Raw genomic sequence first — 142,718 nt, 5'->3', positions numbered from 1 at the left:
CACGTGGGACCTCTCATGAGCCCTCTGGAGGAGACCTCTCATGTTGGCGATGTCCCTCTGAAACCTGCTCCTAGGCTGCTTGGCCCCCATTTGCCCAAGAGATCCCCTCCTCCAGGCGCCATCTCCTCTCCCTTCTGCCCTTCCTGGCCCTCAGGGCTTGATCCTGACCATTTTCCAAGCAATCTCTGCTTTATGGCCCATCCATCCCCAGAGGCATTTGCCTGCTGAGGCCTCACGATAATCAGGGGATATTTGGGGCATCCTGGCTGCCAGATCCCCATCGCCTTTGGGTCCCGGGGCAGTTCTCCTCCTGGCCTCCATGCACCTTCCGAACTCCTGCAAGCAAAGGGGCAATCTTGATTTGGAAAATCTACCTTCCAAACCCTCAATTTCCTGCTGGGGACCTAACAAATAGAGGCTACAGATAAGGGTGTTTGATGTGCGGCAGCGCGCGAGGCCGGGGGGGCGGCGCGAGGCCGTGTACAGCCTGTACTAGACGGCGGCAGGTAATAAAATCTAGGCTCCCCGTAAACAAACGTCTTGCCTGGGACTAAAGGGATTTAGCGCAGCTGTTCGGAGCCTCAGAGGAGTTTCTATAGCATCCCTGGTCGTGCCCTGGCTGGGATTACTAGTGAGAGTCGAGCGCTCGCCTACCCCTGGGCACCGGCGAGATGCTCTGGGATGCGGCGCTCATTTCAGGAGTGGGTGACATGGGGAATCTGTCCCATCTGTGTGTCCCAGAGGCCCCTACCCATAAATTCAACACCCACCATGTGACAGCACAAGCCCCCATGGGTCTCCTGCACCGTGTTGCTCCTCGCTCCGGGATCCCAAGCTTCTCTCTTGACCCTGCTGTGGTGGCACAAGTCAAGGAGAACCTCTGCAGGCCGAAGCAGCTGGCTTCAAATCAGAGCTGATCAGCATTAAGGGACAATAAATCTGGTACCAGGTCAGCTGGTGAGGCACTGCAAGGTACACTGAGCCATTCCTGGCCACGTGCAGGCGCCCCTGGCTCCAGCAGCAGAAGAGGTTTCCCGTCTTTCCCATCTTTCGAGGGAAGCAGAAAGGGCCTTGGGGAGCTTAGCCTGGCAGAGTGCAAGTGGGGAGCACATTTACTGCTGTTAGAAGGGCAGGCAGAAGGGAGAAAGATCGTCAGTAACGAGGATGATGTTAGCACAGGGTCAGTGTGGCTGTGCCTCCCCTGGCAGCGCAGGCCCCACGCAGTCATAAGCCAGGGCCTGACACGGGCCATGCCCAGAGAGTGACTGAGACCCCCTAGATCAGAAGGCCACAGCCCTGAGGAGGGACCGTGGGGAACCAGACAACTCGTCACGGGCCTGGACCAGCCCAGCCTGTCTGTGTGCACGAGCCCAGGCTGATCTTGCAGCTCAGGTCTGGGTTATGGCCCTTTGCTCTGGACTAGAGTTTTCCACCAGGCTGTCATTGAAGCTGCCTGGGAGGCTGCCATGAGTTTTGTGTCTCGCCTCCATTCCCAAGCAGTCAGGCTGTAGCACAGCGCCTGTCCCCGGGCGGCATTTGCAGCAGTATCTTCCCTGACCCGTGTCTTAATGAAAACAGAGCTCTGCATCATGCCCCGTCTCAAAGGCAGAGAGACGTGACAGCCTCTCCCTGAAAAAAACAACTATTTTTTTCTTAGCGCATGAAAATGTCATGTTGTAAACATCCTTCTCGGGTGATGCTGCCCGCCTGGAGGAGACTGGCTGTCATTTGCAATGAAGGCTAGTTCCTCTCTGATTAGATGGCTTTGATTCCCAGGGCTGCGTGGTGCCATCTTCTGCCCTCCCAGCCCAATGTCCTCTTTCCCTCTCTCCTTAACTAGCTGAACAGATCTTTACATCATGGAGAAACAACTTTAGTGTTGTTCCAAACCTGCTGTATGCTGTTGCAGGGTGAACCAATAATTCAGTATTGCCTCTTCAGCTCTATTTGTGGTAAATTTTCTCCTTCTTGTTCGGGGCAGGAGCAAAACAAGGATTTGTTAGAAAGCAAATCTGAGAAAAGTGAGGTTTTCATTTATTTCACAAGTGAACTTGACATTGTTCCTGACTCTGTCAAGCCGCACAGAACCCTGTGAGGCTTCTTGTCCCCTGGTGTGACATCGTTGGGGTTTGGGGACCAAGCAAGGACAGTAGCGTCTTGCCTGGGCACTGCATCTGTTGCTCTTTGAAAGCAGCAGCAGATTCTCAATATTTTGGTACAGCTTTCCAAAAACATCCTGTCTTGTTGCCAGCCCATCACACCGATACCTGGACCCCATCCAAGGAGAGGTTCCTCCTTGCTGCTGCCACCAGACATGACGGTGCATGGAACTTGCCTTGCAGCTCAATGAGGAGGAACATCCTCCTCATCCAACATCCTCCCCAGCCCCAGATGCTCGAGTTCACAGCAGCAACCCTTGTCCTTGGCCATCCCGCTCATTCAATCCTGATCCTTTGAGTCAAAAGCAGCTAGGCCCTGGTATATCACCTTAAGTGCTCCTGACAGCCCTGGTTGAGCAACTGCCGTCTCTGCTTTGCAGACAGTGCCAGGGGCTATGGAGCAACCACAGGGCACTCACAGGCCTGTCAGGTCACCTCATTTTTAAAACATATTATAAATTGGCGAGTCTCAGCATGAGCCATCCTACTGTGCTGCTCTCTATCTCTGGGTCACTATCCTGCCTAAGCACTTATGTCTCCAGATCAGTTAATCTTCGCACTTCTGGCTTCCATCCAACCCTTCATCATTCTTGGGTTCACCAAGTTGTGCTTGTTCTGAAGGAAGCAAAACGGTGTCCGGTCAGCTGTAAAATGGCACCTTCCCCTTGCTGCCATCCTTGGAAGGGCTGCGGGCTCGGGCCTGTGACAGGTCTGTGCTTGGAGTGTGTCTTCATGGGACTTTGTCATGTCTCAGAGCATGAGATCTTGCTTTTAGCTGTTTTTTTATTTTCCAGAGCACCTTGGAGGTCCATAAAGCAGCAGGAAATAAGAAAAGGACCATCTCATGGTTGTTAACAGGGGCTGCTGGATGCTCAGGTGAGCAGGGGGGTGGGAAGTCTCAGCAGGACCAGAGTCCTCAGGGGGACATGGGCTGAAACAAGTAATAAAGGACAAAACCCCCCCAAAATGCCTGTGCAATGGAGAGGAGCCCAGGAACAAGCAGAGGAGTGGAGATGGAGGCAGAAGCAGCAGGACATGAAGAAGAACTAATGCAATTCTCCCTCGCCTCCCGGAGCGGCTGCAGCAGTGGGTGCTCACAGCACATCGGAGAGGACATGGTGACCAGGCAGCCACGTCTGTCCAGGCCCCGGGACACACTGACCGCCCGGCTCCCCTCCCTTGGCTGCAGGAGGAGATGGACATCAAGTCATAGAGAGAAACCTGGGGATGTCTGAGCGAGCACCAGGTGAATCCGAGGAGGCTGCTGGAGCCGTCGGGGCTGTCCCTTCCGCTTGCCCTCCCCACAGAGCCTGGTGTCTCCCAGCATCAGTCGTGCGGGTGCGTGAGCAGAGCTCTGCGGCCTCCTCGGCGGCTGCAGAGATGCGGGGCGACGTTCACGTTGCTTCCTTCAGCTTCCTTCAGTGTCGGCCTGGGTGGGACCGAGCCGGCAGCGCTAACATCCCCCGTGCAGCGTCTCCGTGCTCAGAAGCAGCTCTCATTTTTGTCACGGCACAGGGAGGGGATGAAGATGCAGCACGGGATGTTGGAGACGCCTTTGCAAACCCCAGCCCCAGCTCAGCCATGGGACCACACTCACCACATGGGCCAGACTGGAGCTTCTCCAGCACCATCTTGACTCTCTCTTCTTTCTGTGACGGTTCCATCTAATGCTAATGTGCCTCTCCCAGCTCCCTCCCAAGAACTTTGAAACTTTTGTCTGTTTTTAACCAAAGCTGATGGATGTCACATTGTTTTGATGCTGATCAAGTTCCTTCCCACTGATAGCAGAGACATGGCAGGGAGGAAAGCTGCAGACTCCAGCCCACGGCACGAGCTCCTTGGCTCTCGCTGTCCGTCGCCACGGCCACCCGCTGCCAGCCACAGCCACGAACGTCTCCAGGCTCAGACGTCCCTTCATCACCCCCAAAAAGCCAAGAACAGAGCTGACATGTGACAAACGGACAAGTGAACCCAGGCAATTAGCGAATCCCTCACATTTGCCTCCATCTCACCCTCTTCCACCAGTGTGTGACTGCCTGCCACAAAAGAGCCAACAAACTAACTTAATTTCATGGCAGTTTTTTAATTTCTTCTTCGTGCACTGAGCGATCACAGAGAAAACACGATGCTACACCCTGAGCCGGGGCAGAAAAACAAAGTTCCAGCCAGACAGACCTCCAGACAACCACACAGCAAATGTCTTCCAGGAGTGCAGAGGGGTGGAGAAGGCCACAGAGCGTTCTGCATTCGGGGAGGAACATGTAATATATTTTTATGTATTTAAAAAAATGCAGTTCAAGTTGTTCCTGACTCCTCTGGCTTAAGAAAATCTCTGTGCTGGAAGCTGAGGCATGAAAACCGTGTGTCGGAGACCTCCACATAAGAGGGACACTAACAGGAGCTGCTGGTGCTGCAGCGGGAGGCAGCTCCGCGGAGGCTGCGGCTGCTTGAGGCCGGCTCACGGCAGGTCCTCCAGGCCACGGCCACCTCCGCAGGCCGCTCTGGCCCATGTGAGTCACCTGGAGGAGGGGGCAGCTCTGCACGGCCAGGCTCGTCCTCGTGAGCGAGGGGCCGTGGGGCCGGAGCCTCCCGTGGAGGCCGCGCGGCCTCATCCCTCTGTCACGTCCGCCGTGCGCCTGGCTGCTCCATGGAGCATGAAGGACGCGTTCTGGCAGCTGACATCTCCGCGGGGAAGCCAGCATGAAGACAAACCCGCCCCACGGAGCCTCGTGGCCCCGCGCGGAGCTGGGGACGCCCCAGCAGGCAGCAACAAAGGAGCCGTGTGCGGCCGCGCGCGGCGGCGCGGGGCGACCTCGACGGCAGCGGTGCCGGCGCCGCTCCAGCCCTGCCGTGGGCGGCCCGGGGCGCTGGGTGCTGCCGCGGGCGCTTCTCAGGAAGCTGCAGGTGGCAGGAAGGCCCGAGCTGCCCTCCCGCCAGCGCCCGGCTGCTGCCCATCGCCCTGCGGTTCCGGCACCAGGACCCTGCGCCCTCCCGCGATGCTCCCCACGGCCTCACAGGGCCCAGCTGAGAGCCCAAGTGCTGCAGCTTGAGCCGCCGACCCGTTTCTCAAGCCCTCTTCCAGCCCCAGTTTTGTCAGGTCCCTCGTCCCCAAGACGCCACTTGCTGCTGCTTTGGGGTCTGGCTCAGCTGGTGCCAGGCCCTTGCACAGAGCAATGTGCAGTGCTCCTTGCACGGAGCAATGTGCCCAGCCCCGCCGCTCAGGAGGGGACACAGGGACATGCTGGCCCGGCCCTGCCACCCAGGAGGGGACACAGGGACGTGCTGGCCCGGCCGGCACCAACGCAGGAGCCCTGCGGGCCGAGCGCTCTGAAGAGGCCACGAGCCGGAGTCTCGCGGGAGCAGCCGGGCACTGGCTTGCACAAGAGGGAAGAGCTCCCGGAGCCCCAAACCCTGTCAGTGCTCACACACGTGCACACACATGAACATGCTCCTCCTCTCCTCTCCTCTCCTCTCCTCTCCTCTCCTCTCCTCTCCTCTCCTCTCCTCTCCTCTCCTCTCCTCTCCTCTCCTCTCCTCTCCTCTCCTCTCCTCTCCTCTCCTCTCCTCTCCTCTCCTCTCCTCTCCTCTCCTCTCCTCCTTCTTTCTCTCTTGCTCTTTCTTCCAACATTCTTTCTTTTTTATATTTTTCCTTCTTTTATTTTTCTCCTCTCTTCTTTTCTCCCTTCTTTCCATTTTTTTATCTCTTCTCTTTTTCCTTATTTTTTTTTCTCTGCTCTCTCTCTCTCTCCATCCCTCCAAGGAAAACTGTGGGCAGCACTGAGAACATTTCCACTGAGAAGGCAGAAATTTCTCCCAGTAACTTTCCAGCTAAAGGACTCGGAAATGTGAAATGGCAGGATGTTGTGCTGGGCTTTTTCTTTCTAAAGAAAACTGCCCTCAAACCGCAGCTTCTGCACACACCAAGGAGCTCCCAGCAGCTCCAAATTGGAGCCATCCCCCTGTGCCCAGGGGCCGTTCCCTGCAGTGCGACCCTGGCCAGCCGAGCTCCAATGGGATGAGCCGAGGGACCCGGTGGCTTTGTCCTGGCCCCCGGCCACACAGATGCAGAGAGCAGCCGCTCGCCCGGCCCCGAAGGCCATAGTTTAACACCGAGTGCTATGGGTTAACAGCAAATGCTGTAGGTTAAGACCGAACGCTATAGGTCGACATGAAGCCAGGGCCGGGCTGCGACTGCGGGTGCTGTCCCCGGTGCCGGTAGCAGGGACCGTCCTCGCTGGGTACCTGGGACGCTCTGCACGGGGCAGCCTCTTGTCCCCCAGAGCCCCACGGTCTTGGTGACGCTGCGGACGCCCTGAGGGCCAGCGCGGGCTGCTGGCACCATCTAGTGGGATCTGCCACCCGCTCGGCACCACCTCCGTCACCGCGCGGCACCTCCGCCCTGCTGCGCCCCGAGCCGCAGTGGGGGCCAGCGTCGGCATAACCCCCTGTCCCGACCACCGGGACACAGGGAAGGGCTCTGTCAGCAACGAGAAAAAGAAGGAGCAGTTCATTTATTGGCTGATTTATTAGTTACTTTTGTTCTTAGCCCGGGGGCAGGAAGGCTCCGTGCTGCCCCTGGGCAGTGGCACCAGGACAGGGTGGGAGTTCCCAGCAGAGGGGACTTTTTTGCAAGAAAGGGTCATCAATCGCCTGCATTTTGGGATGCGGCTGCACACGTGGAGCAAAGGGACCAACCTCAACCTAGCACGACTGCAGCTGCAGCACCGGGAAGGAGCCCTGAGCTTTCGGGGCTGCGGGTGCCACTCGCCACGCGAGCGACCAGGGCACCGTGGGGGTTTATTCCCTTCCCAAACAGAGCCCGTATTTAGCGACTGCTCAGCAGCAGAGCCTGGACTGCTCTAGGCACAAGAAAATGTCCCCAACCCTTTACCCCAGGCAAAGTTTCTCAGCTCATGGGCAAGCACTGTCCAAGCCACCTCGCACACGATCTTCCCAAGGGCTGTTGTGTTCTGCAGTGTCCAGAGCAATCTGGGCCCGTATAGTTACACACTGGCATAAAAACCTTGGCCACGTTAAAAGTTTAAGTAGGTCAAGCAGCTACCTGGGCCCGCCGAGAGCCTGCAGTGGCTGCAGCTAAAGGTTCCTGATTTTAGAAACTTCGCAACTAGCTCGGACAAAAGCAGAGCCTGACTGTAAATGGCTCCAGCCCCTGCTCCAGCTGCCGTGCTTATAAAATCCACAGGCTGATGGTTATTGCCTCCCGCTTAAAAATAGCTAAAGCTCCATGGGCCAAAAATAACCAAAAATCTCAATCCTGCAAATGCGCCTGGCTCAGCCCTGCGCGCAGGGCAGCGTCGGGAGCAGGGAGCTGCCAGGCTGTTTCACTGCTCTGGAAGCCGAACGAGCGCCAGGACGGGGCACGTCCTGCACAGGGACAGGGCTCGTCTGCCCCTCTCCGTGGCAGGAGCACTGGGGGAAAAGAAATAAGCAGGTGGAAGCAAGGAAACAGCTCTGAGGATGTCCGTGCCAAAACCAGAACCGCTTTCTTTTTAGGGCCACCACTGTATTTTTCAGCACAACCTTTAGCTGTGTATACCCCAGAGGAACAAAAACCAACACCTGTGTGTGGAGGCAGCGTGAGGAAGATGGGATTTTGTTACCCACTCCCAGGGGAAGTTGTTCCTGTTGAAAGCTGCCTTTCCTCACCCCTCCTACACGCTCCTGTTCCCCAAAACGACGGCCGTTTTGCCCAAACGGCTGTGCCAAACAGCCTCCCATTTGTGCAGCTCCCGCAGCTCCGCTTTCCCCACGGCCACGGACCTGGAAGCTCCCAGCTTTGCATCCCCGTGAATGAAATAAACGAGTTCAACCCTTTTCCTTTTTTTCGAAACAGTTCACATTTATTATTGATAACAATAAAAAAAATCTTTTAAAGACTATTTGTATTTTATTACCAAGAATGAGGTATTATGTATACAAAACATTTACAGAATTTGATATGCAATTCATGAATACAGACGGGGAAGGACACTGATAACGGGGGGAAAGAGCCAACAGAATGGTCATCAGCAGAGAGAATTAAGGATAGCAATAATATCATACAGGAAAAAAAATAGGCTATGGGAAATTAGTCAGACTGCAATGACGAAGTCATATTGCACAGCACTTAGAGGAGAATTAACTCTTGTTTTTCAGGAATTTTATCTCCTCAGCTGTTTGTGCTGTCATGTGCTTTGAGCTCTGAGAGATGTGTTGGCTTTGCAGGAGGAAAAACCCAAAGTGCCACTTTTGAGCCAGCTCAAGTGAGCAACAAAACTGATCTGCAGACTTGGAAAAGTGGCTGCAACTCAAAAGGGCTACAAAGGCAGACACCTCTGGACAGATGTGTGGCGCCAAATGAAGCAGCTTCCTTAGAGTTGTCGGCAAAATTGCCATTCGAGAGGGAGAAAGGGACGAGCAAACGAACGAAAGGGGGGAGCGTCCTCAAGGCAGACCCCGGAGGGAATGGACGTGGTGTCTGGAGGCGACGCTAGGGTCAATCCCGCCGTCTCTCCAGCCCTCCCGCGCCAGGAGCCTCCTCTCCCGCACGCTGCTGCCCGGCGGGACCCGCGGCAGAGCCTGGGGGAGCTGCCTGGCACCCGAGCCCTGGTCTGGCTCCCCCCAGAGCGGGTTTGCGCAGGCAAGACACCAGTGCAACCTCCATCTCCACGTTTTCAAGGCTAAGAGAGAGACAAGTGACCAGCCTGGGAAGTTGGAGGAGTCTTGCTTCTCACGCTGTTACTAAATCTGGTGCTAAAATGAAGCTTTCTCAGCTTTATCTGCCCTGTTTCACAGCCAGATCTGGTCTACAGGAGAGGTGGTTTCAGTTAAGAGGTCAGTAACCTGCCTCTCAGAAGCTTTGCAGTTCATCTTTACGCTGCGTTCAGAACCAGCTTTCCTCAGGCAGAGCTCCCAGTGCCTTGAGCTCTGCTCTGAAAGCACAAGACCTCAGCAAGCTCCACTGCAAGACTACTGCAAGGCTCCAAAGACCAGACCCAGCCTTGCAGTAAGGTCTGCAGCAGCAACAGCAGCTCCTTTTGCCTAGAGGAAGAGTTTTCCTCTTCAGAGGGGTAAGGACAGACCAGTGGGATCTAACTTAGGCAACTCCTGCTGTGCTCGGCCCAGGAATCTTCACAGCTCCACTGCAAGACGACTATCCGTGGTTGCATGCTGCTCAACACCTTTGCTCAACACTTAGGTCTTTCACGCCTTGGAGATTTAGGAACTCGTTGCTGCGCCTGGGAGAGGCGGCCCAGAGTGGAAGATACCTGAACTAGCTTTACAAAAAGAGTTCAAGTAGGAGTGCTCGGGCCTGGGTAGGGTAGGGACAGAAATCCACAATGGCAATTCACTACTGGCAGTAGCAACAGTGAAAATGGTAGAGTAGGCACTGCTGAGATTTCTTTTACTGTATCACTTGTGAAGATCCCCATGCTCCCTGTCCACGTAAAGCTCTGCTTTTTTTCTGGATAGGAGAGGAGGTGACAGGGACCGAGAAGTGCGCAGGAAGGATTTAAGCCACACCACTTCCTTCGGGCTGATCTAAACAGCATGTTCAGACTCTGCTGATATTCCTGCTACGAGCAGAGCCTCGCTAAAATGAATCCACATGGAGTGTGCTAGGAAAGTGGAGTGAAGCTCCAGCACAAAACAGGGAACAAATGCCCAGACCAAGTCTGGACCAGTCCACTGTGACACAGCGAGGGAGAGCCTGCTCTCTGCCTCTCTCTCCACAGTTTTTCAAGTGCAAATCCAAGGAAAGAATGTGAATTGCTTTAACCCATCAATACCCAGAGCTGAAATTCCCCAGCAATGTGCATACAAAAGGTATTAGTGTTAACAGCCTGTCCACAGCTTGGTGGGGAGGCCTTGAAAAAAATGGACTCAAAAATCAAGTATCCAGCAACTGCTTTTCTTTGTCTCGGACATCACTTAGTGGCAATGAGGAGAGGACAGTTTGCAGCACTGGAAGATCACGGGGGATTTCATAAGGTGGCAAGGAATGTCCTGACAGGAGACTTGCAGTTGATTTCTAATGCACTACGGAACATTTTTGGTAGGGTTTCTCTTTTTTGCTTTTTAACATTTACACAATTTAAAAAATTATTCTTAACTGATGCACTGATCATTTTTCCTTCCACGAGAGCCCTTGTGTTCAAAGTTAGGATTTGTGCAAGCACACTTGCAAAAATATCTATGGCTACGTTAGGATAAAGGGTTAAAGTTAGGAGACAAGCTGTTGGATCTAACAAGGACCAAAACCACTAAATTTAAAATTCAAACAGCTACGTTTACTAACTATAAAAAGCTTTTGTTTTTATGTGTTTGTGGGTTTTTTCCTTTTTCCATTTTTTTTTTCTTTTTCCCTTTTTTTTTTTTTTTTTTTTTTTTTCAATTGCCACTGGAATATGCTGTATTGCAGTCAGCTGCCAGAGGTGAGGGTCCAGCCATCTCATCCATTTGCTTTTCAACTGTTGTGGCACTACCTGGAAATCATGGAGCTGGAATGGGACTGGCTGGAAGAGGTTGTGGCAGCACTGAGCTGGGAGAATCCACTGTGGCTCGATTCAAGGCTGGTCATAGATCCTCTGCAATAAAAGCAAAAATTTTAAGCGTCAGAACACACAAAGATTTGGATTTCTGCTACATATCTATAACCTGTTTGCACATAGAATAAAGCAGGTAATGATGGCTTTGGGGCAGATGCTCAAAAGCTTTCTTGTGTCATCACGTAAGATAACGTGGACACCAGAATGCCTCCTTACAAAAACCAGATGCTTTCTGAGAGCCTGGGATGTAGCTTCAGCCAAGTTTAGCACTGGCAGGCAACTCTACTGACTCAATTCTTTATTTCGTGTTGCATCAGTATCTGCATGACAGCCTGCCAAACCCAACGACTTGCACAAAGTATTCAGTAACGATTAGAATGAAACAATCCATTTTTGACACTAATCGTCTTCAATGCTAATACCAGTTGTATTTTTTTGAGGTTATCCAGCTTGCGTTTATAAATCTAGCAATACTCCATCAGAAAATGAGACCTCACGAATTATGTGTAGTTCTTTTAAGTGGCTTTGGCACTGATTTGCTTCTATAAGGACAGCAAGAATCGCATCAGAAGGGTTTGACACTGGCTGACCTCCATCGACCTTGGCCAGACGTACCTGAAATCTTCTGATCCTATCACTTCTGTGTAGTACATCACTTTGCATTTATGAGAGGAGACCTGTAGAGATGCTAGTACATCATCCACACGAGGCAGGTTGGTTGTAGCACAGGCAGGCATGTTGTGAAACTTCCACTGGAGGATATAGAAGCCAGGCCATCTGGTCACATGTGATCCCTGGAAACAGCCACAGCAAAAACTGAAAATTAGCTTACCACAGCCAAAGTTTGTCAGCTTTGTAATACTTTTTGCAAGTGCAGGAAATAAACTGCCTGTATGTCTTTTTTTTTTTTTTTTTTTTTTTTTGCCAATGTCAATATTCCAGCTCTTCAGCCAACTGGCTGGTCACCTGGACTCTCCTCAGGCAACATCCTTATAAAAATTATGCCAGAAAACCAGAGCTTCCTTCTGCTTTACATATTGTCAAGAGGTGAGAATTTAAGTACACTAAAACAACAAAGCCAGTGCTTAAAACAATATCCACTTTTTCCCTTTATTTTCATTAACAGGAACATGAATAAAGCAGTGAAGGTTCCCACCTCACAGACAGAGAAGGCAGAGTTCAACAGGTCACTGCCCATGTTTCCAAAGTTTCATATCTCCAGTTAAGTAACTCAAGGAGCCCTTTCTCAAAGGTTTTCAGGTGAAAAGGAACAGCAGCTGCAATGTGTGATAACAAATGTGCTGCACATAAATGTCAAATTCGCTCAGTAATGGAGAGGTTGCAACCGCCATAAAAACTTTAGGGACTCTGGTCATAGGACCTGCCTAGTTTGCTCAGTAGGGAGATAAACACACGGAAGTTAATCTTAATTCCCACACTTCTCATTACTCATGTAAGGCATTATGGTGTTCTTTAAACACAGCCTGGTTTCTTAAGAAAGTACAGTCAGAATTGCAGCATGAAGCATGTGTCTTCCTACTTTCTGGATGTGCACTCCATTCTAGGGGGCTTCTACATTCTTGTTGATCAGTCTCAGTCACTCTTGGACTAAAACACTCTTCCCTTCACAGCAGATCCCATGCAATATTACCCCCCCTTCTTTGCAGCCTTCTGCCTGCAACAGAAGCTGGAATGTCGGCCGAAGGGAAGCAGAGCGCCCAGAGCTGAATCATCATCACAAGTCATCAATAACATTGATGAATTAGAACATCTAGTTTTGAAACAAACCTCCATCTGCTCCTGCACAGGGATTAAGTGATCTCACCTGCACACTCTCCCCTTCTTTGCAGATAAGGGCAGATTCCACCATACTGTAGTCACGTCCCAGCTGCCAGAGTTTGTCTATTAGCTGGACGTTGTTCCCACCGGGAGACGTGATACTGTGAGCTCCCAGAGAGTCCTTTTTAGGAGGCTGTGGGGCTCTCTCGGAATGGAAGATGTTAAAAACGATGTCACCTTTACACACATCAAAATCCCATGTGATCACGGACGAGGCATCCACAATCTGAATGAGAACCTGGGACGAGGGAAAAGTCAGATCAGAAAACAGCAATTTGCTTAGTAAAGGCAGAAGCTCTGAGGAGAAAAAGAGAACAGAAGAAAAGAGCTTTGTGGCTGAACTTAGACTAATAAAAGGCATCCTAGATGCAGCTTCTCTATGGAGTGTCCTTATTTAACACATGACCTTCCAAAGCTCCCAGCTAATTTCTCAGAATATCATTTGTCTCTGTCAGCCATTCTATTCAAAGCAGTGTCATTCTAAACACTGACATTCTCTAAATGGCAACAAGATGATACCAGAAATGGTCACAACTTCAGCTGCTAAACCATTATTATGTACCAGTAACTCTCTTAAGGGAGAACTCTTAAGAAAACCTCTTAAGAAACTTTAAGATTAAGATGAGATTACAAAAATGAGGCAGTAAGTATTATTCAGACAACTAGCCCTCTGTTCAGGTTTTGTGTTAACAGCTGAACAAATTCCCCATCATCCCCACACACATTTACCTAACAGGCCCTGATCCAAGACCTATGGAGCTTAGCTTCTGCTGCAGCACAGGGAGACCCCGGTTTGTCAGACCAGCATCTACCAAGTGGTGCACGGCCCTGAACTTGCATTCGGATTATGAATGTCTCATTTTGGACCACAGAGTTCCAAAACTGTGATCGTGATTTAACGTACCTACCAATACATGCTTAAAAACACCTCTGCAGGAGCAGCTCCAGCTAATTCTTAAGCTAGACGAGGCCTGAGGAAGCATTTTGAGTCACACCATGAGAAAGAGCAGCCCTGTCTACCCCTGAAGTTAGACCAAACATTCACAGGGAAAGAGACAGATCTTAATTTAAATAAAATATCTGTTTAGGAAGCCTTGAATCCCTGCTTCCTTATTACATGGACTTAACTACCAGGCTCTGGCAAAAGCCAGACTCCAGGGCACTGAATTCAGATGAAAGAAAAGAAGGGCTGATTGCAACCATACCTCATGTGGAGCTCCTTTGAAGACGCTTGCAGACTGGTATATCGTTTCAGTCCAGAGCTTTATGTCTTCATTTTCCAACTCCTCTGCTGTCCGGTAGAGGGATTTGGGAACCAGCCCACCCTCTGGAACTTCACACTAGAATCATAAGCAGAGCCATTAGTTAAGTATTACTCCTTCCATAGATTCTCACACTATTATAATCTCTGCCTACTAGTCTCAGAAATGTAAACTCACATGCAGCCAGTGTTCTGAAAAATGAGCTGCGGACAACTCGAAAATAATTTTATGGCTTGTATATCATATGAAGAGGTGTATTTGTTTTACATATTCCAATAAAACAGCTGCTATGATCTGTTTTGGGGAGTCTGCAGAACCAGGCGCCAAGATTAATAAATTTAATACACACACAACAACAGCAAATGCTACAGTCATGCTGCCCTGTACTGAGGAAAGATATTACACTTAAGAATGTTGAAGAGAACAGCATTTATTTAAAAAATAAAGCCTACAAAGAAATTATAGGATTGGGGCTGCTAATGCAAGGAGTAAAGATGCAGGGAAGAGGTCCAGCAACAGCTGCCAAGTAGACAAAAGGATTCTGCAGTGAGGAAGGCAGCAGTTGTTCAAGCTAAAGCACTCATGGTAGCCACGTGCCGGAACTGATGACACAAATTCTCTAAGTTATTTTCTTTTTAAAAAGAAGCTACTCAGAAACAGTCTACCCAGAATTGTTTGGGGCAGCAGAAACATTAGATAACCGAATTACAAGAGAAGGTTGAAAGGGCATCTGAGAAGTCATTTTTGGTCAAATATCCAGAAGCAAAGAATTAAAAAAAGAAAAAGAAAAGACTCTGTTACTGCCTGTGACTGGCAGGAAGCATTGCAGCAATTTGCTTGCTGGTAACATTCACTTTTGCTTACTTAAGCAGTGGATTTTGCCAGTTTCTCAAGTTTCAAATTAGATAGTACAGACTCTCTCCACTGAAAGCTACTGCTGCTGTAAAAAGCAGCCCACAGAATATAAACACATGCTTTGCTCCAAAATGCTAACACAGAAGCACTACATTATAATTTGAGACTGCATTTTGATGAAACAGAACTGGATGAATTTTCATGAAAGACACAGAAATTAATCTACAAAATGTAACAGGGACTTAAAAAGCAAGCAAGCCTGAAATTACCATGTTTTAACACAGCTGAGTTTTAAAAAAGGAATGAGGGAAATGAGTGTTTTTGTGATGGAGGCAAGAGCAACTGCTCAAGTCTTGAGACAAAGGACTGATACCCTGCAGTAAAACAAACTTTCAGCACGTTGTGGTCGACAGGGATCCTAGGACACCTGCACAGCAGACACAGGACACCTGTGCTGCCCTGCCGGCAGATGTGCCATGTACTTCCTTGAGCTCCTTATGGCACCAGTGAGTTCTCTTGGGTTACACAGGCTCTTCTAATCAGGTGCCAGTGAAACTGGTCACTGAAGCGTGGTAGTCAGCATGACTTACCCGCAAACGGGCCCAAGCATATGGAAACCACATGCCTCAATATAATCTTGTTTTCTTGACAATTAAGACTACTACACATATGTAAACCAGCTGAAACACAAGCAATACCCTCTGAACATAAGGATTTTTTTGTATTTTTTTACTGTGGTAGTGACTGATGACTGAAACAGGTCACCAAGAGAAGTTGTGGAGTCTCCATCATTGGAGATGCTCAAAATCTGCTTAAACAGGGCCCTTGAAATATTGTTGTAGGTGACCCCACCTGAGCAGTCTAGTTGGACTAGATGATCTTTAATGGTCCTTTCCAGCCTCAACCCTTCTGTGACACTGTGAAAACACACTAATATATTTCAAAAGCTGCTGCTCATAGCCTCTTAATTAAGCAATTGATTCGCAATATTTGGTGCCTAGAATATTTCAAAAATTTAACAGCAGTTAACTGCTCAAAAGTCCTCAGGAGAAGAGCATTTCATAGTGGTGCTACTTGCCTATATTGAAAGGACTTTGACATTTCCAGCAATGACAAAGTAGAGGCAGGACTGACAAAGATGATGGACCTGAACTTCTCTTTCATATAGCAAATGCCAAGCTAGGAAACTGTGATAATGCACTGGTTTACAATAATCCTTTGTGGTTCTGAAGCTCCTTTTCAGCAACTTCCCTCTGAAATTCTGACCAGCAATGACAAAAACCAAGCATTAACGGACAAAGACCTTACAAGTCACAAGATTTTATAGAGTACTCAAGATTCTTTAAGAAAAAAATTAAAACATAACTCATACCATATCTGTATTTAGTATTTCCGGTTCCAGCAAGCAGTTTACATTCTCCAGTGTGTCCCTCTAAACCCTCCCTGCGCCTCAAGACTGTCAGAAACAAGCAAACACTGCATGCAAAGCTTGACAGGGATCTTGCAGCTGTATGATCATCGTGACGCATCCAGGGGTGCCATCCTCTCCTTGCACAGTGTTGTCCCAGCACGTCTGCCTGAACTTGCATGGACAGTTCTATCAGTTCACTGAGAGAACAGTGAAGACTCTGTATTTTAACTACTCCCAGGTATTTTGTCAGTTATTTGAGACTTGTGAAGAAATATTGTATTTCTCTCTTTGTGGATCCAGGATAAGACTTAAGAGCACTACATCTTAGTCCCCCCAAATTGCTTATAGCAGACTGAAAACTATCCTCCAAATTATACTGGCAATTATTCTGTGCTTATTGAAAGGTGTGAGGAGAAAAAAACGAAAGAACACACACATACCATGCACTCTCCACCAAGGAAATCAGGAATAATTTCTTTATCAATGTAATCCAGCAGACCCCCAGGGCCCTGGTAGTCATTTCCAGCATAAATAAGAAATTTCTTTCTGGTATTGTCATCAATGAAAGGACTAACCTATAAACAATGGAAGAGAGAATAGGTCAGGTCACCAGATTTTTCTTGGGTAAATTCAGATGGAATCAGTTTAATCACACTAAGCGTTACCACCACTGCTGTGCAAAGTCCACATTACAGAGAAGATATATATGACTATATGAGTTAAGTTCTCTGGTGGCACTTCCACAACCACTCCAGGAATCAGGAATCAAGTGACAAGCTCAAGTGCTAACATGTCCTGCTTGTATCTGTTTCTAAAGCCTGACTTTCAAAGTGCTTATACAAACTGCAAGTGTGTAGCATTGTATTGAGGGCACTGTGGAAAATCTGGAATTGCAGACGTACCAGCGTCCAAAGAACTGGGAATACTCGGGGTGCTCTCAGGATAAGAAGACGGCCCAGAGTCTCAGGGTAATTAGCTTCAACCACCTCAATGATTCTTAGCAAAGCTTTGACACCAGGTCTCCATAAATGCCTCATGTTCAAACCTTCTAGATCTACTAGACAGGTCCAAGAACTGAATGAGAGAGAGACAGTAAAACAAAATGACAACATTAAAAAAAACAGAAAAGTAGAAAGACAAATCAGCAGCATCGTAACTCTTCTTTTTACTCAAATGCCCAGTGTCCTGAAATCCGTGGACTCCACTGCTGTGTGTGTGGTGCTTCCTTCCATCACATCTCCTGGTTTTGCGACAGCTCTGCACACTGGAATTCAAGCTCCTTGGAGCAGGAATGCCTAGCAGCGTGCCAGGCAGGCTTGCAGAGCACAGACACGGAGCGCTCTGCACATCATTCCCATCTCCCCACGGACATTTCAGACTCAGGACTCCAGCCAACACCAGCTGTCATCATCACCCTGCCCAAACACTAAATCATTACTTTTCCTGAGAAATCAATCAAGTGGCCACACCGCTAAGAAACAATTTAACATTCAAGGTGCAGATTTCCTGTACCAAGCGTGTGCCTTTTTAAAGTGCCACTGCACTTCAGAGCTAATGCTGTTGTCAGATCTCCCTGAAAGATGCTTTTTATATAAGAGATGGACTCTTAATACTAAATACTGAGCTCCAGCATCTGCTTTAGCTACTTTCTAAGCTCAGGTCTTGCTCCAGGCATGGATTCAATATTTACAGCTGTGCTGTATATCTACCAACATGAAATGACATCCTAGGATTCTACAAAGCAGCAAACATTTCTTTGTTTAAACATTTAAAATGTAGGTATTTTAAAGCTCAGAGCACCACTTCTGCAAGCCAAAGTCCAGTAGGCAGCTTTAGTTCTGACACACACACCCCCATCTTTTGGGTTTGGTTTACCACTGAGTACTGACACACATGCATCCCTTTACAGATCAAGGGAAGGAGTCAGTAACTGAATAGAGCCCAAGAAATGTAGTTTCACAACAGGGCCAAGCCTTCCATTCATTCCACTTCCTTTCACTCCTGGCTATAAAACCCCCTAGAAACAGGGAAAGGAAAGAGGGGTGCATTGGTTTGCAGACATCCGACACTGCACAGAAGCAGAGTACCCCAGGTGGAATCACTGTGAGCATAAAACACACGTGCATTTCCCCCAGGACTCAGCTGCACTGACTCACTGAAGTGGGAACTGAGGTGGCTCTCAGTTAAGTACAACTGTATAAATGTCTGCATGCAAGAGACACAGCCCCTCTGCTCGAGTCACTTAATAAATTGAGCTCAGCAATGTCACACTGCCTGATATTTCCTTCTCCTTCCTCTTCTGCCCATTATTTTATTTTACCTTATTGGCCTGCCAAATACTTTCGTGTTCTCCTCACATCGCCTTAGTCCTTCTTCATTTATAGAAAGAACCTGTACAAGAAAACACACTTTTAGAGAAGGCCAAAACTGAGCAGGTGAGATAAAGAAAAGCATGTTGGTAACTGAAGCTTAGTAAAAACTACAAGTTCTGGCCACCATACACTAACTTGAGTGGAAAAAATACATAAGGGATTTAGGATTCATGATTTCTAGAAGCATTACAAAGATCAAAAAATACTAAGGTCCTGCGCATTACTGGAATAATGCAGCAGGGAGTTCTATCTAGTGCATTCACACCAACCTCTTCCAAAAGATAACCTAGAAATTACTATATTTATCCCATTGGTTCAGCTTGTTGTAAAATAAGCATGCCTTTCTATAAAAAAAGCATATAAATAATATCCTCTAAAAAGCTGAGACCCCAGAGTGCTACAAGCAAGTCTGCCTCTCTGAACTTCTACATCACTACTCTCTACACCTGCCTCTCTTTAAGCTTTGATTTTCAACTTACTCAGAAACTAAAGTTATTTTTCAAGTCCGAGCAAGCAACCTTGAAACACAACTAGTGCAAGCGAGTCAAATTTAGTATGTGCCTGGAACATGCCACTGGTGAAAGTGTACAATTCAGCCTCTGCTTCTAATGGCTACTTTGGCCACATCAGTACTTAAGAGTCAAAAAATTCTTCAGAACTTGGGCTTCTGCCAGCTTTCTGCTTGGAAAAGGAGCAGATCCACATCACAGTCTGTCTGGGCGATGCCTTTAAAGCAGCTAACATTAGAGGCAAGTACTTTTCCTTAAAAATAAACTATTCTCCTTGAAATACGGACTTGAGAAACAACTTAGCATGGCGTTTTCTCTCCTGCACAAAAGCAGAGACTTAACTTTGAAGTACTGCACAACTGCAGAAGAATGTGTGAAAATGCTAAGCAATAACTACAGGAGCTGCCAAGAACGACGCCTTTCCGCCGTCGCCTGCAGTTGGAAGGAATGCAGAAGACCAGGAGCTCTGAGAACTGCTCAAACCAAAAACAGACGGGCCGAGAGTACATCAAAATACCCAGTGTGATGAACGTTCTGGCAGAGTAGGGGATTTCTAAATGAAAATATCACATTGTTAGGAACTCGCTGGCTCCAAAAATACTTACGTATCGAAGCAAGGCCTCTTCCCCAAGAGCTCGCACTAAACCTTTGGTATCCATCTGTCCCAGTCTCAGCACATACAGTGGGCGACCATCTGAGTAACAAGAACAAATATAACAGCACAAGCCTTAGTGCAAATTACTTATTTTTGCAATATCAGATAAACTGAGTGAACTAGTTTTATGTAAAAATCCAAATGGAAACAAGTCACAGCTCATTCAAATCTTGAGGTATGGCTTGGAGCTCCTGGAGCAGATGGTGAAGTAAAATTCACCCTGTCTGGCTACATCAAAAAGTCACCTATAGCTAAAGTGCAAAGCTTAATGGAGACAACTTGATGCAAAAAAACACTTCCCCTACCTAAAAGGGCAGCCCAAAGGACTTCAGCAAGAACTTTTTATAGATCTTGGCACACACAATCAAAGACACAAGACTACAATTAGTTTTCAGCATTGCTAAGATGCAGGAAACCTTGTCCATTAGTCGAACTAGTGACTTGCACCGAAGGAGGCAACCCTTGTGTGGTCCATGCCATGACATTGCTCCAGACAGCCTACAACCTCTTTGGAAATCTGCATTTGAGTTCTGAGAGTTGATGGCAAAAAAAAGTGTTAATCCAGAGACCTGCTTTCTTCAGTATTTGCTGAAATCACACCTTTTAGCTATGCTATTAAATATAATGCTGGCAAACAGCCCCGCTAATCCAGGTTAAGCCTGGTGAGGACAGATCTGTTGCAGAGATCAGCTTCGGAGAGGCCCTCTGCATTCAGAGACTTGTCTTTCCACAGTCATCTTGCTGCACACCAGGGCATCCCGATACTGCCAAGGATAAAGGCCCTAAGAAACAACAGCTGCGTTGGCTGAATTTGAGAACCAAAATTGTGCATTTTTGCCTCTTCGTAATATTCAAGGAACTGGTTCTGTGAAACATCTTCTATCCTCAAGCTATCCTTCTATCCTCTAGCCATGATACATTTTAGAGCTTTGTTCCATCTACTCTAGTACACAAGCTTAATCATCATCAACTTATAAAACTAAATGGGCTAAGGCAAGAATAGAAAGGTTTGCTACAAAAAACAATCTGACCAAAGTTCTGTTGTCTGCGTTTAACTTCATTTCCTTTCAACAACTGCAAAAAGAAAAGTTCCAAATTATCAGTAAGTCCTTTCGGACATGGGGAAATGAGCTGTCAAGATTAACTCTGCAAGTATTTTTTTATAGAGTGTAACTGAGTTACTTATTCAGCTGCAACACTACCACCGTTCAAGTTCACTGAATCTCTTCTATTTTACTAGGTGGTCTAACAGAAAACGTTATCTTAACATTAAAACACAGGTTTATCTTGGAAGATCCTGTTTAGCTTTTGAAAGGGAAAGTGCTGTTTCATGGCAGGTCTCCCTCCCTCCCTGATGCACACAGATGCAGAAACAAACTAATAGTTTATTAACCTGCTCCACCAAATGATGCATGAAGGAAAAACTGGCAGTGCTGCATTACCTCTGTATATTTTATAATTCATTAGAGCTTTCTGGGTTAAAAAGTTTGACTAAAGCACTCTTACCAAAATAAAAGCCACTTAGACACGCAGAAAACTGTACTAATTACAAGAAAAAAGAATTCCTTAGCACTAATAGCTCATTCAAGACAATACACTTTATAACTGTTGTCTTCTTTGCTTAGTAGCTAAAAGCTACTAAGAATTCAGCTTTGGCACATTTTGCATATGTGGGAGAAAAGGAGGAAGAAAAGAAAAGAGGGCTTTGTAAAAGAACCTACCCACTGTACAATTTTTTAATTACAGAAAATTCCTCAGCTTCAAGTTCTCCACTGTTTCTGCTATTGACAAACCTGGCTTTCATTATGGGTGTGCTACAAGAGACAGAAAGAACGAAGGGCAGAATGAAGAGTTTGCAGGGAGACCGGAGAACTCCTGAGAAAACACTGAGCATCCTTCTGAAACATTCTCTACCCCTTTACCCCTTGCTGGTTGGACCAGTTGCATGCTACTGATGGAGGAAGATTTTGGGAAGCCAGGACAAGGAAAGGACAGAAAGGAAGGGCACATGCAGCTCTTTCCTAGCATCTACAAGCGTATTCTCATTTTCCCTCTTCTTAGTTTGAGGTTTGTCAATCCCAAAGCAGCAAGGCAGGTCCATTGAGGCCCTCTCAGCCTCGCAGTGATTGAACTTCTCCTTGGCCCTGCCTGGCTCTTGGCCACTATTGCTGACAGCTTCCTGTGCTGTTTCATAACGCTTCTTGTGACAGGAAGAGCTAGCAGGAACAATGGTGCCTAGTGGGGAAAAGACTAAATGAGAACACAGATAACTCACAGTAAGAGATCATTTCCTTTCCCAGAGAGTCCACCCTGCCTCAAGCAACAAATTCCAAACATGTGCACGTGGCAGCAAGAAGCTGAGTGCCCCATGAAGCAGGCTGAGGAATCTGTGGGGGTTGGGAGCAGGGGTGGCCGCAGCTCACCCTGCAGAGTGAAACCAGCCAAAGCCTTTTACCTTCTTAAATAAACCTGCTCTACTTGATGTTTTGTAACACTACACTTACCATTAATTGATTTTGAAGCCAAGTAAGCATTCATTTATGCCATCAAGCAGATATACCCAACATCAGGAGTAAGCTGATTAGAAAGACAGACTTATTTACAAACATCTTTTAATCACTAAAAGAGAATACTCATCATAACCTTCTGCATATCTGCATAACCTTCTTCTAAGCATCTTAGAGCACCGAGGAAATGCAATTAATAGCCTTTTCATGCTACTGGCAAAACACTGCTCTTCAGAGATCAGTATCATGCCTGGTATTAGGCAGATAAAGATTAGGAAATGGGAGTCTGGTTCAGCCAACTAGGGAGCTGGAAATACCAACTTAAAAGCATTTAATACACAATAACTGAGAAATTCCACCAATCTTTCTGGCCTTCTCTAGTGAGCAGAAGGACAACAACTATCACCTCTAACTCAGAGCATAAATATGTTTTTCCTATCCTCAGTATAGAGCATACCTTTGTCATGGTGATGCCAGCCTCCTGCGTAGTAATCCAGGAGTACTTGAGGAGGGTTCCAGGTGTCCAGAATATAGTCCACCTGATGCTGTTTACGCCACGTTAGTGACTGGCAAAGAATCTCTCTGGCTTTATCAATGTTGAAGTCCCGGGCACGCAAAAATCGTAAAATGTGCTCATCTTTTGGAATCTATTAAAAAAAAAAAATCATATTCAATGCTCGTAATGAAGACAAATGAGAAAACAACAGAAGCTAAAGAAGGTATAGTCCTGAGCCAGTGCAAGGGGACAGCATAAAACACTGCAAGTTACTCAAGCAAATCATTCTTTGCTTGCAATAAAATCACAAGTGCCACCAGGTATCACGGCTACCTTGATTTGAGGGATGCAATTTAAGAAACAACTTTAACCTAATTATTTACAGCTGTATGATCCGTATGTATTGTATGCAGAGTAGTCCAATTTATATGAATCTGGGGGCAAAGCACAAATTGCATTTCATTGCTGAGTAAAAGAAAGCCCGGAAGCCATGATATATCATGTGAAGTGCAAGCTATGGAAAAATCTAAGACTATACCAGCTTTCAGTGCTCTGATGGGTCATATTATCTTCCTTTCAATTCTACACTTAGGGACATAAATTTAAGAATGCTTGGCCAAAAATGTAAAAAGGAGGTTATCCTAGAATCAGGCAGACTTGTAAAACTGACATCATTTCCCTGTGCTGGACCAGAGACATTCTGGGAGGCTAATCATTTAAGCACCTCAGTCAGCCGAGCCAGCTGGACAGTTGCAACAAACTCTTTTTACTGCCAGTGTGGAGGTTTAATTTAGCTGTTCCACTTCTGCAGGAGCCCCTCTCTCTTTTGACCAGAGGCACTTAACCAGGACCCGATGAAGTGTGGCATGATGTTTCAGCCACCTTGCCTTGCATCTCACACACTCTGCAGTGAAGAGCCACATGAGACTAGCAAGAACTTACTTTGCCCTTGTGCGTCTCCTGCAGCCACTTTCTAAGCCGAATGAGGCAGCTTTCTTGCATCGGTGTCAGGTCACCCAGATACCGCTTGATGTAGTCTGCATCTAGCTTGTCTAAAAGAAGATAAACGTAAGATTAGCGTGGTCACAACTGGCCCATCTGCACATCAGAAGCACAACACCAAGAGTCCCTGCAGCCCAAACAACCCCGTCCGACAGACAGCACGCAGACAGCGGTACCATCAGGCGTTCCAGCTGTAGGCTCTGCAGGGCTGCTCGAGGTGTTGAGGATCTCCTTGCTGTTCAAGGCCTCCTTTGTGGCAGATTCCGGTATATTAATGGCAGGGGAAACGGGTCTTCTTGTGTGGGATGTGCTGCTCTCCAAACTGCATGCAACAGGAGGAGTCCAGCGAGGAACAAAGGTTATTCCTTCTTCCTCCAGCTGCTTCAGGTAGTATTCTATTATTTCTTTTCCCTTCAAAAAACAAAATTTTACTTTAGCTAATAAAAAACCCCATTTAGACACAAAGAGAACTGGGTTGGAAATCCATTAAATGTTCAAATCTTTCTAAAGATTCCACTTCCAAATACAGACACACACTTTGCCCTAGGCTAAAGGGCAGGCAGCCCAGTTTTTTCAGGGCAGCAACCTGTTACTTCACTCTAGCTACTCTATCTTTTTATAAGTTAGAGCCAGACACCTCCTTCATGACTTTCAGCTCACCTTTTTAATATTGCTGGTGTACTGCTTCATGGCAATCTTTTCCACTGTGCTTTCAAAACCAAAGAAAGATTTTATGTCCAGACTTGCTGACTGTTCAAAACAGGTCCAGTCTTCATTGTCAGGATGAACCTGTTAGTTAACAGGAGGCCGTACAGTTTAGTTACCCCTTTGGTATTTATTTTCTCACAGTATTTTAAACAGTTACCTCATGTTTTTCAGATTCACAAAATCAAAAGTGTCTAAATGGAATTTTCAATCTTTTGCTTCCTTTACAAAACACGGACAGTAAAAAGGGAACACCGTGATGGCTTCTCAGATTTTTGTTCCTCCTTTTGTTCCTTTTGCTACCTTTTTCTGTTTGCACCAGGCAAGAGCTAACAGACTCTTTGACAATTTGTACAATTTACAGCACATTCTTGAGAGGTCTCAGGACAGGTCTCAGCCCATCCATGAAGTAGGTAGCATAGCTCCCAGTGAACTCTGGGCTCCTGCAGCCTGGGCTGATAAGACAGCAGCAAATACAGTGCAAGATTTCCAAGCCCTGCAGTCTAGACATGTTTGCAAAGGCAGACTGCAACAGACCATTCCCTCGTTGACCTACAAAGTACCTTAATATTTTGCAGACAGAGAAGTATTTTACTTCATTCTCTTATAATACTACAGAAAGAAACAAAACCATTTCATTTGATTTGCAGCTGAACAAGCTGAATTTTGCAGCTATTCAAGAAGCCTTTTCTACTTTCTCACCTTTTCATGCTTAGAGCATCCCAGCTAGTTCTTATATTTTATCATAATTAGCTGACAGATGATGACCAGTTTCAGTCTCTACTACTACTCTGAAGAAAAGAAGTTTTTCTAAACTCTCTTCAGCTAAAAGAATTGTCCAAGGATGTTCTGATCTGGCTCTCAAATCCTGGTTATATAAAAACCTCTTGGCAGGCTGAATATCTGAGTGTGCAATTGCATGGGGGCATACAAGAGCCTGTACCACCTAAGCAAGTACAAGCCATGAAAACAGTCTGTAAGAATGCTTCCCTTCAACCATAAATTCAACTATACAGTAACCCATTTAACTAAAAAGGAATTTTAAAAAACAATTTCTTCTTGAACCATGTTACCAGTCATTGATCATTACTTAACTGAATCCAGTACGGGCATTACGTTTTGAATGCATTTAACACATGTACTGTTTTTTGTATAACATTTTCCCTGTTTAAAGGGATCTTTCACAGAAAAAAAAAAACACGCAGGTAGAAAGACATTTTTAATCGAGGATTGGGCCTTGGAAATAAGTGTAGTAATTTTTTTTTAAAAAAAATCACTTAGTGTCAAGCAGGTTTCCACTGATGTTTAAAGCATAATTTTGCACACAACAAAATAATTATTACCTGGACTTAAAAAGATTGCTACAATGCAAATAATCGGCTTCCAACTGCCAGCTAAGATTTGACCTGCAACATCCACTCCAAATATTACTTCCATAAATGTCTATTGTACCAGCCTATGGCTGTTTGATAAGCCATAAAGCAAAAGCATGCCCACAGCACGAAGTACCCTGCCACACTCCACTCCACCAGAAAATGAAGTCTGAGGAAAACCACGATGGCAAGAACTAGGTTAAAACATAGCTGACTTACTGTATATTTGTCTGGAATTGCACAGAAGGCAAATAAGCCATGTTCAGCTTCCCTTTAACAGCTCTGTCAAGGTATCATCAGCTTCAAGGCCTGCCCTGCTACTACAGACCACAGAGCTGCCTAAACAGAGCTGTCAAACGCAGCAAGTTATTTCACCATCTTCGGCGATATAAGGTGCTCAACAACAAGGGTGTCAAACTGGCTTCCTTTCTTCAACCCAGTGTGTTAGATTTAGCACTAACAACAGTTATCACTCACGCTGTTGTGTTGGGTATTTTTTCTCATAAAGCAAAAGCCAAGAACAATCCAACTTCTGTTTGAGGAGATCTAAACACGGACTTAATTCCATCTGCAGCACCACCAAGAGCCTCTTACTCACTGTGTAGCAGCAGTGTTCATTAATAATGACTCTGTTGGAGAAGGTTTCGTTGTAGGCCTCAATATGCAAAGTCCGCTCCCGTCTGTTCAGGGAATTCTTCTGGACAAAGTAGACGTAATCCACTCCTGCAATCTGAGGAAGATGTCACAGGCTCTGTTAAGGTCTAACATTCATGTGAAATGATTTCAAAAAGTAAAAGACATCTCCTTTAAACCTACTTACCTTTTTCAATAGCCGGGGTGCATCTATATCCAGCTTGCAGCGTCTTTCAATCACATGGATAGCTTCATCCTCGCTCTTGTATTCATTTACAGTGTCACTAGCTACAAACATAGGGATTAGCGGACACGTAGGAAATCTTCTTTCATATGCCTGGAAAGACAGAAAGAGAAGAAAACAAGAACAGTTAATTCTTCTGTGTGTGTGGGGGGGGTGTTTCATTGACACAACAAAATTTTAAATTATGACACTCCTCGTCCTTTTCATAGAAACAGCTGAGCCTTCCATCTCTTCTCCGGAAAGCCCTGGCCATGGCTGAAAATCACAGTATGTTCCAGACAAACCATTTATTAAGGTGCCCCTCACACAGCCCTCATTGTTCCTACAGCAAAGCAGTTTTTAAAACTATACAGGAAAACATCCCGTTTCTCCTCTTCTCTCCCACCCTGCAAAGGAATTTACATACAGCAACCATCCTCTTTTCAGTATTAACAGTAAACCAAAATCTTAAGACCCTCTATTTCTAGAATGCTACAAGAGAAAACAATGTCTTTGGTTAGGAAAAACCCACACGCTAATTATTTGTGCTCCATCAAGATGGCTAGAGGGTTTCCCATACAGCTCCCAAAGGGCCAATAAAACCATTTCAAAGCTTGTTTCTTAAGTTAATCAAGCTCTCAAGCCACCAGTGCACAGGGTATCCCTAATGATTTCACTGCACCTTTTATCAGTTTACAATTTTGACAACAGACTGCAAAGCTTTCCAATAAAATGAGTCAATTTAAATGTTTTGCAATAAGCCAAAGAAACTTGTAGCCCTGAATCTAGGTAAAGAAGATGGTCATATTAACGAGTGGATCTGCTAAGTGACACACACAGAGACATTGGTACGAATCAGACACCCTCATCAGAAGCCTGGGATCAGGAAAACGGGAGTTATTCCTGCTGGCAAAGCTCCACCTCCTCACTCAATTTGGCTTCCCCCCAAATATTCTGTTCCTCCTCAGGAGAAGGGTAATAAAATAATTTTCTCGCCTGCTTTTCAAACCCTGCACTCTCTCCTTTTTGCTGTATGTACCAAAACCTTATTAGCTTTGGGGAAGAGGATTTGCAAGGCATTTGGACATATAGAAGAAAAAAAACTCCAGTAAAATAAAGTAAATCTGAGAGCACAACATGCAACTTGAAATTATTTAAAGCACTAAAACACACATTAGCCCTTTTAAATAATAATAGCTCTTTATTTAGCTCAGTCATGGCAACAATATCTGAAGAGGGAGGACGGTGTGGAAGAAAAGAAGCAGCAGCTGCAGAGAATATGCAGCAATGGCAGAGGAAAGACAAGGTCTCTTAATTTTCCCTCTGTAAGATGACAAATACATAATTTGCTGAAAGTGTTCAAAAGTGGCAGTGTTACTATGGCAATGGTGGTGCAATGCACTAAAACACTGCCAGCTTCCCCCCGCCCCGTGCATCTTTCTAACACATTTTTTCACAGCACGATTATCCCCAGCACAAAAAGCTCTTCTGTAACACGTTGTAACTGCAACCAGTGACTACAGACTCCATTTTTCAAAATGTGGCTCTGCACACGACTGGTTTTGTTTAAATTAATTTCTGGGTTCAGAGATGCACACACACCAGAGTGACAAAGCAGAAGTGCTGTAACACTGGAAGAAAGTTTCACAGCTCCAAGAGAAAGGGAGGATGGGTCCTATTAATACTATGGTGTAAGAAGCTGTGTTTCTCATTTATTTCTTTGACGAGGCCCTTGTTTCTCTGGACAGAAGGCGATACCTTTGTCAGGCACTCATGAATTTCTCAGCTCTTTCCCCCAGTGAGTGAGAATGTTCTTTCTAAATTAATCATTATTGCAACTATATTAAGACAGAGGTTAAATGCTGCCCTAAGCTAGGAAAGGAGCGGATGCAGGAGGGGGCAGGGGGGAAGACTGCCAGAAAAAGCAGGATAAGTATTCCTGTTTTTCAGGCTGCTCCATTTAAGAGCACTTTGAGAACCTTATACTAATTATCTACTCTTCCTTCCCTTCAATGTTATAAAACACATATAACTTTTCACAAAGTATTTTTACACTTGGATGACAGAACTTTCCTCATTTGAGTAACGCTCTTTATAAGCCCTTTCAAGCCTCCTTCCTTGCACATACTGATGAGTTCCTCATTCCTTAAAATGCTTCCCATTTAACCTGGGAACACCAGAAAATTACAGTTGTACCTGTTCAAAACTGTTTAACCGAACTGTAAAGCAAGAAAATCCCACCTAAAAAAGCATCTGTTCTACTGAATGGGAAAACCCAGCTGAATGTGTTCAGGTTGGAAAAGAACAAAATAATTACGTGCCAAAAACTGGCAAGGTTAATGCTTAGATCAACAGAATACTTGAAAGTTTCAGACAGATTAACAGCAACAAAGGATTCTTTCTTTCCTAAGGACATGCACACACAAACACTATTGAAAATTGTACGTAGACAATTTTATTTAGTTCTTTAAGTGGGCTGTTTTTATTTAAGTCACATACAATCGCCAAAGTGTTTCTGCAAAGCATCACTTCTCAGCACAGCCTTGTCAGAAAAGGTGATTAGAGCAAACTTTAGCTGCACTGAAAATATTGCATCCAATTTAAACCTGTGCCCTGTAACTTTCCATAAAGCAGTAAATGGAGCTGCCACTTTCACATGCAGTAAACACAGGTCTCCTTCACCCTGCAGAGCAGGCAGGAAAAAGCTGCTGGAGACCATTGGATCCTGGCAGATCTTGCTTCACCATGGATAAAAATGGCACAGGAAAAAAGTTTAACAGCACAGAAACACCAACTCATTGAGGGGTTGGAAGGACCCTCCAGAGACCATCTGGTGGCCCAGGACAGGGTCCAGCAGGATTTTGAGCATTCCCACAGTGGAGCCTCCACTGCCTCTCCAGGCAACCTGTTCCAATGATCTATCACCCTCACTGTGAGGATATTTTGGGGTTCGAATGAATTTCCTGGGTATCAGTTTCTCTGCCACAGAGAAGAGTTTGATCTCATCCTTTTGACACCCTATAAGATATATACATATTTTTAAACCACATTCCAACCGGTCTCTTTCTCCACACCGAGGAGCCCCAGCTCTCTTGGCCTCTCCACAGGCAGGAGAGGCTGCTCCAGGTGCTTAGTCATCTTTGTGGTCCCTCGCTGGGCTCGTTTCAGGAGGTCCCCGTCTGCCTTGCACTGGAGAGGCCAGATGGGACACGCTGCAACCCTACCTGATCAGTACCAGATCCTGGGTCAGAGCAACATGGGTCACCAAGACCACATTTATTAAAGGAGAGCAGAAGATTAAGAACAGTCAGGTGCTTTTTGTTTCCTAATAATAAAACCAAAGGATTTTGTGGTTCAAACCAGAAATTGTCTCAAGTCCAGTTTGGCATACAGAAAACATCTGCATTATCCAGTATGTTCTCAAGAGTCTGATACAACAGTATAATGTAAATGCTACATATACTTTTTCCTCTGTGAGACCACTGCTCAAGGATTAACTTTTATATCCGGGAAGGATGTTGTGAAGACACTTCTTAATTTTACACCAATTACTCAGGTGCATTTAAAAATCTGTAGAGAAGCCAATTTCACAACACTAAAAGAAAGAGGTGTGCACGTCCTCAAAACTCTAACCAGTCCTGGGCTGGTTAGCCCGGGAGGACATCACATTTTCAGCCAAGAGAAGCACGTGCACAGACCTACCAAAAAGGATTCATGCCTGCAATTCTGTTCCTAAAGAATGTACTTGAGCTTTCCCACTAGCCCCTGGAACATTTATGTACTCATATATACCAAGAGCTTGTACTTCAAGGAAAACACAGTATGGTGAAGCAACTTCAAATTAACAGGTTCATTATATAAACCTGTAACTTTCCTAATGCACATTAGCAGTAAACTTGATTTCAGCCTGTATCAGAGCATCGCTTCCAGGCGCTTCACCTTGCAACTCACATTCCGAGAAGAGCCAAAAGAGTAGGAATTTTATTTTTTTACTATTTTTTGAATTATAATATAAGCAATAATGGGACCCTTTCAAAATAAAACATTTAGAGCACCATTTAGGTTTACTCTTCCAACCTTGCCACGGTTAATAAAATGTTGGCAATTGAAGATCAGGCATTTATTCAGTCCTAGGTGGAAAATGCAAGTCATACTAATCTGTTCAGAGAAGCTGAATAATTTATTTGCATAAATGATACCCAGCTTCTCTGATCACATTAGTGTGTTCACTAGGTAACATACTCTTCCTATCCCGAAGGCCCAGGTTCCTGTTTTAAAGGATAAGGATTGTATTTCCATTAGATGACTCAAATCAATTTGTACAGTAAAAAGAAAAAAATCAAGACAAAACTTGTAAGAGATCTTACACAGTGCCATTATTTCCACAGTAGCTGAATGCTTTGAATAACACTTTCAGTCTGGTGAAGTGTACATAAGGGCTCTAGTTACCATTCAGAAAATTTAAGTATGTCAAGTGTTTTCTTAATAGCTTAATTGCATGGAACAGGCTGCTGGGAGGTTGTATTTCTTTCTAACGTTTTCTGATTGAAACTGCATGAACAGCAACCTTGTAAAAAGTAGCTCCACATCCTTCCAGTGCACCCTGAGGGAACATAAGAGACATTTTGTCAATCAAATCAGTCCTCCTCTCGTTTTGTATGCCACATGTGAACTTTTCATTTATGCTTGCAACACCTGCCCCTGTGTGGTTGCTGATCTCCCAGTGCAGACCAATGCTCATCGTGCTTTCCTAGCCATTGCAAATATGTGCAATTTCTGAATTATTCATAAGCCTAGAGAAACAGGAATGGTCACACGAGCCAAGACCACATTACACCAGCTTGATCATTTTGGCATAACATTCTTCATACCCACCTTATCCCCCATCAGATCAGTTAAAAAAAATGCTGATTTGTGGGAGAACGAGAGGGTTCAGAACAGCAGCTGTATTTAAAAAACACAATTTTGAACTCATAAATCAGCAAGTATCTTCCCATCCCTCATATACCCCTGTTCACTCCTGTTGGTTAGTCTCTTTACAATGAATTAAGAGCATTATACTTTTACAAAGAACACGTATATACCTCAGAGCAAAACCTTACTAGCTCACAGGTTAATAACCAATCTGGGGCAGAGGGGGAGCAGGAAAGGAGGGAGAATTTCTTTCAGCAACTGCCTGTTTGAGCAGGCTTAAATGCAACTCTCCACTGCTGCACTTCAGGTGCTCTCCTTGACAGCAAGATGTTCTCATCGATGTGAGCCAAAGGCGTTCGGCAGTCTACAAAGAGCTGCCTTTGGAGAGGACCAGGAAGGCTTTGGTCACACAACAGTGAGTGTAATTTGGGACTACCCATCAAGTATGGAAGAAGAATCAAAACACGAATTACTGTGCATCATCTGAAACAAACAAAAAAAAATCATGCACACATCCTTATTCCATGACAATATGTAGCTCTAATTAAGCTTGCCCCTATACCCTCTTTTTTTGGTAAATTTTGGCCCAATGCCTCTGCTGTGAATACAAAACTACTCGGACTTTCCAAGTATTGAGATGATACTGCACAATTGCTATTTGTATAGAAAATGCATGTTAGATGCTAGAGACCTTCCCTATTCCTTTTCAAGGGTACAGGGAAGAAAGATTACGGCTGCTTTACAAGGGAAAAAAGAATGTGAATTTAAGACTTCTACAGCAATTTCTGAAGTAAGTTTTCAACTAAAAAAAGGTTAAAATTAGGACTAAACATGCTATTCTTGCTCCAGAGCTTAACCATCAGGGACTCTTTCTGGCAAAGCTGCCGGCTATCGCAGCAAGATCAGCAAACAAGATGGTTGCATAACAAATTATCAGTGAACTACATTTAAGCAATAAGAAACTACATCAGAAAATAGCTGGTGTAGAGGCCCTTTGTCTAAACTAAGGGTGATAATCTTTTACCTGAAAAACTTACTTGAAATATTTCAGGAATGAAGAATAAGCAGAGAGGAAGTGTTCATTAAAGAGGAAGTTCCTGTGTTATATTTTTGTTTAAAAAAATACACCAAATCTTAATACTCCTTTATTTTACCTTCATTTTGGTGAGGGGAAAAAAAAATTCTTCCCCTCCAAAAATTTCAGTGAAAGGAAAATCCAGCCTCTGCAAACGAGGCTCTGCAGGCGAAGGGTACAAATAGCTGAAAACTGGCAGAACATTCACTTTGACAGGTGGGCAGATGGCTCCGTGGGGACAGCTCTGGCTCATGGTGGGATTTATTCTGGTGGTTTTCTTGGAGAACTGACTGACATTCACCTGTATCCGAGTAACCTCCTATCCTAAACTGCAGGAACTTCCACACTCTGCTACATGAGCAACTACATCCCGGTCTTACTTCACCTCTGTCCTCTTCCAGTGCTCCCTCTATTACAATCCAAAAGCAATTTCACCCCACTGCTGCTTAAGTAGTTCACAAATGGGAACGTTCTGATCCCTCACCATTCCTAGATAAAAAAAAAAAAAAAATAGGTCTTTAAGTATTGGCAACAAAAGCATACCCAAGCGAAAATGACCTACTTTTCCATAAGGTAAAAGTACTAACAATAGGATTAGATAAGAAAGAAGATAAGCTTCTTTTTAGGCCTTCAAGATTTCTTCTTGTTTACTCCATAAGTCAACAAAGTATTATTGATTTGGACTCATTAGTATATTTAGAGCATAAACTCACAGGTCAGGGAACAAGTAGTGCCTGCGCTTTCCATGTGCCTTGCAAAGCAAACCCCCCAGATAAGTTAAATCTGCCCAACACATGCTAAATACATGCTAAATAATAACCCCCAGCTTTAGGCTTTCAAAAAAACATGAACTGTCTTTAACTTTCATAAAGTGGGCTACAAAAGGTTTATACAACTAAGCAGAATGAGCTGCAACCAGTTTTCATTCTTCAAGTCTTAATGGGCTGGGGGGAGGTAAGTAGTTAAATACAGACTACACAAATGTACAACCCTAATTATGGGACAAGTACTAACAAGAGCCTCCTATGCTGAGATTATGTTCAGCAATTCTAATTAAAGGTTGATTCACTTCTCAGTGACAGTAGCTTCAAAAATAATCTCAGATGCTCTCTAATCTAGTGAGTAGAATTTTCAGGTGAAGAGTACCTGAGAAGCAAGATTGGTAATAAATAGCTTAAGAAATAATTACTGTATGATACTCAGATTCTTTTAAGATGAAATGCACACTCATTTTACTATGCTGTTTAAGAGATGCCCCTAAAACCTTCAGAACATTCCTGCTTTATTTAAAATGTTCTACTGAAGCAGTGCTCAGATTTCTAACCGAGGTCTCTCTTATCTTTGAAATTTCAAGGGCCCAGCTGATTCAAAAGGGAATAAAATACCGAGGCAGACATGAGCATCCCAGACTATTTAGCTCTGCACAGTTCTCTAGATATTCAGCGTACTCACAGAATGGGTTTACTTTTTATTTCTCCCAGGTTGGTTAGCAGGCTTTGCCACAGGCAAAGTAGACAGATGTGCTGCTTGAGCCCTAGGAATACAGCAAGGAAGGACTCTACTCCTCACACCCATTCTGCACAGTCTCAAAGCTAAAAACGCAGCCAAGTTTGTCTGAAAGCAAAGACCTCAGCTGCTTTACTTCAAACTTTCTTTATTTGAGGCTGTGAAACTTCAGAAAATTTCATGTTTGCTTTCGGATCACCATTTCAAACAACACATGTTTGTATATCCTAAGCATAGCTTGTATCCGTGGTACACAGGGCAAATCAAAACCACCTTTCAGAATAGAGGCTCTGAACAACTCTACAAGGAACAAAAGCAGACAAGATTACCACTAATAGCGAGTATCAGCACTTATCTCAACACAGCTAAGTGGACATAGTCCAGATCCTTTCACACCACTGAAGACTTGGAAGAGACTGAATATGTGTGAAGAGCTTTATGTTAAATTTCAGACAGTAACAGTTCACACATGCAGCCAGCCATGAAAAAGAAAAAAAGAAACACCACTGAAATGGGATTGCAAGTGGAGCTGTATTCCAAGCAGCTAGAGGCAGGCTTGCACGAGCACATCACACCACTGCCCTCAATATCTGACAACAGGACCTTTCATGTGTTAACGTGGCTACAAAGCACTTCGGAGTGAACATAATAGGCTCCCTAATGCACAAATACTGCCTTTCTGTTCATCTCCTTAGTTCAAGCAGCATTTCCATGGTTACAGTGTTGATCGTTATTGGCTTTAAATACATTCCAAATATAGATCATGTGCACAGCCTGGAGTTTTAAACAGCCCTAATAACTACCGTGCAGGCTAGTTCTTGTAAGTTAGTTCAAATCCCTCAAAGGTGTGTAATGCACTCAAACGCCGTGCCACAGTGTCACCTGAAAATTTAATAAGCAAACTGTCTATTAGAGCATCCAGGCCATTCGTAGAAGTAATCAGACCTTTATGAAACCTCGTGCACAGTATTCCAAAATTTTTGCACCTGCCTTAAATAGGTTCTTTTAGCTTGTGTTTGAGATTGCTTGCAGGATGCCGTGCTGGGATAGCATTAAGAGTCTTACTTAAATTAAAATATAATATTTACTGCAAAACCACATACTCTTGACCCATATGCACAGTAGAGGACTTCGGGATGGTGTCCCAGCTGCCAGTCACAATGACAGCATTCTTGCAATGAAGAACTGCTCTAGGTGCTTACTGAACTCTGAGCATATCAAAATAAATGCTTGATACTACATATTCACAAAGCGTAGACAGATTTGAGTTTAACTTAAAGAGACGTTAGTCTGTTTACTTACAACTGCCCCAAACCAAAAGGCAGAAGAGAGGAGAAAAGCAGAAGCAAGGAGTTGGAGGGGAGCAGGAAGCTCTGGGGTAACCTTGGATTAGCACATAAAGGCTACAGGGGAAGTGAATCACAGCTTCAGAGTTAAGAGTCCAGCATTTTCTAGCCTGAGTATAAAGCTATTTTAATATTTCATTAAAATAATTTAGGATGTAGCATAAAAACAGGAGATTCAAAGCAAGTCTACAAAGTAATCACCCATCTAAGTGCCATTAATTCACAGAATGTTACTGTTAATTTGCTGTTGAGTCATGCAACTGTGGTAACCAACTTGCAGGACTTCTGCTTTCCTGCACCAGAAGTGCAGACACAGAAACCTCTATTCTGCAGAGCTGTGTGCACAGTCAAGTCACACATAGGTTCTTTCTGTGTCAATTAGTCTTTTACCCCCTTAGCATACCCTTCTTGCATGGATACTATTCCTTAGTAAACATTTTCATTTCAGGAAAGCAAACACATTGGAAAAATTCTACTAGCAAATTATAGCAGAACAGTTGTTCCATACAGCTGCATATAATGCAACTGAAATGGGAGCAGCTCTAAATACCTAGGAATCACTGCCTACAGGCAAAGACAATCACCTCCCAAATAAACAAGCTCTCCAGAGATTTAATGCAGCTGTCTTGGTGCACCTAGAAAGGATGCACCAAGTCAGCAGGCAGGACACAGTTTGGGGATACAGAACCTGACATGAAGACACACGCTCACATTCCATTTTACATCTCCAAAAGTGGATCTCTCATAACCACAGGCATGGCTCGACAGCACTTCAACTGCAGAGTGGTTTCTTTATAACAGATGGGAGTCATTTGTGGTTTGCTGAAATAAATCTGCACAGCTGCACCCATGTAATACTTGCTTCTCTGTACAGGAGGCTGAATGTCCAGCTTCAGAGAGCAGATGAATGAGCAGGGTGTGAGTTGGGGGAATGGGCTTAGAGACACTATAGAATTTAAGAGCTACATTCTCTCACTTCACATACTCACAAGAGGATCATTCATTCTTCTCCTCACGTCAAGAAGTGTAGAAAGCCTGGAAGGGCCAGGGCATAGTGCCACTCCACTTAACAAAGCAAGTCTAACATCTATAACCTCAGCTACAACCTGTACACAAGCTTGAGATGGGGATCTCTAAAACAAGAAGCTGAACAAAGAAGTTGGACAAGTAATCCCTCCTTTTCCTCCTGGGGGAAAAAAAGGGGAGAAGGATGGAAAAACACAACCTGCTGGACATAAATGAAGTAATTCCTTTGCATTGGAATGAGCTGGGAAAGTCTAATCCTTCAGACCAGTCTAGGTTGTGACAGGCAGATCAGCATCAAATTGCTGGATGGAAAAAAAAAAAATGACATTACTCTGGTCTAGGTTGCAAGTGAAGCATCAAAACAGACTTTAATAGTTGTGGATATTTTAATATGCACAGACCTTGGCTGACTTAGCATTGGTTATAGCAATATCAGATTGACTTGCAATTTTACTTTGCATATATTAAATGTATGTGCATATCTAAAAGTGAGCATTTGCTCTCCCCATGTTGCAAGCAAGTCAGACAGAAATTAGTTCTGGCCCAGAAGCCATGTAGCTGTGTGAGCACAACACTTCATTTGACAGAATGTGCCGTGCAATTGGAATCAGCTCCAGTAGCTTCTAGGATAGGAAGCCTGGATTCCGGCCCTAATTGCACAGGACAACTGCTCTGGATCAAGGTTAAAGGACTATGGAGAAGAGTCTGACCTCTAAAAGAGCATCCCAGAAAAGCTGGCAACAGGCCAATGTAAAGCTTAAATGCTTGGAGACTATCATGGGATTACTGGGGAATGTTAGCTATTTTGGAGCACTTCCTATTTCCCTGGAACAACTGTAATAGAGAAACCTTTACACCACATAGAAACTATCTTTCTTTGGAATTTTAAGATACACATAGTGCATTAAAGGACTGTAAACTATTACACTTGTCATACTCAGAGCTGTTAGGAACCAGAGCTGTCCTGCAGCAGCTGAAAAATGACAGAAATGCTCAACGTGGCTAACATGTCTTGCAAATACAGAGTATGCTGTCAAACTGAAGGCAAATCATGGCATTTAGTTTCCCCAATCCTCTTCAGTCAACAGAAATCCACATCTGGATTCTCTGAGTCACCAAGTATTACTTTAAAATTCAGCTGCAATTCTACTATGTCCATGGAGGATCTGTTGGTAAAGTGAAATATTCCTTATCGATCTATTGTTCCAGGCTTAAGACACATTTTTGAAAGTTGGATATCTTAGTCACAGATACTTTCCAAAAGCAAGATGTTTAAGCATGTTTTAGTACAACATTAAACAACCTCCAACCACCTTCTGAAAGGCTACAAAACTTGCACTACCCAATGAACAGTCTCCTGATCTTTATTCAGATCATCCCTTCTTCCCCCAAAGCACCATGTGAGAGTTCAGTGGAACAGGTTTGACTTCATTGCCTCCTGCTGCACCCACCATATCTTATTAGGCCCAGAGGCAACGAGCCTCTAAGTACTGCAACAGTGACATTGCTCTACCAGGAATATAATCAGTTCAGAAATCTCCCTTAGAGGGCAAGTTCAACACAAACAGCGTGGCTTAACTGTGAAGAGGGACGATTTCAGCTTTTGGAACCAGCAAAATATCAACTTCCAGGCTGAAACCAATAGTGTTCTATTAAATGAACCAACTAAAAATCTATTAGGTGCATCAAAATTTGACCATTTGTTGATATCAAGACAATGTTATCAAAATGCTGCATGCTGAGTCTGTGTCCTGCAGACAATTACCACTTAAATTCTTAAGTTAATAAAAACATTTTTAAAGTATCTTAGCTAAAAAAACAAAAGTCCCACCAGCTCTGTCATATCAGGAGATAGCTCTAAAGGGTTGGGGTGAGAGGGAGGGGAGGTCAGCAACACGGACGGAAAGTTGGTCCTCATACAGAACCTTGAGCTAGGAGCCTTCAGCATGAAAAAAGAACTTAAAGCCTGAGGGAGATATGACAGATCCACAAAACAGCAAGCAGCATGAAGCCTGAATGGCATTTTACTCCTTATTCCAACATTAGGAGCAGGTGGTGTGAATTTGAACCAGGAAAAGCCAGGCTACAGATAAAGAAGTGTTGGACAGTGTGTCCCAAATGTCCCAAAGCACAGACATGAAGCAACAGGGCAGCACGATAGAGTTCGCTTAGCTCCAGAAAGTAACCGGGCAAATGTGAGAAATGCACAGTGTTATTATACACACCAGGCACTTCTCGTTACGTAGGTGCTGTCAGGACACACCGCCGTGGTTGAAAGCATATTCCGAGGCAGCATTTCCTTCTGCTTGTCTCATTCCTGCTCTCTTCCCTCAAGTCAGGTACTGCCACTGGCTACTGCCAGATACAGAGCACACAAGAAACGTCATCCCTTGATGAGAACAGCAACACTGAGTAGCACCTGAAGGTCTAAAGTCCCCGTGTCCAAACGCATCTCTAGGATATCAATAACTGTATGACTGACGTATTAACGTGATGCCCCTGAATTGACTTTGCCATGAAATACAGACAAAAAGATACCACCCAGCTTCAAATGATGAGCTAGTTGAAAAAAGAACAGCCAACATCCCTTTGATTCTTTTCAAAAAAAGCAATTAAACCAACATTTACATAAACATCAGTTCTCTCTTCTTTCCCCTCTGCTAAAATAAGGAAGTGCAAACAAAAGCAAGAATCGACTTAGTACAGAACAAACAAGTTCAAATGAAATTGCATTAAATTCTGCTCATTACAGCATCAATGCCTGCAACATGCAGACCATGAAACACTTCAAAAGAAATAGGTAATTTCATAGAGCCATGAATTCAGTAATGAAGGCCTTATCCACAGCCCAATGAATTGTGCAGCAGAAGAGATAGTTTTGCAAATTAAGAAGCACAACTTAGACACTGGCTGGAATAGCCAACCGAATGTCCTCTAAAAGGGATGCTAGTGACTGATGTTCCTGAACTGGCCTTAGTGTTTGTGGCATCTACGTTTTGCACTAAGTGAAGAAGCACAACACACTGGAAAGAGGAAGCATATTCATCAGGAAACTACTTGTTCCCCTTCTGTTGTGGCATAAGCAAATGGCAGAGGACACACTAACATTCAGTGAATCCACTCACAGAAATGCTCCTTCTCAAAAATGAGATCTACGATTACCAGAGCAATAGGATCCAATTATTACAGCAGCAGAAGGAGAAGGAGCAAGTCACCTAGGCCAAGATACTCGCATAATTCCGCAATATGCAGTCTTCAAACTGTTACACAGACCAGAGTGCATATATTAAAAACACATTACACTCAAACCTTAAGAACAGAAATCAATGGTGCCAGAATGAAAATAGTGCTGTAATTATCCAGAAGAAATAAGCAAAACCTACATAACCCTACAGAGGTAAGTTTTTAACTAAATAAATCCAACTACAGTAAGGCCCTGAAATGCCAATTTTAGAGAACCCAAACATATCTAATTTAGTTTGGGAATTAAAACATTTTAAATCAAAACTTCATTTTTAATATAAAAGGGTAGATTCTCTTTATTCCCTCCCACGATCCCTCTGTTAACACCAAAGGGAGTTAAAGCTGTTAAGTGTCAACAGCCCTGTGATTCTTATTTTTAAATTTACTGATGTATATTCTCTAAACCTAATTATCATAAAAGAAAATCCAAGAGGAAGGCAAAACAGAAATGTTCAGAATTCTGAAGTTTCATAAATGAATACAAAACAAGAAACCCAAACGGTCTGCTCCCAAGCTACCCCAAATTTATCATACTTTATCTTTTATTTCTGATAAATACGGACAAACTCTCCTCTACAGCAAGTCAGCTCAGAGTCCACACCACTAAGCTATTACGTTCAATTTGCAAACACCGCAGTGCTGATTAATACCAGGGCAAATGAAGCAAATTTCTCATGGGCCTTCGACTGACCATTACAGCAACGGTGGTCAACATTTGTCAGCTGCAGGTCTCCAGTTACCTCCGTGTGGAAGCAAAGGTTCCTGCAGTGCAACACACACTAAGGCCTTGCTGACCTGCCTTCCTGGGGCCAGGTGCCACCACCTCACTAACGCTGGAGGGAAGGGGCTAAGGACCTGCTCCCACAGGAGCACTCATCAGCCTGAGCTGAGCCTGTTGAGGAAATGAAGTCAGCAAAACATTTTCTTCATTCTGAGAAATCTTTTTGCCAGCCTGAACTGCCTCACTGATGAGCTCAGCACCTTTGCAAGGAAAGCAAGGGCGAGCTGGTACCAGCTTGGCTAAAATGGCAAACCACATACCTGTTATCTTCCTCTGATCCTTAAAAAAGGCAGTCTACAAACCACAGTCCTGAAAATCTCTATGGACCATGCTGAAAGCCAGTACTACTTGAGAGAAAGAAATGCTGACAAAAGGCAAGACCTCTGGACTAATCTTAAATTTTGATGGCTCCTTGTTTGCTTCTACTCTTTTGGCAGTTTATGCCTTAAATTGCAGATAAGGCCTGGTGATATCAGACAGACTTTCAAGCTATGTTGCCACTGTATCTTCTATCAGTGTGAAATCTTGGCATGACTTTCACCTCTAACAAACCACTGATTCACTACAACTGCGCAAAGTTGCATGCAAACTAGCTGCAAGAAAGCAGAGAGGGATTAAATTACCTGTAATAGACCCTACTTAACATTTACCTGAGCTCCAGCCTGACTCCACCTAAACGGGGTCATAAAAAGTGAGAGAAAATAGTTATTAATTCAGCTTGACAGCCTAAATTCTTTATTTAGAATATATGCAGTTAATTTTAAACCAGATGAGAAATATGAAGATCAACTTGGGAAAAAAGAAAATAGATCTTTTAAGGCCAAACTGTAATTAATTTTGTCATGAACTAATTAAGAGATTTACTTGTAAATTCTCAGCAGATTCAGTCTATATTCAGAGTGCAAGAGTTATAAGAATGCTTCATCCCCACCCCCTTCCAGAGGGAGAGCAAATTCAAGCTACGTGCAAAGCAAAATCCTGAATCCTGTTTAGAAAACCACAATGAGCACCCTGAGTTCCAAAAACTGGATTCTGATTAAAGAGTGTTTTATGCAAAGTCCTCAGGGTCGCCTCCAATCCCTCAGGTTCTCCTCCTCGCCTCCTCTTTCATTATACACTCATTTCCTAAAAAAAGGACCAAATAAAATATTCTGCTGTAGCAGCAGCAGTTCACACCAGCTAATTCCCTGCAGAAATGGGAAGTGCACATTGCTCAATCTGGAGGTACAGATAACAGCTATCTCCCATATCTACAGTCGAGGTCTGGGACCTCGAAATAGCCCCTGACTGTGCACTTTTTTTTTGGTTAAAAAAATCCAATCTTTTCCTACAATTTTTAAAGCCTTTTACATGTGCTTCTTAATGGCTTACCACATAGTAGAATATGAGTATGAAATCAGACCCTTTGCAGATCACAAGTGGCCAGGACTACGGAAACCATTCCCCACTTCCTCTCTGCCTGTTTCCCATCTGTTTAACTTTGGGATTTTCAACGCAAGGATAATGCTGCTTGGCTTGATCGACTGATCCCATTGCAGCACTTCACACCAGCCTCACAGCTAACCCACACCTGCAAAGGGTGAAATAGGCAGAGTCCTTTCAGAACGATGCAACAGGAAGTTCGCAGGCATATTTTTCTTCTATCAACACCTCTAAAAGCTAAAAACATCAAATTCTGAAAGTGTAAAAGTCTTGTTAAAAAAAGGCGCAACTAAAAGCATTTGGTGAGGAAGGGAACTGCAGCTGTCAGCTACAGTCAGGTCATGTGTTTGCCCACAAAAACAGGAAACATCTAGCCATGGAAATATCTAAGCATGCTATGAAATAACATGTAAATCGCACTGTAAGCGGACTGCTAAATCTATATTTTCCTCTGGTACTTAAGTCATGTTTCTTAACTACTGCTCACTCAAAACAAGTGGCCAAAAATGAATTTGTCCTAACAATACGTGGCAACACCAAAAACAGCATAAAACATGCATTAAACTACAGGCACTTACTCCAAAATACAAAAATCCATACGCATATTTCACAGTAGTTCTACCAACCCCTTTCCAATAGCACCTAAGCCTGAACTTTCAGTAAGGAAAGAAAACAAAGCAGAGGTTTTGTGTCAAGACAAAAAACAGAAAACAGTGCAGTGGATCCAGGAGAGGACACTAAATTTGCTCCCTTTTGCTGCCCTCAATCTACAACCAGCTAAAAAAAAAAAAAAAAAAAAAAAAAAAAAAAACAAACCTTAAGGTACACTTCATTAAGGGGATAAAATTACTTCTCTGTACTTTTAGTCTATTTTGTGCTTTCAAAAGCACTTGGAGAATGGCTGGCTTCCCAGCTTCCTTTTGCTGACCAGCTTGTCAGCTCTTCTTCACATGAAGAATGGAATGCATTTTTCCCAAGGAAAAAAAAAAAATTAACAGGAAGAAAAACTGCATGAATTTATGAGCAGGTGTGGTACTTAAGCACACAGCTGATTTTTAAAAATGTCATTTTTAAATAATAGCTTTTAAAATAAAAAGATGATAATACAGTCTGATCAGGAATCTAGATCGATTGATTCCACTTTGTGAAACTGAAGACAGGTATATTTTCTTAATCTACTCTAACACTGAAGTGTATGTCATCTACAATCTTATTTCTTCTCTATGATTTGGATATACTTAAATTCATACAGATTTATCTAAACAATGTATTTCTTCAGATCCATGAACCAAAGGCAGCCAGTCATCCTGGTTTTCATGACCAGTATCTTGGGAAAAAAAAAAAAAAAGAGATACTATTATATTTAACTCATTGAGACCTTTTTTGAGGTACTTTATATATTCTACAACAAAGGAAAACCCAGATTTTTTAAAAATTATTTTGATGAGAATACAGAGATTGGCGGGAAAGATTTCCACCACAAGGCAGTGCAAGGTTCATTGCCATTTTATTTTAAAATAAAAACAAAGGTATTTCCAAAACCATAAGCTCTTGACACTGATCACTAGTTTACCTAAGACTGTTCTTTATCATTTAACAGCAGTGCCAGCTGACAAATGCCCAGCATTTAAGTACAAACTTTCTTTTAGATATTCAAAGAAACAGCAAGATATATTTGAAAATCTGTCTCCTGCCAAAGGCACACGTGAAAAATATTAGCTTTCATGGAGCTACAAACTTAAAAATGCACATTAACTTGACTAGAATTAACAGGATATCTTTAGAGCATGTTTACCATGTTCAGTCATATTACTAGTCACAATTATTTCAGAAATTAATTTATTGCTTTAAATAAAGTAGGCTTAAAGGGCAATATGTTTTCCTCAGTTTCCGGAAACTTTAAGAAAACCTCTGATCCCATGACAAACAATGTGGTTTTCTCAAAATCTCATTTATTTTTCATTTGCATAAATGCCACCCTTGGAATGCCATAAGAGCTGATTATTCATTACTTAATTCCCCTTTAATTTACAAAGTAAGATTATCTAATGCATGTTGGACAGAAAGAAAAAAAAAAAAAAAAGGAGCTGTGAAACTCCCAAATTAATTCCAGAATCATGTGTGTTAAGGTTTCCAACATCACAACTGCCTTTTAACATTAAGAAATACGCATTCAGCAAGGTTCTGACATTACTTTCAATGTATTTAAGCTAGTGTTAAAATAACTTATAAACTTAAGTATAAAAAGCAGTTTCTCAGCTCTTCTCAAATATATTTAACCTTGGTAACTTAACAAGAAGAGTCTAAGTAAACAGTCATTTCGCACATTTCTGCTACTTCAAGCATTCAACAAGAACTTCAACAAGAACAGGAGGAAAAAATAGGTGGTATTTTATTCAGTCTGATGAACAGCTATACAGTTTGTATAAATATATATACACTGTACAGCTGTACAGTGGCTAGCAGTTGCATATATAGACATACGCACACACAGTTTTCAAGAAGTTGATTGTGACAGATACAAAACATCCCGTCAGGTTCAGGATCCATTTGCTGAAATTCTATTGCCTGCGTTAGTCCTTTCAGAGTAAAACAGGTAATTTCTGGAGCCTTATCTCTTCAAGTTCACCTCTTGAAGTTCAGCAGATAGTTCTAACTGGGCACAAATCTATTAATAAAATTGCTTGCTCTCAAAGCGACTTAGATACTATCTAAAAACCACACAATTTGACATTAAAAATAAATCAAGGAAAGCAGCTTATATTAGATTTGATGTAGCTTCTCTTTAATGTTAGGGAAGGCTAGAAACATGTATCAATGGATCTCTTGCTTACTACACAAATTGGAAACTGATTATTTTTCTGAACAGTTTGACATGATCAGTTCCAAATCCCAGGAGTTACTCAACCCTTTACATATCCTCCTAGAAAATCTTTAAGATTCAAACAGGCTTCACCAACTTTAGTGATCACTATCAACAATTCTTTGAGTGAATTGCTTGTTCAGTTTCATGGAACTCTCAGAAAAGGAAGAAGGAATTTACAGAGAAAATTGTGAAAACTTCTTAGCCCTTTGAGACCAAATCAAGATCCTCTGCAACAAGAGCCAAGCTAAAACCACTGATATTTGTTAAGACACTTTAGCATAAATGACACTGCTGCCTATCAACCCAAACCTACTTTAGAGGCTTTTCACCGACAGATGAGTTTTCGTGGTACAGGTTTAAAACTCTTTGAGGACACATTTTCTTCAAAATGTAACAGAGGGGAACAGGAAAAAAATCAAACATAAACATACTGTTAAGGTCCTATTTGCTGGATGCCTTCAGCTCAGACTTGGTACACAAGCAACTTCGTTCCTCATTTCAGAAGAGCTACCAACACACTTCAAGTAACTTTACACTAAAATACACGTTGTTCTTGAGAACAATACAACAGTTTTATCTCCAACAGAACCATCTGACCATTTGCACACTCAGTATTTAACCAAGCGAAAACAGCAGCAGAAAATATCAAACCACTACATTGCTCATGTTCTTCAAATAACTTGGCCCAGGGAAACAAACTTCTGCCTGTATCAGAAAATGCATGAACAGGTTGGATGGATTATCACCAATAATTTTGGTGTCTTAAAACCTAACAGCATACCGGAATGAAACGACAGGATAAAGATCCTTAGTTGGTGATCACATTTGAACAAGCGCTAGTGAGAAGTCACCACCCTAACATAGATGAAATCAATCACATTTTTACTAATCTAAACCCCTAGTCTCAGAAAGTATCATGTTCAGCTGTTTCTTTTTATAAACATTCTTACCCTCTTAGTTCACCATTATAATTTTTCATGTACTGTGTTTTCCTGGACACACGCATAGTATAGACTTTTTCAGAAAGCAAAAAATACTTCAGTGGCAGAAAAGACTCAGTATTTGTTAAATATCATTACTGAATTGTAGTTATCCCCAAGATATAGAACACATTGAGAACCCAAAGTTGATATTAACATAGTCAAAAGGATTTCTAATTATAGTCAATAACGCATTGTGAAAAATCCTGCCATAACCATCTTGATTCAGACAATTCTTTTTTTAAAAAAACAAGACACTTAATTATTTTTGCCATCAGCCGAACAGCAAGGTAAAGATTTTTCAGTTCAGGAAACAAGAATTTTTGTTCACCGGTGTGAGAACAAGAACCACTATACTTTCCTGAAGGTAAATTGATAAGTACACATCTGCATTTTAAAACAGCTGACAACCTAGCTGTAACAATGTAGTAAAGCACAAAAGATCTTGAAGTTATCATCACAGCCGGACTTTTCACCACTCATGAGAAGAGCCACTCTCTGCCTTTATGTGTTTGCAAGGGCAAGACCTACACGTCTAATACTGGAAATAGTTTCAGGAATACGATACAAAGAAAATGAAGCACTCCATGCAGAGTGATTTAATCCTTATTTGCCCTGTGACAGCAAAGGTTTGCTTCTGTAAGAACCTCTACACTTCAAGCCATTTGATATATCAAATATTTATACTATGAACACAATCAGAACTGTTCTCTGAAGCCATTAAACACAAAGCTTTCAGCAAATGAAACAAAATGATTATTCATATTTTAACTGTTCTTCACTGGGAATGAGCTGACCTGACCATTCCTTCTATCTCATAAGAGCCATATAACTGTGGTTTTGGTTAAATATCCTTAGAAATGTCAAAAACCTACTTCCTTCTTTTTGGTTCTTTAATTTATATATATATATATATATATATATATATATATATATATAAGAAAAAGAAAAATATATGAAATTTCAGTAGGTTTTTCAATCTTTTTTGGCTATCAGGACACAAACCATATCAGCCACACATCCAAGAGGATTTATTTGACCACCTAGCCAGAGATCTTTCCCTCACCCTGCTCCTCCCAAAATTACTGTTGCTCTAAATACTTTTTCATTCAAGGTTCTTACCCTTGATTTCTCTCTCTCGTCTCTTCCTGCAAATTCTATACTCAAAGACACAGCCGCAATCGCCTTTTAATCAATGAACTTTAACATTTCTCCCACGCCAGAATTATATTGGGAGATTATTGCTCCCAATAATCAACACAATAGTACACTTCAAGTCCACTTTTGCATACAACTTAAAAACAGACTTGAGCACAAACTTTATCTAAACACTGGAGGTGAGAGAAAGAGAAGAAAATACTATTCCAAAGAAAAAAAATATTCTAGGAAAAGTGGAAACTGAAAACATATACCTCTCCTATTTTGTATATCCTGTCAGATCTATATGTTCTACAGCACCTGTCAAATTGGGCTAAGTACTTAGCAATACAAGGCACTATCAACAAGAAAACTATGGTAAAAGTACTACTTACGGCCATAATTAACTCAAAAGGGTGTTTATACACCCGCACGGGGGATTGATACTTCTGCACCATGGCTGCAATTCGGTATGATCAAGTCAGATCTGAAAAAGAAATGTTTAAAATCATCTGGTAAATGCAGAAGTCTGTTTCCATCTTACATTACAGAAAATCATTCCGTGCATGATATAATGTTAGCAATTCTATAAGAAAATCTCCACAGTTCCCTGAAAACTTTTTTTGAAAGAAACAGCAGAGGTTAATCAGGCTATTTTTAAATTTATCACTCCATCACAGTGCCTGAAGAGCTATCTACTTTTGTCAGAAGTGACTTCTTGTTATTTCTTCCAAAATCAGGCAAAATCAGCACATTTTCAGGCCGTGCTTTAGCAACACGGCTTTAACACTCCTCACAGTCCTTCACTCGGAATCGCTCACTCAGGTGACCAGACTTCCTGGGTGCTGCCTGCTACCAAACACTGCTAAAGGCAGAGCAGCCCTGCCAGGTTAAAAAAACACGATTTGGGAGGAAAAAGGCCTATCAGTGACAGGAGGAAAAAAAAAATCGGGAGGATTGCTCCAGCTAGGAAAAACAGAACGTCAAGCATTAAATGCTATTGCTTTCGAAAAGAAAAATAAAGTATCATTACAGATATTGCGTTCTCACACCATTTCCATTTTGAAAAAAAAAAAGAAATATAAATATACAATTTTTGAGAGGCTGAACTTCCTGAGGAGGAAGCAAGTGCCAGTGAAGTTACACGCATGCCAGACAGCCCCAAAAAACTCCCTAGTAAAAAGAAAAACGAGCACTTCTACCTGCTTTTCCCAGCAGGGAGCACGGCCCAAACTTCCCTCGAACTAAGTTAACTGAAATTAAGTTAATTGAAAAACGCTGGCACCGGTGAGAGCCGACGAGAGCGCGGGCCGCGAGCCAGAGTAATTTGGGGGAGAAACGGGTTTAGTAAAAGAGGCTGCTGCAGCCTCTGCCCCGCGACGCGCTCGGGGAAGGTCCTGCCGGCTCCAGCCCTAGGGAGAGCCGTAAGAAAGTTCCCAAGAGCGTCACCCGCAACCGCTCCGTATTAAAAAAGGGAAATAAATAATAAATAAATAAGCGACACAAAACCGGAATCCGCACCAAGCCCCGCTTGCTCGGCCGGCAGCGGCCAAGCCCCCCACGCAGAGGCGCCGCTTCCCGCCGCCCCCAGCGACGCGCCCGAGAGCCGCGGAGCGCCGAGCCCGGCGGCTTCCACCGGCCCGGAGCCGGGAGCCCGCGGCCGCGCGGCGCCTCCTCGAGCGCCGCGGAGCTCCGCGCGCCCCGGCGGCGGGAGCCCGGGGCGCCCCGGCGGGCGGCCGTTACCGGCGGCGGGAGCCCGGGCGCCCCGGCGGGCGGCCGTTACCGGCGGGGGGAGCCCGGGGCGCCCCGGCGGGCGGCCGTTACCGGCGGCGAGGGGCTGTCGGCGCCTCTTACCGCTGCGCTCAGCGCGGCCGCGCGCGCCCTGCCCTCATGTCGGCGCGGGGCCGCGCGCCGGTTCCGGCGGGGGGAGGGGCGCCGCCGCCGCCCGTTGTTACTAGTGACGGGGCGGGGGCGGGGCCTGGCCGCCCGCCAGCCGGCCGCGCATGCGCAGCCACCGCCGCGCGACCACGCTGTGACGGGAGGGGGGGGAGAGCGGCTGGCGTCTTCTTCCCGCGCCTGCGCAATGGCCCCCCCGGGGGGGGGAGGGGGTCGTGGGCGCGCGTGCGCAGCGTGGGGGCGTCCCGCGCGCTCGCGCTGTGGTGGCAGAGGCGCCTCGGGGCGCGAAGTGCGGAGGTGGCAGCGAGACGCGGCCCCGCGGGGTCAGCGGCGTGGGGACGTGCTGGGGCCGCCCTGGTGCCGCCGAGGTTGCAGCCCCTGTCGCGACTTGAGTTTTTTTTTTTTTTTTTTTTTTTTTTTTTTTTTTTCCCATCTCCTGGCTCTGCCTTCCTTCAGCCTTCATCCTCCTGCATTGGGGTGTTTCACAGTTCTGGATATGTGAGAGGCATCTTAGCCAATGTCTAGTCTGCTAGGACAACGATGAACCAGAGGCAAAAAGTGCAATTGTGGTGTTTTCAACAGTGGTATGTCACAAACTGCCTCCAAATAACAGTTTGAAGACTCGAGGCCCATCCAACTGCTCTCTTCAGTGACTTGTCACTTTGTGCGGTTCATTACTCAAGAAATGAAATCTCCAAAATTAAGAACAGTCATATTGCCCATTTGGTACCATTCCTTCTCTAGGAAGGTTGATCTTGCAGTTGCCATTAAATAGTGGTTCAGCCACAGCCCCTTCTTACACAAACTATATGTATTTTAAAGCCAGCTGGGAATAGCTCGATTAGAAACCAGTTGTTACACAACCAACAGATGATCCCAGTTCTTTGAAGCCAGGTTGTGCCTTTCGATTTGGCCAGCAGCGTTCACCTATCTGAACTGAACTGGTTAATCTAGTAGCTTAGTAATTACGTGGAGTATCTGACTGATATTCCCTGCCATTACGCCTGCAACATCCTTTTCCTGCTCTGAAAGCCGGAGATATAATCCTGCTGGCAGAGCAGGCTGAGGAATTTACACCCACTCAGATTCTGCTTTCTTCATAACATTTCTCTCTTCAAATTCTGGGGAGTCTTTATATTCTTACGAAATGCCGTTGTTCTCTATTTTACCAAGTGGTCATGTCATCCAAAAAACTTCATTAAGACTTTTAAGGATGTTTGAACTTTATTGACAAAGTAAATTAATTATCAATGCATAATTTAAATGCTAAATTGTGGCTGGTGTCTATCCTATCTTGTGCAGAACCAATAATCTTAACAAGAGCGGCACAACCAAGGAGATGAGTGTGTTTTCAAATACCTCTATTACTGTTCATATTCTCATTTACTCTTCTCTTGCGAAAGCCCCAGAGATGAATTGTTAGAAAGACTAGAAATGAATAAATGGGGGTGAAACATTCCAGGAATGCTGTGGGCCAGGCTGCGGATTGGAACCCAGAGGACAGAGGCTAAAAGGGCAGCCCAATCCATATTTTTGGAAAATAAGGAATGCCTCTTGCTAGATATCAGGGCAAGGGGGAGGTTAGTTCAGGTCAGTTGCTGCCCACCATGTGAGGATGTTTTCTGGACTGCACTCGCCCTCATTGCGAATTCTGATTATGCAACTCAGTTATTTATTCAGTTTCAAGCAATACTGTGATGGAAATTAATGAGAACTGTTGGTATTCAATCCCTTATTAATACTGATAACTAACTTAAAATGCATTTGACTGGGAGCAGCGAGGGGCTGATGTTCTGGGCATACATACAAGAAAAGATCCCAAATGCCTCCAGGCCTTGCTGTAATTCAGTGCAAGCGTGTGGAATCTTAGCACGCGGAAACTTGCTCTGTTTTCTTTTGTTTCTATCCCATCCCTGGGAGTCTGACTAAGAGTGAAGTGGTCATTGCTTCCTATTGCCCAGCAGGTCTCATCTTTTCAGCTTTTGTGCTTAAGAGAGGAGGAGGTTGGTAGGACTGTTCAACAAGACGGGACAGAACGTGCATCCATTCAAGCTCTTGCTGCGAAGCACTAAGTACATGGAAAGTGTATGAAACAAAGCGTCAGGTTTTAAGTTCAGAAGTTCTTCAAGGGTAATCCCCTATAAAGCTGTTCCATTGGAGTCAGTGGATTTTTTTCTGTACCCCTTGCTCACCTGAAATAAATGCCTAGTTCCTAAGTCTTTAAAAGCATGAAAAAGATCCCAAGTGACAATAGCCTAAAAAAAAACCAACTGTCCCCTGGGGACATGCCATTCTGGTTTGCACGCAGTCCATGCTAAACACATTGTAGATACTAAAGGAAGTGTCACAATTTTTTCTTTGTCAGTCTAAAGAGCAGGCAGCTGGTGCTGCTGGATACTCTGTGGTCTGAATATTGACTTTGAGAAAACCAGTAATTGTGAGCTCTAAGTTAGGTGCTCCAGCGATGTGTCTGAATATGCTGGTCTATAGCAACTGTATTTGAGAAAGCTCCCTGTAAAACACGTACTGCAGAAGTTATGCTCAAGAGAAGAAGTATTTCCACGTATTTATAGAGATCTTAAGGCACTTCGTAATGACAGGGAAGATAATAATAATCCAAAAATAGAGATATAAATATTGAAGCTCAAAAAGTTATACAAGAAGTCACTAAGTCAGTATTAGAGACCAGACCACAGCTCTCGGCTTCCACGGTGCTTCCACTTGTTTCCAAATGCTGCTGCCTTTTGGCTTTGCAGTAGTTTTCCACTGCTGACAAGATGGGAAACTAGGGAAAATGTGTCCAGACCTGCCTGTAATCAGGAAGATGAGGTTAATGTATGAAACAAAAGGGCATTAAACTCTCAAGTAGGGATTTTCATTCAGAAATAAGCTGGCCCTAATTTATTTTAGTGCAGTATAAATGAAGACACATTAATTTTGTACTGTTATTTGAGTTATCTGAACTTTCACTGTGTTACTGTGTAGAAAAGCTTCGAATGAATTTGTACCCTGGAGCCTTCTGTGTTTTGATCTCGCAATAGTCAGAAACATGTTTTTCCTGTGTTTTCAAGTGACAGAGAGGAAAATGTGATCGGAGGCTGGGAGATGGCCAGCTTGCCTCCAGCAGCAGCCATGGGAGCACAGGTGCTGGTGGCATGTTGGGAGCTACGCGGATGAGCATTAGCAAAGAGCACTACCTTCTGATTCATAAAACACATGAATCAGGAGGAGCGTGTGCCCGGGGAAAGCATCCCGAGCCTTATTCACATCCCCTCGTTGCGAAGCCCGTAACCGCTCGTCCCGAACGATGCTTCCTGCTTGGAATTCAGGACCGCTGCTTGTACGTGATGCAGGGTTAATGCAAAAGGTGGGAAACAGGGGGCTGCCAGGACATAAATAATTAAAGTGTGGTGAGAATTAGCATCATGTATATCCTGCATGAGGCATCATACCCAACACTTACTCCAATCCCCTGTAGGCTGTTGGTAACACTCCCAGGGTTGACCGTGCAGACGTCAGAAATGGGGGCAGACTGGAAACACTGAGGGCACCTACAACATTATTTTGTCCCTTTGACATAGGAGATGGCACCATGGGAGCCAAACTGTGCAAGGGAAGATTTCAAAGGGACTATATTTCCCACTATAGAGAAAAGAATGTTTGGACGAGACTTTCTTTGTTAGGTACTTTGCTGTCACTGGAAGAGGCCATGCTCATAATAGCAAGGCAGAGTTGAAGGCAAGCCTGGGTCTGCTGGACTCCTGGCGATGCCCAGGGCTGGGAGACGCCTGATTTTCCTGTGGCACCGCTCGTGCCCAGCTGCTGCTGCCTGGAACCTTTCTAATGGAGGCTTCCTAGCGATGGGAACACAGTTACCAGCTGCCTCTTTAAAACGGTGACTCAAAGGACTGCCTGGCTCTGATCAGTTATCAACGACACTTTTCCATCCTTAGAAAAAATATTGATCTCAGTCAAGAGGGATAACATATGCAAGGATGAGTAAACTTCCTTTCAAAATAAATACAAAGGCTGTTTAATAGCCCTCTTTCTAATGAGTCTGACAGTATAAATACTCCCATTTATTTCAATAATCGAGATGCTTAGTTGCTAACTAGCTATCGCCTTTATCCTTGTTTGCCTCTAAAATGCTGCTCCTTTTTTTTTTTTTTTTTTTTTTTTTGCAATAGCAGAAGATTGATAAGAAACAGCTACCTGCTATTAAAAGTATTCCACAAATCCAGCTCCTTTTAAGGGGTGCTTGGCTCCACCAGCTCTTGGATTGCGCTTGGTGGACAAACACTGTGTCCCTTTCACTGCAGTTCAGTCAGGACAAGCTGCCTTTGTGGCTCCTGCTCTGCTAGCAGGAAAGTGCTTCTACCCGCGCAGCTTATTCCCATGCCCGAAGGAAAGAGATGTGTCATTATGAGCCACTCGTGTACTGAAATAAGCACCATAGCTATTTCAGGGTTTACTTTTTAAATCACACTCCTAAGCGTAATAGTTAAAGCAGTGCAATCAGCTTGCGAATCAGGCCAGGGCTGGCAGCCTTCATGCAAGGATCTCTTAGAAAACACTTGAGAAATAGAAATCTCATGATGCTACTTGCAGGCCATAGAAAAGACGGCTGCTCTCCTGCCATCAGCAGAATTCTTTGCATGGATTCTGGCCCCGTATCCAAGGCAATCTCATTATTTGCTATCCACGCTCGATCCGCTTGCTAATTTCTCCTCCTTGTTGAGGGGGAGGAACCTTTCTGCGCTCCGCAGGAGGGCCTGTGTTTTGGAGATTAAAAAAAGCAAGCAAGCTGTTTGGGAAATAAAAAAAAAAAGTCACCCGCCTGCAGCAGCGACAGCCTGAACGGCGAGAGCGACGGGGATGCTGTATCCGACTGCACCGTGTGTGCCGGGCGCCGGCCGCCCCGAACATGTTAGCAGAGGGCACGGCAGAGCAGGGGCTGCCTGCGCCCGCGGCCGCGCGCGGCGGCTCTGCCGGCTCTCGGCGCTCATCTCAGCCTCAGAAGCCGCTGGCCGGCTCTCTCCAGCCCTGGAATTCGTTTGGCTAACGCGCCGCGGGATGCAAAGCCACGTTTGCCGTCTTTTTGCTAGACAAGGTTGCAGAGAGATTGATAGCAGCCTCTCTCCGTGGTTACGTGAACTGTTAGCAGGGCTTCGCTGACGTGACACCTGCAGCCCCATTTGTCCAGGGATGAGAGAGGCTATTTAACATCTCCTGGCTCTTGTAGTGTCAGCATCGGGCAGGGGAAGCCCAAGCAGAAGGCAGAGGTGGAGCTGCCACAGGAGCTGAGCTCCCGCTCCTCAGTGCCGGTTTTCCAGGCAGTTTTCCGAGGGCAGCTTCTAAATAGCAGTTCCTAAATAATTTGGTGCGAATGAACTGAACGGTCTCCAGCACAGGAAGCCTATTTGCGATCATGGTTTCAAGCTAGTAGCTACAGTCTAATGCCTGACCACTAAATATTCAAATTAACTAATGAACAGCTGTCCTGTTTTATTTGCTTTCAGTCATAACCAGCCCGAGTCTGAATTAAACAGTAGCCCAGCAACAACCCGTGTGTCCCATTACAGTTATCTAGGGGGGTTATAAGCAGTAACAGCTTGTGCAAGGCCAGCTGGCGGGTCCTGTCGTGCTCCCGCAGACTTGGTGAATTGGATGTTTTGTTTCCAGCGTCCTACGGTACGTGCTCCTTCTCCGTTATCATCACCAAGGCAGATGCAGGGAGCAGCCAGCAGGCTGTATCGGCCAGCAAAGGCCTGGAATAGATCCAAACCCTCCTGGCTCCTCGGCTGTACTGACAGAGCCCTGCCTGACTTCGGGTTTTCTGACAGATGACTTTGTGCTATAGGAGCAGAATATTCTTGAATTTGCCTCAAAACCCTTAAGGTATAAACTGAGAAACTTTGCTTTTTCTTGGCTTCAATCAAAAGATTCAAAAGCCCTTCCAGGTCCGCCAAGACTCCCTCCTGGAAGGCAAAGCCAACACTGTCAGTTCCCATTGCCGTGATGTGCCCAAATGCTGCTCACCCACCTCTCAGAAGAGCAACATGAGGAGGTGCAAAATGTCCCTGTACCTTCTCTCAGGATATACCACCTACTTACTTTTTGTGTGACCTGGAACAGGCCAAGTGCTCACCTGTAGCACAAAATAAATATTCACTGGTGCCAAGATCCTCAACAGCGGGGCTGGAGCAGGCTCGGCCCTCCAAAACCACCAAGTGGGAGGTCAAGATAACTCGAGAGCTGTGTGTGGCACCAGGGCCAGCACTGAGAGCAGCCAGAGGCTGGAGGAGATCATAGAATCACAGAATGCTCAAGGTTGGAAGGGACCTCTAGAGATCTGGTCCAACCCCCCTGCACACGCAGGGTCACCTAGAGCACGTGGCACAGGACTGCGTCCAAGCGGGTTTGGAAGATCTCCAGAGAAGGAGACTCCACAACCTCTCTGGGCAGCCTGTTCCAGTGCTCTGGCACCCTCACTGGGAAGAAATTTTTCCTTAAGTTCCTGTGGAACTTTGGATGCTTTAGTTTCTGGCTGTTTCCTCTAGTTCTGTTGGTGGCCACCAGTGAAAAGAGGCCGGCCCCATCCTCCTCACTGCCTCCCTTGAGGTACTTCTAGACACTGCTCAGGTCCCCTCTCAGCCTTCTCTTCTCCAGGCTGAACAGGCCCAGCTCTCCTCATAGGGCAGATGTTCCAGGCCCCTGATCATCCTTGTAGCCCTGCGCTGGACTCTCTCCAGCAGCTCCACATCCCTCTTGTACTGTGGAGCCCAGAACTGCACACAATACTCCAGATGTGGCCTCACCAGGGCGGAGCAGAGGGGCAGGATCCCCTCCCTCGACCTGCTGGAGACGCTCTTCTTAACGCGCCCCAGGATCCCATTGGCCTTCTTGGCCACGAGGGCAACTGCTGCCTCATGGTCATCTTGCCGTCCAACGGAGATAATGCCCAACGGAGAGCACGTGTTGCTCTGCTTCTGCTGGAAGCAAGGAAGGAGGGAGGTCTTTAACACACAGCAGGTAGCGAGGGGAAGATGAGGCCAGTGGTGGAAGTCCAAAGAGGACCAGCAGAGCAATAGTTTCATCTTCATAGGATGCTAAGCTAGACTGTTTAAACCCTTCGTTCTCCAAATAGAGTTATACTTTAAGGTATACGACAACAGAACCAAGTGAGCTGTTGTGAATCTATTGCCAGCTGCTTCTGCTGGCCCCAAGCCAGCCCGCAGGACATCGTGGGCACACGGATGCATCCTGAAGTCAGGACAGCTGAAGCTGTGTTAGCTCATCCATCTCCCACAGAAAGTGCAGATCCTCCAAGGTCTCCCAGAGGTCCTAGTACTGCCCCTCGGAGCCCCAAGGGAGCTGGAGTCTCATTCCCAACTGTGGCCCTGGCCCTCATCTTCTCTGGTTTCCCCTTAGCTCTGGTGGCCCCGTGTTGGGCTGGCTCCACACAGCTCCTTCTCCTCAGGCCGTGCAGGCTGAGAGCTCCCAGGCTGCTCGAGGAGTAGGGACAACATCTGTCCCGCATGTGCACCAAGACGGGGCATCTAGTTAGGGAAGCAGGAGGGTGCAAGATAAGCAGGATGAGCAGGGAGAACAGAATAAGGTCTTTGCACGTCCAGTCAGGCTCTAGATAAATTCATTCCATATTCCTCTCAACAGAAAAGACCTTTCTGAAGGGGTCTGCGCTAGCAGGTACCACTGCAGGAGATGCAAGCTCTGCCGTGGCCAGATCCAACCTGGCACGTTAACAGCACACAGAGAACTACGGGTGATTGCAACCAAACATCAGCACATCAGCACGTGGACCTGCACCCACAACTGCTCAAACTATCCCACTTAAACCAACCCCCAGACTGAAAATAAAGAAAAGACGAGGTTGGAGCATTGTGCCATGGGAACAATATCGTGCATATGATCAGATTTAGCAGGACACAAGCAGCCTGAGGGTCTTTTTACATTTAGCTTGAAAAGGCTAAAAATAACCCCTCAAATCGCATTCCTTTTATTCTGGCTTTGCCATCTCTGTCGCCTGTTCCTGCTCCCCGGCACTTCTACACGCAAAGCAGGGCCTGGGCTGCCGGGCCCCGTAATTAGACTCCGGCCCAGCAGCTGCAGAGGGAACAGCTGGAGAGGTTATTTCTGTGGGTTATTAATTGACTCCAGAAAAAAAAGAAAAAAGAAAAAGAGCCAAGCAAGCAGGGAGAACGGGCGAGCCGCGGCCCATGGCCACATGACAAGGTCTTAATGACAAAAAAATAAAAAGATAAAATAGAAGAGCGAGCCCAGTTTCCTAAAGCCGATTAGAGCAATTTTTCTGAGGCTAAATTTAGGAAAAAAAAAAAATCCTCCCCCATCTTCAGCTCCGTTGGCAGAGATCAGAAGCACCAGGAAGGCCAGGCCGGAGGAGGGAAGCAAACGCGCAGCCCCCGCGTGACTCACTGCCCGCGTGGGCAGAGGCGCCCGCGAGCCCGTGACGCCGTCTCGGCGGCCTCACGCCTCTTTTTTTTAGGCAGGAAATAATAATTATAATAGTAATAAGAAAATGAGTGCTTTTAATAGGGCAGCAGGCAAGGCAAAGCCACCGGCGGCCCAGGTGAAGCCCCGAGGCAGCAGTTGGGCTGAGGCCTGTGCAAAGGCCCAAGCTGCTGCCTTCACCAAACCCGCTGCCATCGCAGTCAACCTCTGGCAAATAAATAACCAGGGACTCGAGCAGAGTCCAGGGAACCGACGGAGCATCTCAAAGTCACGGAATATTAATTCAGGCCTTGTCTAGGCACTGGCACCCAACAGGGCCTGTCACGCCAGCCCGAGAAGCACAGGGCTTCCTCCTTCTCCAACCCTGTGTTTAACCTGCAAACACTTCACTGAGGTGGAGCGGGCTCAAAAGGTCCCTTTGGGAGGGCAAGCTGGGCCCAAACCTTCCTGCGCTACCATCAAACATCCCCTTTCCCCTCTCTCATTAACGCTGCCAGCATGGCCTTGTCTCACGTCCAACACTGGAGAGCGACTGTAGCTTCACATGGGGCCTCCATCACCGTGGGGCCTGGTGCCTCCTTCGCCACCTTTAAGCTCCACAAGCGACTGCCAACGTGCACGCCAGAGCTGCCGGCCTGGGGACACGCGTGGTGCTAGCACATCCAAAGCACTGCGGATACTCGTTTTTCCCAAGTGTTTTTGCTCTCGGAGGGTGCAGGATGTTCCCCCTGCACTGCCCAAGGTCCAGAGTGCTGCACACAGATAACAGTGCTTTGGGGACGGGTGACGAAAAGGGTTTTTGAAGGTTGGTTTTTCAAAGGTGCCCAAGCTGCAGGTGACATCCCCACAGAGCTGTGTGCAGGTAGCCCCACGCGTGTCTCTGCAGGAGACGGTTTGGAGAGCCAAATACTTCGGGGTGGCTGAGGGAGAGGGTCAGGAGCTGCACGCATCTTCCTGGCTGCTCTGCTTGCCTGCGCGATGGCTCTGTGCAGCTGCAAAGGGTGCGACGTGACTAGCAAGTGAATGTTGCCTCGGCACCAGGAGGAGAGAGGAGGGAGGGAAAAGCCAAAGGAAGGAGCCATAAGCAGGAAGAGCAGCCGGGAGCTCTTCAAAAATCTGCTGAGGGAGGCACTTGCGCGGCCCCTGCTTGGGGCAGATCAATAGAGCTGCAAGGCGCCGGGCTCCTGGCAGCCACACAAACCCACTTTCTAATGAAATCTGCAGCAGGCGGAATTTAGGTCACTACTCGGAAGCATTTAGTTTATTCCAGGCAGCTTTTTAAATATTTAAGAAATAGCTGTCAAATTAAGCCTGATCACATCTGACTCCAAGGCCCAACTTGGAGGCACAGCAGATTTTATAGCTTGAACTTGAAAACTTTGTTTTTTCGAAGCTTTCTTTGATTTCCTCCCCAACTTCACCCCCATCATCGCAGCGCAGTGGGTGAAGGCACCCTGTGCCCTTGCCATGGCAGGAGGGATTAGGGCTCCAAGTGATCTCAGGTGACATCTGCACTTCACACACTCCTCCTGCCTTCCCCAGGACCAAAGCAGTGACAAACCCGGGCACGGCCTCCCTGTGCCTGTCACCTCTCTCCCTTTGCATATGGCAGGATTTAATTTGCTGTGAAAAGGGGCTGGATGCCCCAGCACAGGGACACGGGGTGAGCTGGGCAGCATCCCTGCTTGGAATGGGGGTCTCTGCTTCCCTGGGGTGGCAGGGAATGGGGCCACGGACAAGGGAAGAGAGTGGATCAGGGCAGCTCTGCTGGGTCTCTTCCAGCCCCGTGTTGCCTGCAAATACCCAAAGGATCAGACCCCCTTGTACCACAGAAAAATTTGCTGCAACAACTGTTGGTGGAGGAAAAAAAACACCTGAAATCCTGGAAAATGTGAGGTAGCTACATTCGAATCCAGGAAAGGGTCCAGCCCGGCTTGGCAGTTGCTAACAGCCTTTCCACATGTTCAGCTCCACGAGCGCTGCCAAACCTGTTCAATGGGGAGAGGAGACGGAGGAAGGGTGGAAACCAGGCAGTTCCCTGGAGCTTTAAGCAGCAGAAACGGCCCCAGCGCCGGCTCTCCGCACTCTCAGTCCCTGAGCAAATCACAGCAAAACCCCACGCTTCCTCATCTGCCTTCGACCATTTGCATAATACGCTGAGAGGATTAACTAGCTGCTGGCCCAGCTCAAGGTCCACCCAGCGCGACGTGGACCTGAGATCTTGCGATCTAAGCAGAAAGCAGGAGCAGCTGAGGCGAGAGCGGGAGGCCGCGGAGCATCGCCCGGCCTTGTCCCTCCCTGGGGCAGGGGAAGGGGCCTTCTCACCTGTCCTACACCCCTGCTTTCGTGCCCAGCGCCCGGCCTTGCTGCCGCTGGCTGCCTGAAGCAGCGAGTCATTTCCCTGTCCCAAGGCATTCAGAGAAGGGGCCCTGTGTTTGAAATCCCAACACTACGTGTGGACGGGGTTAGCAGAGAGGCAAGCAGGGCGCCCCGCTGCAGGCTACGTATTTCCACATCTTTCCAGCACCTTGGCCAGGCCCGGTTTTTCTGTTCCACAGGAAATTCCAACACAGAAAACCCCAGATCAGGCCAAATGCAGAGGCAAAATACTTTCTTTCGCAGGGAAAAAAAAAAAAAAGCTGCATTTCTAGAGCACTGGTTTGGGGATTACTTTTAAAAGAACCATTCAGAGCATCGTGATGTCCCAGCCTGGCTGGAGCAGCATCCTTCAGCCTGGGGGTAGTTAGGACGAGCAGCACAGAATCCCAGAATGGCTGAGTTTGGAAGGGACCTCTAGAGATCACCTAGTCCAACCCTCCTTCTCGAGGAGGTCACAGCAAGGCCAAACACCCACCTTTCTTCCCAGGGATTCCCTGTGAGCCTTCAGCACGAGCACCTGAAGCCTATGGGAAGAGCTAAGAGCCAAACTCCAACCACACTGTCTGGAGCTTGGAAACAGAGGGAGACGGTCAGACCAGGGCCTCAAAACCTGGATTTGTTTGTAAGAACAAAAATAACCTCCTCAAACCTTGCCTAGAAGAGAGAATCATTCCTGAAGGCAGAGGACAACCTTGGGCTGGAAAACAAACCCCAACTTCCCAGGAAGGGGCTGGTCTCGCTTGGACCTCGTGCCTTGTGCTGGCAGAGGGGCAGGGAGCGGGTCTCCACCTAGGAATAGCTCCCGCTTGTTGGAATGAGGGCTTTGTCAGGCACGGACCTGCCTAGCGCACGGTGTGGCAGAGCTGTGGGTGGCCCTGCAAGTTACTGCTGGTGGCTGCAAGTGCAGCAGAGAGGGCACCCACTGCACCTGCAGCCGAGGGAAAGATCTCATCAGTCGAAGAAGTAGTAGTTATTGCAGGGAAGCTGCATCCTAGTCTTGATCTGACTGGGTTTTCGGCTTGTTCTTTTGGTGATGGCATCGCAGCCCTGTTCTGGCATGGCCCGCAGGCACCTTCCCAGCAGGGAAAAGGAACCAGCAGCACAGCAGAAAAGGCAGCACGTTCCCCAACGCAGATGCATGTGCAGCGATGATACGGGTAGGTGCTGCTGAGCCTCTAGGTGTGACCCTGCCTCGCTGCACACACGTATGTATTTTTGGAGTGAAAATCTGGCTGTTACCTCTGCAGACCAGACAGCTGTCCCAGGCTCTGGCAGGGACCAGACATCGGCCACTAGCTAGTGCTAGGACTGCACTATCTAGAGTGCTGAGATGGTCATGGCCTTCAGTCCTGCGGGATTTTACTCCGCAATAAGAACAACTGCTAAAGACATTTTAAAAATACATATCTGTAGTTAGAAGTGGAGAGAAGCTTGCAGGCAGTTTCTGTTTGGCGTCCTACACTCCCATTACAGCAGAGCTAATGACTGAGCTCAGTCTCCCACCCAAAAAGCACAATGCACAGTACACAACAAGCAGAACTTTCTCCCCGAAAGCCGTGGGACCAGGGAAGCGTGACCTCACCGTCCACAGCAAGGAATCCAGGGAAGCGCAGCGCCAGCGAGGCGGCACCTCGGCCCCCGGCAGAGCCCGGGCTCCCGCTTGCCCCGATCCCAGCACCCCCCGGGACTTTTGGTGGGTCAGCTCAGGATGTTGAGCCAGCTAAAAATAAATAAATAAATAAAATGCTTTTTTGCCAGGCTTGTGAGCTGCACCAGCTCCCAGCAAGGGGCAAGAGGTGGCAGAGCGAGAGCATGATAAGCAGCGCAACTCCAGCACCAACTTATACGTCCAGAGCAATCAGATGAACCACGGTAGGGCACAGAGCTGGAGCAGCAGGGAGATCCCATGCCCTGACGATGCCCCAGGCCCCAGGGGGCACAAGAGCAGAGGGGACATTCAGGCCCACAGGAACAGCCACGCGCACGCATGACAGGTTAATGCTGCTCCAGCCGCCGAGCAGCCTGAGAGCACCAGAGAAAGGTCCACAGCTACAGAAACCCACGGGCTCTGCTGCCGAAGGAGCGTAGGCTGGATAACCTCATCCCAAGGACAGGATAAATGCAGGGCTTGGAGGGCAGGCAGGGCTATAACCAAAGAGCAGCATTCCCTCCAGCAAGCCCAGGCCTGGCTCCAGCAAAGTACGCTGCCTCGCAGTGCGTGGAAGTGCTCCAAGCGAGTAGCTCATTCCTCTGGAGACTCACGTACTTGCGAGATGAACTATTCTTACCCACTCAGGAAGGAATGTCTTGCAAGCAGCACAAACAAGTGCACGGCTCGGCCTTATCACAGCACACGGGCTGCAAGCTCCAGAGAAAAGGTCCCCAAACAATTACGCATGCTTCAATGGTAAGGATTTATTTGCAAAAATAATAACAAATAAAAAATAACAGAACCATAGTAGTGACTTGGCTCACAACCTGCTTCCCAGCAGAAGAAAAATATATGGAGCATGTTGGAGAGTTGGGGTAAATCCCAGCTTCATGGGCCCAGGGATAAGGGAATGAAGGCCTGAGGGCTGCGTATGAGGGCTCTCACCAGAGAACTGCTACCACCGACTCACGTAGCACCAGACGGAACGGGGTAGCGGCCTAATCCGAGCAGAAGGGTTCGGTCAAGAACAGAAAGACTCACTGAGACTGGAACGCAGCTGGCTTGGAGCCTCCCAGCTTACTCTGAAGGCAGCAAAGCTGGGCCAGCATCTGCAGCTCCTCTGCACTATGAGGGCAGCAAGATCATGACCTGAGGAGCATCTTGGAAAGAAACTGTCAGCTACAGGCACCCTCAGGCCTGGCACAAGGCGACGTTAGCGCTGCAGCAATTCAGGGGCCTGTCTGGCCGTAATTCAACACAAATCTCCTCTGACTCGGATTGCAGCGTCTCGGCCCCCCTCACCAGAGCTCTGGTTCTCGCTCCTACAATGAGGAGAGGCTGAGGGAGCTGGGCCTGTTCAGCCTGGAGAAGAGAAGGCTGAGAGGGGACCTGAGCAGTGTCTAGAAGTACCTCAAGGGAGGCAGTGAGGAGGATGGTGCTGTCCTCTTTTCACTGGTGGCCACCCACAGAACTAGAGGTAATGGCCGCAAACTGAAGCATCCGAAGTTCCACAGGAACTTAAGGAAAAATTTCTTGCCAGTGAGGGTGCCAGAGCACTGGAACAGGCTGCCCAGAGAGGTTGTGGAGTCTCCTTCTCTGGAGATCTTCCAAACCCGCTTGGACGCAGTCCTGTGCCACGTGCTCTAGGTGACCCTGCGTGTGCAGGGGGCTGGACTGGATGATCCCTAGAGGTCCCTTCCAACCTTAACCATTCTATGATTCTATTCCTCCAAGCACTTTCTAAACACAAGAAGGCCCCAGGGACATGAAACAACCAGCAGTTCATGGGTAACACACGGAGCTGGCCCCGCTCAGCATCCCATGGATCACCAGGGAACATATTCCTGGTTGTCCCAGAGGCAGACAGCAGTACACCAGCACCGAGCGCCAAGCAAAGTTAGTTAGAGGGCAAAACTCTCCCACTAAAACAGCTCTCAGTTAAGAACACGTCCAGGCAAAACCAACACCTACTGGCTGCGATGTCTGAGTGCCCTGTTTGCCTTCCCTTTACATTCTCAGCTGCTGTTTAAAAGGCTCCAGCAGCCCAAGAGGCTTTTACCATAACAGCCCTTGCACCTCAACTAATCTGCTTCAGATGTTGGGCTGTTTCCGCAGCAAGAACCCAAGAGATCCGCTGGGACAAGCCAGGGACCGAGTTTGGCAGTCATGTGCTTATGACCATGACAAGACAGAGTATCTGCCACAAAAACAGGGGGGAAAAAGCATGGTTTCTTACAGGGACATGCTGGCCATCCTCTCATTGACCTATTCTAAATTAAAAAAAAAAAAAACTCAGAAAATAAACATTTTTCCAGAAGCCACAAGGTCAAAATGATAGAATGTTTCCTTGAAAATAAATGCCTTACAGTACAGTATTGCCTTACCTTACAGTATTGCAGTACATAGAAATGCTACTGTCTATTGCTCAGTGTGGATTCAGTGGGAATAGTTTCTTACTATGAAAGAAAATCTAGCAGTCAGGCTCTTCACAGTCCAAATTTCAAGTTACAGTATTAGCTGCTGCCAGGGTAGGAGAATACCTGGTATGTGCAACTTCAGCTGTCCAAGCAATCCCTTCCAGGCATCCGTGCTGGAGGCTGTTATTAACTGCATGAAACACCCAGTGCTGCCTCCCCCAGCCACGGGCCTCTTGCTTAAGAGCAATTCCTGGATGTCCAACAGCCAGTGCTGAAGATCACATGGACTTCTCTGCTAGTGCAGCTGAGGGTTATATAATCCACATGCAAGCTGGACAGCTGCCAATTTGGATAACAGAATTCTTGAACTGGAATGTAATCCCACTGAGGCCTTGCTGCATGCGTATCTGATTAAAGGAAGAAAGTCTCTGTGTTCTGGAGTTTCAGGGAAATTCAAGCATTCCGTGGAGCTCCACACCCTCTAGTGGAGAGCAGAGCTTGCCACGGTGAGGAGATGCTCTCAAACTCCTCACAGCTCCTCTGGTGACTGCCCTACAGATCCCTAAAGCACCGCAGCTACAGATCACTTGATATCACTGCGGTGACTACCCTGGACAAAAGTCACAAGGATCAGTATAGGAGAAGCATATAGGAGTTGCTACTTTTAATAAACCTGTAATTTGTTAAAAATCTTTGTTTGGTTTATGCTCTACAGCAGGCATTAAAATAAGGAGAGCGGAAGAGTCAGCCTAGAGAAGTGATTTTTATTCATGCTTATCACCTGGTTATCTGAAAGGACCAAACACGGGATAAATGAACTGCAGAAATGGGATTCTCACCATCAAGCAGGAAGATCTTCCAGTCCATCCACCTGGAAAGAAATGGGCAGGATATTGAATCAGGGAAAGGGCACTGCGTGGAGAGCTGGGCACACGACAGAGCTGTTCAAAGTGTGCCAGGCCGTCAAACCAAGCAAGGCTCTCAGGAAGCACTAGTGATCCTGGGACCCTTTGCTTACGTTGCATGCTAAGTGAAATAAGAAAACGCTTTATCATTTAAGTTAGCTGATAGAAAACCCTCAGACAAATAGTACTGTTTGTGAAAGGAAGACTCCTCCAGCTCAGAACATCCTATCTGACTTATGTCCAACTTTTCTCTTTTTTATCCTAAGTCAAACAAGTTTTAAATATAGTTGCATATTTACAGATTTGGGATTTAAAAGGATAAACACAGTTCATTTTTCCAGCAGCAAGCAGGGCCAGGCTCTATGCAATCAATTTACCTAAGGCTTCATAAGTTCAATGGGGCAGAAAATAACATTTTGTAACCCAGGAGTGACGTTAGTTGAAATGAAGGGAAATGCTCGTTCAAACAAAAATCAAACAAAGGATGTCTATCTGTAGCAGCACAAAGGTGAAGTGTTTTCTAAAGCTCACATGAGGTGAATCCAAGATTAGAAGACAAGTCAGAAAGAAAGGATGAGTGAAAACTTCAAAGCAAGCAGCTACTCATCTGGTGCCCAGAGCGAGCAAACTCGGCGCAGTTACCTCGGAGGGGGCGCAGACACTTTGTGGCCAGCAGGAACTCCTAAGCAGAAGAGCAGGGAGCGTTACACATACCACAGTTTGACACGTATACACCAAAAAGCTACTGAATAAGAGATTCCCCAGCTTTAAAACACCTTTTGGTTTTGACAGGCAGCTGGCACAAGAGCCCAGCGTGGAGCACAGAAGTGAAATTCCCTTCCCCAAGCGCTTCTGCAAACTCCGTCTTGCAGCCACTGCACATCAATCCCACGGGACAATTTTGCTTTGATTCAAAAGTCATCCACGTGGCAGGATATTCACCTCACAGCAGTCCAAAAAAAGACCGAAAGGGTTGGTTGGTTAAACTGCCTCACTGTTAGAGTCATGCTGAAGGCACAGTTCTTGCCTAGGTAGGATCTGTAGGAAGAAGCAATTCTATTTATTCTTTCAAGAATCAAAAGGTAAGAGAAAAAAATAAGCTTTCATATGGATCTGCAGAGTGTTGCACTGAAGAGTGCTCCATTTCACCTGTGTTAGAGAGCTGCAGGTAACCCCGCAGATTCTTTCATCAGTGAGATAATAATGCACATTCAGGAATAAACTTGTGAAAAAGATGGATTGCACAACTTTGCCACATCTAAATATAGCAGTTGCTGTGTTATCAAATAATCTAGTTTTATTATACCTGAACAGCCTCTCAACCGATTTTTTTTTTTTTTAATGAAAACACAAGGTACAAAACTATAATTATCGGTTAGCAGCAGGCTCGTCGTAACGAAAGGACAAGGTTATCATAAAAAGGCTCTTCTAATGCAGCCCTACGTAGAAGGAGCCACTGATATCCCTCTGCTCCGAAACTGGGGAGCTCCCAGTCCCTCAGGTGGTGGCACACGACCAGAGACACTGTCTTTTCCAAGGGCAAACTACCACGGCTGACAGACAAGCCACTTGTGGCAATGAACCCTTTGCTTTAAGCCCTCCCTTAATCCCAGCCAAGCTTGCTATGATTGTCCTAAACCCTTCCAGAGACAGCTCCCAGCTCACACACAATAAGGTGTAAGCCCAAAAGAACCCACTCCACCGCTGCCTGCCACAGGAAAGCTCCTTAAAACTGAGTCTGCCCAGAGCACAAAACTCAACAGTATTTTGTGAACAGAGAACTTCACTTGCTCAGGCTTACGGCCAGAAGCGTAGGCAAGCTAAAGAGCACGGCCCTGTACAGACACATCTTCTGTGGATGAGTGTCATCCAGGAGCCTCCAGGACAAGCAGCACCTAACAACCCAGCTCTCCTCAAAAACCTTCCCTGCAGCATCACGATGGTGCTTTTGGCCACCATCTGCCTTTCCAGCATGGAAGAAGCTCCTCTCAGACTGCGTTGTCATGGCAAAATGACGCGGGAACATTAAGGGAATGCGACCGATAAGCAAAGGGAGCTGGAAGCGGCTCCGTGTCGCAGGGAGCAGCGCCCGGAGCCAGATGTGCTGCTTCGTTCTGCTAACACGGGGGAAGAACAGGCTGCCTCTCTCCAAAAGGCATGGCCTGAAGGACAAGCAGGTGTGACACAAAGAATTAACGCAGAGCTTGTTAAACCATCAGGCTCTCAAATTAACACTGCGTGGAAATTAATGGGGACAGCTGGTTAAAACAGCAGGACACAGAACTCCAGCGTGCTGGAGCACCTGTGACACAGACATCTCCGCAACCCTCACTCACCTGCAGGGTCTGTAAGACTCCAGTAAGAATTTAAAACGTTGTTTCTACAGGAAATGCAGGGTCTGACAGCTCCTGCATGGACACAGCCCACACTTCACTCTGCAGCACAGTGTGGACCCCCAACAAAACAAAGCCAAGCGTGGAAGGAAGGAAGGAAGGAAGGAAAGAAGAAAAGGAAGGAAGAGCTTTTACTCCCTCCCTGCTTCTAGCTACACAATCTGTCCTCTCCTTCATGTCATCTTTGATAGTGGTGCCCCTTCCCATAAGCATCTTTACTCCGCTAACATAATATAAAGCTACCCACTTCCCCCCAGACTTGGCTTGATTTTGCTGTTTTATTGGGCTAAATCAGCTCTCAGAGAGGCTCAACAAACCCTAGTGTCAGCTCATGCTACGCAAAGGGGCGTTTAGCTGGGCCTCCCGATTCCGCGCTGTTACGTGAGGCCCGTGTGCCCTGGGCTGCACCCAGAGAGCTCGGTGGCTGCTAACACAGCAGCTGCAGCCACACGTGGGGCTGCTTCAAGCAGCAGCTTCTCCCTCCCACAGTCTGGCGGCTTCTCAGCTACGGGAGCAACCATCTGGAGTGACCCCCCTGCAAACCAGATCAGCTATCTGGTAAGAACAACCAAAAAAAAAGGTGCTTTTGTGCAATTCTTTTATTATTTTTAAAGTCTAGATCACTTTGGCGTTGGGTTTACAGCACAGGCCGTCCTCACCCCCCTCTCCCATCCTCACGGGTATCGTACACACGTGTTCTCCTTAGCTGTCACCTCCTCGGCTGAACTCGTCGGCTGTAGGGAGAAAAAAAAAAAACAAGGAACACTGAGAAATATCACAATTGCAACAGAAGAACAAAAACACAGAACCTCAGAAAGGAACCTCTACAGACATTGAGTATACCCTGCTACATGGAAAATAAAATTTGGGTAGTCGGATAGGGATTCAGAGATAACTCAAGATAAATGATGATAAATCAGTGATAACTCAAGAGACAGCAGTGGTAACTCATGCGAGAGCACACTAGCCACGTGCCTACGGGCTGACTCCACTGTGTGCTGAACTTGCTCATAAAGGAAAGGCAACAGCTTTGACTTTGGCGGGTGCTTTCCGAGGAAGGCCCGTCACGCGCTGCGGGAAGGGCCGCGCGAGGCAGGAGGGCCGCGGTGTCGGCAGCTTCATACATGAGCCCGCAGGCTCCGCGCGCGCTCACACCTGCAGCTGCGCCGCTTCCTCTGGGGCGCGGGGGCGGCCGCCGCGTACGGGCAGGAGCCGCCGGGCCCCGCCACGCGGCGGCCGCGTCCCCAGCCCCGCCGCGCCTCGCGGGAGGCGCCACGCGCGCCCAGCGCGGCCCGACGGGCCCGGCCGCTGCTCCGGCACCCCCGGGCGGGGCACCGCGATGGAGCGGAGCGAAAACCGCGCGCGGAGGAGCAGGAGGAGCAGGAGGAGCCCCCGGCCCCGCGGCCGCCCCCGGCCCCCCCGCCCCACGCGCGGCCCCGGCCCCGCTCCGCACCCACCGCTCCCGGCGCCCACGCGCGGCCCCGCGCCGGAACAGGAAGGGCGGGGAGGCGGAGGGCGGCGCTTCCGGCCGCGCGCGCGCGCCCCCGAGCCTCGCCTTAAAGGGCCAGAGACACCGACACCGCCCCGCCCGCGTTGCTATGGCAACCCGCTCCCTGGGGACCGGCCCGGCGTTGCCGGGGGTGACGTGTCCGCGTGTGCCCCGCACTGCCGCGGGGACGGGCACACACTGCAATGGGGATGTGCACACACTGCCGTGGGGATGTGCCCCACAGTGCCGTGGGGATGTGCACACACTGCCGTGGGGATGTGCACACACTGCCGCGGGGATGTGCACACACTGCCGTGGGGATGTGCCCCACAGTGCCGTGGGGGACGTGTCCACACTGCCATGGGGACAGGCACCACATGGGGGGACCTGCCCGCATGTGCCCTGCACTGCTGAGGGGATGTGTCCACACTGCTGTGGGGATGTGCCCCACAGTGCCGTGGGGATGTGCCCCACACTGCTATGGGGATGTGTCCACACTGCCGTGCACACACTGCCGTGGGGATGTGCACACACTGCTGTGGGGACGGGCCCGGCACTGCCATGGGGATGTGCCCCACACTGCTATGGGGGGACGTGTCCGCACTGCTGTGGGGACATGTCCCACTGTGCCGTGGGGACAAGCAAGCCGCAGGCCGGGGCAGCAGCGCGAGCACCGGGGCGAGCCCCGCCGGCTGCACCGGCCTCCCTGCTCCTCCCTGCGCGGGCCCGGCCGGGAGCACCCCATGGCACGCGACCCCCACGCACCGTGGGGCTGGGCGCCGGGTCCCTGGTGGAAGGAGCCCGTGGGGTTTAAAGCCACCGCGGTTTAATGGCGGGACCCTCCCTGCCAGCCCCCGTCCCTCATGGAGCCAAACTCTATCCCAAGCCGCGCCGTGGCCAGGTTATAATTATCCTGCATGTGATTTATGGGAATAATATTCTCCCTGCTGCTGCTAAGTGGGTTTGGTGCTGCCGTAATTTTGTGCAGAGCCGTAAATGCTGTCGGGAAACATTTCTCCAAGGGAAAACGCGCTCGGATGAGGCGCACGTGACAGGAGCTGCAGGGCTCCTGCGGGTGCTGGCAGCCGGGATCTGCTCATCTTATTACCCGTGGGGCTGAGCTGAGTCTGGGGGTCTTGTGGGGAGAGCTGGAAAACCAGGGGTGGGAGCGACATCCTCCGTTAGAACAGAAATTAGAATAAGATCCAGTTCCAGCAAAAATCTCCTGCATCCTATGAAGGCGCTGGCACAAACCCGCGTGCTATACGTGGTGAACTCCGAGGCTGCTTTTCCTAGGATGTGCGTTAATATGGAGCAAATCACGGTTTAGATCTAATTTTCTGTTTATGGCTTTTGAGGCCCTCCGTTTAAGGTGAATTGTGCTCCGCTCTCAACGGCTCTGCTGGTTCCATTCACGGGAGAGGGAGGGAGCCTTTTCAGCGTGAATAAAGGTATCTCAATCATGTAATTTAATCCCCAATTCCCCTCGGAGACACTTCCATATAAATAGCCCCACCGAAGGGAATCGCTGCAAGGCGCGTGCCAGAGCTTGCTTTCCCATTGACGGCTGCTGGAAAAGCAACAAGCGCTTTTTCTGCTCTCTGCAATAACACGCTTTAGCAGATCTTTTATGAAATATAGCTAGAGATCTAAACTGTACATGCAAAACCTGGCCTGAGAGAGCAGCGCCGTGTTTGCAAAGCCCGGAATGGGCTGGAACAACGTGTTTACAGCCGGGTTTTCCCTCCGGGGCGGCCTCCCAAGCAGGGAATGCTGCTCCCCGGCTTCCCGCGAGCCTGCGAGCCGCTCCGGGCCTGCTGGGAATACCCAGGCGCTCCTCAGCTCGCCCCAGCGCTTGCACTTGCACAGTTTGAGGGCTTTCAAACACCAGGGAATTGCTTTGCAGCCTCTGCAAAAGCAGAGGCCATGGCCCCCGTGTTGCAAAGGGAGGAGTGAGACGCAAGGGGGTGAAGCGGGGTGCGCGGGCAGGAAAGCAGCCCCAAGCCCCCGCTGCGGTGCAGAGCTCACTTGGAGCTCACAGAGCCCTTTCCTGCTGCCCCCTCAGGGGCAGGGACCACGAGAGGATTTTCCAGGGCCTGGGGGAGCCGGCCGAGCTGCCCAGCTGCCCTGCAAAGGAGCTGGGCTCTTTTCCTCCATGAGGTGCTGCTGGACGGGAGCGGTGGGATGCAGAGCCCCCAGGTCCTGACCCATTGACTAGCGCGTCCCCGTGTCCCCACGTGTCCTCAACACGGCACAGTCGGGGCTGCGAACACCTTTAGGTACATCCCATCTACGCCTGACCCTGGTTTGCTGCTGGCAGAGATGCTTCTGAAAACCAACTTTTTCTTTTCTTTTTTTCCAAAAAAGAAGACATTACCTCCCCGAAATTTACACACTAGGTCAAGCATAAAGCTGAGTTATCTCTGCTTTTTTTTTTTTTCCTACCAGGAGCTCTCCATCCATCTGCCTGGGGGTGCAGCGCCCGCCTCGGCAGCATCTCCGTTGCTGTCAGACTGTGTTCATCCCCCTTGACATTTAAGGGGCCGTTATACACTTACTGCCGCAGCCTCGCACGTGGCTCCTTACACCAATTCTCCCCTCTCTTCCCTCCCGTGGTGGATTCGCTCGTTTATGCCGTCGTTATTTGTTTCTCTCGTGCAGGGCTCCAGCAAAACGCTTGCGTTGGCAGATGTGGGTTTCTGTGCGGACTCTCCCTGCAGTGCCCGGCTGTAACGCAGCTACTTGGGGCAAATCAGAGCCACCGTGTTTCTTGAAAGAGTTAGAAAATAAAATATCATTGGCCTGCGGGAGCCTCTTTGCTGCCGGGTTGTATCGTCCCCGCTCACTCGCAGGCGCAGCCTGGCGCTGCGGTTCCCACGGATGGATCCGCACAAGCCGTCGGATACGGCTGTGGCTCTGTCGCCCCGATGCAGGAAATTCGGAATGATCTGTGAAAACACCGTAATTCAACAAGTTCTTTAAAGTCTCTTTGGCTTCTCTCCTGTTCTTCTCTGGGCAAGGTTGGAAATGCCAAGGTTGGCGGCACCCAGCTCGCAACTTCAGCAAATCCATGGCAGGAAAGATGCTCTCTTGTTATTCAGGCATTTGAATTAAACGGGTAAAAACAACAGCCAAAGAGCTTTAAACAGTGCGGATAAAAAGCTGAGCCTCCTCTTCCCACAAATCAGCTTGTGGGAGGAGCGACAGCCGGGATGGAGGTTTATCCCGAGGGGAAGCAGGAGGATTGCAGCAAGGCCTGGACCTGCTGCGGACAGCCCCGCGCACGGTGTTTTTGCCTGCGCTGGTTTGCAGGACAGGGCCCTTCCAGACTGTGACCTTCAAGACCGCAAACTCGCTCCGACGCATTAAACCAGAATCTGCTTCCTCCAGAGGGGCAGATTTTGGACTTAGGTCTAAATGTTTTTGAATCCCTCAAGCTCCACAGCTCTTTTAATTCTGCAAAGGCAAATGCGAATTTGCAGGAAACCATTTGATTCACTGGTTCATCCTCTGTTTTGGCAGCCAGCATCCGTTGAACGCCTGCTTGCTTCTGCTTTGCGGGAACAGTATAAACCACTTAAGCACACATACAAGATAGACTGATCCATAAGTGTTTATGAGCTGTTTGATTTACCGGGGCGTCTTTATCTTTGCTGAGTATCTCACAATGTCATTTATTATTTAGCCGTAAATTAAAGCGAAGAGCCTGTGATTTTCAGCAACAGAAATTAATATCCCAGCACTCCTTCGTACCATATATATCTATAATTTACAGCCCTGAAATCAGCCAGATAGAGCCGCAAGACAATCCGCTTCCCCTTGTTACCGTCTCATTACTACTGCACGGGCGGGGAATGAAAAACAGACTCGCTGGAGAAACACTCGAGTTGGCGAAGGAGAGTTTTAAATTAAACGTCCAGCTTTTGTGGCTCTCGGGAGAAGCCCTGCACGCCCTGCGCGCTGCACACCTCACTTACGGGTAATATATTGAGAGGGCTGCAGTTTCGCTCTGAGACCTCGGATTTATAAGCTCGCTGGTTCTGTATTTGGGATTAATAATAATAATAATAATAGCAATAATAAAGATCTCTCTACACAGAGGCAGTGAGTGGTGCTATGTGGGGAGCCCGGGCTCTGCTCCTTGCTCACCCGGCTGCCTCTTCCTATCTCATTTATCTGGGGACATGGTGCCTTCCCGGTGTAGCTGCCCCTACACCACCCCAAAACCCCTTTGGCCACCCACAATTAATATTAACTTGCAAACAACGGGCGGCAGGGGGTTGTACAGGAGCATCCTTGGGGCTGGCGACGGCCTCCTTTGGGTCTGCGCCCGCCGGCAGCCTGTGCCTGTTGTAGTGCCCTAACAGAGCCGGGAAGTTTTATGGGCCGCGTCAGGCTCTGGTTGACACCAAGGAGCCAATAATTTACAGTCCCGTGTAATACAAAGGCAAAACATGTCCCGAGACACCGCGCAGGCAGCGGGGATAAATCAGCTCCAGCAGGGAGCAAACGCGAGGAGCGGAAGAAGGATCCCAACGGCTTCACTTCGGATCTGCGAGGCCCAGAGGCCCCCCGAGCCCCATCTGTGCTTCCTGCATGGATCGGGTCGGAGCAGGCGCGTCCGTGGGGCGGCGGGAGGAGCGTTGGCCTCGGGGTCTGCGTGCTGGAGCGGCTCCGTCACGTCACCCATGGTGTGACACAGACGCAGTCCCGGCCAGGGCTTTGCCCATCCTTTTGGCCCACTTCAAGGCAATCACCTCCATCCTCGAGCTCTCTGCCCAGGCTGCCCCTGCAGCCGGGAAGGGCTTTCCCAAATCCTCCCGGGAAGCTCGGTGCTCCCGTGAGCATCCGTCCCTGCGCCCGTGTCAGCTGCAGCACCCCAGCCCGATTCCCCTTTACCCGCTGTAGCTGCCCGGGCTGCAGTGCAGCTGAGTTACACACGCGCTGTCCCTGCTAAAGCCGGAGTCTCATTTGTCTGGCATCAAATGAGAAGAAAAGAGGAAAGACATCAAGAACTTCAGCCTTTCACAAGTCATGCTTTCAACCTCTCTTCTTCCAAACGAGGAGGAATTTCCAAGGAGAAAGTGCTGCAGTAGAATTCGTCTTTGTTTGGGGGAAGAAAAGCAAGCTGATTAAAAGCAAACATAAAGCAAGAGCTGTTGGGTCCCAGAGGCTCCCTTACGGGAGTTCAAAGGAAAAGGGAATAGAAATCTGGACGTCTTAGATCAAGACATACATAAGCTTTGAAGATGGTATCTGTTACGGATGAATTAAAACCCACAACAATTAGCACAGAAAGATACAAAAGTACCTGAAGAGATGGGCAAAATTGCCTCCATAGTAATCGAGCCCCTAGGTGGATGTGACCTGAAGGAGGAAAGCAGATGGAAGAACAAAACTCTTCCATAACATTTTGGGAGGCAACCAAAGTTTACCTCTGTGTTCCTGACAGCTCACGAGTGCAGACTTCTTATTTTTTTTTTATTTTGTCTTCCCAGCAGCAAGAGAAAAAAAGGGAAAAAAAAAAAACACAGCCTGTATGTAAAACATGAGCCTCAAACAAATATTACAGCTATGTTACCCCATCAAAAACATTTAGCTTCAGGCTTTAAACATTTTGGGCCTTGTGATGTTGGGCCTGGACCGTGCTGAGCAATGGGAATGTTCCTGTCAGTTGCTGTTGGCTCCTGTTTTCTTGGCAAAATGTTTCCTCTTTGGTTTGCTCCACAGTAAATATGCTTAAAAATCAGTCCTGCTGATCAGGGGCCTTTGAATGCCTGCACCGTTAGTGGAAGAGGTTTGGACCAGGGAGCCACATAACGGAGGAGGGAGATGGGGCATCCAACCCCCGGGGCACAAGGTGACTACAAGGGGTTTGGTCCTGCCGGGAATGTCCCCTTCGTCCACCCACCAGAAATGTGGGGCGAGATCTCGTGGACTGCGTGGAGAGGAGGACACGGCTCTTTGTGGAGATTCACCTGTGCATAAGCACAAAACCCCCAGGGGATGTTCAACGTCGCTCCAGTTCTCCTCTTGGGGAAACTTGGCTTGAAGCAAGAACGTGGCCAGTGCTGAGCAGCCTGGACCAGCTTCAGCCTGGATCCGAAGCCCTCTGCAAAGGGTCACATCAGGCTCCTGGTCTCTCTGGGCCACCAGCAATTGAGCTAAAAATGAGGTTTCAAACTGTCGATTTCCATGACAATCCCGTAGAAAACCACCAGCCGGAGCGTTGCGCCGGGCGGCTGGAGAGGGGCTGGCAGCCCCGATAGTCCTCGGAGGCCAGCGGGTCGGCCGCATCTCCAGCAGATAAGTCAGGAAAGCGCGTTCCCGGGCGTGCACGCCGGCTGGGCAGCGATAAGGGCTTCCAGCTGGAAGAAAACAGCCAGATTCCTATCAAATAATGTGCTACAGCACACGCGCTCTGCAGCGGCGTGGGGGGCGAGCTGGACTCTGCATGTCACGCCAAGAGGCAAGTTTGGACCGTATGGATGAACATGGCCATAAAAAGCGCTACAAACTGTGCTTCCACCGTGACAGACAGAACACATTTTCCCTTTTTTTTTGGGATTTGCCCAGGTGCAGCAGCCAGCAGCCTCTCTGCAGAGCATGACCCTCTGGACGCACCACGCGCTGCACCCAGCTTGGTGGCACCGCGTGGCCCCAGGTGGCTCTGGGTGTCCCGTTGCCACTAGATGTCAGTGAAGACCACGCTGGCACCAGCTCCACGCCGGGCCAGTCCTGGCAGCGGTGCTGGAGCACCAGCCCGAGGCCGGTTTCTGTTGGAGCAGGATCCGGACGTCGCCTTCCAGGAATCAGCCCAAACCCTTGCACTGTGCAAGACACATTGCAAAAAATACATCTTCTGCAATGACGTCGTATTGTAATCGATTAATGGCTATTGATTAGGAGTGATATATTTTGCTCAGGGCGCTCAGCAGCACTTTGTGCCAAGCAGGGCTGGCTGGAGCTCGAGGCTGTTGGAGGCAGGATGCTCCACCAGCTTCCCGGATTATTTTCCTTCTGTGCTCTGGGATGTGAGGGGCTGGTGGTCCAGGCCATCCGAGATGGAGCTGAGGCGCTCTGCTTTGAAGAGCCTGGAGATGCTCCTGGAGCTGCTGTAAACAATAACTGACATTAAATCCCGGTGGGATGGTGCATGGTGCATGTGCTGGGGGGCACCTGGGGCAGCACCTTGGCACGCACCGAGGCGACAGGTCTCCATCTCAACAGCGATCGCTGAGGGCTGCCCAGCTCGGAGCAGGGCTGACATCCATCATGGACAGTGTGGGCACCAAGACATTATTCATTAATGAATTAGGGGAACAAACCATCCCCACGGCGCGCTCGGGCAAAACGAGCCCCGGGGGCCGCTCGGGGCTGGGGCCCACGGGCCCGCGAGCGAAGGGCCCTTGCAAACAACGGGAAAGCAGAGAGAGAAAAATGCCCCTAATAAAACTCGGCTAATAAAAGACATGACAAGGATAATAAATGTAATCTTTCCTTGGCTGCCCTTCCTGCTCCAGCATCCATCAGTTACTCCAAAGTGCTGGCTGATTTTTTCCCCCTGTTTTTCGATACCTCGTGGATCTGGTGCCTCTTTTTTCACCTTTCAAATCGTCTTCCCTGGGCTACACGTAATTGGAGGGGGGCCTTTGCTGTGCCTTGCAGCCCCCCTGCATCCTACTGCTCCAGGTCCTGGCTCCCAGGTTCCGTACCTCGTTCCCACAAGATCCCGATGTAGCCCTGGGATGGGCCCGGAGCACTGGCTCCCAGCACTGCGATGCACCGAACATGGGAGAATCGGTGCTAAAAACAAACACCCTAAAAATCAAGCTGGGTACTGACATTTTCTACCTGAAAGCCTTTCCAAATTCCTGTTTGTAATTGCACCGTCTCCAGCAGCTCAGGCTGTCCAAACACCTTGGAGCTCCGTCATTTTCTTCTGCAAGGGCAGCCGGGGAAAACAACAGCTAATTCCTGCTCTTAATTAAAAAAAAAAAAAAAGAAAAAAGAAAAAGAAAAGAAAAAAAGAAACAAAGAAAAAAAACCCCAACAACATGTCAGAGCTTTTGAAGTAATTTATGATCGCTTATTCGTTTTGCCCTGGCATGGTCTCCGTGGAAATGTAAAATTCAGCTACTGTATGATTTTCTCTTTGCATCGACTGGATGGAGAAGGAGCACAGAGATTCCCTAAATTAATTATCAACATTGATTTCTTGTCTTTTTTATATTTTTATCCCAAGTCCGATCCTCCAGTAGCGGTGAAGGAGCTCAAGCACTCGGGATGGGAAAATTGATCTGGTGCTTTCTGCAAAGCTGCATGTCCAAGCCCCCTTCCCCAAAAGATGCTTGAGATGAGCATTTGTGCTCCGAGCTTCCCTCCTCATTGATTTGTGTGTTCGGATTCAGTCTGGGGGAGATAATTTAGGGGCTGAGACATAGGTGGGACTAACAGCCAGGAGCTTATTCTGCCTTTAGCATTTGGTCTGAATAAGCACTTCGGAAGTGTTTTTCCGCTAATGCCTTTAATTTTAAGGCCTCTCCAGTGTTGGCAGGGAGAGGGCGGTTCCTTCCTCTCTCCTGCCACTTGCAACACACTTAATTCCTTTATAAATTAACCGGCAGAGTGTCACAGCACATTGCCTCACCCGGCGGATCTTTATCCCGAACTTTGCCTGGCTGGTGAATGGAGCGGTGCTTGCATTTCCTCGGGGGAGATTTTCCCCGGAATGTAACTTATTAAAGCACAGCTGACTGCAGAGGAGCTGCACGTCTCCAGTGGGGCCAGGGTGGCCAGCGAGACCCCCAGGTAGCAGATAGCGGCTTCTGGCAAACCCGATAATTCGGCTGCTCTTATAGGGGCTGGTGCCAGGAAGGCAAAGCCGGGATCAGCGCTGAGGCTGAGCCCGGAGCGAGCGCTGGAAAATCCTGCCCCGAGGCGCCCGCCGTTGAGTCATCCTCCCTTTAATTGCTTGCAAATATTGCGCTGGCTCTCAGCGTGGGCCGTAAATTACTGGCAAATAAAGCGCGGACACTGTTTTGTGGCTAATGGGCTGCTTTCTGGGAGAGCTCTGGATTAAAGGAGTCTTTCTGCTGAGATAACAGCCGGGGCCTGCGAAGCCTTCGCTGCGCGGCACCGGGCTCCGTGGAAGAAATAGAAAGGAAAAGTCAAAAAAGGAAAATCCGCTGTTCTGCAGCACAGATTCCCCCCAAGGCTCTGGTGTTGTGTTCCCAAATACAAGCAGTTTATCCTTGATGCTCCCGGGCCTGGCAAGGGATTGCTCCCCCTGCAAGCCCCGGCAGCCTCAGCACCCAGCACGCACAGCAAAGGGTCTGGGCTCCGGTTGGGAACAGCGTGACGGCCCCAGGTGACACCTCCACGTCCCTATCTGCTTCTCTGGTCACAGATTGTCCCCAGAGACCCTGAGGTCACATTGGAGGCCTTGGGTATCCTCTGCGTTGGAGGATGGCTCTGCTCATCCCAAACCAGAGGATAGCAGAGCAACGCAATGAAGAAGCACCTCCTTGAGCAGCTCCTTGTCCCCTTTTATCCCAGGGATACGATTGCAGGTGCCCCCAGCAGAGCTTAGTGCCAAGAACTTGAGTCACATCGAACGGACCGACATTCCCGAGCCCTGCCGAGCACCCGGACATGGTTTGCACACGACGGAGGAAGGGAGAATCCACATCCTTTCTAGATCATTCTGCCACTGATACATGAAGGAAATGGCATGTTTTGAAACTCCGAACCCCTCCTTTAAAGGGCTTTATGACTTCCCACCAGCAAAGAGAAAACAGGATGCCACACGGACAGCAGCCTCCGTGGAGCCTGCTGCCTCCCGCCACGTTCCCAACGGACGACACGGCAAGCGTTAATAAAAACACAGCCCGTTTCCCCCACCTTGCTCCTTGTTCCAGGATGCAGGATTATTAATAGATGAAGTGGCCACTTTTCATACAAAAAGGGCTCGGGGAGCGCTTTGCCTCTGGGAGCCCAACTCCCGCAGCCAGAGGAGCTTTTCCATGGCCCGGATTTCAGGACATGCCCTTGGAGAGGCGCTGGAGGAAGCTCGTCTCAGAGCTCAGCTAATTTTGCAGCTCGCTCCCCGGCCGTGCAGCAAGGGACGAACGCGGCTGAGTTGCCATCAGATAAATGGCGAGCCATTAGCTGCCTGCTTAGAGACCGTATTTCTTCCTCCTGATGAGAGCTCAATATCTTTCCAATGAGTTATTACTTGGCAATCACCAAGACCTGGGCTTGAAGGATCAAGCGATTGCAGCTCAGTAGCTGCCAACCTCCCCCGCCGGGCCGGCCTTTGTGCATGTTCACACACACATTTAATACTAGTGAGCATTTAATACTCCGGCCACTCTTGTCCAGGGAGCATTATGTTTAGGGAGTGGAAATATCTTCCCATCATTTAATTCCTCATCTCACTCCAGGAAAACAGCAGGAAGAGGCCCTGTGGTGGTATTTGCAGTATTCCCAGCCCTTAGCCCTGAATTCCCAGGGATTAGGGAGCGGATAAGGTGCCATCCACAGCCAGGACGAAGGGCAAGCCCAGCACCTCGTCCCCAGCACACATCGTTCCCTGTCTCTCCTCAAGCAACAAATTGGGTTGTTCTTTTAAAACCTCTCCACTAACTGCAGCTTTTCTTTCCATTTCTGTTTTCTTTTCTATTGCAGTGGCCAAGTAATGGTTAAAAAAAATAAACAAACACACACCTTCCACAGATCTTTCACCTTCCCAAACTGCTGACTTTGAAAAGTATCTTGGAGACTGCAGTAATATCATGGCTCAATTTTTTTAAGTGGTTCAGATAGCTCCTGCTTTGGCAAGTGGTGCGTTCGGACCCAGGCAGGCAGAGATCACGGACAGGGATGTTCTTGGCACCCCATGGGATGGACCTTTCCGTTCATGGGCTCTTCAAAGGCATGCTCACTTTTGAACTGGAATTGACCACCGGGAAATGACAAAACAAACAGCAATTAGACTGGATAAGGGATTTCTTAACAAAAAAATACGCCAGTGGGGCTGGAGCACATAAAAGAGCATCAGAGATATATACACACATTAAACTTGCCAATTGCTGGAGGTTGGAAAGCGTATAAGTGCAGGCAGCTGTTGCTTTTTCTTTCTTTTCTTGTTTCCTTCCCTCTTTTGCTCTTGTTCTTTCTTTTTAAGTATTTTTATAATGTTTTTGCAGTGCTCCCTGCACCACTGTGCTGCGGGAGCAGCTGGACCCGCTCCTTTGCGTCTGCATTTTGGAAGCAAATCATCCCCTCCACAGACCGTGCCCTGGAAAGCGGCACGTCCCCAAAGCGACACGCACGCGACGGCATCATTCCCAGCGGGATATTCCCCATCCTGGCGGCAGGACGCCTGCACTAGTGTGACTGTAAGTGGCTGCTCTTGCCCAGTCCCCGTGTGCCATCCACAGGACCCATTCCTCTGAGATAACATGACCCAACCTGGGCCCGCAGTTGCTGTTGGTATCATAGGGCCATTTATTTTGTGCAGCCTTGCCCGAGTGAAAACACCACCTAGGCCAACTACTGTCGGGGAGTACCTGCAAATAGGAAAAAATTACCTGTGCTCAGAAGGAAAAAGAGAAGTTATGGCCTGGACTCAGCACAGTGGCAAGGCAAATAATATTCATTTCTTTGCATGGCTGGAGGGCATGTTGCCTGTCTGCCAATAGCAGCTATTTTCTGCAATATTGGCTTTTTTCCTTTGCTGGTGGGGCAGTTCTTTCCCTCTTCAGCCTGAGCTGGGTTTTGGACTGTTTCAAATTCACATCGAATATGTTTTTGTATAAGGAAGCAAGAAGTGCATTGCTGAGACCTAAGCTACTGGAATTGAAGTGACTTGTATAAAGACACTTAGTGTCCAAGCTTGTTGTCAACACCGTAAAGCAGCTAAATCCACCAAAGCATGAGGAATTACTTGTTAAACTAGAAACAAGGTGTTCAGCTCCTTCATTGCAGGTAGCACTTATAGTGGTTGGCAAAATCAGACTTCAATGCATGCTCAGATATGTCTTCATCTAGAGCTAACTGTTTTAAATGGCTTTATTTAACTAATAAAAGCCACTTTTTATGCTGCGTTTGGGGCATTTTAGATTGAAAACCAATTTCTGTCCAAATAGACCATGGTGCAAGTGGTGAGTCCAAAATTAATAATCATCTCATAAAAAAGAAATACATCATTCCCTATGCTCCAGTATAATAAAAGGAAAAAAAAAAGACTCCCCATAAATATATATTGAGCTATGCAACTGCTTAAGCAAATTCACATGCCTTTTTTTTTTCTTGTGCTTAGAAAAGAAGGGTAGACCAAATACAGCATAAAAGAGATATGACATATTAACAGTTATCAACCACAAAGAATGGTGTTAAGGGATGACCACAAGCTTCTAGAACCAGTCATCTCCTCCCAGGCATCTTAATTCCCTGTCCTCATCCTCTTCCTGCCCTAGGAGAAGCAGATCGCTCTGGCCCAGCCCAGGTGTGCAGGAAGTCACTTCCAGACAGATTTGATTACAATTAATTTAAGTGGCCATGGAGGAGCAGCTCCCTGGGCCTGGCTCTTCAGCCTGCCCCTATGCACCTTTGCTTGGATGAAGAAAAACAGAGGACAAGGACCACTTAGTCCTTCTATTGGAGCACACAAGCAAAGATTTGGTCTGGCAGAAGAATTTGGGTAAAAGACAGTCTTTGCACCACCCAACCATGGGCGGGGAACAACCCCTGTAAAAGAGGAGAACCCAGAATTGGCTTTCCTGCCCCTCCAGCATGGCCAGTGTATAAACTCGCACCTATTAGCCATCCTCGAAATAACTCCGACTTGTTTGACATAATGAGGTGATTAAATCAGCATGAGAAATCCTGTTCTGTGATGCCAACGGGACACGGTGATATAAATTACTTTCCAGATCTCAGCACAATTAGGGAAAGCAGAGGATGTGGCTGGAGGAGGGTGCACGGTGGGAGGCAGCACGCTGGCTTCACTAAGCTTGCTGCACTGGTCCACCCGCTTCCCTGGGACAGTTGCCGGGTTGTCAACAAGCAACACTTAGCTCAAGGTTTGAATCACAGAATGGCTGGGGTTGGAAGGGACCTCTAGAGATCATCTAGTCCAACCCCCAAGACCCAAGAGAGCAGGACAGCTCTGGGACAACTGCTCTGGCAGCACTTGCTGGTCCAGCAGTTGACAGCGTGGTTGGATATGCGATAAGGTCCCCTCGGTCACCCCAAGGGCATTTCTCCAAAATACATCCAACTTGTGAGCACCTTCTATCACCGGTGCTGATAAAGAGCACCCATGCAGCCTCCTCAGACCCATACCACCTGCAGCTGGCGTAAGAGGGACAGTGGCCAAGACACAGCTGTGGGTCACCAAAGCACGTATGGGAGAAGGTTCTTCTGAGACATGGTGCCAGCACCATGCTGTGGCATCACTGAAAGGGATGAGGCAAAGACTGGGCCCTACCAGAGCAGAAAAGCAGACCTAGGAGCTCTGTGAGCAGCTGGGGGAAGGTCCTAGCCCTGCCCCCTTCCAGGGCTCAGTGTCACCACATCAGCATGGACCAGCAGTGCTGGGCCAACCTGCCTTCAGCAGGTTGAGCCGTGCCAGTTGCCTCCATCCCCCTCACACACACTCCTGGGTGATTTTCAGCAACCTTCAGAGGGTTGTCTCTGCTTGGGCAACCCTCATCTCCGATGATTTGGTGCCTCTCCGCTTCCCAACATGCAAACGGAGAGGTAGTAAATCTTTGTGGAGCAGTGATTCACAGCTAGACATCACAGGCGCTAGAGATGATGAAGGTTTTTGAAGTCCAATAGTCCCTAAACACTTCAAGGTTCTGCCTTTGCCTTTCCACTTGGTGCTTCAGGTTCCCTTCACCTCCGGAGAAGGATTTTGTTGAGGTCTAGCACAAGAAACGGTCACTTACAAAATTTTGTTTTGCTCGTTTGTCTCCACCTTTTCAAGCCCCTTTCTTGCGTGCTCCTTCAGCCCGATTCCCAATTCCCTGAATTTATTATCACTATAAAACTGTCGCCTGCTCCACAGTGCGCCCTAGACGCAGGCCGCACCATGAGCCTCGGGAGGCCTCCAGCGTTCCTATGGCAACAGGAGGAGAGCAGAGCGTTTCAGGCCACTTGGGGAGGATCCCCGAGCGGGTCAGACGGTGCCGATGGTGCTGAAACCTTCCCTGGAGGGTGCGAGGATGCTGGGAGAGAGCAGGGAACAAATGACCGCAGGATGGATGGGGCGCAAACACATCTGCCCGTCCTTCTCCAGCCCCAGGGCACCGCTTCCATCACAATGACCAGCTGGATGGCAAAAAATACCCCATGTCCTCATTGCTAAAGCATCTTTTGGGGCCAAATACCTTGGTTTTAGCGTGGTTAACTCTGGGACCTCTATCGCAAAGGAAAACACCTTGAGCGGATCCGTCCTCTCTGCACCTGCCATCCATGCAACAGGAAGTTCCTTGTGCAAAAAATCTCCTGCCCTTAAAGCTATTACTAGACATTAATGCCATTACTTCCATTTACTGGTGTTATTCTCTTTTAATTCTTGATTAATCAATTCCCCAACAGCCACTCCATCAGTTTGCCTGGGATCGAAGTGGAGCTGACAGCCCTGTAATTATCCAGGTCATCTCATTTATCCTTATTAAATGTCAGCAGGGCTCTCACCTGGGAAATCAATGGAGGAGATTCAGCTCCCGCTTTTCACACAGTCACTTCTGGTTTGTGTTTTCTGCCCAAGACGAGGCCCCTGCAGCCCCCGCCAGCCTGTCCCTCTTCCCAGGGGTGGCATCCGTGCCAGGCGCTTGGAGGAAACCCCTCCTTGGCTTCCACCCAAGAGCATCCCAGTGGGATGTGCCCTGTGCTCCGGTGGAACTGCCTCTCCTGCAACCGGACCAAGGCAAAACTCACACACACGAGCTGTGCCCAGCGCCACAAAGCTGCTCCCAGAGCACAGGGACAAGCAGGCCCAGCTCTGGGACAGGGCTGGGTCCCCCCAGGCCAGGCAAGAGATGGGAACGGATGCACAGCCCTGCTCTTAAGATGGTTTCTCTATCTGGCAAGCTGGGGAAACCGTTGCAATACCTTTGTATTTTACAGATTGTAAAATTGCTAAGTTTTGAAAAGGGTGCAAATGCAAAACAAAAACCAGCAAAACAAACAAACAACAACAAAAAATACAACCTGAAGATGTTTTCTCCAGCAGAGCAGACCTGCCAGCTCCACACAGGAGCTTCCCCGGGCTGCAGCACTCAGAGTGCTTGTCTCAGATGGACCTGCTTTGCCTTTTCATTAATCATCCATCTAAGAAAGCAGCAAATATTTTTCTGCATTATGCTTCAGTGAAGGAGGGAGAAAAAAAAAAGCCAGAATCCATTAGAAATTCCCAGGGCAGTGACAGCAGCCCCCACAAGCACTGTCGAGGTTATACTGGCACCAGCAGCAGCTGCAAAATACAGGGCCCTGCTCCGAGCTTGGCCCAATACCCCTAAGGAAGGGGCAGGTATCACCCCTTCGTCATGGGTATCGGGGTGTTAGCACAGACATACTGCAACATTCCCACAAAACTCTCCATTCCTCCCTGGAGACGTCGCCGCCATTTTCTTTCAGGATGATGCAAGGCTGGATTAGGTTCCTCGCTCAGCATCTTTATTTACAGAGCTAAAAAGACAAGGCACCGAGTTTTGAGAAGGAAATACATATATATTTTTCAGATTCGTCTTCTGCCCTAGACAAGCAGCTCTTCAAAAGCCAAAGCGCCCAGCAAAATTCAGGTCAGTTTTGTGAGATTAGTTTGAAAAAGCGGAAAATCATTTTGACAGCTTCAGACTCCCCTGCCTTGGCATTTTTGGCGTACGGTGTCTTGCAATGACTTTTTGTCTTTATAATCTACTAAAATAAAATCAAAGTTAAGCCCCCGATCAAACGCTCTGAGTGATTCGCTGCAGCCACGGTAGGCAAGAGAGAGGTCTCTGGCCTAGACTGCAGCCCTGTCAGAACCGATTATCTGGAGCAGTTAAATCATTTCTTGTCTTACAAATACTCTTGATTTCAGCCAAGTTCCCTTATATTTCCCACCCAGCTGATACAATCTTGAAGGACAGGAATGGTGGTTATGTTCCCATTCAGGGAATCGCTGATGAAGGCAGGCGGGAATGCAAGTATGGTCTCCATACAAAATAGGACTGTTCCCAGCCTGGATACAAGCCTGGCTGATATCGTACTCAAAGCTAGTTGCAAATGTTGCCATCTGGAGAAGGTTTCCTATTTTGGGATGCACAAGCTGCCACACCAAGGAGACACATTTCTGGGGATCCCAACACCTCCCCTGGCACCTGCAGTTCAGTTGAAACCTTCTCCCATGGGTGGAGAGACCCATTCAGGGGCATGAATCTGAATGGCAGCATCTCCACCAAGCAACTGTTCTGGGTGCTGCCCCACCAAAGGAAGGACCTGGATCAATGCTCTGCCAACATCTTGTCTTATTGGGTCAACCTTGTCTCAGTGATAATTAGCCATGATTCACAGTCATGCTCTTTGCTAAATACACCCGAAAGAGCACGAGCTGGGGCTCTGCTAAGCACGGAGGTAGTGCAGAGGGCCAGACCCAAGTCCAGGGCAACAGGACAACCTGCCAGCCAGTCCCTGCAGACCCTCAGCCCAGAAACTGCTGTGTCCCCATCCATAAGGATGTCAAGCAGGGTTGCACTCGCCCAGACTGGCTCCCATCAAGACCAGCGCACAACCTACGCACGCACGGGATGAGCAGGACTGTCCCCAAGGCCGCTCACCTTGCCTTCGCCGCAGAGCTTGTGCAGCCAAAACAGGCGATAATTTCATTTCCCTTGCAAATGAAGCCACGTTCCTTCCCTGACCTCGTTCCCAAGTGCCTGATCATCAGCACAGTCACTTTTACAGGTCTCGTCACCAGCCTTCATGGCCTCCTCATCGCGTTTCAATTTGCTCAGCCAGCCCGAGCAAACATCCACTTTTGTTTTACAAGGAACTCCAGCCTTTGCTATTTTCCTGCCACTTCCCCTCAGCTGGCTGGGTAGACAGGTTTGCTTCCTAATGAAGTTACTGCAATTAGCTATTACTAACAACAAGACAACAACTTGCTTGTGCCAACAAGCACAGTTCGCTCAAGCTTTATGCGATGCCCGACTGTCTCCCAGGCACACCAGGTGCGGCCTCATCGCCTTTGCCAATTCATCACCGTTTCAGCCTGAGCTCACTGGAAATGTTTTTTCCTCTAATGGGCAGTTTTGCGCTAAAATGCGATCGATGGCCTGCAGGTTTGTTGTGGATTAGCGGCTGGATGCAGGGCTGGGGCTATTTGTTTTCTTTTGGCACATCTCTTTCCCCTCGACCTCCTCTTGTTGGAGCTGCAGGTGGGTTTGAAGGCTAGGATGTGGGCCTCAGTTTCCCCAAACATTCACTCAGGGACAACAGTGCTCTGAAATGTCTTTGCACCATAGGCATACGAGGGTATTTCTTTCCATTTTACCTTGGTTTTCCAAGGTCTCACTTTTCTGAGAGGGTCCCTGCTTGGCACAGGTCCTCCTGGCCACCATCGGCACACAGTGTCCCCCAGGGCCAGGGATCTGCTCCTGCTTCCCTCTGGCTCCGCTTTCTGCGGTGCGGATCAATCCCAGATCAGCCAGAGCAAGCCTAGACAGCAGGCAGAATCCAGCACAACTTTCATTAATTTCTGATGAATAATTAAACCCTAGGAAGTTAATACTTTTTTTACTTAAAAATTCCAATTGAAATGTTTGTAATTACTATTTTATTGGAGCATTAAAAATTAAAGGGCATCCCGAGGTTGCAGTCAGCACAAGAGCCACACATAGCCCTGGAGAAGAGGGGCCCAAGCTGCCCAGCAGGCACAGCCTCCCCCTGAGGAGAGGGCATTTCATGGATACACTGGGAAAAACACCCCCAGACATACAGGTCCTGGCTGCAGCCCCTGCCTGGCACAGCGCAGCTCTGGGATTGAAGAGCAGCCGCATCAAGGTGCAGGGAAGGCATTCATGACATCCCAGCCCACCAAGCCCAAGGAATACAGACTCACCAAGCAGGCTACCAGGCTCCAAAAATAAATAAGCAAATAAGGCAAAAATAAAGATAACACTACACCTCCCAGCCAGGCTAACCCAGAGGCCACCCCACTAACAGCCCCTTATAGACTCCATCTGCCCTGCTCCTGCTCCTCCTCCCTCCTCCCTGGTGTCTCCAGCTGCCGCCATTGGGAACAGATAATGAAGGGCAGAAAGTGCCGCTGGGCCCAGAGGCCTGAGCTGCTCCGCTCCACCTCACCCCATCTATTCCCACTTAGGCTGTTCCTCGCCTGCTCCTTGGCTTCTGCTCGTCTCGGCCACTGGAGCCCCGTTGGGAGCCCCTGGTTTGGGGTCGCTGTCTGCTAGAGCATCTGCCCCCCTGGGAACAGCCCCCCGGGGTGCCCAGCTGGTTGCCTTGGTTTCCATGGCAGCAGATTTTCGACCATCTCAGCGGTTTCCATGGCAATGAGGCTCCAGCCTCCCCAGCCCGGCAGCGGCTCCGTCAGCCCCAGGGTCCCCCGTGCAGCCGGATCGAGTTTCCTTCCATCCCCATCCTGTTGTCCCCATCCCGGCCGCTTCCCGCTCTGCCTGCCAGAGTGCAGGGGGTAGGATGTGCATGAGGAGGACCTTGGTGTCCCAGAGGAGGAAGCACCTTGCTGGTGCATCCTTCTTTTGGGATCCATGTTCCCCTTGGCCGCAGCCTGGCACTGCCCTCAGCGCTGGAGAAAACTAACTACACCCAGTGCTTGTCTAACAAAGTTAATGAAGACAGTGGTTGCTTGGGGTGGAAAGATGATTAACCACTATAATCCCAATTACAGTTTCTAATTGGGATTAATTTGTTGAGTTAATTAAGCATGAAAGCACCTCCCACATTCCTCTTAGGAACTTGCTTCTCCCAGCCCCGGGCTCTGCCTTGGGCCCTTGGACATGGCCGTGAGGGCAGCAAGTCAGGCACTTTTGTGTGAAGATGCTGAGGTTTCCAGCAGAGCCCAGCACTGTTTCCATCGCCCCGCCAGCCCAGACCCACTTCCAGCACCCAGAACGTGGATTTCATTTGGCCCCAAACTAGAGCCGGCAAGATCTGTAGGGACTAAGCGAATTCCAGACTGGCTTCAAGCCCAAAAACAACCTCAAACAAGCTTTCCCAGGAGAGAAATGTCACTTGGGCCCCAGGCATGGGCTGCTGGTTGAGGAGCATCTTCATGCACAGGGAGTCAGTGAAAGTGGATGCGGGATCCTGTCACGTCACTGGTCCCCCATTCTCCAGGCGCCTTCAGCTTACCCACTGCCACCAGGACTGTGGCTGAGTGGTTTAGAAAGAAACGCAAGGAGTATCCGATGCTTTGGCTTCCCAACCTCAGGGAGACATCAGCCCTTCCCCTGGCTTCCTGCTGTGCCTGGAGCCGGGTCCTCGCAGCCAGAAACTTGCCATCATCCTGCGGGATGAGCGTGCAGGTGAGGCTGGAGAGCCGGGATGCAGCGGGGCCGCCGGGGGCCACGCGCAGTGGCAGGAAGCGGCGTCTCCCAGCACCTGCCGTCGCCCTCCTCCCTTCTCAGAGGTGCTGCCGGCTGCTTTGATTCCTCAGATGAAAGGAACTAAATTGGGGCAGGCTGTTATTTCCCATTTCCTTGCTTGTATTTATAGAAAGGCTCTTACATCTGGTGTCTCTCCCTCTTCTTCCTTTTCAAAAAAATACAATCTGGGAAGAATCATCTCTCCTGTGGTTTTTGCAACCGCCCGGGGCTCCATTCCCGGCCATCTCATCGCACCAGGACAGTGATGGGGGGTAATTCCCCTTTGCCGCCCCGAGCAGTTTTCCTGCGCTTTGGGTGTTGGCATTTTTCTGCCTGGGAATAACAGCCCCATCGCCCCCCAAATATATACATATAAATATATTGATCTGGAGCTTTAATGGCTTTCCATTGATGAGACACCATGAGTGACATCGGGCAGTTTTATGTGAGTTGGTGACAAAGGGAGCACTGCAGCTTTGAGAGGGATTTTGTCCCCCTCCTCCCACCTTTCTGCTGCACAAGAGGAAGAAAAGAAAAAAAGCACAGAAGAAAAAAAGGCAAAATGTCACCACTCTTTTCATTCCATAGGGCTAAACACTGTTTTTTTTTTCTTTCTTTCTTTCTTTTTTTTTTTTTTTCTCAATTTGTTAACTTTCTTTCTGGTTCCAAAAGGAGCACGGGGCGCAGGCGGGAGGCAGTAGACAAAATGCACTGGGTTATTTTGGGAAGCCTTTCTGAAGGGCGAGACAAATCGTGTGACACCGGGGAGACAGGACTCAATTAAAGCGCGACCTTGAGGTCCATAAGGTGGCGGTCCCGACCGCGGGGCCATTAGATGTCTTTGTCAGGGGACGTGTTTTGCTCCGGAGGGGACGCGTGGCAGCTAGATCCATCACCTGGGGAAATAAACAGCAGTGCTCACATCCTCGGCAGCTCCTTGATCCAGCGATAAACCCGTTAGGGGAAATAAATGGGCTTCTCGCGCCTGGATCGGCCACATCGTAGATGCAATTTGCCACTTTGCCCAGCTGCTGATAAGCAGCCATGGGAAGGAAAAGCCGCTTAAGCATTCCCTAATAACCCCCGGATAAGCTGGAGTGGCCCTATTAGCTCTGTCCTGGTCTGGTTTACGGTCCCGATCGCTGCCCTGGGAAGAAAATCATGATGAAACCAAATGTTTTTTAATGGGGACGAAACCCTCCCCCGTGTGTTGCTAGACACCCTGCTCCGTGACAGGTTCACCAGGCCCTTGCAGGGGAGGTGTCAAATCCCACTACTATGAAAAAACGGACAGAAAAAAAAAATCCAAATAAAAACTGGGAAGAAACACCACAGAGAGAGAAGCTCAGAAACAAAATCCCCCGTAGCAATAATTTCTGGGTGTGCAAAATGGATTTCCAGAACAACACCAGCCTTTCAACACGCCAGTCCTGGTTTGAACAACGTCCTCAGGAGTCAGCAGAGTGAAAACCCTCTCTGCAGGCTCTGCCCTGTGGGGATGTCCCAGCAACGGGGGTTTGAGGGATGCAGAAAAGTCCCTCAAGTAGCAGCTAGAAAGCCCCATGTCTGGGAGCAGGGGCAGAGGGATGATTTTGAAGCCTCTTTCCCCTCTTTTACTCCAGCTCCTTCATGGAGTGCTGCAGAAACTGCCCCAACCCGGCACATCACCCTCCCTGGGGGCTCCCGCAGTGCCAAGGAGGCCCTTATGGTCGCAGGAAGGGTGTTACTGGCTGCGTCCACTCGTAAATTCCCAAATTCCCTCTGCTCTGCCAGCTCCTGTCCCGGTGCTGCCGCCAGCCCCACGGCTCCACGGTGTTCACCCGGTGTCGCTTTGAGACGAAGATGAAAGGGGCCACAGAAAGGCACCAAGGACGGTTATTGAGCTCCGCAAAGAGAGATTTTTTCCAGCTTTTATTTATACACATGCTTGCCGCAAGACACAAAAATTACTTAATCAATCCTCTCCTTCGCGGGCTGGATGGCGGCTGCCTGCGCAGCTTTGCACTGACAATGACAAATGGCTCCGAGGCGACGGCGGCGACTTGGGCACAACGGCCTCGCCACGGAGGGGAGCGCAGCGGGATCAGGGAGCACCGAATCCCGCCATCCTGGGGCCGGATCCCTGAGCATCCCAGCACTGAGCTGGTGAGGAAGGGGAAACCGAGGCACTGGCTCCCGGGCTCTCCAAACGGCATCTCTGTGGCTCCAGCAAGTCACAAATCATCCCTTTGTTGAACGTGGGGCTTGTGCCGCCTCTCTCCCATGGACTCTGCCGTTCCTCAGCACCCACCAAAGGAAAAACATCTCAGCTTCTCCTAAGCTTTAAGGTCTGGGATGCAGTTCCCAGGCTGGGACTTTCTAGACCTGCGTTTCTACAGCATTTAGTGTCTCCCCACTGAGCACTTCGGGGTTCTAATCCCCCCCAGTGACTCCAAAGATCCCCCCACAGCTCGGGGCAGCTCTTCACTTGCGCTCATGGACACATTTCTTTTCCACACTGTCCCATTTGGCTCTGGCAGACCCGGTGCCTGGCCTTGTTGTCCGCCAGACGATGGGACCAACTGTCCCTGGGGGTGGCCCCAGCCATGTTCTCCCCTTCCATTCTTCTCCCCTAAAAGTGCCTTTGGCAGCAGTCGCTGGGGCCAGCAGAGCCCCATACGCCCCAGCGAGGTGGCTCGGGTGCCCCACACAGGTGCAGGACAAGGAGCAGCCCCCTCGGTCCCTGGGGCAGGTGACAGATCACCCTGGGGCTACTCTTGGCTTCTCCCAGGCTTCCAGAGCTGCAGGGACCATCCCGGCTTGGGCACCGGGATCCACTCTGTGATCCGGAGCTGCTCATGCCACCCCGGTCCCTGTGGGGACCCTCAGCATCCTGCCAGATCCGCCCGAGCCCGGCTCTTCCCAGTAACTCCTCATGGCACCAGGTCTTGTCTTCCCTTTAATTTATCACTTACTGGGATTTAAAAAAAAAATAAATAAAACAACCTGGGATGTTTGAAGAGGATGAAACCCCTGAAACTGGGGTCTGCTGGTGCCTTGTCCTGCTGCAAGGAAGGGGGGAAGGAACCCCCTGCCCGGCTCCCCTCTCCCGGCCCCCCCGACCCAGCGCCAACGCGGCCCAGGTGGGTTTGGAAGGACCATGCGCCTCGAGAAGAAACATCAGGAGCTCCTGAAACAACGGAAGGAAACGTCAGGGCATCCGCATGACCGGCGGCCCAAAGGACCCACGGAGTCCGACATCCCGGCTCCCCGCGGCGGGACCCACGTCCGTCTGTCGCGGACGCTTTGAGAAAAGCCCCTGGCCGGGGCCGCGTCACAAGCAGTCCCGGCACAGAGCCACTTGTCCCTCGCGGTAGTCGCGGCAGGGGCAGAGGCGCCGGTACTTGCTGTTGGAGCCGGCGCAGCTGAAGAGCAGCGGCTCCTTCTGCAGGTAGCACTCGCGGGCGCCCTCGGCCACCGCCGGGTACAGGTGGTTCATCTCGGCCTCGGTGCTGTCGCAGGCGATGCTCAGCCTGGGGACAAACACAGCGGGGTCAGGCGGCCGCGGCACGAAGCAGCAATTTCCCCGAAATGGCTCGTTTTAAAGATTGCCGGGAGCGGAGTGGGGCTGGAGGGTGAAGGAGCAGAGCGCGAGCGCAATCCCAGCTCCAGCTCTTAATTTATCATATAAAAATGTCACTAGGACTCCAATTGCCTGCCCGGCCAGCGTGACAGAAATGGTAATATTCGCATTTTAATTGTCCGCGGAGCTGCACGGAAGCTGGTAGCAGATTTATCCCCTATTAAAACTTCACCGCTGTGCGCTCAAAATGCAGTTTTATAGAGAAAGAGATGAAAGAGGGAGCGAGGGAGGGGGCGAACAGGCGAGAGGAGCCAGAGGACAGGGACAAACTGCCTGAAAAAGCCACCGTGGGCTTTAAGGCTGATGTGTGCAGCACGCAGACTCCTTTACAGCCAGAACGTGTCAGCCCAGAGGCCACCTGGGCATGGAGGCCACCTGGAAAAGCCTTGGCAAGGGGGCTCACGGGACACCGGCCAAGGCGGGGGACAGCACGGGGCAACGGAGGAGCGTCGTCCCCGCACTGGGGAGCGGCCGCGCGGCGTCACTCACTGCAGGAAGGCGTCCTTCGTGTTGAGCAGCCTGAAGAAGGTGGGCTCGCAGACCAGCCCGCGCCGCCGGCACGTCTCGGAGCACGTGTGCTGGCCCTCGGAGAGCCACCCCTGCAGGGCGCGCGCGGGGGGCCAGCCGGTGCCGGTGCCGCCGCCGCCGCCGCGCGGCGCCCACACGAGGTGCGTGGCGTTGGGCGCCAGCGCCAGCGCGCTGCGGGCACCGGGCGCCGCGGCGCTGCCGGCCTCGGGGACGGCCGGCGCCGCGCAGAAGTCCTGGCGGGAGACAAGATGGAACGGATGGAGCGCAGGGACCCCGCGAGCACCCGTGGGTGTCTCCAGCACCTCCTCCCCGGTGCGGCCCTGCTCCCACCCCCCTGGATTTTGGGATCCCCTCCAGCCCCGTCTCCCGGTGTTCCCTGTGGCAGCTGGTGCAGGACAAAGGCCCGACCTGGTGCTGGACGTAGGCGTGGATCCTCTCCAGCATCCCCTCGCACGTGTACTCATAAGGCAGGTAAGGGTCCACCTGCGGAAGACAGAGAGCAAATGGGGAGACAGACCCAATTTGCAAAAAAAATGCAAAATTGCAATTTCCAATTTACAGGGAAAGTGCTGGCGAGTAACAGAGCAAAGGATTCGCTCAGCATCTACCCAAACAGCCATTAAAAAATGCCCTCCTGTTCCACTTGACGTGACTTTTCTCTCTTTTGCTTGCAGGCTGTAAAGGAAACCCCTTTGCAGGCAGCAGCTCCAGGCTCCCACCTGGACCATTTTCCTGGGCATTCCTGGAGCTGCCAATGGCAGACATCTCTCACAGACAGCACAGGAAACAGGAACGCCAAAAAACACGGGCCATTTTCTGATGCTCTCTGGCAGAAAATTTGGAAGCCGGGAGCTTTTCACTCCCCATCACCAACTCCTTTTTCTCCCAGCACCGATGCAGGGCGATTCACCCTTGCACGGGGCTGAGCACCTCCTGCATCCCCAAGCATCCGTGAGGATCCCCAAGCATCCCCAGCACGCGCGGGCTTTGGGCATGCAAAGGACGGGAAGAGCCTCCGGCTGCTGCCTCCCGACTCCACTGCTATTTATACGCGGCCGGCAGCTCCTTCCCTCCGCTCCAGGCGCCGGAGTATTTTTAGCTCGGGTTATGAAACGCTGCCCGTCTCCCCCAGCCTCCCGCCGCCGGCCTGAGCCGCCTCCTATCTGCAGATTTATCTGCTTTTCACCCCAAAAAATAAACTCCGCAGCAGCTACCTGCATTTTCCCCTTGGCAGCTGCTCAGGACAGGGGAGACAGGAGCTCCTGCCCAGGGCTGGGGAGACCTAGAGCTGCAGGGGTCCCCGGATGTTTTTCCTATGTGTTTTCTCTCTAGAGCAGCAGCTTCTTTTTCTAAGGAACTTTCCAATAGGTTTTTCTGCCTCTCCCACATTTTTTTTCCTTCTCTGGGGGAGTCGGGACATGAGCCCCGAAACCCCCTTCTGCAGAATCCAGGCATCATTGAATTAATACGTAGAGAAATAACACGAGTGCCTGGTGACGCGTAGCAGCCGGCGGGGACTGCTCCAACCAGCTATTTTCACCCCGATGTTTATTACACCGCTCTCACACGTGCCTCCCGCAATGTGTAATTTTCCATTATAATCCAGTAGGTTTGAGTTTAATATAATGAAGCCTTTTCCCTTCGCTATGCAGACCAGCGGGTCTGTTAAATGCCTTGTGCCAGGGGCTGGTTTTGACAAGTGGCAAAGCTGAAGCCCAGGGAAATGACTGTGCCCAAGAAGCTGCTTCCTGCCCTCGGAAAACCCGCCCGGAGCGGGATCGAGGGTGCAGCCAGGCTTGCTCCAAGCAGTTCAGACCCAGAGCGGGTGCTGCTTCCCAAGGGGCAGGAGCTTGGAGCACTTTTGGGCTGCTCATTAAAAAGCAAACAAATAACCCAAAGTGCACATTGCAAACTCCAGCCACGTCCGTGCCACACTGTGAGCCGCACTCGGGAAGGAAGAAGTTTCTTTTGAGCAAATCCAGGCTGGCGCAGGGACGGGGACGCCGGCTGCATCTCAACTCCCTTGTGGCACTCAAAGCATCTGCCAGCCCAATCCCGGGACATGGGAAAACACAAAGCACCCGTGGATCCCCCAGCCCGACAGGGAGCCGGTTTTATCCTCCCGTTCAGGGCGAGCTGTGTCGCCATGTGCTTCAAACTGGCAAAACTCAAGCTGCGTGGTAAGTGATTTTCCAGCTGAATGATAAAAATAAAATCAGATAACATCTATTCCAGGTCACTTTTCAATTTGCAATGGTTTTGTGTTATCAGGAATGCGCACATGTTTCAGGTTGGGCGATCCATTGCTTTTGGGGAAATGCACCATCTCGGATAGATGCGCTCCCCTCGGGATGCTCGTAAACAGGGCTTTGCTCCTGTAATGCTGAAATGAAACCTTTCGAGTGGAAAAAAATAATAATAAATCAACAGAAACTATGCTGAGACACAGACAAATTCACCAAATGTTCTGATAACCAAAACCACCATTTGTCCTTGGGAAAAAGGATTCAGGAAGACTTTCACCAAGCACTGGTACCTGGCTGAAAATAGCGACATTTATCTGCCTGACTCCCACTTTCCCCTTCCTTTTGCACTGCATTTGTTTTGTGTTCATGCTGGAGCAAACATTATTCCAAAGACAAGATACCAAGGGATTCCCAAAGCAAAACTCCATAATAAGGCTTTTAAACTCAGAAGGTAGGTCAACTTCTAGGCTTAATTGTCTTGACAGCAACTCACTAATAAAACAGCTCTTGCAATTAAAAAAAAAAAAAAGAGGAAGTTCTTGTGAGTTGCTTATGTTTGCTCCCTCTTTGGTTTCCTGAGGATTTATATAACATCTTTAAAACCCCCAGCACTGGTATGTTGCTAGGTTAACCATGGACATGGCTTTCCAGAAGGGAATAGGGAATAACTCACTCCTGGGGCACCTGTGGCGCCATGCGCTGCTCAGACATCAGGTCAACCCCTGCTCCTTGCTCTGCTTCCAAAAGCTCTGGACGGTGACGTGTTTCCCTCTCTAAAGCCCACGTTTTCCTGATGATTTCTTGCAAGATGCTGGGAAGCTCCAGCACGATGTGTGCTGCCACCGGTCCCCTCCTGGGAATCATCTCTCCAGGGCAGGCGGCGGTGGGGCCGGCTCTGCCACCCACACTGCCAGCTGGCCAGACGGGAGCAACCTCATCGTTTTTCATTTAATTTTAATCAAGAGGCTGTAATGAATATGCAAAACAACAACTGCTTTTTGAAGATGGTTTTTGCTCTTTCTCTGCAACCCCTTCTGCTGCAGCCCTGGCCGCAGCTCCATCCCCCCGGTGCCTCCTCCTCGCCTCACCTGGGTGCTCATGATCGCCTTGATGGCGGCTTCGAACTCCTCCGAGTTGTTGTAGTCGACGGTCCACACGTGCGGCCTCCCGATGAAGGCTTCGGCGTACGGGTGTTGGGAGGACACCTGTGAGACCAGAGCGCGGGCCGCTGGCTCACGGCCCTGCCAGGACCGGAGCCCCTCTCGCGTCAGGGCCAGTGCAGAGCACCGCGCTCAGCCGTGGGCATGTTTTGCTTTAACGCTATCGCACACAGACGTGCATCCCGAAAAGCCCCTTTCACCTGAACCCAGCTGCATTATCCACTTTATTAATAATAAAAGAGCCAATTTTCTCAGCCCTTTAACTTCTAAAGTGTTCCAGCTTCATTTAGATTGAATTTTCATCAACAGGCAAGCCTGAGAGGGATTTTGCACTGCTGCACCTACGTAGAGGTCCTGGTGTCCTTCTTATTTTGCAAAATGATCACAAGGAGCAGCAGGAATGTGGGGCTCAGCTTAAAAGGGGAGCCTCAGTCCTGTGTTTGGAGCAGGGCCTGGGGGAACATGGAGATGTGCAGTCAAGAGACCACATGGGGCTGGGCTCCATGGTTTGCACAAGCCTCCTAAACTATTGTTCTCTTTTGCAAACCCACAGCAGGGTCCATCTCATCTGAATGCTCTAGTCTGGATGTGGAGAATAGAGAGGGGAAAGGCCATCCCCCTTGCAAGTATCTGGGCTTCGGGAAACCTCCCCGCGCGCAGCCCGACTTGCCTCCCGTGACGTGGGCTTCCCGCGGAAGAACTCGTGGTTGAGGGAGCTGTGCGGAGGGTTGAAGCGAGCCTGCAGGAAGACGCAGCCGTTGGCAATGGCCTCCAGCGGGGCAGGACCTTCGTAAGGGAACCCAAAGCCGATGAAGAGCTGTAAGGAAGCAGACGGACACGCTGCTGAGCCAGCCTCGTCCTGGGCTAAGCCCAGGGGAACTCTCCCAAATATCCCTCCCATGCTCCTCTTTGCTGCTCTGCTCCCTGTGCACGCACCCCTTCCAATTCCCCACAGCTTAAGTGGATTAAAAACTCCTTCCCGAGTCAGATAGATGCCACAAGGCTCCCAGTTTGCTTGCAAAAGACCTCAGGACGTTGGCGCTAGCGAGAGCTGTGACTTGGCTTGTGGTGGCTCGGCTGGACACTTTGGTCCCACATGCACAGGGAGCGGGGTCGCCAGTGAGAAGCAGCCCTAGGAGCACTAAGGGGTGGTGAACCGAGCTTGTTCCATGCAGACGCTGCTCACGGTCAGCCCTGAGCGCGCTCGCACCCCTCAGCGCTCACTCAACATTGCCATTTATCATCAGCACTGCGGAAGCCACGAGTAAATAAATAAAGCACTACTTAGCAGGTGAATTAATCAAGAAACCTTGTGCTCTGTCTGCAGGGAGGGGATTTCTCGATACAAAATTATGCACTGGAGGGACCAGCGTCCAACGGCATCTCCACACCCCTCGCTTTACCCGGATTTTCCCCCTCGGGACGCTCGATCCCAAGGCCCCGTGGGCTCCCGCACCTTGGCCTTGCGCAGCAGCTGCTGGAACTCGTGTTGTGGCAGCAGCCCGTGGTTCTTCACAAAGGCCGGCACCTCCGGCGGCCGCTGCGTCTCGTAGTACACCGTGCCGTGGATCTCCATGTACTTGTTGAGGATGGTCAGGAACTTCTCTTTGCCCTGGTGAGGGAGGCAGGGGCGGTCAGTCATGGTGCAGGGCTGGCTCCAAAATCCCTATCCCAAAGCCTGGTACCCCTAGGTACCAAGGCCAGCAGAGATGCTCGTGCCAATGGGGATGCTCGTGCCGACCAGCAGCCAAAGGCAGCCGAGCCACCATGCCAAGTCTGTGTCCCCACAACTGGCACCCACATGGAGCCCCTCAATGAAAGACAGTGGGATTCAGCAGGATGTTGAGAGAGGCTGGAGCTGGCTAATGGGCCATCGTGATACTTAACAATCTCCAGGATTTTCTCACTCATTTTTTTCCTATTTTGCTATTGGGAAGATTGGGGAGCACCACTTTTTATTGTCTTGGAGCCTTTCTCACTGTTGATTTTCCACCTGGCAGAAAATTTTGCTTCAAAAACCACTGACATATCTTCAACCCATTGCATGGCTGCAAGAGGCCCCCAAAAGAGCAGGGACTTGGAGGGAATAAGGAGGTATAACGGGGGAGTTTGAGGAGACCCTACATGTTGCCACACAGCCTTTCCACACACTGTGCTTGCTGGCCCTGCATCTCTGGACTTCTCCAGGGCTAAAAACCAAGAGCTGCGTCCAGAGGGAAGAGGCTGAGCATCCCTCCTTCCCGTGAAACAGGGCTACAGATGCCTCCATGGATGGGGAAATGGCTTTTCTGGACAATGAAAACATCAGCTGCTGTTGCAAGCAGGAAGCAGGAGCTTCGCAGGGATTGGAAATGAAAAACAACAGGAATGCAGGTTTAAGTAAGTGTTTTGAAATGTCAGAAAGACTGTTTTTAGAGAGCGTGCTTGCTCCAAAGCTTGTAAATAAGCGCTCGACTCTCTGAGATATAAATGTTCCCAGGGAGCCTTAGCTGCCCTCTCCTTCCTAGAGCTCAGGAGCGCTCGTGGGCAGGCGCACGCTCCCCCCTGTTCTTACAGGGCGTGCGGGTTCAGTAGTTCAGCTCTTTTTAATTCCTTCCCAAGCTGAATCAACTAAGCGCCAAAAAAACTTGTGAACAACAGCAAGAGGGTCAGAAAAGGCAGAATAAAACATAACAGATCCCCTAAATTGCAATTCAGTGAGTTTTCTTTCAGCTAAGGAAAGAAATCACATAAATATCCTCTTGTGTTCGACTCAAAACAACCTACCCCACCATGTTCTTTGGTTGGCCACAAGACCCAAGAGTTGCATTTACTCAGCACTAAGATGCTTTGATGCAGCGACCGCATCTCTTGTTCAACACAAGCCATGTCATGCTCCCAAAATCCCGGCGGGATCCCGGCCAGCGTTAGCCATCGTGGGGAGGGCAGAGCCAGCAGAGCTGGTAATCAGGGCACGGGGAAGGGATAAAACCAACAGCTGCAGCAATTGCGGCAGTGTGGAAGGGTCAAGCCCCCCAAAAGGCAAATTGAACTGCTGAAAAAGCACTTTGCATCCCGAGCAGACATGCAGGGTTAGAGCTCCCCGGCAGCTCAGTGCAATACGGTACCTGCAACTGGAACATCCCAGGGTGGTGCATAAAGGGGAAAAAAAAACAAAGGAAAATCAAGACAGTGCAATTTTGCTCTTTTTATAACCCCTGGAAGGAAAAGCAGACGGCTCGCAGCAGGTAAGAGAAGGGTGAACTACTGGCCCTGCCCCACATGCTCCCCGTGCCACAGCGTGGGGCCGGCTCGAGGAGGAGGCTGATGGCACCGTTGGTCCTTCACTTGCTGGCAGAGTGGTTTTGGGTTGGAGGGACAGGATGAGCCCCGTGTTGCTCACTGAGCACGGGTGAAATTCCGCCCTGTTGGCTCTGATCACATCCCCTTTCCTGCTTCTCTCAGGAACTTTCCCCAAGGAAATTAGCAGGATAAAGCTCCAACCCCAGGTCCTAGCAAGTACCACCATCAGCCACCACCAAGGACAAAGCAAGAGCTGGGCAAGGCACTTGAAAGCAGAAACAAACCATCAGGAACATAATGCAGGAACCCACCTAAAGGCAATTATCACAATTAAAACATAGGATTATTTATATGCTCTCCTTAGTGTAAGCAGCCTCCTGGGAGGAAGCATCGTGGACAGAGGAGCTTGGCATTGGATTGTGCCCGGCTTGCTTGGCAGCCCGGGCTGCCAGCAAGGACACCCACCTTCCAGATGCTGGCTTCCTTCCCGTACACCACGGCCATGTTGCTCACTTTGTTGGACTTGATGAACTGCTTCTCCGTCCTGTTGAGCTCCTCGGACACGAAGCCCATGAAGGAGTTGTCAGGGGTGTGAGCTGCAACACCAAGGGAGAAGGACACATGCTGGCAGGCCAGACCCTGCGCATGGAGCTGCCCAGCTGGCATCACTCAGCGTCCCCATCCAGGGCAGCAGAACCTGGCAAAGGTCGTGCTTCTCCGAGCAGAGCTGGGAGAAGCCCTAAGAAAGTGGTAAAATCAAACCAGCAACAAAGGTAGGGTCGTGCAAGGGAAGTTTCCATCTCTCTGCCTACCAGTCTGGCTATTTAAGTCTCTGTAAAACCACCAAATGGGTTATAACCAGCCAGGATGAAACCTCTGAGTCGCCAAGGGGTCTACAGGCTTGTTTCAGAGCAGGAGGTCTCCCTTCTGTGCCACAGCTCGTCGGACATCGGAGCCGCTGAGCTGCCCCTCGCCTCTAAATCCAGGCTGCCCTTCTGGCCAGAGCAGTGGCAATAAATAAAAGCTTTGCAAACAAAAACAGCCCAAGAGATGCTTTGGGTGCTCATAAGCTCTGCCCGCACCCTGTGGCCGGCCAAGGAGCCTGTTTCCAGCCACCACCATGGCCCCCAGCCCCTTTCTCAGCACCCAGATCACGTCCTTGGGCCAAGAAATCACAGCTGGTCCCTCGGAGCCGTGCCCATGCTGGTCGTGCACTTACGGAACATGGTCATGAACTGGGTGGGCTGCAGGTTCCAGTAGCCCCAGTTGGTGCGGTAGCCGCGCAGCGTGGCGTACTCCTCGTGGTTGTAGGCCGGCTCCGTGCCAAAGGTGTCGATGACCCGAACGCGGCAGCTGCCAGTGGAGAGGGGACCCGCGTTACCTCTGCGGCCACACGTCCCTTCCAGGCAACTCCCTCCCCTAATGACCAGCTTCCCGCTGCAGAGCCTCCATCTCCCCACGGGTTCTGGAAACGATGCATCTCCTGCAGACATGCTAATGCTCTCCCCAACATCCCGGGAATGCTGAGGCAGCCAGTGCTGCCACCAGACCGAGGAGAGAAGGGGAACATCAAGCCAGAGAGGAGAAAAACAAGCCGAACGTGCAAGTAAATGCATTTATAATAAAAGCAATAACGCTGCTTGTCATTTTTCTCTCTAATAAAATTGTGTAGGATAGCAGAGGAGATGGGAGAAAACATAATAAATAGCAGGACTATCAGTGCTAAATTAAATCGCATATTTTCCTGGCTGCTGATATACCAGGGGATGATGACATTTGTCTTGAGGCTGAAGGAGCCAGGGACAGGGCTTTGGTTTTTGAAAGCACCACAGCATCCTCCTGCGATGTGCCAGCCTGTGCCTGCACGTGGCAGACGCTCTTTGGGAGCACGCACGGACCCACAGACACATGCCCAGCGGGCGGTTTCCAACGCAAATTCTGCTAACGAGCTTTTGTCTTAAATAAGCGGCTCACAAGGCAGGAATCTCATGCCATGGCAGCATGGAGGGAGCTCAATGCCAGGACTGAAGAGCTTCAACCAAGCTCGACCCATGTTGGGGACCTGCAGGGATGGGGGTGCAGGTTGTACAACCTGGTGCTGATGGGTTCTGCAGCATCTCTGGGCACTATTTGTCCTTCAAGATCTTTAGCAGTCATGTTGGCTCACTAATGAACAAATCCCACCGAAGGAAAAAGAAGGGGCTCTGCTTACCTGTATTTCTTAAAGGAGAGACCCATGTGCTGCTTCATCTGTTGGAGACCATGGTAGTCGGTGTAAATCAGGTCAAAAGGCAGAGGAATCGTCAAGGGACAGTTCCCCCGTCCCGGAGGCACCCCTAGATTGCTGGTAAGAACCAAGAATGACCAATAAGCTCCCAAACACCATAAAAGCCCTTTCACCAACCCGGCAGGACAAACACCGCTGCCCACAGATGGCTGCCTCTGTGGCAGGAGGACATCCAGGTCCAGAGGTATCACTGCCTCCAAACACATCAGTAAAACACTACCAAAAAAAAAGAAAAAAAAGGGACCTGCTGGAAGCTCTGCACCCTCGATCCGAGCCTTGCAACTGCATTGGTGACTCTTCATCATCCCATAACCACTGGGTGCAAGCGTGGTCCTACCCCATCTCTGCATGCAGATCTTCCCGTCACCAGTCCCTGAATCCCTTTCTGTCCTCCCATCCTTGCAGCTGTGGATGGCTTACCAGAGGGCCCTTCCTCCTCCTACGGGGTCGCTGTGCAAAATTCACTTGTGTCTCCAATATCTTGCACTGTGCCTGGGGCTGAGCCAAGAGGCAGACTGACAGCGGGGTGCTCAGCACCACTGCACTGGTTTTCAGCAGTTCCTTGCAGCAACCCTTCTCGAGCCCTTTTCCCCTGAGCAGCGCACAAAACGCTTTATGGAAATCCAGATAAACTAGATGGACTGCAATCTCCTTATCGGGATCATCAGTTACCCTGCCACCAAGGCAATATGTGATTAATCTGGCGTGATACAAGGCTGGTAAACCTGCGGCACGTCTCGCTCCGTTTTCCATTACCTCTGCGAGCCGATGAAGCCGCCTTTCCAAAGCTCTTCCATTAAGTGTATCACTGATGTCAGCCTGACAGCCCATCTGCTCGTCTGGACTATGTTTCCTCTTCCTCAGAAAAATCCATGACACCTTCCAACTTAAGCAGGTGTCTTAAAAATCCTTGTTACATGTACCTGTGATTTCTGAGCGTGAGTTCACTCAGGAATATAAATGATCCATCCCTCAGTATCAGTGTTCTTGCAATTTTTCCTCTGAGACACTGCAATTCCTCCTCCTGTTTTACTACCCGGCTGCCCACAACAACTGACAGCAACATCCCCCTAGAAAGCCAAGACATGCTCAGATGGTCCATCTGGGCTTTGCCCCACTCCCTCTGTGCAAAAGCCCCATTGTTTTCTTAGCTCTGAATATTTTATCTTTTATTTTGCAAATCTGAGCACAGCACAGCAAAATTTCTCCCTCAGCTCCTGTTTGCTAAGATGTAGCTCTTCTTACATGTCCAGTCTTTTTCCGTTTTCTTCTGGGCTCTTCACCTATCCCTAACATCTATTCGGAAATGGGGATTTATCCCATGCTTCAGTACTGTAGGCACTTTTCCTTTTCTTAGCGATACAAGATCCAGTTAGTTCTTGAGTTTCCAGGTTCCTGGAGCCCTACACTATGCAACTTCTCTTACTGCTTCTCTTCATTCCTCTACATTAGCCCCTGTGAATTTAGGACTCCTCTTTACAGCAATACTGGGATTTTAGTCTGTCATTGAGTGGAACTAGAGCGAGTCTGCAGTCACGGGTCCTTTCTCGGAGAAGCATTTCCAAAAGGTCCTTGCTCAGACCTATGACTATGACATTTCGTCTATCAACTCCACGGCTGTCCAGAGAGGACATCGATGACTTTTTCTACCTGAGCAGCAGCCCAGCTATACCATTATGAGATGCATTTGTTCTCCATCTCTCCCTGGACTTCTCTAACACCATGAGGTGACAAAAACATTTCAGATGTGACCAGTATGACTAGTTGGCCATTTTAGACATGATATAGGGCTCTTGGTCTGCTCCTGGCCGTATCTCCCTCTTCTTCTGAAGCAGCCTGCAGATCCTTAAGTGCTGGGCACTAAGACTGCAGTTGGCCTGGTGCACAGAAGATGATCCTTCTTCTTCCAGCCTTATTCCAACCTGAGAGCCAGGCAAACCAGTGAAGAGCCATCCTGAAGTCATGGACACAACCACACCAAGCAACTCCTGCGAGCGAATAAAAGTGGAACCATATAACTCACCACTGCCAGGAAAAAACACAGATTTTCAATTTAAGGCAAAGAGCAGCTTTTGCAGCCGCTTCACTGCTCTTGTCACAAAGAATATAAGCATCAGCTCAGGGCAGACCAGGCAGGGTCAGCCGCAGGCGAAACCAGCTGCAGTTTTATCACTTTTATGGGCAATTTTACACGAAGCGGTTGATTAGGAAGATGACAAGAATAGAACAGCTCTCACCTCCAGGAGCATCACAGTAAGGCAAATAGAGGAACAAGAATTCCCAACCCTCCTTGGGAAGCCGAAGGGGTTGTTGTGAAGGGATATGTCCCCATAGCGCCAAGGAGGAGATGGTGCCTGGTGTTTTGGAGGCAGCCTTGGAGGCTCCTCCTCATGTTCTTGACATGCCAGTCACGGTCACAAGGGGATGCAGGTTCAAAGCTTGGCTTTGCCGTGCCCTTGTTGCGTGACCAGGTAAATCTCTGCCATTCTTCCTCGGCCATGCCCGATTAATGCAGAGCCCTTGGCTGCGCTCAGATGAGCGAATACGACAGGGCCTTGGTGTCTTCTAAACACAAAGAACAGGAAGCAGCCCCCGGCATCACCCAAGAACCCTGTGCTCCAGAAACATGGTGATGTTTCAGAGAGGGATATTACAATTTTATAATAATGCTGGATATTAAAAGGTAAGCCCGGGGAACCCCTGCTCTGAGCTGTGGTGCAGCAGGGGGCTCTGGGCATCACAGGTTCATTGCCACGCTCTGCCACGCGTCCTCTCTGCTGCCATTTGGTACTTGTCAGGTCAACCTATAGCCCCAGCACCCAACTTGCAAGGAATCAAACTACAGGAATAAATCTAAAGATAACACTGGGGCCTTTGAAGCAACACATCCCTCAATATTTATCCCCTCCATCCTTCCTAAACACTCTATTAACTACTAATTTTAATATTCCAATCATATAAATCCTGATGGTACCTTCTAGGTGAGGGATTTTTTTTTCCCATTCCTCTTTATTTAAACATTCTTTATTCACGCTTTCATCATTTGCCGGTTAAGTCAACTAATTTTCTACTAAACCCAATTTCACTCATGGCTGCAGTGAAATTTTCCTGATTTTTTCTCGTGCCATGTACTATTAATGGCGCTTGAAATTATGCAAATAAAATTGATGAGCGCAAATGCCTTTTTCGCAGCGAGCTTAGCCAAGAGATTTGTTTTGAACAACAGTTGATCCCAGCATCAGCTCTGAAAAGAAAACAGCCCAAGCATCTTCCCTGAGAGACGAGCGGAGCCTGGCGATGGGCTCGTGTCCCACGCAGGAGCCCTGGAAGCGCCTCGGTTCCAACCCGAGGGCCGAGATCAGACCAACGACGTTGCTTAAACTCGACTCTTGCTCCTGCTGGTGATATCGCAGCCGCAGCGGTGCTGGCTGCCGTTCTCCCCTCCAAGGAAGCCAGCAAAACCTCTGCTTCCCCACAGCACCGGCCCATCCCGCGCCGCGCTCCGCCAGCTGCCTTCACCAGCTGTGCCTACTCCAGAATAAATCTGCAGCAGCTCCTTGTCCTCCTGTTTTCCCCTCGTAGGTACTTTAATCAACCAAGGGACCCATTCCCTTCCTGAGCTTGGAGAAGGCTCTCTGCATTCAGATGACTGCAGGGTTATTGCTACATCCTGTTGACCTATTTTCAAATTAACCCAACCTTTCCTTCCAAGTTATTCCTCCCCAGGCTGGAAAAATCCAGCACTAAATTGAGCTCACGGGAACCTGCTGACAACTGGGGCCAATATCCTAGGTGGGATCTAATAGCATCTCTGCCGCCCGCCTCTGCTGTCAGCAGCAAGGAACAGAGCAGGAGAAGGGCTTTGCAGTGAGCCTGCAAAAGCAGACATCTTCCTCTTGGCAATAAAAATAAAATAAAATAAAATAAAATAAAATAAAATAAAATAAAATAAAATAAAATAAAATAAAATAAAATAAAATAAAATAAAATAAAATAAAATAAAATAAAATAAAATAAAATAAAATAAAATGCTGTCTAGTCGTGCCTGCTAATGCCATGGACATGGACCACGCCAGCCGGGCATGAGCAGCACGTTCATGGAACCAAAAACCTGGCACACAAGCGAGCAGGCTCAGACTGGGAGATTTTTCACGGTCGTCTGCAGTTGAAGAGTCTCCTCTGCAGACGCATCTGCTCCCAAACTTCCTCAGCTCAGCCCAGATACTTTGGATGCCAGTCATGGGAGGAGCCTGCAAGACGAGTAGCCCTTCTGCATGGCCTTGGAGCCCAGCTCTCCTTCTTGCCATGTTCCTGCTGTTCCCCCAAGCCCAGCAGAGCCTCATGAGACCCCTGCAGGTACCCTTGGACTTGCTCTGAGCCTGGAGATGAGCCACAAGGAGCTGAGCAGGACACTCACGTCCAGAGGCAGAGTGCAACCCTCCAGAATCCATCTCCATGAGTCATCATTGAGCTCCAAATTAAATGTGCTTCCTCCAGAAATGCAATTCAACAGCTCAGAAATTCCTGTTCATTTATGTGCCTTCTTCCTTGCAGCATAGCCATGGGACTCTTGTTTTGCCCTAGCCAGCTCTCCGTTTCCGAGCCCACTGGACCTGGCTGCAGGAGACCAGGAGGAGCAAAGGGGCTCGACCCCGCACTCCAGCGAAGGGCAGTGATTAGCAGCGCTCTGTCCCGCACGTGGCTGGAACCAGCAGCTCCTTCTGCTCAGAAGCTGGGCAAATATCGAAGCACCTTCCTTTGGGCTAGTCCTACTGTCGGCAGAAGCTGCATGTGGCCCCAGCTGTGCTGAGCTCTCCATAACACCTGGAGCTACTTGGAAGACAGGGATATTTTCAGCCAAATCTTCAGAAGGTGCAAGGAGAACTAAGCGGATTTCCACCAGCTAACATCCTGGACCCCACTGCCTGAGATATTTCCAGGGAAAATGTGTCCTGATTAAATACAAAACGGAGCAAACAGTTGCATGGACATCCGTCTGCGCTAGCAGAGCCCAGCCTGCCCGGAGCACGTCAGGAACTGCCCTGCCAACTGCAGAGTAAAAGCCGGAGCCTGGGAATCTGGGCTCTGCTTTTCCCATGAACAGATGCAAGGCAGAGATGACTTTTATCTGCCAGAAAATAATTAGAAATGCCTTCATCTGGACATTGTGTTTCCATTTGAATGGCTCTTTGTTTAGTACACGGACACCACGGTGGCTGCGGAAACCTCAGGAAAACAGCAGCTATAATTAAGTACGTGCCAGAGCTGCAACGGGAACTCCAGCAGTGGCAGCGTTCGCTGGGAAGCTCCGGCATCTCTTTCATCTGGAGGTGCTCTGTGTCACTGTGTCCCCCACGGCAGACCTGGCTCTGTGTCACTGTGTCCCATGGCGGACCTGTCTCTGTGTCACTGTGTGTCCCAAGGCAGACCTGGCTCTGTGTCACTGTGTGTCCCACTGTGGACCTGGCTCTGTGTCACTGTGTCCCACGGCGGACCTGGCTCTGTGTCACTGCGTGTCCCAAGGCAGACCTGGCTCTGTGTCACTGTGTGTCCCACTGTGGACCTGGCTCTGTGTCACTGTGTGTCCCACCGCGGAGCTGGCTCGGCCATGCAGCCTCCGGCTCCTGCACTGTGCACTGGCCACTGCGAAAGGACAACGTTGCAAGCACCCAGCAGGTGAAGAGCTGCAAGGAGGGGATGCAGGAGGCTGCTTAAAATCCACTGCCTCGTGCAGGGCTCATACTGCGAGTCCTGAGCTCGACGCTGAAGCGGGGAAGCTCTGAGAGCGCATTGCAGAGCCCTGAGCCTGCAGGGCATCACCTCCCTTCAACCTTCTCTCCTTCCTAATGACCAGTTACTTTCAAAGGGGCAGTTTCCAAAGTCCCCGGGATCAACATCCTTGGCACGGTAGCAGCTTGAGGGGTTGCACCCCCAGCCTCCTGCCAGCCTCACAAAACCAGCTTGAGATGCTGAGTCTGAGCCAGGCCCCGCCGCTCCCCACAGCACTTGTCCTTGGAGGAAGGAGGCGACGCAGAGGAAGGCCGGGCGCCCACGCACATCCTTCCCGCCGGGGAGCCCTCGGCGCCCGGCCGGATGCTCCGTGCCAGTGCGAGCGTCTTCCAGCTCCCGGGCAACATCAGGGACCTCCAGCAAGGAGCCAGTCCATGCATCCGAAGCCGGCAGGGTCCTGTCCTCCCAGTTTCAAGGTTGGACTAGAAACGTTGCCTTCTCCCCTGCGCGCCAGGCGTGGCGTTTGCAAGACGGCTGCTAACTGATAGGTTCGGCTCGAGGCCATTGCTGCAAACTGCGGCGGGTATTAAAGTACAGCTAATACATGCCCTGCGAGGCTCTGCATCGGTCACCAGCAAAACGAGTGTTTCACCATTTGCCCATCAAGATGCATCAGCAAATTCACTGAGAAATGCAAAAGAGGACAACTCCCAGCAGATAGTTCAACTAAAAAAGTAGCCACCTCCAAAAGGAGACAGCAGCACAATTCACAGGTTTTGAAGCTCCCGAGGGGAGGAAACATAAGCTACATTTGTCATCTTGCTTGTAATTCCCTAACCCTTGCAGTTCACTAGGGAGTAGAGCTTTTGAAATACAAGGTACGGTCAACTCAGAAGCATCTTCCCTCTGGGCGGGCCAGGCAGATGGCAGATGCGAAGGGGAAACACAGAGAGGTCCAAGGATGTGGTCTGTGGCACAGTCAGGAATGCAATTGCCTCTCCTGGTTCCCAGCTCTCGAGTGACTGCGTGATCTCTCCAGCACGAAAGGACAAGTGTTTTGAAGTCCTGCAGCCCCATTTTGACCTCCTTGTGTAAAGTCAAGGCTGAGCTCAGTGGATCCCTTCCTCAGACCTCCTAGGGGCCCCAGCCACTTGACAAGCTGTAGAGCAAGTCTGCAAATACTCAGAGCTCCTTATGTTCACCCAAAATAAGCACTCATCCACAAAACCACCTGGGAAAGCATAGTTTAACACCCTGTTGTTCACCATGTGCAATTTGCTACGTGCTCCTCTCCCAGCTACAGCGTTATCCTTCAGGGACAGATGCAACAAGACATGATTTTGGCTGACCAGCACACGCCGTCAAACTCCAGAACCCACAACCACACGTGTAGACTCTCCCTTTTCACTTCCAACCTAGTAGAGCTCCTGTCAAGCACCCAGCATGGAGCAGAACCTCTAGCTACCACCTTCTTGGGTCACATACCCAAGTGTTATCCTACTGGCCTGCATGATCCCATTTGGACTCGATGATCTTGAAGGTCTTTTCCAATCATAAAAATTCTATGATCCCCAGCATTTCAGACCCAATCCTGAGCAGTGCCTCCAGGCATTGCTGCATTACGATCAATATACACACTACTAATGAACAGCTCTTAGGCAACTATTGGCTGAAGTGTAGACACGCAAACCTTTTAGTGATCCTTTGCCAATGATCAATAAGCATATAAAAATCAGTTCAGAAATTTGGAGAGACAAAAATCAAGTCAGGAGAAAGGCTATTCTGTGTTGAATAATTTATGGTACCCGGTCTTCCTGCCACGAAGGCCATGCTGAGTGGGAGAACTTGCAGCTTCAAGCCCTGGAAGGAGGAGGAAACTGCCAAAGAGAAACCAAAAATGGATCCAACACTTGGCATTTCCAGGGTAAAATATCTCCAAATCTCAGTTGATTATTACTAGGCTGCAACAAGCCCCAGGTGAACCCCAAGCCCTCTGCGAGAGTTGATGATGTTCAAGAGGCTTCATCCAAGAGACACTGATGCCAACATTCCTGTTTCTCCCAGCACTGCCTGTGGCACAGACCTCGTTAGTTAAGTCCTTATAGAGACATCTGCAGGTGTGGATGGACAAATTTAGCCCTGGGCTGCCATATGTATTTCCCACCTGGGCTGGAGGGTGTTTTCTTTCCTGTGCCCAAGAAGGAAGGGGCCACAGGACACCAGATCCCATCCCTGTATGCTCCCAGGACTCTTCCTGGAGCAACGCACCCAACCCGCCTTGGCATCCTCAGCATCCCTGAGCCCTCCCAGCCCAAAGCCATGTCAATGAGGAAAGTTGCCCAACAGGCGGGAATTAATTATGCAAGATTAACTATTAGCACAGCTCATTATTAATCAGCGCTGTTCCGGGAAGCCTCCCGCTTGCCTGCAGTGGCGGAATGACCGATTTCCACACTCCTCCGAGCCAGCTTCCTGCCACCACTGAGCGGCCACTGCGAGGCTTGTCATTAAAAGACACCCACGAGGGCCACACAGGAGCAACAGGACCTCCCAGATGCTCCATCCTCCTTTCACCCTGGGAACCTGGGCATCCTTTCGGCCATCAGCTCGACTGCGCCTGCCTCCTGGGGAAGCTGCTGCGCGCTGCATCAGGCCCGGGATTATTTTGAGTTAATTATTCAGGAGATAATTCTGCTCATTAATCACAAATGCTGCTGGGGCTGGGCTGGGTTTTGTGCCTTGTTTTTTGCCCAGATTGTTCTTTTTCCCTTCCCTTCATGGCACAGCTCAATGTACATCTCGTTATTCCTTTGCACTGCCGTGTGGCTCTTGGACAGGGTCCCCTTGGTGGCCACACTCCCTCGCGTGGGTTATTCCGGGCAGCCTGCTGAGGCAGGGAGGGAGGAAGGAAGGAAGGAAGGAGCAGAGTCACCTCTCAAACAGCACCAGCAAAGCCCTGGGGCCCCACAGCACCTGCATCCTGCATCCCCCAGCCTGCAGGGACCGTCCCCAGCAACGGAGGGAGGGAAGGGGCTGCTCCCGTGACCAAGCCCTGCCAGGAGTCGCCACGCGCTGTCCGATGGTCAAGGGGCACCCACCTCTGCAGCTCCTTGAGGGAGACGGTGACCCGCAGGCTGTGTCCCAGGAGGAAGAGGGCAGCCAGGATGTCGGCCCACTGCACCATCTCCCCCAGCGGGCCCCCCTTCAGCACCCGTGGGCTGAAAACGTCCCCCGACTCCTCCGTCAGGAAGCCGATGTGGATCAGGATCTGTTGGGACAAGGAGAGGCGATGACGCACAGACTGTGAGCACAGGGACAAACATGCCCCGATTCCTTCCCTGCTCCTTTTGCGGGCCTTAATACCCGAGGTGTGAAGCCCATGTCTCAGCAGCCAACACTCCCAATTCAGTGGCCACCAGTCCCCACTGCCCACAGGCCTATTTGCCCCAAGTCCATCAGGGCCTGGCTCACGGATGCACACAGGGTGATGCTGTGGGAAGGCGTACAAAGACCCAGGCAAAAAATGCAAAGATTTATCTCATTTGTAGAGAGCATCATACGTGTTTCTGGTCCCGCTGCCGGCCCTCCAGTTTCTGCTCCAGGCGCCGGGCCGCCCACAGCCACTGCTGGGCCAGGTGCCGGATCCTCTTCTTCATGAAGATGAGCGACTCCTTGCCCGTGCCTACCAGCTCCAGGAGCTGGGTGAGGTCGCTCCGAAAAGCTGCCTAGGGAAGAGAGCGGTTTTGCTGTTCCAGCGGAGGGAAAGCAGCTGTGAGAGGAGCCTGGGGACTCAAGAGCACCCAGGAGGTTTGCTGTCCCCAAGCATCTGCTGCACAAGGAGTCCCTGGCGTGGAAGGCTCTCTGCAGCCTTCGGAGCTGCCGAGTACCAGCTGGTGGCTGCTGTGAGGTTCCCTTTGGAAAATCCAGGACAGGAGAGCAGGCAGAAGAGGAGGGAATTAAGGGGGTATTTTGCCTTTCCCACTGTCTCTTCTCTCAGCTCCCAAACTGGTAGGCACAGAAAACTACTCAAAAAGGACCTTGAATTATAAACGAAAGCCCATCTTGGGGGGATGCGCTGGCACAGCTGACCCAAACCAAGCGGAGCAGCCCATAACACATAGCCCATTGCACGAAATCCAAATCCCACAAAGCCAACCTAACACCTGGCACACGGCACCTGCCACCCTTTCCGAACCACAGCCTGAAACCAAAGCTCCTCCACTTAATGCATCAGATTCCCAGGGCCCTGTTGCATGTGATGACTCTGGCAAAACCCCAGATGTGAGGGACAATTCACATGGTGCCTTCGGCTCCATCTCGGAGGACAAATGTCTTTGGGAGCACTTGTCCCGCTGACCCTCCAAACCCACTTCACGCTGGGCAGGATATGAGCCACCACGGCCTTACCTGGCCCCTGGGCAGCGGTGCGGGCGAAGGCAAAGCCGCCGTCTGGTTTCTCCAGGGCAGGGGAGGGCAGAACCACTCGACTTCACTGAGGTAGATGAGGAAGGAACACTCTGTACCATCCACACCAAAAAACGCATAGCAGGGGTCAGAGGTCCACCTGGCCCTCATCCACTGCAAGGGAGGCAAAGCAACCCGTCAGGCTCCCACTCCCACCAGGATGCTCTCAATGCCATTGCGGGAAACCTTCTCTTTAGCTTGGCCAAGAAAGGAGCCAACCTGCTGCTTTCACAGCCCTGGGCACAACAGGGTTCCCTGGGATGATTTCCCTGGAGGAGAAGAGCCAGCGACCACATCACCAATCTATCATTCCCTGGAAGGGCTTTCGGCGGCCTCTAATTCAACTACAAAAACAAATCTACTCAGGAGACAGGTTGCTGTGCCCAATATGTAAAACGCACCAATCACCCAGACAGGAGATCGAATTACAGCCTTCCACAATTAAATTACCCTCCGAATTTACTCGGATCCTGGAAGGAAAGAATGCCTGGTGCTAAGGGAAGACGAGAACACAACCCCTGGTTGTTTTTTAATAAACCTTTCAGTATCTTTTTGGGGAGACTCAGCCCTACAGAAATCTAAGCTGAGTTTGATGCTGGATGCTGGGAAGGGAGATGGTTTTAATTAGTGCATATAAATACGCTCTCTGGCAAAGCAAACATGCCCCAGACCAAACAGCGTCTTGCATTCAAGTGCAAAGGCAGGCGGGCAGGACAAGATCCTTGTCACCTGAACAAGCTGCTCTTCTGTACATGGCTGACACTATTCCTCGGAGACTAGATAATGCTCTGAGTATTTAAAGATGTGACAGTGCTTTCTGCTCGTTGCGCTTCTGTCATCAAACAAGGAAAATGCAGGCAGCAAGGTCTACCAGCAGAGGGGATCTCCTGGAGCTGCCATCACGGCTGCCTGGAAGCCCTAATTCCTCTGCCCTTCTCCCAGAGGGACCGGCCCGTGCTGAGACGGGCACCCACCCCAACTCACCTCCACTTTGCCAGCACAGTCAGGGTACTTGGGGTCCCTGGGCACCTCGCACTGGTCTCTCCTGCTGTCCATCACTGTAGAAAGAGAATTTGGGCAGAAGAGGGCCATGCCATGCCGGCAGTGAGGTGATGGAACAGGGTTGATGGTCCCTGCATGCAGCCGGCTCTGCTCCCGCAGGCTCCCACCTGGCAGCACTCACCCTGGGCAGTGCAGCCAAGTGAGTCACACAGTCTCATGGTCCTACATGCACACACAGAGATAAGTTTACATATTTTTGCTGCTCTCAGCCTAAATTTCTGGATCTGATCTAGGCCACCCAAACTGCAGTGGTTCGGGGACCACGCTGCCCTTCCAGCACTGCCAGGAATGGAAGAGAAGGTGTCCCAGGCCTGGAGCTGAGCGCCGAGCTCCAGATCCAAACTGCCAAGTCTTTCCATCCCAGGTGATGGCATGACTCCTCACCCCAAGGTGGGAAGGCAAGTAGGCAGCCCACCATGAGAAGACTGGCTCAACAAAGTGCTGTGTTTAATTTCACACGTCTTGTTCCTCTGCACATTGATTCCCCAAGCTCTCAATTTGGCCTGGCCAAGTAAGGTAACACTTTAAGGAGGAAGTTATGGGTGCCAGCAACCACCGAGTGTGCTGTCTTATCCAGTCTCCTTCTTCCAGCCCTCCTGGCTGTAATGGCAAGATGTCCCAGATGCCTCCAAGATGGGCCCAGCCCAAACTCAGGGCCTCCTCTCCCTTGAAGAGATGCTTCCAGCATGCTGAGCTTGACGAATTACAGATGGTGAACATGTCCTGCATTGGCATGGGAGGTAACTTTCAGCCACTGCTCCCTTGGCCCAAGCATAGGCAGACATCTGTTATTAGAGTCAAAGGCTGAACACAGGAAAATGGGTCAGGGCATGACAAGAGGCTCCATGTGCTCTAACACTGTGCTGCCGATCATGCAACTATTTATGCTGTTAACATGAAGGATACTCTCTTCTGCTCCTTTGCGCTGGGAAATGGTTCTTCATAATAGAGGTGGACATTAAATATTGATACCAGGAAAGGAATCTACTGCCTAGCCCAGATCTCCCCCGATAGCAAAGAGGACAAAAAGGCTCTCTGGAACATTATCTGTGGCCATAGGAAGAAAAACTAACAAGGAGCTGAATATTTCATACCCCAGGGGCTGTCTGAGTGCCAATTGAGGAAGTCAGTCATAAAATACTTTCATCTGCTGCACCAATCTTCAGCATTTTACCTTTATACATTTGCTGTTTCCAAGACCCTAGATTTGACCCAGTGACCCAGTGAGGTAAAGACAAGAGGACAGCACAGCGAGGCTTTGTCATGGAGCACAGAAAACGGAAAAGGGAAATGTCTTGCAAAGACATCAGACCATCCCTCTCCTTGATGGTAGGACTAGTGATGTACCTGTTGGGAAACTGAATACAGGAAGCAATGGGACTCGCCCAAGGCCATCTCATGAGACAGTCTAGTTATTAGCAAAGTAATATCATGCCAGAGCAGTATCTGTCGAACAACAGACATACAAAAACCATCTCAAGTAAAGTACAACCTTATCCAAAACACATTCACTCCCCGCCAAAGCATGACACTGGCTTGTGGATCAACATTCCTAAATTGCTGATTAGCAGAAAACAAGGAAGCCCCACCAGGATCATGATCTCTCTCTATTTCTCCATCATTTTTATTCTTTCTCAACAGACAAAACAAGTTTTGGGCCCACTCCATAGAGTTAGATACAGAAAGTCCTAAGAGCTCTGCCAAAGAGCGTGAGGGGTCCTACTTACTTCTTTAGACAAGTAGGTAACCTCAGATCAGCATCCTTGCCCATGTTTTTTACCTGGCCTTCTGTGGCAGGCTTGACTAGATTCCCTATTGCACCATACATATTTTGGAGCATGTGGCTGTGACCAGGGCACTGGTGATGGGGACCTCCTTGCACACTTACTTTTTCCGTTCATGAGGCTGTTCCGGAGAATCTGATCTACTTTTATTGCAATGTCTGAGACATTTTGAGCTATAGCTTGAATCCTCTCCATCAAACCAGCTGCTGGCTGGAACCTGGAAATAAAACAAAAAGACCGTGAAAACACAATGTCTTCTTGTCACAGAATCCCTTTTTGTTATATAGAGCCAGGAGGGCTGCCTGCTTCACACAGCAATCTTTCTTCCCTTGCAAGCTGTTGGCAGGTAGAGCTTAGCCCCAGGATGTAAAACAGAAACACATCTTCCACTGCGGGTCAGGTAAAGAGCTCACTGGCTTTAAAGAGTTTTAACTAAAACTACATAATCAATTCTCTACCATTTTGTGCTGTGCACTGATGAATACAGACACATCTGAGGGTTTTACAAAGGAAAAGGAAATGTGCCTGCACCTTTGTTTTATTTCAAATATGCCTGAAGATATTTTACTGAGATTGTTGATCTCGTAGCATATGTAAGAAGCCATGGGAGAGGAGAGGGGAAGGAATAAGGACAAAAAAAATCCTGAAAAAGAAAGGTGGACTGGGAAGCTCGTAGGCCTGAGCAGCGACAGACAACCCCAGTCCCAAGGGGCACAAAGAAGGCCTGACCCCTCTGTCCAATCCCCATGGATTTAGACCAGCAGATTTCCACATCCAGCAGTGATTCACAGCCAGCTGGAGCGGGCACGGCCCTGCCAAGGTGAAGGCACAAGGTAACCCCGCTGTGTTACATATATGGGACCTCGTTGCTCGGGAGTTTAGCACTGCCGGATTACATTGAATGTGCAAACTATCTGGCCCACAAAAGAGACAGCCTGGCTGCCTCCGTGAAGAGGAGGGCAGTGATGGTGCCTTCACCGGTTGCATTTCCCATGTAATCATGGAGGGGCCGCCGTCTCATAGCGCGCAAGACGGGCTGGGGTTGGGGAGCTCCACACACCCCTCTCCAACCGAGCCCCGAGCTCGGTTACCGCTGCAAATAACTTCCCTCTCTGCAGCCTCTGGGTCATAAGCGTTTTCTCCGGCTGCCGAGATCATTAAAATACACAGAAGTGTCATAAGCAGTGAGCAAATCCAAAGGGGCTACCTGGAATACTCCTGGCACCACAATATTTGCTGCTTTCAGGCCCTTCCCACAGAAGTTTTATGTTGGTTCTCTAGCAGATCAGCAAACCCGAAGGCTGGGATTTAAAGCTCCTCTCTCCTCATGGCTAAAAAAACCCCCAAGTTTTATGAACCGATACTGCTTCTGCTGTTGATTTAAAGTCCGTTCTGTAGCAGCAAGCAGCTCACATTTTTCCTTCTGGCATGGTTTATGACCGCCAATACTGAACCTTCATATCTCCACAGGGGACCACATATCCCAGGCTTTTAAGAAATAATAATTAAATGTAGAGGACACCATTGCCCCCAAGTAGCTTTCAACCTTTCGCAGAAAATAAACCCCAAATAACCTGCCAGCTGTTTACTGCCAAAACTGGGAGGCCCGGTAAGATACGGAGACAAAAAACTCCTGTGATGTGGGCTGCTTGCAGCACGGCTACAAGGAGGTAAAATGCTCCTGTTCTGAGGGCTGATGTCTCAAAATGTCTCAAAACTCCAGTTTTGGTTTGCAACCCTTTCTTTCCCATAAGAAAGCAGCAATCAGATCACGCAGGTGATACACATGCACTCGGAAAATCAGGAAGAGCCAAGATGACCAGTTTTGTAAGAAATATCACAAGAATTCATTGAATTTAACAGGCTAACCGCCAGCAACACATGGCTAACACATTGTGGAGATGCTCCTCTAGTTCTTCTACCGCTCGTGGTGTGGAGATGACACTGGATGCACTTGCAATATCCCTGCTCCACTTTCCAAAGCTTCTGGATCTGCCTGTGACTCAACATTTGCCTGCCCAGGCCCGAGCCAGCCCTTGCAGCCAGGCAATTGCCCCAAATCCAAAGGCTACCTTGGCCTCCACCTCATCGCCAATGGCTTTTGGGGCAAGCTCAGCTAGGGCCAAGAACCAGCACATGCTGGTGACACAGGCAGCATCAAGACAGGCGTCTCCGATCGTGTCACCGGGCAGCCGGAGTGCGGCTCGAGCACGCGTCGTTTGTGGCATTAAAGAGATGACAAGAAGGCTAAGCAAAAGCTACCGAAACTATCATTAAAATGATTTGTCACCTGAGCAGAGGACAGGAAAATAAGATATTTAAGGCAAAACCTCAAATGCAGAAAGGTTTTCTGCAGCTCATCACAATCCAATGCCCTATCCTTAGTAACTGGAGATGCGGGAAAGGACAAGCTAAGTGGCTTATTCCAGCAAATGACAGCTAAGCAGAATGAAAATATTTCAGTACCCTTGTTTGTTACCCAAAAATGGGAATGAGATCATCAACTGTGGATCCAGCACAAAAATCAGCCCATGCAGGGGATCAGAGCAAAGCTGCAGCTTCATTAAACCACACTTAAGGCGAGGGCAGCTGCTGGAGCTAAACACTGGCATCCTCTGCACGCCGCCCGTGCAGAAAAGCTTCATCCTGACCTCGCTGGAACACCGACATCACCAAAAGAGCAGCTTGATTCCAAGCACAAGCATCAGCAACCCGTTCCAGTCCCTCACTGCCACTGTTTGATTTTTAATTTTTCTACTGTGACACCATAAATGCCACCAAAATAGGTTGGCCCTGTGCCAGCTATTGAAACTAGAGCAAATTGCTATAGGTTTCCCAGAACAAATTTTTCCCCAGGACCTTAAAACCGTTTACTACAGCAAATATAGCACTTTTACTTCTAACCATCAATATTGATTTCATCTTTATTATTTTCAGATTTATATTTCCCCATGATGATTAAGATTCAGATCACAGTGCAACTTATAATGCACCATATACTGTATTCATCTTGTTTCAAAAACTGCTATTAAGATATATCTTTCCCCACTGGCAGATCATTTGGCACATAATATAGCTGGAGGTTGAGTTTTCTTTTACTTTTTTTCTGCATTAATTTGGTTCCCTTCACTTTGTCTCATGTCCCCAGCCCTGCAGCAGCAGCTCGGATCCAGCCTGTTTATCCCTTTACAAGACACTGTATTTTTATTGCCTTTTAGAAAAGGGGCATTATGAAAAGATGAATCTCTTTCTATTTGTGTGTTGTCTTCATAATACAAGCCCTAAACATATTTGCTTGCTCATCCTATATTTCTTGCTATTAACTGCTGAAAGCTGTGACTGGGGAGAGACTGATACAGATGGAGAAAAGCAGATGTTTTGAAGATAATGCATCACAAATGCATTGCTTGCACAGAGCCGCTTCCCAAGTGATTTCAACTTTCTCACAGTGATGTCTGTGCTGCCGTTTGCCTCTTTAAAGGTTTTTGTGTCCCAAGGATGAAGAGCAGGGACCACCGTGGAGGTGCCCTGATTCCCTGTGCTCCAGAGCTGGCATCCAAGGTGGTGCTACCAGATAAGCCTTCCCAAAAAGGGCCGGTCCCATCCCGCAGCTCCTGCCGGGGCAGGGGCCAGGTTACTCACACAAAGGGCATGGGGCTCTGCTTGCCCCATCATGCCATGACACCAAAGCAGGAGGGTGAGCAGCAAGAAGGCACTGGGTCCTGGGGGAGACCAGGAGCTGGGAAATGAAAAAGGCCACATGGAGCTCTGGAAAGATGGGGCAATTAAGAGCTTTGCTTCTCAGATAGAAAAGAACCAGGGTGGATCTCATCAAGGCAAAGCTTTCCTGGGATCCCCATCCTTCTGCCTGGCTCATTGCACCCCTCCAGGCTTGCACACACCAGGGAAAGGAGAAATTGTCCTTGCACTCCTTGCATCCCAGCACCGAGGAAGAGCAGGGACCCTGGAGCACAAGGGCAGGAGGAGAAGCCCCGGGACCCTCAAGGGCTGCAGTCAGCACTCAATCAGGTTACAGCCCTCATCCCCCTGGGAAACCCCAGGGATGGGTGCAGGAGATAGAGCAGCAAGCACCCCATTCCTGAAGATCAGCTGCACATTTTGCATTCATTTGACTTATAACCCTGCTTTAATCCTCAAACTGCAGTGCTGGAGCTATTGGCCTAAGCCTGGATAAACAAGTGTTTGCTTATTTATTTTGCAGGAGGCCAACCAGGAGCAAGGCAAACAGCGAGCCCAGAGCAGGGTGCCGGCCGCCCAGGGACAGTGAAGCACCCCAAAGCCCTGGGTGCTATAACCTCCATCCAAACTCATAGCAACATCACAAAGAAAAGGAGGGGAAAGCATAGACACAGTGGGGCAGCTGCACAAGCCCTCACTGCAAATCACCTCCAATACGGGAGAAAACGGTGGCAAAACCTTGGGGCTGAGGCTCTGGGGGCAGAACACACTCCCTGCTCGACTGTGTCTCCCCAGCATGGACTCGATCACGGCATTTAGTCCCTCCAGGCCTCAGCTTCCCAGTACTAAAGCACAGATAGCGACGCTCTGTCTGCCACGTCCATCAGACCCACACTGGAAAAGGCTCTTTCAACCAGCAAGTGCTTTTATGCTCCACAGGAAGCTCCGGCCAATTTCATATAAAAAATATCACAAAACGGTCTATGCTTCAAATATAATTTCTGGTATTGCTATATTCTGCAATCTTTCCTATTATATCTCAGCGCTGAGACAAACAGCTCAATCTCTTCTCCATGAATATTTGAATAAAGACCTGACTTTGCTCCGGCAGTGGCTGCACTCATGCTGAATTCATATTGGGCAAAGATCCCAGAAAACACATCTCAGGACGGGCGCCTTCCCTGCAAACTCATTTTAAGCACATATCGGGTGGTGCATGGGCAGAGCCATTCCCAAGCTTCCCCAATGTTAGGAGTTACTTCCAGCAAATTAGAGGAAGAAAACGACAGCATGTAACTGAGCCAAGCTGCTCAAGTGACAGATCGCATAATAAATACCAGGGTGTTTTACTCAAGTAGTTCAATTTTAATTTCAATTTACATTGGGCAAAGTTTCTCACACAAAGTGTATTTACAGCATCAAACCCTTAGCCAGCAGAAAGTCAGTGGCTGCAGGAAAACTCTGCCATTTCAGCAAGTTGGCAATAAATTTTGAGGAAAAATAAGATCTCTTCAGGAAAGCATTGACCAATTTTCCAATACAAGTCAATTCCAATTCAAGTTCATTATGGACCCATAACAAATGGCTCACAAGTACCCAGCACAGTAAATGATTTGCCAACAATACATAATATGGTTAATTAAAATATTTTACAAACGCTATAAACTCCTCAGAGCTCCTCTGAAGCCGAATATGAAGCTGGAGGCAAAGCTAAGGCCAAGCCTCCATCTTCCTGCAACTGGAAGAGCAGGACGGAACATCGAGACCAGGCATCTGCAAATTTGATCTGTGGGAATAGGAAGGATTATGGACCTGATGGGTATAGGATGCCCTTTGATGTTAATTTTTCCCTCGATTTGTGCATAAATGAGATATTCATTTCCCCTGCTCGGGTCTCCCGATGCCCATGGGTTGCAGGATACACAGTACCAATGTCCCCGTACAGATGCGCTACTCCCCTTGCCAAGGGGGCTTCCTCTTAACCAGCCTAATGTCCCCCCCCATGCCACAGCTCCCAGAGCAGCTTTGGGCACAGGGAAGCTCCTCACCCTGCAGCTTGGACACTGCAGCTGCCCAAGGCAGATCTTCCAGTGCAGCCTGTTGAAGTCACTTCTTGCATTTCTGTAGTGTCCAAGTCCTTGCAGGCAGAGGATGGTGGCCGCGCTTCTGCGGGAGCTGGCGGTGAAGGATGCCGGGGATAGCACGAAGCAGGCGGGGTTTGCAGAACAGCTCCTGGAGGAGGTGGAGACAAAGCCCTCGGGGCCTTAGGTTTCCCTTGGGAGATAAGGGAAGCGGAGCAGCGCTTTGCAAAACCAAGAGCCACCCGCTCGGGTGGGAGCACAGACGGCTGCACCCGCGGCTGTGCAGGGAAGAGGGATGGAGATGGCAGACGTGTTAACCAGAAACACTTGAGAGGGAAAAAAATCCCTTGGGAATTATCCCCCTTTAATTGCATTGCCTTCTACTGACAGCTACCAGGTGGTCACTGAGGGTCCGAGAGGCAAAGGGGGACTAAAGTTTGTGGGAGCTCCGTGGATTTGAACCCAGGACTGTGGCCTGAGCACCCCAAGCAGATGCCACAGGTCAAAGTCCCCTGGTCAAGGGGACCGAGACACCCAGGCCCCCATGTAGTGATCGGCTCCACGGCTCCTGCCAGGACAGTGACTATCACAAAACCAACTGAAATGCAGTGTTTCCTTCCTGAGTGCTCGCTGCTGGTTCACACAAATGCTTTCACATCCACCTCTTAGCTGCTGACGCACAGAAATTACCCTAACCTGAAATTACTGGTTCATTTTCACAAGAAAGGCCAAAAATACCATTAAGTGTGAGGAAGTGCCTTCCAGACACCAGCACTAATGGCCATTGCCACTGCCCTCCGGGGCTGCTGCTGTTCTGCTGGCACCTGCACATCCCCACACAGCCCCATCAGACTAAAACTCCCAGCACCTTCTGTTACAGAAGAGGTAAAATGTATTTTAGAACAGTTAAAATTGCATCACTTAAGGCACAATGAGAGGAGAGGAACAGAAGCCATAGGGAAACACAGGGACCTTGCAGCATTGCGACCTGCTGTGAGAGCTGGCTTAGTGCTGCAGCACAGCAGGGACCGTCACACATCGTGCTGCGGTCACCCCTGCTGCCACCAACCCTCCCGCATGTCCCCTGTGGCTCTGCCAAGCACAGGCTGCCCCAAGGGGTTTTTTGGCATTGCAAAATTTGTCTCAAGTGCTGCCCCTCTTTTATAAAATAAATCTCTGAAGCCACCGTAACTCAGAAGGGCAATTCCAGTTTTCACAGGCCTCAAAGCATCAACAAAATTAGTCTCTGCAAACGCTCACAGCCTCACTGAGCAAAGGGAAACATCTCTTTAGTAAATCAGCATTTGGGATTTGAGGGCCTGGTGACATTTCTCAAGGCAGTAACGTGAGAGGGATACGGGATTCACACCCCAGGGAGCCAGGAGCTCTGGGCTGGCACCACCAGCATTTCGGGAGCAGGGAACTCGCTCATGCTTTGCTTGAAGCTCCGCTCGACTCCAAGGCTGAATGCATCAGCCCTGGATTTCAAACACCACACACTTCAAAGGCTGCTTTGCCTGATCTTTGCATTTTGGAGGAAGATATGGAAGAAAGGAGAGGAAGGTGGAGAGAGAGAAGCTCAGTGTCTGGCAGCACTGCACGAGACCCACATTTGACTCCTCTTACAACCCACTCCAAGATCTTGGGCAAAGATTTATTTTCTTTTCTTTGAGCTATCATACATGCACACGCTCTGCTAGCTCTCCTTCAAAGCCACCATGCAGTTATTCATGGCCAACTTAACCATGGCTTAGCCCCGAAGGAATCCGCAGCAGTGTTCAGCAGGAATGGGTCCAAGCACAGACACAAATATCCATACAATTCCTCCATGTCATAGGGATGTAATGACACAGGAGGGAGCAAAACCCCAGCAACTCCCACCTCTGGCTTTACCACTGATAAAGATGCTCTTCCCCACTGCACAACTGGCAGTCACAGCAGAGCTTGGTGATGGACACGCTCTGCCAGGCCCAGGGAACCCGGGCGTCCCACTGACCTGTCCAGAGGGAAGTGCCCGTCGTCCCCTTTGTGCAAGTCACTGCTGTTCTCCAGCCTGGCCAGGATGTCCATCCTCTTCATCAGCAGCTCCAGCATGTCGCTCATTTTCCGCAGCACCCCACGGGACTCCAGCGCACCCATCACTGCAGCAAAGAGCGAGTGAGACAGTCACGGGTGAGGGAACATTGACAAATCCCCCTCCGAGGCTTCAACCAAAGCCCAGCACCCTGATCCTTGCTACAGTCTCCCTGCTAAACAGCAGCCATCCCAGCTTCAGCCTCAAAGCCAAATCTGCTTCTCCAGGCATAAAACCTCAATACATTCCCCAATCCAGCCTGCTTGACCCAAGAGCTTAGGGGGAAGCCAACCTTTATTCTTCAACACTAAGCAAACAACTTTTCATTAAGCACCTTCCTATTATTATTTATTTTTATACAAAGAGCCACCTAGTCCAGCATCCTGTCTTTGCAGCCAGCAGTCTTTAGGGGATGCTTAAGGAAAAGCATGAGAAACGGCACAAATATGTGGTCCTGCCCCAGCACATCCTCCCAGCGGCGCGGGATCTTCCTGTTGCAGAGCAGAATTCCTCCTCTGCCCACAGCAGCCCGCAGGGTACGTGCCCCAGCTCTAGGAATAGCTCAGTTCTCAAAACACCAACACTACCCCACAGTAAAATCAAGAAAATCCCACAGCTGAGAAGTGCTCCTGCTTCCCATCACCATTTAGCCCATTGCTTCCCAAGGACATGCAGAGCATTAACCCGCTCAAGTCAAAGCTCAGAGGAGTGAAGTCACCAAGTGCCCATGCTGGGACATCACGCTCCTGGGGGCACCTTTTGTCTAGGGACAGGCAGGCTGAAGTGCCCATTTCATTGCAGTGTGGCTCATTTTATGTTCATAATAGCTTAAATGGACAAAATACACTGAGTTTGCCCTTAGTTGATGCTCTGGAGGAAAAAGAGTGGAAAGTCAGGAGCTGGAGCTGAATTTGGCCAGGAACCTCCCCAAATCCATCTGAGCAAGCCCAGGAAAGACAAAACAGAAAAAAATATGAAGTAGCTGGGAGATGGGCTGAAGACAGAAAATCCACAGGGGTATTAATGTGTAGGCTTTCACTCCAGAGCTCCCTGCTGGCACCTCCAAGAGTGCCAGAGCTTAGGGATGGTCAATGTCATGTCCAAGCGTTCAGTATCCAACAACCGTCACCTCATGTGCTGTGGTCACACTGATCACCTTGGCAAGAAGACTTGAGCACAGGGGCTGGACTAGATGATCTCTAGAGGTTCCTTCCAACCTCAACCATTCTGGGATTCTGGGACTTCCCCTCCCCGAAAGCAGGGCTGCCAGAGGACACATCTCCCCCTCATCCTCACCCTGTCCCTCCACCAAAGCCCTTAAAGATGAATTTTGAAGCCTCATCAACACCTAGTTTTCTTGCCGCTGGAGAGGTTGTTTTTTTATCCTCTCCTGTTGTTGTTGCTGTTGCAGAGGCTCACGGAGGATAACAAGAGCGATTTGACATTTTTGGCAGTGATTATTACATCTCTTGGAAAGCGTGCCTCATTAAAACCAGGAGCAGGGAGGGAAAAGTGCTGAAGCAATGCTTAAAAAAAAAAAAAAAAATGCAAGAAATGCAAGAGCCGGGATTAATTTGTAAACCTGAAGCGGAGTCCCAGGTACTCGGTGAACTGCTGCTCAGCAGCCTGACAGGCAGGCGGGAGCCAGCAACCACTAAGGTAAGTCACAAGAAAAGGAGGAAAAAAGAAAATAGGAAAAAGAGAAAAATCTCATCACTTTTCGATGCTGGACTGTGGTGTTCAGCAGCACCCTGCAACATTCGCCACCACGACCAGCCCCATCGTTGACGAGACACTTTGCCTCCTCTTCCTCTCAAGCGATCCTCAATAGCATGGAAAGCAGCACTGAAAACAGACAGGATCAACCAAAACCTGATGCAGGAGCTTGAAAACTTAGTATAAGAGTCATGTAAGTCACTATTTCCTTAAAAAAAAGCAGCGAGAACTGCTAATTTACATAGGAGAAATAGTCTAATTACCCTTGATAATCAGCAATGATGGGAAAGACGACACAAGTAAAACTGTGCAGCTGATTAATTGGAGTTTGCTAAAGTATGACAGGTTTCTGACAGTTCTGCGGAGTGGCAGGCGCTCTTTCAAGGCAATCACTGAACCTGACAGAGGTTTTCATAGCAGCACGATGAAATAATGATTGCAATCAATCACCCCGCGCTGCATTTCCTGAGACACACTGGTAAACACGGCACAGGGAGGGGAATTATTTATGGAGCTTCAGACGGGCATGCAGCTAAGTAATTGGATGAAATCAGGAAAAAAACCACACATCCCCTAAGGGTGATGTCTGTTGGAAGAAGAAATAGTTTCTCTACAGAAGCAGGGGAACAGTCGACAGCTGATCCGGTCAAATTTGGATGGGTGAAAACCCTAGGGAATTCACTAACGATACACTTGTCTTTACGATGCCTGGTTTGAGAGGCTACATTTCTGGGCAAACGTCCCACATCGTGCGTTGATTTGACACCAAAACCTCTGGAAACGGGAGACGGGAAGGACACGCCGGTGAGTTTTGTGGCACCTTAGGCTGAGAGGGAGCACAGGGCACAACCCAAAACAGCCAAAAAAGCAGCGGTGCAGGCAACGTCGCCTCATGCAAGTTGCTTTGGCAGCAGCCAAACACTCCAGCACAACACAGAAATCTCGAAGATGCCGAAATATTTCTTATGCCCGTTGCAAACACCAATGGAATTAATTCCCATATAAAGCATCGCTGGCTCTGCTTTCTCTCCCTCCTTTAAAGGACGGCCCCGAGCCACCCAAACCCACAAAAGGGCCACGGCTCTGAGAAGCAGCTTGGGGTAAATGGGCTGGTTGCAGCCACGCAAGGACTGGCACCAAGCGCCCTGGCTCCCTTTCCCTCGTGCACCTCTATTTACTTTCCCTATCGATTTTGATCTGAGTGGATTAAGCGACCGAAGAGGCAACTAGCCAAAGGCTAATCCTGACACATAATCCATCAAAATCACAGTCCAGAAAGCCCGTACAAGCGGCAACAAGCAAGCCCAGGGCTGGGACAGCAACGTCCCCATCGCCACAAAGGGTCCTCGCTGTCCACTCCAAGCAGCTCAAGGGCCAGCTGGGTGGACGGTGGCTCCATACCCAACCGGGGGACCCCTCGGTCCTCCCCAGTGTCCCCACAGCAGCTGAACGGGAGCTCAGCAGTGTTAGACAGCAGCTCTCTGTCTCCCCACTAAATGTGTCCGCTCTCTATTTCCATATAAATAAGAGGAGGCAGGAAGCTGAGCAATGCAAACAGACATTTATATTTATAGGTGGGAATATTGTGTTGCTGCCCAGGAGACCACGGAGGGTAACCCCTGCTCCAGGAGATCTGGCAAGGGGACACCAATGCTGTGGGGACCAGGATGGCCACGCCAGTCCAGAGCCACCGCTCTGCATTTGGGGAGAGGGAATAGAAGCCACTTATCCACTCCCCAGAGCCCCATGAGGTGAGGTGGGGAGGAGGAGAAAATCCCAACCCCGCAGGGGCTGCACTTCAGGGCTATGGTGCTGGGATCTATTTTTTACTCCCTTTTTCCCCCCTCTCCTCCCTGTCACTTAAAAACAACATCCTAGCAGGGTATTTTTAGTTGCTCCTCTATTGTCAGTCAGTGCTATTTTAAATTGCATTAAGTTACTCTGCAGCCTCCAAACACTTCACGCTGCAGGGGAGGCTCTTTTGAAGAGAGATTAACACAGATTTAAGATCCCCCCCTAAAACACCCAAGCTCCAGGGCAGGGGTGGCTTGAGGGCAGCCGCTCCCCAACACTGAGGATGTGGAGACCACCCTGTGAAAGACATGGAGACCTGCTAGGAGCCAGAGCTCTGCAAAACTGTTTCCCTTATAGCAGCTCAAATAAAGCCATTTAAAAATTGCATTAAAACTGCATTTCTGCCACTTGGTGTTTCCCAGTGGAGAAAGGGGGGGTACAGGGGAGGGGAGAAAAAAATAAAAATTAAAAAAAATACACACACAAACCACCCATCGTGCTCACATCTCCAGGGACACATTTTGGTGTAAACCCCATGGAGCATCAGCTGCTTTGAGGACCAGAAAGGACTACAGGGCTCAAGCTTAAGCAGTGGAGGAAAAAGTCACCGCAGCCCCAGAGCCAGCCCCTAGTTTCAGACACCCCATCTCCAGGAGTTCACCTGCCCCGGAGGAGACCACAAAGCACCATTCCTCCTCCTCCTGCTGCTCATGTAGCACCCAAGCTCCCAGTCTTGTTTACAAGCAGCCCAAAATATTATGTTTCATAAAGAGCAGAACTCACTAATTTAGCACTTCCAAGCGATTACCATTTCTGTTTCAGCCAAAACTATTGGCCAAAGCCTCCCAGGCATTTTGCCACCCTGTTTGCAGGGGGAACTAAATCCTCCCCTCCTCCAAAAGGATTTGCCTCCATGGGGACAGTGGCAGAGAGTGATGTGCAGCACAGAGGCACAGGCTGAGCCCGGGCAAGAACCTCACCCAGCTCTGCCCAAGGCACACTGAGCCCAAGCCCCTCGTTTAGGCAGAGCAACAAATAAATCAGTGGGAGAAAACAGCTTTTATGGCAGTGCTATGGTTCCCGGCGCGCTAGTTCTGCTTCCCGGAGTACTTGCCTGCTCCCTGCTCTGGAGGAATTTTGATTCAGGAGCAAGAGGGGTAATAAAAGTATAAAGAGCCGCTAACATCCTCCTCAGCCACAGTGGGCCATTTGCTCATCGCAAGCTGATGGAAACACTATATGACTTTAAGAGCTACAGAAAAAGGTGGAAGGGAAAGAAATCAATTAAATTAATCATTCTCAAAAAAAAAAAAAAAAAGAGAGAGAGAGAGAGAAAAGAGATCTCTGGCTCCAAACAGTGACTGTGTCAAATAGGCACTTTTCCAGGCAAGAGGGCAAGTCTTACCTGTCACTTTCACTGCTTTGCCACTTTCACCCTGCAAAGTGGCCGTTTGCGCATCCCCAGCCCTTTGCAAGAGGCACGTCCTGAACTGGGATCATGCGAGCACGGCCCCAGCTCTCAGCTCCCGCTGCTCCTCCGCACGCCACGCGGCCCCGCACGATCCGAGGTCCACGAGCTCGGTGCAAACAGCTCCTGACGAGGTGCCAACGCGCTGTTGCAGATGGTTATTCGCAGTTACTCTGCGAACAGCATCAAACAGCAAAGAGGCCCCGGAGAACATTTTAGCTCAGGCAGACGGAGAAGGAGCAGCACGGCAGAATGGGCCCTGCCTTTGCACCAGCGGGACACTTGCCTGCTGATGGGCACAGGTTTGACTTCTGCTTCCCAAAGCTGCACTGGGTCCTGTGAGACAGGTCCCTCAGCCAGGAGCTGCCCAAGGAGACACCTTGCCCCAATCTGCCCCAGTTACTCAAAGACATCTATTAGCTTCATCACCAGTTCCATGACTAACACCAAACTGGCCTTGCATGCAGCAAAGGACAACTATCCCTAGCTCAGGATGGCTCTAGCTGCACTACCCACCCAGCCAGGGAGCACGGGCTTCCCCCTGAGCACAAGCTACAGCGACACTTACACAAGTTTACTCCTAACAGTGATTTTGAGCTTGACCTTTCTGCATCTTCTGTGACAAGAAATGAAGCTGGGATCCTACCACACTAATCCAGGACATGCTCCAGCCAGGACACTGCTGTAGCAGAAGGAAAACCAGTAGAGATGTGAGCAAGAGCAAAAGGACCCTCTTGGTAGACCACGTAGGTTCACGCATTTGCAGTTGGCCTCTTTGCTCTACTCCTCAGGGAGCCATTCAAAGGACTGAACTAATGCTAGATTCCACCATTTCATGGTACCAAGACCCTGGAATGGTGAAGATGTGCTATGGAAGATAATGTTGAAGGTTGCTTAGGGCAATTCCCTATCCTCCACCTCTCGTCCTCCTCCACTAACATCCCTTTCTCTTGAGAGAAATAGAAACCACAAGCTCCAAAGTATTCAGCTGTTCTGCACAACCCTGAACAATCCCTCCCTCCACTCATGTGCTCATCGATGGAGGAAATTGCTTTAAGCAGGTGAGGCTCTAGGAACTGGAGCAAGTAACAACTGCAGGGGAAGCAGAGGGAAAACAGGAGAGGCACCGAGAGTAGGGTGAGCTTCTTGCCAAGTAGCATTAAGTAGCATTTCCAGCACAAACTGCCTTTGCTGTCATCTGCTTAACCCTCTCTCAAGCCTCATATCCCAACTTAACAAACCAGAGCCTTTGAAAACCCCAGAAAAGTGACATTGCTATGACTTAGAGGCAGGATACCTCATGCTTCAGCCTAGCAAGAGGGGCTACTCCACAAGCTTTTCAGAACTGACTTCCTTCCTACACAGAACAAAAGCCAACATCTCAGAGGTTTTTATAGAAAATAAAAGAATTGTTTTCTGGCCACCTGTACTGCACACAGCCTTGCCCTGCACTTGCCCTTCATAAAACCTGGCTTAAGCTCCTGTGGGTTACAGTAAGACCTGGGGAAGGTTCTTGGGAGACAAAAAGGGCAGAAAGAAAAGTCTTCCCCTTCAGCAGTCAACTGCAGAAGAAAAATACTTCCCCGATACCACAGAGATGTCAAGTAGTTCATATGGCCCCAAAGGCACTACACCAGCAAGCTCTGACAGTACCTCAAGCTCTGATGGAAAGCACTTTCCATCATACAAGCATTCAACAGAGCTTCACTTCAGCTCTTGACTCAGTTTTCCTAGCAAGACTGAGCCATTGCCTGCAGCTGACCGCACATGCTCCTTGTCCAGCTTCTGCTGCCCCAGAGACCAAGGGAAGAGTCCCCAGGGGAGCACTGCTCCAGCCTCCTGGATCTTGGAGGCTCAAAGCATGTTCTTGTAAAAGCCGTTCACATGCATTTTCCAGCACGCTCTCTGGCCCCTCTCTGCTCTTTGTCTTTCCTGCATCCCCCATCCCCATAGCAGTTGAGGAAACACAAGTGGTCCATTTGTGGTCACCAACAGGAAGCCATCTGGAGATGCTGCCGAGAGCTCATTTCAGGGGAAAGAGGCAGGTGTCAAGTCTCTCAAGCTGAGCATCAACCAGACAGGAAGCACTTGAAAATGGATTGAATACAGTTACGGGTACAGAATCAGCAAACACACAACTCCGGGCCTCATCAGACAGCCCAGAGACCTCTCAAAGGTTTCCAGATTCATGGCTATCAGCAGGAAAACTGCTTTTCTAGCACACACAAGAACACTAACAAGTATAGGAAGCACTTGAAGTACTTGCATGTAAGTACTACCAAGGTCAGTTGAACTTGAACCAATCTCTCAAGCTACCTCCATATAAGCAGCAGCTACAGCAAGGGCAGCAGTCAGCTCTGGCCATTTGGGGAAAATCAAGATTTTCCCATGTTCCCTGAGTCTTTAGCACCTTATACTGATGTATGGGAATCAACAACAGCAGGATCAGAAGTCTTTCAATTTTTAAACTAGCTACAGCAGTTGCAGGCAATATTCCAGCCCATATCTAATCAGGTTTTAACACTTAATAACCTATTTTTCATCACTAATCCCCTGCAGCAAGCAAGTTCCACCAGTTGGTTGTATAGCACCGTGGAAAACCAGATTGGGGCCCGGAGCACAAACAGCTGCCACCACCACCAAGGGCAACAGGACTGTTGGCCATTTCTGCCATCACAAGCTCTCACCATTAAACTCTTGCCCATTAAAGATCTTGGTTTATTTTTAAGGTCAGAACCCTGCCTCAAGACAACTGTATGGTAGCAGGAAAACAAAACAAAACTCTTGAGTCTAGAGCTGTTCCCAGAGTATCTCCTACATTCAAGATTTATAGACTTGTCTATTTTCCTTCTTTAATCTGGATCTTTGTTCGCAGAACAAATTCTCTCGGTGGCCATTTCAAAACAAGGGAACCTTTGTCTGTGTTTATGTGACAGCAGCAGATTAGGATAAATAACTTGCATTTCAGAAGGTTTTTGATTTATGGTTAAGATGCAAAGCCTCTGCAGCATCAAATCATCAGGCAGAGAATCCATCTGAAGAATGATTTCTGGTACGCACCGAGAAACTTTTTCTAGAGACAGTCTCCTAGAAGAGAATTCATGTATGAAAATAAAATTAAAAGTCGAATTAACTGTGGCATTATCCCTTTCTCCTTTTCATGCTTTTGCCTTGCATCTATCTTCATTTTGACTTCAATTGGCTGCTCGCACAGCCTGGAAGACAAAAAGGCCCACAGCAAGTCTATGGGATTTTCATCATATGCTCTCCTCCACCACCCTGAGCACTCGCCTCCTCCTTCCAGAGGAGGTTTTGGGTAAATTTGTGTCAAGAACGGAGCTCGGGTGACAACATGAGCAAACCCAGCTCATAGTAGTACTCCCAAGGCTTAATGCCTCGTTGAGCTGGACACCCAGGGAGAAATAGGAGCAAATCCCACAGGCTGAGCCCCTCGGCCAGTGCAGCACACACCGGATTTTAAACAGGCACTGGCTCAATGGTCTTTCCACTTAACCACAGCTCAACAGGATTTCTCTGACAGAAGTTACTTATAAATGGTTGGGTATTGAACTTCATCCTGCAATGCTTTGCAACCATCTGAATCCTGCGAGCACTTGAGTAGAGATCAAGTTTCACATGTGCAGCTCAACGCAGCAGCCCATGGGGAAACACATCTGCAGGGCTGGAACCAGAGCACACAGCCCTAGAACCAAGCTCACCACAAGGAAGGACCACAGGAGCAGGTCCTTGCTAGGCATGGGCATGTCCGTGTAGAAACACCAGTCCTGGTAGTAGAGCAGCACACATGGACTCTACGTTTGCTGCCAGCTTGCAACACAGAAGGATTAAATTAATTAATAATGCTCAGCAGGGCCAGCTAGACCCAGTGCTGCAGCCAGCACATGCAGAGAAGAGCAGGATCAGGACTGCTCAGCCTCCTTCTGCAGGCAGGACACCCACTGCGCTCCTGAGGGTCTCACCACGCACCCTGGGACATGCACCCCATCCAGAGAGATATTTAAGCCCATCAGGCTTAAACACTCAGGAGACACCCAGGAAACTTCAGCATGTACATCCAAATAATCCTCCAAACAGGATTGGGAAGTGTCTGAACGCGATTGCCACCATCACTCACATCAGCAGCTCATCAGACCAGTCAAATTAACCTGCTCCTCAGAGCAGCGCTGCACACTTAACAGCGACTATAACAGCCAGCAATATTTCCTTGGTTTCCTTGGGATCCATAATGCATGTTAATTAAATACCAGTTTATTATTCAAACAGACCTACCGAGACTTTGCAGCTTTGTAATAAAAAGCATATCCGTATCTGTTCCCCTCAACTCTCATTGAATTAAACGTTTAGTGTGCCTCTACTCCAGCTCAGTGTAACTTTGGCCAAGAGGGGCCCCCAGAGCCCCTCCTGCACAAAACAGAGCTGGTCGGGAGGTCAGACTGGGTTGCTCAGGGCCTCATCCAGGGACACTCTGGAAGACCCAGAAGGGAGTTCCCACCAGCCCGCCCAAGCACAGGGTCATGGCTGTCCCAGAGCACCGAGGAAGGCAGCCAGCACAAGCCTCCGTGGAGCTTCCCATCTAGCTTCTCTGGAGGACACAAGTGATATTTGCTGCTTCTACCCTTGGGGACCTCCAACTGCCACCACCTTTCAAAGAGGACCAGAAGGGGTCTGCAGTGGGTTCCACCAATTCTCCCAGCTCCCATCCAACCCAAGGCTTATACATGTCCTGGAATCTTGCTCTCACTTTGCCTTTGGTGGATCTGGCCATACATGATCACATACATTCCAGCCACACTGAGGTGGCTTGACGACCCTGCAGAAAGTCAGACCCTAAGCCCTGCTATCGCAGGAGAAGTTGAATCGCTGCAGCCTGAACCCCGCACAAGTGGGATACATCCCTGGATACAACGAATACAGCCAAAAAAGTATCCTTCCTTAAAGGAAAAGGTGAGAAAATCCTCCACTTTCCAAAACTGAATTAAACAAATGAACCAGAACTTTCCAAGCAAGAAACAGATAACAGCCAAGTCTACACAAGCTCATCTGGAAGCAAGAGCTTGTTCTTGCAAATCCCATTCAATGAAGAAAATAGATTTTATAGCATTTTTTGTGAACTTTCTAATCAAACAGCACTCACCTTGGCCAGAGTTACAGATCTAAGAAGGCAAAAGTTTGAAAATTAGGAGACCTGAGTCAAAGCCCTGTGGTTCTCCTCCCCCTTTACTATTTTTTCTTTCAATAGCACATGATCAGTAATCACCAGTATTAACATCCAAGCCTCTCAGTCTAGGAATGAAGCAGCAAGCATCCATCCCTCCCTACTTGTAAGGGAGGCATCTCTTTAAGAGACATCTGCTGCAGCAGTCAAAGACAAGTTGATCCACAAGTTGGAGCTCAATTGCAAGAAAGTAAATCAAAACGTATAAATTGGCTTAGACACCTAAAACAATAAACGTGGATGAGTCAGAGGTGAGAGAGCTGATAAGGAGTTTTTTTTTTTGCTCACTGCTGAGTCCTTACTGTGCTCACACTGCATCTGCTAAACAAGAGACAGGCCGGAAAGAAATGGTCTTGCATGTCAGGATGCAGCTCAGCTTCCAGACCAGTGTAAGGATGCAAAGAGCTACTTTAAGGTACCCGTGAAGAGGATAGAGACTGAATAACATTCTGCCTTAGTTTCACTATGGCTTTGGATTTCCCTTTGAGGAGGAACCAGGGTCTTGTGCGAGTTTCCCAACACCTTTGCCCGCTGTTTGCACCACTATTTGTCCCATCTCTCAGCTCTAACTGGTCCTACAACTAAGTAGTCTCCCTCTGCCTTTCTTCTAGCTCTGTATTTGCCCCTTTCTCACACCACAAGCTTCCTTATAGAGCTGAGCTCTCCTGGGACAGACTAAGAACTCTGCTGTAAAAGATTTACCATAAATAATCTTCCTTTGCTGTAAAAATTAACAGCAAACACACATCGTTAACATTGGAATATTTTCTAAAACACTTCAGAGCCTCCAGAAAACATTTTCCCAGCAACACAGAAAAACCTCTAGCCCCTGCAGACCGAGGCTTTTTAAGAACACAAAGCTCCAAGGCACCAGGTCCTCAGAACATGGCACCAGATGCAGGCCCCTGCCTGGCACTGCAGCCGCCAGCTCCCCGCACCGGTGTTTTTTGCTGCAGGACAGGGTCTGCTTCAATGTGCAACACGTGCCACAGTGCTGCCTGCACATGCTGGGATGCCAACACAGCCACTGCCCAGCCCCACAGCTGCAAAACTGCCCCCAAGCACATCAGGAAAGGCCAGCAGGGCCTTGGCCCTCCTGACACATCTGCAATCATCAGGGCAGACGGTTCTGGGAAGAACAAGCACACAAGCAGTGTCCTCCCTCATCCCTGGAGCACGGCTGAGCCCCAGACACGGTAACGAGGGACAGATGGACGCTGAGCAGCCCCACACGGGCTCCTACCTTCAGTGCGGATGGTGAAGGGCGAGTCGCCCAGGCGCTTGGCTGAGAACTGCCCTCCCAGCGACGTCATTAAGAAGCACAGGGTGAAAAATCCAATGCCCAGCACAAATATCCTGCAGGAGAAAAGCAGAGGGGTGAGGAGCAATGAACCAACTCCCACAAATGTCCCTGTGTCTCTCCAGGCCCACCCTGGGGTAACCTCCGCACACGTTTCTGCTGCCCCCAGCTCAGACCTTCCTCCCACCCATCACTGCCTGCCCTGAGCAGGTGCTTCAGCCCTAACATGGGCACAGGGCAGCTGAGTTTTGCCCTAGGGCACAGGCTGGCATCCCTAGCCCTAACCCCACAGCAAGAGCCCACTCTGCCTGCAGCCCAGCAAGGTCTCAGCCAGGCCCCCTCGGGGCTGCTGTGGGCTCCCACATAGCACCCTGCAAATCCAGTCCCTCACTCAGACAAATTTGCATGGACAAGAGGGCTTCTAACCTCCTTACTCCCAAACCACATGGTAAAAGAGGCAAAAAAAACCTCTGCTCCATCAGCTTGCCACCTGCCCATAGTGCACCAGCACATTCGGAAATCCCTGCAACCTCATCAGGGCATCAGAGACCCATGCCTTGAGTGGGAAGCCTGGGACACAGCAAACCTCACTGCACAACACATTGCTCCATCCAACCCAATAACTCCAATACCCTCTGCGGATCACCGCAGGCATTGCAATAAACAATTCCCATTTTCCTCTAGGCAGGAACTGAAAGGAAAGGAGACCTTCCTTTCAGAAGGAAAAAAAAGCTCTTTTGTTCCTCCTGCAACTAAGCCCGTGGTACCCGGCACCTGGCCTGCTCCATCCACAGCCGGTGACAACTGACCCACAGCTCGGACATATCCCCTTTTTGCTTGCTTTATCCAGAGGGGAGGAAACTGCTCCCCCAGGAAAGCAGGCAGCACCTCTGCACGCACCAAGCAGAGCTCCCGGGACCCCTCCAACGGGTGCAAGAGCTGCTAGAGTTTCTCTGGCTGGGTCTGCTCAGAGCAGCATTTTGGAGGGGTGAGAACCTTGAACACAGGAGCTGGTGAGCAAGTTGTGGGTTATCACACACAGGGAAGCACAAGGCAAAGGTCTCCCAGCCTCCTGAGTCTCCCACCCAGATATTCATGGCATCCAGGGCATGACAAGGTGCTGGAATGGAGCTTCCCAAGCCCGTTCCCCAACAATCCCTCTTTTAAAGAGGATTTTTTTCAGCTAACCCTTTCGATGGCACCCAGAGCCTGGGACTCCTGCACAGGCCAGCTCAGGGCTGCTCAGCATGCAGCTCCCATCAACGGGGAGCCAAAGGCCCCCGATGCTTTCAAGGGAGGATTTGGTTGCTGTTTGCAGCATGCTGGGAGAGCCAAGAGCCAGGCAGCATTTCTGGCTGTTTTCCACAGCCTCTGAAAGGAGCTGCTTCCACATCCAAGTCTCCGCAAGGTGCAGCATTCTCCAACATGTGTGCAAGCAAAACCCAGCGTGGTTTCTGTACACTGTGGGCAAGGGCTCCTAGAGCTGCACGAGCAATGCGGGTTTTGGCTAGCCAAATTTCAAGGAGAAAAGGGAGAAAAAACAACTGCTAAAGAGCCTTGTGAAACAAAGGTATTGGTTTTAAGCAGCAAGGGCTGTGCTCGCACAGGAGCCCAGAGCTGCTGGGCACATGCTCATTAGCATCCCTGCCTCTTGCCATCTCTGGACTAAAGAAAAGTAAATGGCAGGGAATAAGAAATAGCAGCCCTCACTGACAAGTTAACAGTGACATCCATGGGGCTCTGGAGCCACACGTGGCACCCCAGCACAGCTGTCCAGGTACAGCTTTTCCAGAGGCCACTTCAGGAAGAAGTGCAGCATCCCAACGCAGAATCATTAGACTACAGCCCGAGGAGCAGAGGACGAGGAGCCAGTTATGAGTTCAGCCCACAGCACACAGGCACTGCAACTATCAACCACTGGCACAGGCTGGCAAATGGAGCAGCCTGTTAAATACAGGAGAGATTTGGGAGAGATGAAGTGCAGCATTAAGCAGCTCTAGGGCTTCACTTTGCAGGGAGGAGCACCCACAACGTGTCTCTGAGACACCCCCAGCTGCTCCTGCAAGACATGGCACCAGTCGCATGCAACCTACCTCCCCGCAACAGCAACGATGTTCCTCTTGCTGAGCCCGTGCCCACGCATCGCTCACAACATGCAGCCAAATCCCAAGCAAGGTGCCTGCTCCAAGGAGCCCACCCAACCCCATCCTTCAGCACCCTCTGGCTCCTGCCTGCCTCACCTTTATAGACTCTCCCCAGCTGAGTCTCGCAGCAGATCAAGGTCACCTGGCCACATTCCCAGTGGCTCTGGGCAGCTCCCAAGCCTCAGCCAGGAGCACAGCAACATCCTGCTCACTAGAGTTAATTTGGGGAGCCTGGGAGAGGAGCTGAAGTCTTTGCCTCCTTCAGGCTTGTGACATGTGGTGGGAGGCAGTGGCTCTCCTATCTCTGCCCAATTTTCCCTGAAAAATGTCACTCCCTGCACCAAGGGGCTGGGGATAAAATTCCCGCTCCAGCTCCTTGGGCAGGGAGAGTGGTGGATGGTGGAGAAGGGCTCTGCTTGTGTCTGGTGGAACCAAACGCTGGTACCAACACTTGCAAACCACAGTGGGAACTGCTCAGAGAGCTGCTCTGCACAAGAGAGGATGTCCAAGCGGGCTGGCAAAACTGCCTAAAAGCCCCATGTAGACACTTGGAGAGTGAAGCAGATAAAGTCCCTCTTATCTGTGAACGAGCAGCCCCTCAGGGATGGAAAACAATTTAAGCAGGCTATGAAAAGCATCACACGCTTGGCTCGTGTCCTTGAGGGCCTTTCTACAGGCAAGTCTTGAGCGTCCTTGAGCCACGGCCTCCCTTGCAGCTGCTCAGTCACTGCTGAGGCTCTGCTTGAGCATGTGGGGGGACAACCTATATCTTCTACCCCTCTTCCAGCAGGCCTTGGAGGAGCCCACAGCTGAGCAGCATTTACAGAGAGGGTAGAGCATCCCTGACACTGTGAAGCAATGTGGTTTCCCAAGATGTGGGGACCTCAGTCCCAACCATTCCTGGCCAGGCAGTGCAGTGAGGTGTCTGGAAGAGGGTCTCCTTGGTGACTTGGCACTGGGAGTGTGACAAGGGCATCTCTGGATCCCAGCTCAGCCTTGAGGGACTGGATTTGCCCTAAAAGGAGGATAGGGGGAAACTCTGGCGTTTCCCTAGAAGAGGACCAAAACAGCTTTGTGGAGAACTCACAAGCTTAAGAAGCGTGAGATTGATCTCAGCCAAGACACCAAGTTCCTGCTTAAACCTGGGTAAGTCCCTTAGATCAAAGGACCATTCCAGGGGCAGGTCACGAGTGTAAAACCCACCAAGGGCCCCACCTTGCCTGTCTAATCCTTCCCCAAGGCACATTTCAATGAAGCATCACCTGAGGAACAGACATTTAAATCATCAGCCTTGATCCTCTTCTTCACTTCCATCCTTCCTACTGATAACATCGCTATGATTATGCAAGACCTTGTTTATGCATTTTAATCTTCATAATTATAATCTGGTAAGGAGTGATGGTTGAACACAGGAAAGAAAGAAAGGAAAAAGGCTTCAAACGTGATCTATGCTCTAGCATCTCATTAGCAGACAAATTCTCTTTGATTTTGAATGGACTATAGAGAGTGGTGGAGAATCAGAATTTCAGAATGACTTTTTTTTTTTTTAAAGGAGGCATTAGAATATAACCCTAATTAATTTTCTTAAGGGAGAAATGACATCCAGTTCAACAGAAATTCTCCAGTGAGTAAGAAGATTTCAGGGACTTGCTCTCCATTTGAAGATCCTGTCTCTTTTACTTTGTGCTGAGCTCCTGATGAATAAAAATCCTGGGTCCAGCTTCAGCCAAGTGCAAATTCCTTGTGCAGAAAACTAAAACTGAGAAGCTGATAAAACAGACTGAGGCCTAGATCTTCAGAACTGCCCATAAAATGCACTGGGCCCTCTGCCCCCAGAATTAATTCTCACTCGCACAGCTTCACTGCTTCACACAGCTTCAATGACCAAGTAGCATCTCCTTTGCAAGCCAGCTCTGGCTGTCATCACACGTCACATTTAATTCATCATCACGGTGCTCTCGCTGTGCACAGTTCTGGCACCAATTCCCTCTACAGATCTACCCCAAACTGAAATTTTCACAATGTTGCATTCTGGCTTCATGCCTATAAGAGGAGGAAGCCAAATTCTGCTGTGTCTTTACTGCAAATTGGAAGCGATGCCCCAGCGTGACACGGTCCTGGAGCATTTTAGCCTGCATAAACGAAAGCCACGTGCATCCAGGAGGGACACACAGGATGGGACACGACCCAGCAGGGACCCCGGGATGCGGCACGGGACCCAGGGACCTCCGGCCGGCTGTCCATGGTGCTGCAGCACCAAGCAGCTGCGCGCCGGGCTCCTGGCCCGTACAGGGAGAGGCAACTAAGACGCCTGGGGAGAAAGACAAGATCTCTCACTAGACAAGTTTTCACAATTCAAGCCCTTTCAGCCCAAAAGTTGAACGGCAATTTCTAACAGCAGCAGCTGGGTGAATAAAAAAAATCCTCCTTTTCTCGCAAACCCTGCTCTGCCGGGGCCCTGCGCTGCCACAGCGCTGCAGCTGCCGAAGGGATGCTCAGCTGCAGGAATCCTCCTCTGCAGCAGCAGCCGGGCAAGAGGAGCCGCTGCTGCTATTGCCCATGGCTAAAGACACAGGGGAAGCCCTGGGTTTCCTGCCGGCAAACTTTCCCAAACTCCCTGCTTTAACTCCCCCCTGCTCAAAACCAAGAGCTGGGCTGGCCCCACGGTGACTGCACCCGCCTGCACCTGGCACTGTCACAGATTAGATCCCCTCATGCTACGCAGGGTGAAGTCAGAGCCGTCCCTGGCACTTTGCTCCTGGTTCCTCGCTCTGCTTCCCGTTGGCCGCAGGAGCTCCTGTGCTCCGGAATTCGCGTCGCGTTGCCGAACGTGCCGCGAGCGCGATCAGTGAAACGTTTTGGCGCACAGGGTCAGGCTCCCCGTTGGGCACTCGCTGACGGCACCGCTGCCCAGAGGTTTCACCAAGCAGGGGATCACAGCCCGGGCTGATGCGGAGCCACACAGAGCCGACCTGCCGCCACGGCAGTGTCTTGTTCAGGTCGCCACTGATGGCCACCGGCCGACACGGGATGCCGATTTTCGGGGAGCGGTGCGGATGGCCACCAGGCTGCACTCAGGCAGCGCACGCAAGCCCGTGCCATGCTCGTACAAGGTGACAAGGGATCGAGATGCTACGAGGCCTCCGGCTCAGCACATCACCAGCACGGAGGGAACATGGCAGGACAACTGGACGAGGGGGTTGTGAAAGACACAGAGGGAAATTTCTCCTTTTAGGAAAAGCCTGACCAGTTAAAAACTGAGTCGCCGCCTGGTTTGCTCTAGTTTCAGAGCAGAAGCCAGCCCAGGGGGTGAGAACCGGACCCTCCAGGGACTTTGCTCTGCTACAGGCACCAGGGACCCTCCAGCCTGGGGTCTCCTTCCGTCACAACTCCCTCCCCGTGCTCGCTCCTCCTGCAAGTCAAACCCCAGGTCACAGCCTGGCTGAAGCTTTCCCTGCTCTGGATGTGGGGATGGAAAAAGACAGATGCTCGAGCCAGGAACACCGGTGCTAGGGACTAACTAAATCCACTTAGGAAAATAAAACAGCCCCTGTCCGAGCTGCGCAGAGCGTGTGCTGCCCCTCTGGGCACATGTCCTGGCCATTCCCACTGCAGTCGCACACTCGCAGCCTCAGAGCGTTGCCCCTTTCTACCCGACCGGTGGCTGGTAGGAGCCAAAGGCTCTTCCTCAATGACAGGGAGGTGCCGTTCCCTGCTCGTCCATGTCCCCACACGGAGCAGGGCAGACCCTGCTCGGAACACAGCCCAGGACCATTCCTACCCACCGCTGCTTGCCTGCATGACCTTGGCTAAGTCTGTCCCCTCCAGGGTCCTGCCGCAGGATCCGGGAGCAGGAGTCTCCAAAGGAAAGCGGTGCGGAGCTGTACAATGCTTGGAGCAAGGGCAGACCCCATCTCCAAACCCGACCACAAGCAAGTAGGGCAGACACAGCCCTTTCCTCCTCTGCAGCCCTCAGCCTGCAGCTAAGTTAAGGGGCCAGCGGGCAGGTTCCTCCAGTTCCGTTACGCAGCAACGACCACTGGAAACGGCTCAGCTCACCTCACTGCTCTGTGGCTTCACTCCCCAGCACTTTCCCCTCTCGTGGATTTTTGGTCCCTCTCTCCATTAAAAAAAAAGCAAGCACTGATGTCTCCAATGCTTCTCAAGCCTGGGAGTGACCAAAGCGTGAGAGCGAGGACCGGAGCGGCGAAAGCGAAGGCGAGGGAGTAAAAATGGGGGGAAGCAGCAATCGGTGGGTATGGAGCCGGGGGTGGCAGAGTGGATATCAACCCTAGCTCTGCTGCCAGGTATCCAGGGGCAGATTTAGCACCGTCCGTCAGCAGCGGTGGATTTAAACCAGAGGAACCTCTTCCCCAGCGAGTACAGTACCTGCGAGGACGGTTATTAAGAAGAAGCAGCAGCAACCAACCTGCAACGGATCCCGGCGGATACCTGCGTAATGAGCGGATTAGAAGCCGAGGGGCAGCGGGCGCCGCAGCGGCAGCTCCCAGCGCCCAAACTTGCCCGGATCCCTGACATCCTCACGGGGGTTCCCCGCTCCCCAGTCCCCCGGGAAGGCTCCGCTGCAGAAACGCGTCCAGCAACCGCGGAGAGAGGGAGGAGGAGGGCAGATAAAGGCGCAACTTTACCTAAAGGGTCTCAAGGTGACCAGGCATCTCCTGACCATTATCTTCCCATCCGCGTTCACTGTGAGCATCGTTCGGCCGGCGGCGCGGCGGGGGCGGCCCCGCAGGCTGCGCGGGGGGGCGCTCAGCGCGGGGCGCCGCGCGGGGCTCCGCGGGGGCGCATGGCGGGAGCCCCCAGCCCGGCCCTGCCCGCAGCACCCGCCGCCGCCGCCGCCGCCCGTGCCCGGGCGGCCGCCGCGCTCCGCCCCGCGCCGCCAGCGCCGCCCCGCGCCCCGCTCCGCGCTCAGCCCCGCGCTCAGCCCTGCGCAGCCCCGCTCCGCGCTCAGCCCCGCGCTCAGCCCTGCGCAGCCCCGCTCCGCGCTCAGCCCCGCGCTCAGCCCCGCGCTCAGCCCCGCGCTCAGCCCTGCGCAGCCCCGCTCCGCGCTCAGCCCCGCTCCGCGCTCAGCCCCGCTCCGCGCTCCGCGCTCAGCCCCGCTCCGCGCTCAGCCCCGCGCAGGCCCGCGCTCCGCTCCGCGCTCAGCCCCGCTCAGCCCCGCTCCCCGCTCCGCGCTCCGCTCCGCTCCGCGCTCAGCCCCGCTCAGCCCCGCTCAGCCCCGCTCCCCGCTCCGCGCTCAGCCCCGCGCAGCCCCGCGCAGCCCCGCGCAGCCCCGCTCCGCGCTCCGCGCTCAGCCCCGCTCAGCCCCGCGCTTCGCTCCCCGCTCCGCGCTCTGCCCCGCGCTCCGCGCCCCTCTCCGCGCTCCCCGCCGCGCTCCGCTCCCCGCGCAGCCTGCGCGGCTCCGCCGGACCCCGCGTGCCATCTAGCGGCCACCGACCCCGTTTGGGGCAGTTTGTTGGCTGGTTCCGATTTTTTTTTCTTTTTTTTTTCCTTTCCCTTTCCCCTCTTTTTCCCCCATAATTTAGGAATAATTCGGGGCGCTGTGCTTCAGGCAGGTGCGGGGCAGAGCGCGGCGGAAGGATGGTCTGGGAGGACGGTCACATCCAGGCACCATGGGGCAGAATTGGGAGGCCAAAGATGGACCCATCCTGGCAAGAGAGGTTGTCCCAGGAGGGCGTTTTGGAGCAATCGGGGACAGATGAAAACAGCACCCTCAGCTGGCACCGCGTGCAGGGAGCGGCGACCCTGCTTTGCCCTGGGGACAAGAGGAGCAGGGCAGCCCCTTTGGAAAGCCAGGAGAGGAGGGAAGGCTGCGGGGCAGGCAGGGCCCTGGGCAACACCCAGCTCTGGCGGCACCAGCCTGGGGCTTCCTGCCACAGTGACCTGTTTTATTTCCCTTGCGGAAGGTCCTGCTCACTGTCACAAGGATCTCGCCATGAGAAACTGTTGTCCTGCTGCCGTTTGTTCCAGGAACGAAAAGGGATTTGCCCAGGGCACTGATCGCATCCCCTTTGATGGAGAGACGAGCCGCAGAAGCGTCACCAAGCTGCCTTGTGCCCCATGGCTGGGCTGCTGCACACCCCAAAAAGTGCCTGTGCTGGCCCAGCTGGCCGCCTCGCCGGGCCTGGCACTGCAAAAAGCCTCCGGTGCCCCTTGGGAAAGGAGGCCGCCTTTGGATGAGCCGAATCCCAGCGTTTTCCCATCAGGACGATGAGCACAAGGTGCTGTGTTACGGCTGCTGTGATAGCACAGCTCCAAATCCACAGGGATCCCAGGCTGCACGTCCAGGTCCCTGGCGTAAATCAGGGGTGACTCAAAGCAGCCGCGCTCCAGGTGGCACAGGCTGCTGCAGCACCCGGCGCAGGCACCTCGCCAGCGGGAGACAGCTGGGAATTTTCCATGAAGCAGCATGTTCCCCCCCAGTGAAACAGCACGTTTTGCCAAGGAGAAGCAGGAAGGAAAAGCAAGTTATTCGGGGAGTTCATGAATACCAAAGGATTTGTGTGCAGAAAATTTCTCATGGGCAGCAGAGAACCAGAGTCATCACCACACTGGGTCTGAGCGAGGGAGCCCTGGATGTAGGTGGATGGACAGACAGATATTTCCTTTATTCCCTGCTTTCAGCCCCGCTCGCTGCTCTGGCAGACGATGGGAAGCTGGAAAATTTCCTAATGGGCACAAATGCCCAACAGTGAGTGCTTAACGGAGCAGCCAAATTGCTGCCTCCCTTGTGCCAGCAGCTGGGCAAGTCCCCGTGCCGGTGCCACCGCTGCCACTGCGGCCGCGCCGCCAGCAAAAACATAGGCACCAATCGTGTCTTGGCAGCGCCCGCTTAACAAGCTCATGTTCTGGCTCCAGACAGCGCGTTAAGTGGCAAGTGTCCATCAGCGCATTAATAATCCTATAAGAGCCCCATTAGTGATGTGCAGCACCCC

General features: G+C 49.4%; 2 protein-coding genes across 3 annotated transcripts; both read right to left on the bottom strand.

Moving 5' to 3' along the window:
* Positions 1-10,605: 10,605 nt before the first annotated feature.
* SEC14L1 (SEC14 like lipid binding 1) lies at positions 10,606-48,720 on the bottom strand. The gene is made up of 16 exons (XM_088523428.1): positions 48,701-48,720; positions 47,242-47,333; positions 26,515-26,664; positions 26,293-26,424; positions 24,277-24,405; positions 23,793-24,027; positions 23,557-23,666; positions 22,576-22,765; positions 19,562-19,650; positions 18,396-18,466; positions 16,978-17,149; positions 16,516-16,650; positions 13,753-13,887; positions 12,534-12,785; positions 11,324-11,502; positions 10,606-10,747 (listed from the first exon to the last, which is right to left on the bottom strand). Exons 2-16 carry the CDS (start codon positions 47,302-47,304, stop codon positions 10,642-10,644), a joined length of 2,148 nt encoding a protein of 715 aa, XP_088379554.1. The 5' UTR covers positions 47,305-47,333; positions 48,701-48,720; the 3' UTR covers positions 10,606-10,641.
* A 42,622-nt stretch (positions 48,721-91,342) lies between these two features.
* On the bottom strand, positions 91,343-140,548 carry MGAT5B (alpha-1,6-mannosylglycoprotein 6-beta-N-acetylglucosaminyltransferase B). Of its 2 annotated transcripts, none has more exons than XM_088523441.1 (17): positions 140,412-140,548; positions 133,562-133,674; positions 122,027-122,171; positions 114,355-114,467; positions 112,389-112,462; positions 111,348-111,518; positions 110,501-110,665; positions 110,039-110,208; positions 101,136-101,267; positions 100,143-100,276; positions 99,383-99,519; positions 97,098-97,253; positions 96,312-96,458; positions 95,570-95,686; positions 92,644-92,718; positions 92,197-92,468; positions 91,343-91,597 (listed from the first exon to the last, which is right to left on the bottom strand). In XM_088523441.1, exons 1-17 carry the CDS (start codon positions 140,477-140,479, stop codon positions 91,399-91,401), a joined length of 2,388 nt encoding a protein of 795 aa, XP_088379567.1. In that variant the 5' UTR covers positions 140,480-140,548; the 3' UTR covers positions 91,343-91,398. The 2 variants fall into 2 exon arrangements, with proteins under 2 accessions (XP_088379567.1, XP_088379568.1); XM_088523442.1 differs by having other exon boundaries at positions 99,389-99,519.
* Positions 140,549-142,718: the final 2,170 nt, after the last annotated feature.

The sequence above is a fragment of the Tinamus guttatus genome, unplaced genomic scaffold, assembly GCF_059628265.1.
Source record: "Tinamus guttatus ecotype Peru unplaced genomic scaffold, ASM5962826v1 Tinamus_guttatus_pri_ptg000188l, whole genome shotgun sequence".
NCBI lineage: Eukaryota > Metazoa > Chordata > Aves > Tinamiformes > Tinamidae > Tinamus > Tinamus guttatus.
Note: the sequence above shows the minus strand (reverse complement) of the source record. Positions and strands in the feature narration are given on the sequence as shown.

Bases quoted from the DNA above. Each gene is read 5' to 3' on its own strand.
- SEC14L1 (XM_088523428.1), bottom strand. From the start codon at position 47,304: ATGGTGCAGAAGTATCAATCCCCCGTGCGGGTGTATAAACACCCTTTT. The intron at 23,667-23,792 runs GTACCGCTGTCT...ATCTTCTTTTAG, and splicing joins TACAGCTGGAACGCCTGATG to ACAAGCTAGATGCAGACTAC. The intron at 17,150-18,395 runs GTAAAATAAAAT...TCTCTCATTCAG, and splicing joins GTATTTGGCAGGCCAATAAG to TTCTTGGACCTGTCTAGTAG.
- MGAT5B (XM_088523441.1), bottom strand. From the start codon at position 140,479: ATGCTCACAGTGAACGCGGATGGGAAGATAATGGTCAGGAGATGCCTG. The intron at 114,468-122,026 runs GTCAGTGGGACG...TTTTATTTCCAG, and splicing joins GGGCACTTCCCTCTGGACAG to GTTCCAGCCAGCAGCTGGTT. The intron at 97,254-99,382 runs GTCCTTGCTGGC...CTCCCTCACCAG, and splicing joins CCAGCATCTGGAAGGTGGGT to GGCAAAGAGAAGTTCCTGAC.